This window comes from Haliotis rubra, unplaced genomic scaffold (assembly GCF_003918875.1).
Source record: "Haliotis rubra isolate DU_JTF1 unplaced genomic scaffold, ASM391887v1 Scf115, whole genome shotgun sequence".
NCBI lineage: Eukaryota > Metazoa > Mollusca > Gastropoda > Lepetellida > Haliotidae > Haliotis > Haliotis rubra.
The window spans coordinates 1,116,293-1,238,506 of record NW_025765059.1 but is presented as its reverse complement, the minus strand read 5'-3'; the positions used below and the strand labels follow the sequence as shown (position 1 = coordinate 1,238,506).

The window sequence follows — 122,214 nt, the reverse complement described above, 5'->3', positions numbered from 1 at the left end:
TGCATTTATATAGTAATATTTTGACTTAGCACTTGTAAACAAATGTTCATGTTTGTTTAATAAGAATCCAAATGTCTTCAATTTTGTACTTGAAATGGCACCCTCTATGATGAGTCATTAATTGTTTGAGTTGGCCAGGCAAACATGGTAGAACTGTAAAGGTAATAATATAAAGAATTTTATTGCTTTGATACACTTTACTGCTTTGATACAGTATGCACATTAATCAGTAATATTAGAATACACAAATATGAGAAATCCATCAAAATTGTTAGGTTTGTTTTAAATGATTTACAGTGATAATAAATTACAACATACTATTTTTGTTGTTGTTATTTTGCACTTATTCATGTGAATACTGCCGGTACCATACTGTCAGATGTTAATTATGGATGCCAATTAGGGCTGGGACGGATAACACTGATACCCGGGACAGGTGGGAAATGAGATGGACCCGGATACCCATCTCAATACCCGGACCCGTTGTGTTCATGTGACTAATAGATTAAACAATGTAATATGTTATTCTTCCATTATTAAAAGGTTGTATTCTCATTGAATATTTAGACAGTATTTCCAGTCACCTGTTTTGGATATAATACATGATTAAGATATTGAAAAATAAATTATCCTCCCAGCTGAAAAATATGTTGACATTTCTTACAAATTTGATGTCAGGAATTAACATATCAGGTATCTGGGTAGGGTAGGGTAATTGGGGTTGGGGTACCCGGGTAGAAAATTTGGTCTCGTCCCAGCCCTAATACCAATGATGAAAATGTTTTTTAGTTTAAATGAATGAGTGAGTTTGGTTTTAAGCTGCTTTTAGCAATATTCCAGCAATATCACGGCGGGGTGACACCAGAAATGGGCTTCACACATTGTACCCATGTGGGGAATCGAACCTGGGTCTTCGGCATGACAAGCGGACGCTTTGACCACTAGACTACCCCACCACCCCTTCTAGTCTAAAGCATCATGGTAGATGCTCCATTTCCACAGTTGCAGAAGCTGTGTCAGAGACCAGGATGGAGTCTCTCTGTATGTAGGGGAATCCTTGTTGGTTGCCCAGTGTGTACATCTTCCCTTATAAGGTGACTAAAAAGGGTAAGGTGGCTACAGTGTGTGTATTGTTGTGTTCTTATGGCATGGAGTACTGTTCATGCTATCAAGCACTGGTTTGTGTGGCAGCTGTTATTCAGCTGGGGTATTGCTGGGGCTATTACAGCCATATTCAATTTCTACTGTCCTTTCACCTATTTATCAGCCTATTTATTGACTATTGAATGTGGTGTACAGCAGAGCATGGTTACAGCAAATACATACATAACAGACATAACAAAGTATTTCATCTGGCTTGATTATTTTACCAATTGGTATTGTATAAAAACTCACATGAGTTCCATAATCTGTACAGCAAATTACCATATACAAAACTGATTGTTCTTCCGAAAGAGACAAACCTTGTACTAAAATGTCTGTGAAAGGACAAGAGACCCCACTCCAAAATTGTATTTCCCTAAACTTGATTTTCTTTGATTTTTTTATGGTGACCAATAACACCCTCCTGGTCAGGTTAAACACAAATCTGGCATGTTATCAGATATGTCTGGGTCCAATGTAATTTCTTCTGGACTATTAAACTGAGGGGCAAAAGAAACATAGGCTCCTAATTTTCTCATCCAATAATAACATATGACAAGCTGTGCCAACAGATATCAGTGTATTTCACAGACACAGCCATTAACATCAGATTGACCGACTTCAACAACCACATGATGACATTGTAAGGACTAGTGAGCATGCATTCTTGCAACTCCCTGATTCTTGTAACAGATGGTGGATTGTCCATAATTCGATCAGATTCCATTTCATGGTATCATTACACAGATCAGTTAAGTCACATTCCATCATCAATAGCGAGTGTGTCCACCTCTAGCAAGTATGCAGTCCTTGACACGACGTCGTACAGACGTTACCAGTCTTCTCACAATGGCTGGAGTGATGTGACGCCACTCTTCTTACAGTGCCTGTCATGTGTTGCTGACGTTGCCGAATCCGTCTCCCAAGATGTCCCCAGAGGGGTTCTATCGGATTCATGTCAGGGGATCGGGCTGGCCACGGAAGAACTTCTTGGACGCAGCAACGTGACGTTCTTTCGCCTCTACGTCGGTAAACTCGCACTCGACCGTTAGCTGGAACCAGCTTTCATCCGAAAACAGCACACCGTCCCGATGTCGTCTTTGCCATCGTTGCACAATATGAGCCCACCTTAATCTGTTGAGTCGATGTTGCCGGGTCAAGGTCATTCCCCTTAAGGGCTGGTAAGCTTTCAAAACTAAATGGCGGAGACGTCGGGCTACAGTCCTCCTGCTGATCGGGTGTAGTAAAGAATCATGTGCTGATGACGTCACAGTGAGGAATCTGTGAAGTAGGTGCAGCAGACGAAGATGGCGGTCTTCGTTGGCCGTGGTCACCAGTACGTGGTCTTCCACTTCGTGGTCTGTCTGATGTCCGACCAGTATTTCTGAGACGTTTCTCCAGCCTCTCAATGTGGTTTTGTGACAACCCATGATTTGTGCAACTCTGGCCTGAGGTCTTGTGAAAAGGAAATTTCATTGGTCCCTTGGACATCATTATGACAAAGTTACACTGCAACATGTTTCATAAGGAAAGTTTCTATGCATGGCTTGTGAGACAAAGGAGGATGTCGTTTCCAGGGTTGGCCGTTGCTCATCCTTATTTGACAGACAAGTGTACAAAGTGTTGTTTTAAGTGAAAAAGTCTTGTAATATGAAACGACAGTGTGTGGTATTCAAACACAAGGTTGTTCAAATATATTCATGCAAGTAAAATGAAAACACACATGTGACTATATAGTCAGGACGATACTCTTGAACTTTGACTTTGACTTGTGTGTGAATTTAGAAGTTAATCATGTTTTGTTAGTCGAATTAACAGCATATTTTCTTAATGAAAAGTGATGATTGCAAAGGGTACCTATATCTAAAGAAATGGCTTCCATTGTTTGGTTACTAACATATAACCAGAAATACAATGGTGCGATGAAGGTCTTGTAAACATGGAACAATAACGTCAAAGACTGGTACATATTTTGTAAGGATTGTGGAATGTGGTAAAATAAATGGTACACTAGGATGAAGAAAACAACATGAAATGTTCATTAATTGCTTATTTATTGACAAAGCATCACAAAACATACATACACCATCACAGCAATCAAACCTAATTCCATAGTATTGCGATACATAATCAGATATATATAGATGTAGTCAAACATGTTATCAATCCATAAAATGTTGCTAGTTTGTAAAGTGTAACCACAAATGATATGATAAAATGATAGCAAAATGGAGATATTTGTGTGGCATCTGATTTGAATAAATAGTTTGGTGTCACCTTAAACTGTGGTCCAGAATCAGTTAACATGCCCTAAGACCACAATTCTATATAACATAGTGCTACTATTTAACATCAATGCATCTGACCTTTGACTGCTGAAGTTATGTATGTTTAGGTTCACTCATCTGACCAGAATGAATGATGTACAATACAGTCTATATGACCCAGTGTTTATTCTGGTGTACATGACTTGCCTGTGCCACTAGTGGAGCAGGATACACTCACCTGGTTCCAAATTTTAGTGTTCCTGAAGTGGAAGCACCTGAAGTGTGTGCTGTGTTAGACAATATGGCGAAATAACATGGGTGGAGACAGCATCAGGGTTACCCATAGCGGGATATGAACCTGATTCCTCGTTGTGACCGTGGCTAGAAATAATGGATGCTGTTCAACGAACATATGGCCAGTATGTTACATGCAGGAATATGACACCAATTACTCTCAAATATGTGTGTTGATCCCCGAAGCAGCTAATCCTTAGTGATTTGGGACCCATGTTGGCCGCTCAAGTGAAGGAAATTCTCAATGTGAAGGCTGGCAGCTTAATCTTTACTGATCTAAGACCCATGTTGGCAGCTCAAGTGAAGGGAAGTTCTCAAGGTGAAGGCTGGTTGTAAATACTTGGTGATCTTTTTGTCCCGGTTATTCCACCATAGCGAGTCACGATGTTCACAGCCTGTGTGGTAATCATTAACGTCAGACAGGAAGCAGCAACACTGACAACATATCGTCTGTTATTTGCTATGAAACATAGTTGTTCTGCCTATTAAGGGTGAGAAGTCTTGTAGTTGGACTTGTAAGCAGATAGTGCTGACATTACCAGTATTGAGAGTCTGCATAATCTCTTGGACACACCATGTTTTCTTTCATAGGACCATACTTCACAAACACATATTGCATTACCTAAACCTCTGTTTACATACAGATGAGAAATGGCTGTATTATCCTTTACTTTGTTTACTTGATAAAATACATAACCATGAAGGTACATTCATGATTTGAACAGTTTAAAAGTAAAATAAAATGTCTAACACTACATAGTATAGATGAATGAAAAGCTGATTACTGATCTATTGTCGCCGAATAGCTAATGCTAAAAGTGAAATTCAAGATCTCTTTTGAAGCTTGAACCTCTACACAGAAATTCTAATTCAAAATTAACAACTGGATTTTCTGGTTCATCAATCCCGTTATTGGTTTGTTTACATGAGTACTGCTGTGTGACACCAGGTTATAAATGATTTCATATATGTTGGATCTTAGGCAAATTGAGTCAATGACGGACACTACCGGCGCGACATATTTACCCTGGTGTCATCACTGATCTTCAGTGGTCCAGTTATATGATTTTAACAACTATTTTACCTTTAACACCATATGGAATATATTGAGGATAGTCAAGACTGGGTACTCTTTTGGGTACTCTATATTTTCAGCCCAAATAAAAACATGAATTAAGGCAGTTGAACAGCCTGTGGCATCTAATAGTTAGTATGGTGTATGTAATGAGATAAATCTGGACTTTGGGTTCAGGCATGCTTCAGGGTAGGTGATACCAATGAACAAAAACCTTCCTTTTGACGTCTGTATGTATGTCTCTTGTTATGTCTATTTTCATTTGTCACTACTCACTTCCTTGTATATCTTGTGTGCTGGGGGGCAGGTCCTGGCTAGTCGTTCTTCTGGAGTTGTGTCCAGCAGTCGCTTGGCTTCCACTACTGCATCTGGTGGAGCTTGGTCAATGGAGACCTTCAAACGATGGAGCAACTCATCTGCCGAGTGTCGTTTCAGTTGAGCGAGAAGGTATTGCGGATCCTGAAATTGTACTAATGTGATTAGCGATATCATTTGGCCAGGACCACCCTCTATGGAAACAGTGCACAATATACCAATAGACTTATAATTTCTTCTGACATGTTGTGCAACAGTTTTCATATTACATTACAACCTTCTGTGATGAATCGGAACTCAATGTCATGTGATTCATAATGATAATGTATGTGATGTGTGGACAAGGATTACCCATGGCGGCACTGATTATCTGGACGTGTTATTGTTATCCTCCCACGAGGTCTAGCATGTACCTGTAACGTCCATCTGTGTTCTCCAAGCAGTAGAAACACTGCAGTCAGGACATTTCGGAGAGGTACAGTTAGGTGCCGAATGGCTTTCAGTTCAGCAATGTTTCTGTTGTTGACCGGTGACGCTTTCCGAGGATTGGCCTGATGCTGCAAGAGCTTCATGAGAACCACCTCAGCTTCATGGATATTCGTCGTTAGTGTCTCCGCAACATCGGATGATTTGGCTCGCCCGATGGCCTTGTACAGCTCGTCCGTTCGGTTTCTCAGCACGGCTTGCCTGAGATCTTGGGAACAAAGGAACACAAATAAAATGTCAGAATGTGATTGTTGTCTCTCTTTTGTACAATGTACTTTTGTAAACTTTGTTTTCGTTTTCGTTTTAAATGTATTTGGCCATGTTTTCCAACAGCATATATCTGGCTTCATGGTATCATATCGACTATATGCGTCATGCCATGAAGTCTATGTGAGGTGAGGTGAAATTGGGTTTTACGTCGTGCTTGAGAATATTTCGCTCATATGACGACGTGCATGCGTGTGTATGTGCATGTGTGGCTGCTTGTACTAGCCCAGATTTAAGCTGGTTTTATAGTGCTAGCCCACTGAGATACCATGCCGCAGTGAAGCATGAATACCCCACTCAGACACATTATACTGACTCCGAGCCGACCAGTCCTTGTGCCAGGCAGGGACCAACAAGTACCATATTTTAACGTCTTTTGGTTTGACGCGGTCGGGGAATGAAGTCTATGTACAGTTTATGGTTTTACAGACAGATTTATATCAAACCTGTGACCAGGAAGCAGTGCAGGGGAACTTGGGGATCACATAGGTAACATGTCGGATTGTAAAGGTGATAACGTTTGGTTACCAAGAAATACCTGTGTTGGAGAGGCTAGGTACGTATGTTATTGATGTATTCCCCCTATGAAATAGAGAAATGAGTTTCTAAAGGACAGTATTTCCGTTATTCCATAGACCATCAACTTCATGTGGAGTTATTGATCGCAGGTCTAAGACGGTTAACACTTTGTTGCAATCCACGAGCACGTCAGATTCGAACCCACCATCACACGTTTCTGACACACCTAAGGTACACAACTTTGCACAGCGAATTTCAGCACTTTAGACGACTGGTCCCACCATGGCCAGTTTACTGAAATCATTGTTTAAGTATACCTAAGCAAGATAACTTCCAGCCTGTCCACGTGTAAGTACAATGTTTGATACGAATTCCTTACGTTGTTTGATTTCTAAAATCTCCAGTGATTGTCTAGCTTTGGTGTACACGCTGATATCTCCCATTTGAAGCTGTTTGAACCGTTTCATGTATTTGATGAGATCCTCCTGATTCCCCTCACGTGACGCTTCCAACAAGTGTTCACGGACTATTCTCTCATCAGTGGGCTATTGGTATAAAAGAGCAAATAGAAGCAACAGGTCACAGATCTCTATCTATATGGTTTCTCATACAAGCACTGAATGAAAATGGATGATACACATGAGGCGTTATTCTGATTAAAGTGCGTGGCATTACGTATGGCAACTCTGAATCATAATGTAAACTTCATCACATTACCTCTCTGCCGCAGTTCAGTCTTTTGTTGGTAGGCCCCGATTCTATAACATAGTTTAGGATGTTTTTCCGTTCGCTCGTCTTTCGACCGGCTGTGTGGATATGCAGAGCATATGTCCCGATTTCAGGCCTCACTGTGATTTGCACATGCTGGTTGATGATTGTGGTTGAAACATATTGTTTGGTTTCAACTAATGGGAACGTCTCACTCGTCAGACTTGCCTCGATTTTCTGACCCTTCTTGACATTGAAATGAACCGTCATGTTTTCATCTCGCTTAACAGGGATAATCCCGTTTCTGTGAGAAATACTTGTGATCCCCGCGGTCTTGGCAGCTGGACCAGGGCCCCAGTTGATGTCAGGCCTCGGGGGTGGTCTGTAGTTAGCCAATGTTTCGTTGCATACAATCTTGAAGTCGCATAGGCGCGAACTTATGACATCTTTCATCAACCTTAGTCTGTACTGTCCTGTTTTTGGAAGATTTAGGGTGAAGTTGATTTCATCCTCATCGTTTTTGTTCTCCAAGATTACATACCTATCAGCTGACGTGGCTTCTGGGAACTGTCGTTCTTGATCTGTCTTGTAAAATAATTCATACGTCAGGCCGTGATTCAATTTTGATAAGATTGTTACTTTACACTGGCCCAGTCTCGTTTCGAGCACTCCGGATTGCCTGCCCTTGAAAGTAAAACCGCACTGAGAAAACTCCGGTTCAATGTAGGGGCATTCAAGAAATGTCTTTATAGTGAAAGACTTCTGCAGTAGTTGCCATTGTTCGTTTTCTGATCTACACAACATGTTTAACTGTTCTGGTTCTATAAAGAAGTAATCATCATCTGGCGCCATGGTCCATGCCTCACCTTTACTTTGTTGGATGTTTTCGCGTACTTGCTTCCCTTTGTGTTCTACCTTTAACCAGCCCCCCGTGTTACTGCCAAACAGGGCGGTGAAAGCCCAGAAACAATGTACGAACCTCCACGATCCCTCTATATATACAGCGTTCCAGTGACTGATGTTCTGACTTATATCCGCGTCTCCGACCTCGTAATTCCCTGCCTTGCAGATGCCGGTCAGATTTACACATTGCAGCCCAGCCTCTCTTGAACAGCAAAGGTACATTCGAATCAGGACAAAGGGATATGAAAAAATCTGTTTACGTTATTAATCTGTACCAACTTCCAACACCAGTGAATTATCTCTAGTTTAAACTCCACGTATACAATCGTCAGACATTCATAGCACAGAAGAACATTTCAAAATCAGAATATCCTTAAGGCTGCGGATGAATCACTCGCATGGCAAGCCGGTTTCACATCTTGAAATGAATTATGCACCAAGCAAATACAAATATAAAGTTCTACAATTGTTAGTAATTAAGAAACAGGTGGATCTTTACTCCAGGCTTAAAGGCAGCCAAAGAGGAAACAGTAGTTCCAGAATGACAGATTGACCTGGCACCGAATGTTTACAAAATGTTTGGTCTGAGACATTAATACTCACTCCCAGAGTGTTGTAAAATAAATCTTTTTCGTTACTCTGTACCTGTACACAGCATTCATAGGTCCAGTTTATCTAATCACTTGATTGTGTAGTTTGATTGCATATTAGGAATACTACTATGCAACGTCAGGCATAAAATACTTCCTTTTTTAGGCATTCTTTGTAAATGGCGGCTGCTACCGGGAGGGCAGGACATGTTTACCCTTATCGAGAGCTGAACACTGATTTTCAGCGATCCATTCATATAATTTTCACAGCTGTTTTCCCCTTTACACCAAACGGAATTTGTTCCTGAAGATAGTCAAGACAGGGTATTTTTGTACTGACGTTCTATACCAAACTGGTAGGGAGGTACAGAAAGGAAGAATTTGTTAGCTGAACAAGGATGTCTGGGAGGATGATACACTTCCGTAAGAATTTGAAGATATGGAGGGGAGATCTTTTGGAATGATTCGTAGGCAAGACAAAATTGTATCATTTGTGAACTTAATTTAATTTGAATTAATTTAAGTACAAATTGGAAGTCTTCTCAAGAACTGGTCTTCGTAATTAGCCTTTTAGCTGTATTCTGCAATCTTAGCCGTCTGTGAAGTTGATTATTAGAGTGAGTGAGTGAGTGAGTATGGCTTAACGCCGCTTTTAGCAATATTCCAGCAATCTCACGGCGGGGGACACCAGAAATGGGCTTCACACATTGTACCCATGATTAATAGAGAAGAAGAGACTATTGCTATAATCCAGGAAAGAATTATAAGTTATGTCATGGGTGTTGCAGTGGCGTTAATAAGAAGATGCCAATATATTTCGGAAGTGGAAAAGAAACGTTGCGCGTCATACCAAAGGAACATAAAATATAGTACTTGTTGTTACCCAGACTGACATTGGCTTTAAGGGGTAAAACAAAACCGAGTCGACTCTTAGTATAATATAATATGTCTACATGGGGTATCAGTTATCGGTTTACGTGACGTATCTCAGTTGCCTAGCACCACACACACATCACCACGCACGCGCGCATGCGCACGCACACACACACACACACACACACACACACATACCTGCATAGAATGGCAAACAGGGTTGAATACAGTTTAGAGGACATGGTCTCCTTCATATGCTTCAAATATCCGTTTGGTGAGTAGCGATATGTCTTTTTGTGGTATTTAACGTCCTGGTGGTTCTGTTCACCCATCCAGGAGAAGATGGCTCGGACCTTCTGGACATCCGTAGTCAGACCATCGGTCAGATGACGCACCAAAGTGGGGAAGTCGCACTGTTTGTCCTTTGGTATCTGCAGGACACATATATTTACTGAGGTGGAGTTATGGAACTCAACCACATTAGCATAGGCCAAGCTGCAAAACGTTCACGCGCTGCTTGACTTTGTCCATGGTGGCTGTAGTTTGAAGACATGATTAACCTTGTAATATTACCATCAGGTTCTTTGATTTTGGAAACAAACCGCAAGGTTTGATTCCTCTGTTAATGGGTCAATGTTGACAATAGTTTCTTTATCATCTTTCATTTTCAGTATTAGGTTCGAGACTGAAAATTGATATTGCTACCATAACACAACATCCCTTTTAATTGTTGGCTAGAATATGTACCTCGAGGTATAGTTACAATCTGTATAAACAGTCGCCCGTACATGCGTGTATATCAAGACACACTATAAAACTGAATGTTAGTGACGAATTATTCTTATCTGATCATGTTTACTATTCTAATACCTTGTTGTCAACTATCGCAGCACATATAAGGGCGTAATACAGTGTCACGTCACTTTTAACAACAGCATGAACGGCAACCAGAGTAAAATAGTTGTTGTATATCGTAGATAAATGTCAGGTATCATGGTATGTAACATACGTGCTTCACTCGCTCGTCTAGGTCTTTGTAGTCATCTACACTGAAAATGTCCCAACTCCTGGTCTTTGGAGGTTCTGGTTCATGGTAGCCTTCCACAAAGGCAGGGACCTCAACGTATTTCTTGAGAATACAAAAAGCACAGTAGGATTCCCTGGTTATCCATTTAGTGATATAGTTAGTATTCTAGGCACTTTGTAATATTCAGATGTTTGCCTGTTTATAGTATGATAGGTTAGAGCGCAAAGACTTGTTTAATCGTTGAAATCATTGAACGTCTCATTTCAAACAATTAGATTCAAGGTCCTCATTCTCTATTGTATACTTTTATCCGTGAGCTCCAACCTACGTTTAACCATGATCAACATTTAGAGAATATAGCACCTACGATTGTTTTGATAACTGTATTTAATCAGATAAAAACTGTGCGTGCTTCTGTGCGATGTACGTGAGATATACACATGGGCATTAATTAAGCACAAACAGTGTGACAATCAGATTGGCTGTGTGGTCAGGGTGATCATGCTTTTATACATTGTTGATATTCATGCGTTTGTGTATATTCCTCTCAGATTGCAAGAATATTGCAAGCAAATTTCAGGCTTGTTTTTGTTTGCATCAGAGTATAATATCTTTCAGTTACCATTTTTAATACACGGACACATATTGTTTTCGTACTTAAATAGAATAGGTGGGTGGAGCATGTTAAAATATCCACAAACAAATTATGATACAGGCATAAGACCAATTGACCCTCCTTCACCCAAATAATAGATATATACCCCTCCCGAGTAAATACTATGCCAGCTTGTCTTGCATTTAAAACATTCAACCTCACTAGCTGCGACCTCGGTGTGTGTATGAACACTACTGCAACAAACATAGGTGTCCTACCTGTTTATCTCTTGTGTCCATTACCGTGATCGATCCTGTGTCAAAATATGTTTTTAAATAAGCGTTTCACACGTTACCCAAATGATCAGTTCCTAATTGTGAAGAACTACAGAGAAAACAACTTATCACACAGATATACACACACATACACATATATGAAATGCTATGATATTAAGATATATTTGAAATTAAACTGAAACATATTTTTTGCAATATTAATCTGATATTTATAAACATTGATGTGATTTAGAAAAGATTTTAGGGAGCTACCTATATCAGAATGACATTGTGATGAAAATATATTGAATTCATGCTGAGAAACACTATATACATACTATTTTATAAACCAATGTCCAGCAACTAAGTGAAAAGAGAAAAATAATGCGTTCTTTAATTATCTACACGATGAATAAATTACCGTTCTGTATTTACGTGACATTATCATAATTGTACTGATTAATATATATCCATTGACATATGTGAAAATACTTACGTGTTTCCGGCTATTAAGGTAGATCATTTGGAATGGTGTTACATGTGTATCTAAGCTGAGACGTTGTCACCTGACGACTTTGTGGCAACACTGTTATCTGATACCTCTTACTGGTTGCACACTAGACCAAAAGGCAGATTTTATACCTTACAAACAAACTCATACACAACAGCAAATGTATGCAATGACCGGAGTTTTGACCATTGCCGACATCAGCTAACTGGGCGTTTGCTCTCATGAGACCAAACTTTCACATCACCAGACATGGGGTAATTGTAATTTGTAATTGTAATTGAATGTAATTAGTTACAAAAACCTATGTAATTGCATGTAATTTGTAATTGAATGTTTAAAATGTAATTTGTAATTGTAATTTAATTAATTAATATCTCAATGTAATTGAATTTTTCAATTACTTTTTCAGTTACCTCAAATTACATCTCACTTTTTTATTTTGGTGGTCATCAGGCAAGCCTTGCAATTATATTCTGTACAATAAGGAGGACAAAGCATTGTTTTTCAATAAGATGCTTGTTGTCGGTATATACTCTAGCAGGTGTTAAGTTTTGAAAGAGATTTGAATGTCTAAGCCTTTGTAACTATCACCATCTGCACATTTGTGAAACAAAGGGAATCAGTAACGCATGACTGAATGTAGGTTGGTATTTGAGGAAATGGGGATTAACAGTACTATTAGTCAAGTTCCTATCAAAATGGCCTCTTTGTTTATTTCTCATAGGATATGATATTCAAAATCTTACTGAACTGTAGTCCTATTTTTATAATCATGAAAGGTAATAAGCCATAAATCCAAGTTGACAAATCCTTTAGTATGTTAATGTGGATTATGTCAGATAGAGAGACCGGCTGATTATATATTGTAATGTAGGCCTGTAATGATGTCATGATACAGTACACCTAAGGTAACAGTGGTGGACAAAGTGTTTTTTGCAACAAGAGATGATAGAGGCGTGTATTTGATAATAAGCCCAAAGAAATATGCAAAATACAAATTTGATCAAATAGTGTACATTGTAGATATAATCTATTTTTCCATTTCACTTTTTGATGACAAAAATATGAATTGGATTTAGTGACCACTGTTTACCAACATCGATATCTTGTTGATTAAAGGAATACAGAAATATATATATTTTTTTTTTGTTTGTTTGTTTTTTAAAAAAGTAATTTGTAATGTAATTAATTACATTGGTAATGTAATTGTAATTTAATTAATTACATTTTAATTTAAGGTGTAATTGTATTTGTAATTGTAATTGAGGAAAATCAAAGTAATTGTAATTTAATTAATTACATTTCAAAGTAATTGAACCCATGTCTGCACATCACCATCGTTTGTTGTCATATGCACCAGTACCAATGTCGTTTGTGATATGGCCGGAGTTTAAGAAATTGTATAAATTTTCAAACATTCACATATCCCCTGGTTTGCAGGTTCTGGTTGGAAGATTGCCAGCAAGTTGTGATTGACCAAATGGTCATTGAATAGATGCGTGTTCCGGCTCGGTGATTTGGCTTACTGGGTGTCTTCGTACACCCGAAGACGTGGACTGTTTCTATCAATGTAAAAATTGAGCAAATTCCCAAATGAAATAGCTACTAGTATGTTTAAGTTTGTAACATGCAACACTCAACACATGTTATGTTCTTTAGTGTATTAAATGTACGGATAACACACACACACGCGCGCGCGCGTGCACACACATACGCACACACATTGCCTATTTAAGAAATACAGTTCGCTCTACCACCATGTATAGTGTAATAAAACACACTTTTGCCCTGAACTTGCGTCCGAGTGCTTTAACGTTAAAATAGTTCAGGGCGAAAGTGTGTTTTATTACACTATACATGGTGGTAGGGCGAAGTGTATTTCTTTTCTAAGATGCCAAATTTAATACTTTCTAAAGATAATTACGATTAATTTAAGGCAGAAAACAAACGACGGTGTCGGTGACCTAAATTAAGAATCCTCGCACAGGGCTAACTGGCGCGCTGTTCTATTGATGTGTCTGCCCCCCTACGTTAAGACGAACGTTACCAGAGAAAAACAAATGATAACATTTTGATGACGGTTTACGTTCGGATTAAATATCTTCTCTGAATTATTTTAATTACATCTGTCATTAACGTAAACCATATGGGGCAATATGAACGTTGCATTTCTACTACAAGCGTAAGTTTAGATCAGTACATCCAGAGGAAGTTGAGTAGTCAAGCGACATTCCACAATTGCATTGTGGGAATGTAAACATTACGAACGTTACCGTGTCGCTGAAAACTTGTGAGTCGAAATGACACATTTTAACCGTCGTAAAACATAAACGTAATGTTTCCACCAGTGATGTTAGCTGCGTGAAGCAACAGCAAACCAAGAAACTGGATGCAACGGTGTAGTTTACTGTAGGAGGCCGTACGAGGCGATGACAACTGACATGCATCGTGACGTCGCTTACATTGTGACGTAATGTAAAATGGTTCGATTACGAGGGGGCACACTAGAATGGCGCAGTGACGGGAAACGTCATTCAATTGTTACGTCATCAAAAAACTATACCTTTATTGTCTGATAATGTATTTTTTTTCGATTGTTCTAACCGCTAGGCATCTTAGAATCCCATTTCATTATATTTGTTGATATGATTTATATATGTTATAAGTAAGGAGAATTTATAATCCAGGTAAAAGATACACGTTGTTTTTATTGAGTTAAAAAAGCTTTTGATTTTATAATTAGAGATAAACTTTGGAAATTGCTCAGTGGTAAACTGTAGAATGTTACAAGCTTGTGTCAGAGTGCAATCCGAGTCAAAGGAACATTTTAATTGTCCATTTGGTTTACGGCAGGGATGTATGTTGAGTCCAATGTTGTTCTCATTATTATTAAATGAATTTCCTGTAGAAATCACAAATCATGGTAAACTTGGAGTCCATTTGTTTCCAGATGTACTTGAAATGCTAATGTTGTTATTTGCGGACGGCGTAAATTCTCGTTCCAGATACTGTTAATGGTCTTCAGTGCCAGTCAGCCACTTTAGAACCGTGTGCAGATAAGTGGGGATGAACAGAAAATCTAGCAAAATCTAAAGTTCTAGTTTTTAGAAGAGGTTGGGAATTAGCTGGTATATAATGGGAGTAAAATTGAAACGGTAAACAGCTACAGATATCTAGGTTTTGTGTTCACTTGTAATTTTAGTCTTAAACAAGGAGTCTTAGAACTTTCAGTTCGTAGTAAGATCGCTTTAGTGGAATTAGCTATTAACTTCAGAAAATTGGGACCAATGCCTATGGAAGTATTTTGAAAATATATGTAACATCCAAATACAGACGAAGTTGGCCAAAGTACATCTTGAAAATACGGAGCGTCCCTAAAGTGTTTTCCACAGTAATTCACTCAAGGTGAAATATCTCGTGATTAAATGTAATAGTCCCTACACAGATTCAATATTGTTTCATGCAGAAAACATTAACGCTAGATGAAGATTACTTCAAACCCACCAAATGTACCTTATCGACCATATGATGTGTTATTCGTTCTCCAAAACAACAAAAACACCCCACAGGGTATCATATACCAAGTTGTCGAGCTGAATTAATAGTACTTATATTTTTGTATGTACATGTAGCATCATGAGAACAAGTGTATGTCCTTATACACACACTAATCATATACACTGATTATTTAGCCACACTATACGAGTGTAACAACCCCCGGTGGCTTCACTAGATACACGATCACTTGAAGGAAACGTCCCTCAGCGTTACCGCATGGAGTAGCCAGACATACCAAGGCACCTGGAGCAGTGGGGTAGCCTAGTGGTTAAAGTGTTCGCTCGTCACGTAGAAGACCCGGGTTCGATTCCCCACATGGGTACAATGTGTGAAGCCCATTTCTGGTGTCCTCCGCCGTGATATTGCTGGAATATTGCTAAAAGCGGCGTAAAACCATACTCACTAACTCACTACCAAGGCACCTATGCTTAGGTTAGTACAACAAACATCAAATGCATCTGTAGTATATTTTTATTGTGATGTTTAATGTTTATTTGTCACATGGATCTGGAATTACATGTTCATTTCCTCGCTTGAACATATTCGGGAAACACTGTACTTTCACGTTGTGTTGTGCAACTGGGATCAACACTGGCGAAGATAATACCTACTGGATCAAGTGTGTCGATCTGGTACTATCATATGCAGAAGGTAGATTGTCACACATCAACAATGTTCAACAATAATCACTTAGTCCACCCAGTCTTGTTGTCATATACTATTTAACCTGCTTTCAAAGACAATCTTCTGTCACAGTAATCTGGAAATCTACGGTAACATATAACCCTTTGTTAACAGTTGCTGAGGCTTGAATGCTGGAACCCTGATCAACCTGCCTTTGAAGTATAGTGACACGTTTCGAACTCTTCTTACAAAGAGCATGCTGTACATGTTCATTATACCTTAAATGTGTGAATTATAGACATCGAACACTTGAGCTGCTAGGATATTACCCAAGACAAGGGGAAAGTTGAAGTCATTATTCTTGTACCGGAGTGTCTGGCGGGTTACTGTCTCTCCGGGTCTTTATGTCTAAATATGTAACATGTTCACTTTGTCTGGGTTTTGTCATTCCTACTTCAGACATCCGTTAATCAATATTAGTTAAAACGTTGCCAAATTCCCATGTTGTGATTTTCTCAATTTCTCAATGCCATCTGCTTTCTGTTTTCAGTTATCCGGGAACAAAGAGGTGCAACTATATCTATGGCCACCGCGTGTACTGGAAATACCCCAGAGGATCAAGGAATAAGGTTTCCCCATAAGTTCGTCATGTAAGATAATGGCGTGCAAAGCTGAAAATTAATTGTTTGACATAACTGACCAATGTATTTTGAGAATTTACATAGTATTAATTCCACTTGCCTCAAATAATTCTGTGATTGTAAAGTTATATCAGTGGGAACATTGTTAGGTAATAAGGCCACTTATATCGCGCTGAACGCCATGACGCCGGACATGCTCAAAGTGTACATTACTATCCCCGATAACCCAAGCTGCCTGTGAGGCGCAAGGAAGTTATCAGTCATATGACTTGATTTTGTAACCTGGTCCCTTATTCTCGAAACGCTCGTAGTCCTAAGAATTCTTAACTTTGATCGTAGCGAATGTGTTAAGAATGGGCTTAAGAAGTTCGTAGGGCTACGAACGTTTCGAGAATAGCTAGCCTTGAGTCTATGCTCAAGACCACACACCACCACAGGTAGGACAGCGCTTTCTCTGTTTGAGCGTAGACAACACAACACTTTGCCTTAACCCGAAGGCCATTTAACAGGTTCTCCTTCTCTATTGGCCTAATGTTTTGGCATATGATTCAGAAACCTGCACACTGACTAATTCAGATCCAAGCTGGCAGCTGGTTCATCAGACATCTGAATGTCTTTATTTAAGGCTTACATAGTACCCCAATAAAGACATGCCAAGTTTGAAAGTCAGATAAATCGGTCATTAAAGGAAAACCAAGTTCTATGTATAGTCAACTTCTTTATTGCAATGAGTGCGACGTTTCGGTGTAAGTACAAACTCCGTTATCAAGCAAGTGATGTTCTTCTAAAAACTTCTAAAAACGCCTCTCAAAGAAGAAATCGGCCATTACATTTGAATGCCAGAGGTTACATAAAAACTGACCTTGGACTATTTCGATTACTCGAGAAAAGTACTATCACTACTGTCGAATATTCTTTAGAAGATGCTACTTCTGAGTAGATTATATTCAAATGTAGGTACTTTGTAGATGAAAATCTCTTCTACGCAGATATGAGTAGTATTCTATACGTAGATGAAGGTTATGGCCCTAATACGCTTCCATAGATGTAAGTATGACGTCACTGGACGCTTGATATTGTTTTAAACAGAACTAACAGGTTTCCACAGAAACTGATTCTTTTCTGACATTACAAATTCAATAAACATCAACAGTTTCTTTGTTTACAAATTTTTACATTCAGAAACATTAGGTCATTTTCTGATTTTAGTGGAGTCGATGCTGTGGGCTTATGTTGTTTTAAGGCAAATCTATGGGCAAATGTTGCTTGCTTGAGTCTTTTGATATCTTCAATAACAAAGAATGCGGTTGATGCGCCTTGCGGGTCCAAATGCTTCCCGAACAAGGGGTAACATAGCTTCCAACTCAAAGCAAACACTACATAGAATTAAACTGGTCGCTTTATTGACTGAAAAAATCAATGCAAGAAAGAAATATTTGCAATGATTTATATCCTGTTTATGTGTGTGCAGGTCCCGTATCTTCGCCATAACGGAATATACACTCGGAGTCATAACGATGCATGTATGTACACACACGCACAGAAAACACTTTATAGGCACCATGATAAGGACAGCGTTTCCAAATAATTGACCTGTCTGTTCAGTGCATCGTGACAAAAACAAATAGAGTAATAAAACAAAAGAAATACATCACATGACATTTCAATTGTCAATATATGTAACTAAAATGAAAATACTGTCCGCATCACTGAGAAAGAAGGAAGGTGTAAACCCCAGTACGTATTTTGTGTTATATACGTTGTGTATTAGTTGCCCTGGGCTGAAGACTGTATGTCCACATCTCTATTGTCCGCCTGTTGGTCCTCCACGGCTGGAGATGAAGAGCCATCGTTATGAATACTAGGTGACCGCGTCATTGTATATCGGTCCACGAGGTCCTTGCCCTGAAAGAGGGAATTAGTTCCGACAGGGTGACACCGTTCAGTATTGATATGTAATAATGTTAAATCTACGTAACATCTGTTTGAATCCACATACATGTCAATTTATTTATGAACTATATATCCACCTTCTGATATACTTTCCCGACTGGAGCGCAGATTCGGGACACGTTGTCTCCCTGATGCCTCTCCAATAGTTCCTTGGCTTCATGGACAACTTCCGGCCTGACCTGACTTGGTTGGAATCGTTCCAGCCGTGGCAGTAACCCATCTGGGCCACTTCTCTTTAGCAATGCCAACACGTAGCTACTGTCCTGGAACAAACGTATGTAACATTTCAGACAGAAGAATAAGTGTTATAATATTGACCTGATTCTGGAGGAGACGTTATCCATGTACGAACTGACTACAATGTGCCAAATGTGCAATTTGTGACCGTGTTGAAGATGTGTCATCAGTCCTCGATGTCTCGGTTGTGGCCTCTGCTGTTAGGCCTGCCTAGAGTGGGTTATGTACTTATTAATGTCATGGTTATTCGGTTATGCACTGAGCAAATTTGGTTATCAACTGACCAGGTTTCTATGACGTAGTGACCAAGATTCAATGGTGTACTGATTAAGGGTCTATTTCTAAGATTCCGTTATATACTAACCGAGATGAACTGACCGCCCTCAGCAATTTTCCAGCTATGTGGCGGTCTGCGGACAATCGAGTCTGGAACAGACATTCCACTGATTGACATCATGAGCACTGATCTGCCCAAATGGGAAAAGATGACATTCATCAAACAAGTCAGCCAATCTGACCAGCCGATCCCGTTAGTCTCCACTCACAACGTGGATGTGATGTTGACGATCAGCTCTAACCGGATCTTCACGGATCCCGTAATTAGATGGTTGGCGTAACACAGGTTACCAGCTTACACAACAACTACCAATATTTTTATATATAAACTCTTGCATCTAAAACAGATTTTGAATCAAAGGCAAAATTGAAAGTCACCACTGCAACAATTGCGTGAAACAATTACAACGGCAATGTGCTACAAAGTGGATGTCATTGTCATTGATGGACATTTGCACCCAAATGACGTAGTGGACATAATGGAACACGCCATTGTAGCAATAGTAGCTTCTTAACTGTTTATGGTGAGGAATCAGTGTAGGAAAATAGAGAATAGACAATCTCACTTCTTTTGTGTTTACCTGTAAGCTGAATCTGTTTTCTCCCAGTAACAAGAAGAGAGCAGTGAAAATCTCTTGAAGTGGAAGGGTCAGTGTTCGTAAAGCTCTTAGCTCGGCAACGTTTCTGTGGGTGACCGCTGACAGATGCCGCGGCACAGAGTTGCGATGGAGAATGTTGTTCAGGGCTGATTCAGCTCTCTCAACGTCAGCTTCCAACTTCACGCCGACATCTGATGATCGGGCTCGCCTTATCGCTTTCTCTAATTCGTCACTTCTCTCCCTCATCAAGGCGAACCTCAGGGCTGCATACATAGCGTGTATAGATTTTACATCAGATATATAAAGTCTGTGCCTAAATGTACAAGCAAATCTCTACGTTACAAGTTCTTTCCTGGTGTAAGAACAAAAGTGATGAAATTAGAACAAAGAGATGCTCACTGCAGCTCACAACTTCCACGAACAAACAGAAATATTTATTTTCAGGAACATTTTTACGCCGTTACAGACAGTAGAATGAGGGGAGAATTGTTTCCTACCTACAGAAGCATGTGCAAACCTTTCAAGTGTAATTTGAGAGTTTAAACAAGGGGTTCAGGTTGTTAGGGGTTTTGATTTTACGAACCGTGAGCCCCCGTACTCCGGCTGTGGGAAGGTTTTCAGGCTATCAACCACCGATGACCAATACTTAATAATGTCGCCGCGATATAGTTGGAATATTTCTAAATACGGCATAAACAACATACAAACAGTACTAATCCTACACGCTGAATCCCTAATTGTCGATATACAGGTCACAGTGAACCTTTAAATACTGTATATGTATTAGCCATATTAAGTACCTTGTTCCTATAAGCACCCCCGGCCATCCTCCAGCAGTTATATACCGATGGAAAAAAATAAGGGATCACATGAAAGCACAAGTGTTCCCTTATTTTTTCCAGGTTTCTTCACAAGCTATGCGATACAAAGCTTGTGGAAAAACCTTTGAAACAAATAAAGGAACACTTGTCCTTTTCATGTGATCCTTATTTTCCCCCCTCAGTATATATAACCGCGCACTGTAAAGGCCGAATATTCACATGACAGTCTGTATATTCATGAAAGCAGCAGATCAAGAGGGGTATGTACTTTCCTGAAGATTCATAGGGTTTGAACCCTAGGATTTTCACTACGTCTCGATATATTTTAACATATTAAAGGTTTAATAAGCACCCCGCTTTGTAATTTTAAGGGCACAGAGCGCTTATCACGGCGAATAACGAACAAGAGACAAAATACATACTTTCTTTGATCTCAATACTCTCCAGAGTCTGCCTTGCTTTGGTTAGATGTCCCTTGTCCTCCAGCTTCATCTTGTTGAATCTGGCGATGTAAGCAATGATGTCGTCTTTTCGTCTCTCCCTCGTCGCCTCCTTCAGCTGCTGTCGCGTCATTCTCTCTGTGGCATTCTTAAAACAAACAACATCCCACCTCACGTCATTCTAAATTATTTTGAAAAGGTTCAAATAAAGTCTTTAAAACGCTTTCATTCCCATGGTGAAAGAGTAAACTATTAAGGACATACACCGAAACATCGTGTTTGTTGACATCTGAAAATTTTCCCCCTTTTAAGGATCAAATAGTATGAAACAATGACTGATATGCTTAATATGCATTGGCAGCAAATAAAGCAACATAACCCTTTCCATTACCATAAGGAGTTTCTGCTAAGAACAGTCCATATATTAGTCCGAATATTATCATAAGCATTACTAACACTTTCCAATTCCTACGACACCAGGCGTTCGCAGACCATACCTCTCTGAATCCCACTGGCCTTCTGTTGGGCTGGCCTGCGTCGATAATGTAGTTAAGAACATTCTTTTGACCCGCATGTTCCTTTTCATTGTCAATCACAAGGGCGTACTCCCCATCATCAGGCCTCAGTCGGATGTTGACGGTGCCATTGTAGAACGATGTTGAGATGAACTGCTTCATCTTATTGTCAGGGAGACGGGCATGCTTGAGACGAGGTTTGATTTTCTGTTTCCCCTTTACGTTGAATGACACTTCGATGTTCTTCCCATCTTTGGATTCAATTATCCCTTCATTGTGGGATATGTTGTATAGTCCTTCTGATCGTGCAGTGATGCCCGGCCCCCATCCAATTGCTGGGGTTTCTGGTAAAGGTTCACAACCTGCCTTGCGTTGTTCACATTCAAGCTTGAAGTCACAGATCCACGAGAACACCTTACCCTTTTTCATGAACAATGAAAGTTTGTATGTACCTTCTATTGGAAAACGCACTCTGAACTTGACTTCTCCATCGAGGTTTCTGTTGATCATCGCAACATACCTGTCAGAGCCCTGAGCATCTGGAAACTCCTTGCCGGAGTCTTTCTTATAAAACAATTTGTAGTTGAACTGGCACTTCCTCTTCTGTGCTCTGATGATAACGTCGCACTCCCCCATGTGGGATTTGATGGTTCCTTCCTGTCCAGGTCTGAAGGACAAACCACTTTCTGTAAATGCTGGTCTCACGAAAGGCAGTGCCATGAAGCGTTTAAAAGAAATCGGAGACCGCAGAAGCTGCCAGGTGTCTTGCTCTGGGCGACAGAAGTAGATGAACACGTCTGGATCCACGAGGAAGTAGCTGTCGCTGAAGTTAGCTTCGTGCTTCCTCTCGCCATCACTGGTTTGAACATCTTCTGTTACTCTCTTCCCATCTTCTTCGACCTTTAACCAGCCGGACATGGTACGTCCAACAACAGAGATGAAGGCCCAGTTGCAGTGGACAAACCTCCATCCTTCTGCAACATACACAGCGTTCCATGTACTGTATCCTGCCTCTTTGTCTCCTATCTCGTACTTCCCGGCCTTCGCCCGTCCGTTCAGAACAACACAAGGGATTTCAGCCTCTCTGAAACGTACAGAATATTTTCATTCACAGAAGATACAGGACCTTTTATCCCATAAACTCATGACTACTGCGAACGTTTCACGACTGATTACCTGCATAGGATGGTAAATAGTTTAGCATATAATGACGTGTCCTCCTGAATTCCTTTAAGGAAAGCTCTAGGGGTGTATGGGTCTGTTGCGTCCGGGTACTTCGTATCGAGAACCTTCTGGTTTCCAATCCAAGAGAAGATGGCCCAGACCTTCTGAACATCTGTAGTCAGACCGTCTGTCAGGTGACCCACTATGGTGGGGAAGTCACTCAGCTTCTCGTCTGGTATCTGTGCAGAAGACAAACACATACCCATGATGCAGTCGAAATGTTACATTGGACTCTATTTTTAGAAGATATTTGGGGCGGTAGGGTAGCCTTGTGGTTAAATCGTTGGCTCGTCATGCCCAAGACCCGGGTTCGATTTCCTACATGGGTACAATGTGTGAAGCCCATTTCTGGTGTCCCCCGGTGCTATTGCTGGAATATTGCTAAAAGCGGCGTAAAACCATACCCACTCACTCACTTACTCACTTCGAAGATATTTCTAATGACCACGGTTTACTCTTTACGTCAACATCGATAACTCTTATTAGTGCAGTGGCTTAGGGTGAAAATAGATACTTGGCGGACTAAAGTATGAAACTTTGCATAGTACTGGGGAATTTTATGATGAAACATATCTTTGGGGGTGCCCGTTTTTGGGGGCAAATTTTTCGAAAATTCAAGATGGCGTCCAAGATGGCCGCCAAAAATCAAGGATTTCCAATTCTAGCACTATTGTAACTTTGCCCCGCTGGATTATAGCAGAAAACCTTGCACAATGCTTGGGAACATCATGATAAAACATATTTTTTGGGTGTGCCCGGTTTTATGGGCCCATTTTCCGAAAAATTCAAGATGGCGTCCAAGATGGCCAACAGAAATCAAGGATTTCCAATTCTAACACTATTGTGACTTTTCCCCGCTGGATTAACGCAGAAAACCTTGCACAGTGCTAGGGAACATCATGATACAGCATATTTTGGGGGTGTGCCTGAATGTTTGGGCCTATTTTCCCAAAAATCCAAGACGGACGCCCAAAATCAAAGAGTGCTGAAGTCCACCCAGAATGGTCGCCGACTATAAAAAAATCTTCATTTGTTGCAATATGTGAGATATATTCACCGTTCAAAGGGCTATTTCTAATACTTTCAAGAAATATAACAAACAAGATTTATGTTTAGTAGCAAAAGATTTAATTTATTATCCAATTAATGAATAAGTTACTGTCTTGATCAGTCAAGTGACATCATTTTGTTGATGTAACGATCAACCTCAAGATGACCTAAGCCACTGCACTAAATTATTTTATTACATAAGTTAATAACGAAATAGTGTCGATGAAAAATATAAATGGCTAAATGGCTATTAGATTGCATTGTTTATGGCTGGTTTGTTGTTTAACGTCGAAGGCAGCAATTTTCCAGCTATATGGTCGCGGTCTGTAAATAATTGAGTCTGGACCAGACAATCCAGTGATCAACACCATGAGCATCGATCTACGAGATTGGGATACGATGACATGTGTCAAACCAGTCAGCGAGCCTGACCACCCGAACTCGTTAGTCGCCTCTTACGACAAGCATGGGTTACTGAAGATCAATTCTAACCCGGATCTTCACGGGTATAGGGTATATTACCTATTCAGTACTGAATAACATTAAAAATAATGATTAAGGTATATTCGATTATGAAGTGATGTACAGACACTTTTATGTCAAGGTTCTTTGATGGTTGATATTTAGTTTCATATTCATGTTACAGGTTCATATACAAACCTGAGTTGCATGAATATCGGTGAAATCCTCGGGGTCGAAGATATCCAGCTTCCTTTGTACAGGCGGTGCTGGCCGAGGGTAGTCCTTCACTAGATATGGCACGTCTTTGGTCTTGGAAAAAGGATATCATGAGATCATATATCGAGTATAGAGTTTTAAATGTTTCAACAGCGTGAATGTCGTGCAGTTGCTTCATTGGTGTAGTGGATCAGGATGCCGTTACAGTGACATGCCAAAAGATGTTGAAAATGGTACTCTTGTTCCACTGCCTGGCACACATAACCACACGCACTAACACACACGCACGCACACACAGAAAGCGTGTGTATCGTTATACACTAGAAAGGCAACGTTGGATCTCATGGCATGCCACGCATTCAACTCATCTTTTAGGCGCCCTTTACCAGACACTTACAATGTACGCTATGTAACCTCAACAAGACATTTATACAAGATTTAAATGGGAACATTTTTTAAAAGGCATTTAGAAGTTTGACGAACATGAATACATGACACGTTTTCATGGATAACAACTTCTTTTATTCTTTACACGACGTTTCAGAGCTAATTCTTGCTCCTTCATCAGGTGAATGAATGGGGAAGACAGCTTAAATGAGTAAGATGAGTTATAGGTATTTGAATAGATTTGAAGAACAGACTGTTATGGACATTGTACATAGTGACGTACCGGTTGTGTGGTACCTGCATCCCTCCCGTCCTCCATTGCTCTTCCCCTCCTCCTGCGAAGATATTCCAAACTGACATGATTCCGACATTTTAGACAAGGCGTGGACATCGTCAAGCGATGCCCGGGGTGAAACCGACAACATCTTTCACCGATGATACTGAACTGATACATTGCAATTGATCAGGTGTTCTGTCTGTCTATTCCAGTCAATATACGTATTGCAGGGACCATGTACTGTGCTCTGTGGGACCCCATCTTTTGACTAACACCTAATATTAACTGTTTTAGCTGATCAAGTAATCTCTGTGAAAGTAATCAATCACGGTCTGAAATGGCGCATAGTCCAACTTACCGAACTTCCAACAGCAACAATAGCCGTCCTTGTTTTCAATGAATTTGTCGACATAAATTTTCACTTCACGCTAACTCCCTCGGTTGACAAGTTCTCATGGTCATTAAGATGGTAGGTGAGATAATTCGTTGCCTTTGTCGCCTGTGTAAACCTTAATTCCTATGACTATATTTAATTAGAGTAGTACTGATTAGTCAATACTGTTTCTGTGTATTTCTGGGGGCGGTGGGGTAGCCTAGTGGTTAAAGCGTTCGCTCGTCACGCCGAAGGCCCGGATTCGATTCCCCACATGGGTACAGCTTGTGAAGCCCATTTCTGGTGTCCCCCGCCGTGATATTGCTGGAATATTGCTAAAAACGGCGTAAAAACATACTCAGCCAGCCAGTCAGATGTGTATTTCTGAGACGGAACATCATTGGCGGATGGGCTTTGTTTATTGCTGTTAATCCTGTAAAGTACAGGATTCTGAATAAGTGGGCACAGTTTCACATTATATTGCTGGAATATTGCTAAAAACGGCGTAAAAACATACTCAGCCAGCCAGTCAGATGTGTATTTCTGAGACGGAACATCATTGGCGGATGGGCTTTGTTTATTGCTGTTAATCCTGTAAGTACAGGATTCTGAATAAGTGGGCACAGTTTCACATTAATGTTTCATATATCAATCATATATGTGTCTCCCTTACACTGTCTGTAACTGCCCACTCTTACTTTGCATTAAGGCATTTCTGTTACAACCGATACGTTGACCCTGAAACGTGTTACCCGCAGTTCGAATAACACAGTAATTGATGCCGATGTGGACTGTACAAGAAGAACTACCCATGTAGTTCAAAGTGGTGAAATTGCAGTGACTGTTTTCGCGTTCAACAAAGTGCAAAGTCACATCGAAATCCGGTGGACATTAAATATATGTCGAGTTTTCCGTGTTCGAGACAAAAGGATGGACCCAACACGAGGGGATATTTTAGACCATGGTTCCGAAAATAAAAACGGTATATTGAGCTATACTGTATTCGAATCAACAATGTTTCACTGAAAATGTTATGGGTGGATGGTGTTTCCAATATATTATGTGTCCATTCCTGGTGTCCCCGCCGTGATATTGCTGGAATATTTCTAACAGCGGCGTAAAACTAAACTCACTCCACTCAATATATTATGTAGACACGGGTCGCAAGAAGTCGCTTTACAGAGTTGCGCCCCTTGGGCGTTCCAGCGTAGCCATGTTTCTTGGTTTGTAAGTTCCACCCATGTGCAGATGGTAACCGCCAAGGCTTGTATCACTTCCGGCTTTCCTCACACATCGGTAGCTGAAACTCTACTCAGCGCAGTGCTGAGTCACTCATCTCACTCACAACATGATATAATGTTTGTGTTGATTGTGCATATCACAGATGTTACAAGTTCATATACTGAACAGCAAAAGAAACGCAAGTTTCGAAAAAATGAAATTTCATGAAGTTAAGCGTTCATGTTTATGGAACGTTCATGGTAAAGTGACGTAATGATCCCAGATGAGATGATGTCATGCAATTTGACATCCATACGAACCATTCGCACAAACACACCAACAGTGCAGCAAAACCATAATTTTAGCACGTGCGTCGACGGTTCTGGATGAAAAGCATGCATTTCAGGTATTCTTTATAAAGGTTTGTGTTATAAAACAGTTCAGTATTGACGCTAGGAGGGGTACACGCCACACAAACGATGCCTAGACTAACGACTGAGCAGAGGGGAATGGCTATTGGAAAGTTGCACGGAGGTAGCTCTGCAACCGCTGTAGCTAAGCAATTGGGCTGTCATCTTACCACATTACACGACTTGCTCAACGTCATCAGCAAACCGGGGTTGCTGCTGCTCGTCCCCGTACCGGACGGCAACGAGTGACAACTCATACGCAAGATCGGTTCATCCGGGTCACTCATCTAAAGAACCGAACTCAAGCAGAAACAGTAACAGCAGCCTTAGTTCTTGGGTCAAGTGGAGCAGTGTCCAGCGATACGATTAGGCGTTCTTCGGGCTGCTGGAATCCACTGCCGACGGCCATATGTGGGGCCAGTTTTGACACGTCAACAACGCCAGCAGCCCTCACACAGCAAGGGTGTTGATGGATCATCTGACTCAGAACAACGTTAACATTATTCCATGGCCGTCTCTTTCCCGGATATGGCTCCATTTGAACATTCTGGGACGAAATTGGACGAAGGATTGGGGCAGGTAGACAGCCACTCTCACTTGCTCAAATGGAATACAGATTGGTGTTTGAGCGGAACCAGTTGCCTCAGGCAGTCTTTCAGACTCTAGTGAACTCAATGAGGCCACGTAGCACGGCCTGTGTGCAAGCTCAAGGTGGCTATCCGCACTACTAAAGAGACTGTCACTTTTCGCGTTCAGGGGTATCTCCATTTGACGGACTGTGATCAATTTGAACTTATTGCAATTCAATGTCAACAGCAACTTTCAACTGTTAAATTGACAGTGTTTTCTATAGAATAAATGATTAGACATGATTTTTGTTGTCTTCTATTAAGAAACTTGACAAAAAGCCAGACTCGCGTTACTTTTGCTGTTCAGTATATTAAATCAAATGTACATGTATTTGAACACATATGCAGTGTGAAAAGTATGGATACTCAATTGTCACGTACTTCTCAAGAGCTTTACTCATACACTTTACTCAAAATGCGAATACAAATAACACGAACGCATGCGTATCGCATGCCAAAGAAAGTGTCTCAAAAGTTCACTGTTTTAATATCATGAGCTGATTAATCTCAATATCCCTATCCCCAAAAAGCATGGTTCTTTAAGTTTGTACTTTAATGATATCGTAAATTCGACAGAAATAGAGAATCTATCATAAAAAAATCACTCTTCATTAGTTTTCAATGGAAAATGTACATCTCTGAACACGGTGCTGCCATTAGACTTTCAGTGCAGCGATGTCATTATGAAAGCATTGTGACGTCATCATGGTTTTGACGTCATAGCATTGTGAGTCATGTAAATGATTATGTCAGGGCGATGTACAAAATCTACTGTCAAAACGATATCTCGTTTGATCTCACACAAGCAATATCTCCTGTGGAACACAGTTTTGGATGATAAAGCCTTATCATTTGAATCTTGTGTACTCTTCGTGTTACCGTACTCCAACTTACGGTACATCCCAGTATAGATACATCGTTGAGATCTACATTATTGCTGACTGCTTGTGTAGCAGGTTGTGGAGGAGTTGCCTACAGATGACTTCCGTACTTGGTCAGCTTGCCGCCGGGATCAACCTTAGTGGTCATGTTGGACAAGGTGTCCGACCTGGGATCAGAAGGTTCGTGGTTCGAATCCCATCACAAGACGTATTGCTCCCTCCGTTTAGTGTCCATGCTTACCAGGATCTACGATCTTGCTATCACAGTTACAGGGTGAACGGTTAGTGATGTGGTTTACTTGAATGAGAGGTAGAACAGGACTCAGTTCTGTCTGAAATAGTGTAATGGATTAGTGACCGCATGGGTCACTGGTTTACCTGGTCCTGTTATAGGTAACTAATAAATGACTTAACACTGATCACCGTTATCAGAAGAGGAATGCTCCTTCGATAATGATATATATCCTACTTCAGTGTTACTGGGACAATGTACATCTGGGTTTATAAGGATTAGTGGCTAAAGTCTAAGTATTGATGGTTGTCAGGTGTAGTGTCTGCAGTGTTTGGTATGCACGTACTCCTTCGGACATGTTTTGTGTTGAATACATGTTTAATTTCTGTTTCAGCTGTGATAAACGTTTATGGAGCTTCTCTGTGCAAACAGTCCCGGCAGAATATAACAGGCATAAGTTTCAAAGCGTTCTATCAAAGCGACTCAACTATCACATAAAAATTTGATAGCTCGGTTGTAAATATTGAATAAGTTGACGGTATTTGATAAAATGGTGACGATTTAACCATTAAGCTATCCCACCTTCCCCCTTATACAAGTTGACCTCCTTCTAAAGGATTTGCATTTATGCGTTGATCTGAGTTGATTAACTTTCGTTCTTAATGGATGCACATGAAAGCAACCTTTCTAAATACGAAACGTCAAACACCACACAATCAGCATTCGCGGTCATCTTCTCGTACAGTGTACACCGAGCCCAAAACGTAAAACAAAACAATTTCTGAATTGGTGTTTGTGAAAAGGACAAGCACGTCCTCCCCACCGGCAGAATCAACCCTCACACACTCTGCACAAAAGGCAGGTGTCTGTTGTCTGTCTGAAGCTACTAAAGTGCTGCGTTACAGATAATAATATTCAGTAGTTCGTAATACGGGTTGTTTGTAAACAGTACATCAATATTTTGAGTCAGGTGAGTGAGCTCGATATTAAGACGTCCAATTATATAATATGTCCAATAATAGAACTTAGCATGGGTAATATAGTGTTTTTCCCCACAATGATAAATGCATTTCAATCTTGACAGACGTACACGTCTGTCTCACAGTCCACGAATGTCTGTCTGACATTCCCCAAAGTCCACCCAGCCCTTGGTGTAACGACATTGTCCGAACGGAAACAAGTCTGGATTTGCCACGGTTTCTGAATCTCCCATTGCACTAGGCCTCTTTTCTAGGTTACATTGACTTGTTTGTTTCTATCGAAATCCTATAGTCTTGCTCTTAGTCTACTGTCGACCAACGCGTTGCATATATTCAGGCACCGGCAAGCATGACGGGCCAGCTGTAGGAAGGGCGTAGCATGCTGCAGTTTGTGTATCATGTGACGTGAACTAACAGGGTAAACCCCTATCTTCAACAGTGAGGAAATAATGATTCATAACATCGCACTTGACAAACGATAAAGCATACGGTTGTATATTCAGTGTGGAGATGCAAAACTGTCGCCAGTTCCAGTGGTAGTTTTACCACAGTATTGCGACGGCTGCCATACACGAATGTCTCTGCTCTATACAATACCACTACTAAATGAAGATAAAGAATTTCCGACTGTTTCATATTACCAACGTTGATATGTCATGTCGAGATCGGGTGTTAAATTCTTTTGAGTAATGTATCTCAGCATCTTCTGAATCATTAACGTGACCTCCCCAAAACTAATCCTTTCACCTACCCAAATACTAGCCGTTTCACCTACCAAACACTGCCCAAACACTAACCCTTTCACTCACCCACACACACTAACCCTTTCACCGATCCAAAACACAAACCCTTTCACCTACCCAAACACTAACCCTTTCACCAACAGAACACAAACACTTTCATCCACTCAAACACAACCCTTTCACCTACGTGCACACGTAACCTGTTAACTACCCACTATCTCTCGACAGAAGAGATATATAATTTACATATACTTTCTAGAACATAACCCCCTATATAAGGGACAGGTGTAGATATCCAATAGACCTTATATACATGGGAATGTTTTCTTCTTAAAAAGACTGACTGACTGACTGAGTTTAGTTTTACGCCGCTTTTAGCAATATTCCAGCAATATCACGGCGGGGGACACCATAAATGGGCTTAACACATTGTGCTCATGTGGGGAATCGAACCCGGGTCTTCGGCGTGACGAGCCAACGCTTTAACCACTAGGCTACCCCACCGCCCTTCTTAAAGAGATGTGAACGACATGATTATTATAACATGTTCAGGTAAACGCATTCATATCACATATATGACATGTACATTATAACCAAAAGAAAATATTGTAAACTTACTGTGTGGAGAGACAGATGTGTTATGTCTGACGTCAAATGTATAGATAACAAACCCCAAGATACCCCCCACTATGATAGGGTCTTGGTACAAGGGTGGCTTTGGGTCAGGATAAATGCATGTCAGTTGGTATAATCCGCTCCAGTAACACTCGTAGGTATGCTACTCTGACCCCGTCGCATGGCAATACGACTAACGACACACGCATAGTTAGGGCCACCAAGACACGTCTTCACGTCTTGGGAAATAGGACAGTAAAACAATATATCACCTTGTCTTACATTTAGATGTCGGTATAATATGAACATTTTAATCTTTCTAAAAACGTCGTTGCAAAGAATATAAAAGTTAACCAAGATATTTTATGGATTTAAGCTTCTTTATTCCATAAAATATCTTGGTCATCTATAAGAACCTCCAAATGCCGCTAAAAGACATAATATAAAAGTTGTTACCCAGGGACGTAGTACACTTAGTAGAGACGGTTCCTGTTGTCTTAACATGGTGTACATTTCAATATTGCCACTTGCGTTCCCTTAAATGATTATCTCGGAATGATCATGTCTCCCTGACACACTGAGTTACTTCAGGAATGTATACGCTGTGCACAGAGTTTACTTAAACATACACAATAAACATACAATACACAAAGGACGACACATTTTAAACGATTGGACGAAACTTTAGCCCTAAGAGGAATACAGTTCCATGGTAGTATCCAGTTATCTTTAAGACTATCAAAGCATAATTTGTTTTATAACACAAACAGTTCTTTATATAACCAATCCTGTTTGTCCGTCTCTAATTACATAATGTCTTGCAGCTCATATTATGAATTTTTTATTAGTACTCATTCACCAAATCAAAACTGTAAATTAATATGCAACTTGGGTGATCCATTTTGTGAATGTAAAAGAACGCCAACACAATTACGCATACGTAAAATTTAATGAAATGCATTCACGATTACAAGGTACAGATCCACACTGGCTCATGGTTTCCTATACATTCTACATCAACATGTATATATTCATATAAGCAGAACTGGCGCGAGACAAGTGCATACATGCAGAGTAAGTAGCTCAGTATTGTTATGTAAACAAACAATATACATATATATTGACATTACTTTAACATCATCAACAGTAAAAACTACAACATCAGCTTAATCTTTGACTTCTTCTGTGGGTGCATCAACTGATTTTTGTGCTGCTATGAAGATTAACATTAATGCCTTTGGCATTAAAAGGGAGTGACCCAAAGCGCTTTACTACGGGTCCTATCTTGTCCCGACCTGTACAAAGAAAGAAAAACAATGCGGTTCCGACCTGTTCAGACAATAAGGAACAATACGGATCCGATCTATACAAACAATGAGGAACTATACGGACCCGATCTATACAAACAATAAGGAACAATGTAGACCCGATCTATACATTATCCAAGGAGTTCCTTCAGTACTTTGGCCACATGGCCTATTGTACAACAACACGACAGAATACAATTGTATCTATACATTAGACAAACACTGACAAACAATACGGAACCGATCTATACAGCCAATGAGGAACAATACGGTCCCGATATACAGAGGGATGAACAGTAGGGTACCGATCTATACAGCCGATGAGGAACAATACGGTCCCGATATACAGAGTGATGAACAGTAGGGTACCGATCTATACAGCCAATGAGGAACAAAACGGACCCGATCTATTCATACCATGAGGAAAAATACGGACCTGATCTATACAGACAATGAGGAATAATACGGTCCCGATCTATACAGACAATGAGGAACAATACGGTCCCGATCTATAAAGACAATGAAGACAGTACGGACCCGATCTATACAGACAATGAGCAACAATACGGACTCGATCTATACAAACAGTGAGGAACAATACGGTCCCGATCTATACGAACAATGAGGAACAATACGGATCCGAACTGTACAATGAAGAACAATACGGTCCTGATCTATACAGACAATGAGGAACAATACGGACCCGATCTATACTAACAGTGAGGAACAATGCGGACCCGATTTATACAGACAATGAGGAACAATACGGATCCGATCTATACAAACAATGAGGAACAATACAGACCCGATCTATACATTAGACAAACAATAAATACGAACCAGATCTATTACAATACGATGAGGAACAATACGGTCCCCGATCTATACAAACAATGAAGAACAATACGATCCCGATCTATACAGACTGAGGAACAATACGGTCCTAGCTGTACGAGACAATGAGGAACAATACAATGAACAATACGGTCCTACTGAACAATAATGAGGAACAATACGGATCCGATCTATACAGACAGCTCTCTGAACAATACGGTCCTGATCTGTACATACAGTGAGGAACAATACGATCCCGATCTATACAGGAACTGAGGAACAATACGGATCTATACAGACAATGAGAACAATACGGACCCGATCTATACAGTGAGGAACAACACCCGATTTATGAGAGGAACAATACGGTCCTGATCTATACAGAACAATGAGGAACAATACGACCCGATCCCGAACAATACGGTCCTGATCTATACATACAATGAGGGAACTACGGACCCGTACAGTGAGGAACACGGTGACGAACAATGAGGAACAATACGGTACAACGAAGAACAATACGATCCTGATCCAGAGCTGTACATACAGAACAATGACCCGATTTATACAGACAATGAGGAACAATACGGATCGATCTATACAAACAATGAGGAACAGACCCGAACAATACAGATCTACATACGATGAGAACTGTGCCCGATCTATCCAAACAATAAAGAACAGTGAGGAACAATACGGAACAATACGGTCCTGAGCTGTACATACAGTGAGGAACAATACGGATCCCGAGCTCCTGAACAATACGGTCCTGAACAGTGAGGAACAATACGATCTATACAAACAGTGAGAACTGTCCGACATACAGTGAGGAACAATACGGTCCCTAAGTCAAACAGACAATGAGGAACAATACGGCCCTACGATCCCTGAGCTGTACATATAGTGAGGAACAATACGGATCCAGAGCTGTACTGAACAATACGGTCTTGAGCTGCTGTACATACGGCCCTGAGCTGTACATACAATGAGGAACAGTGAGGAACAATACTGAGCTGACATACAGTGAACAATACGGTTCTGAACAAACGGTCTGTAATGAGACAATGAGGAACAATACGGCCCTGAGCTGTACATATAGTGAGGAACAATACGGTCCAGAGCTGTACTGAACAATACGGTCTTTAGCTGTACATACAGTGAGGAACAATACGGCCCTGAGCTGTACATACCTTGAGGAACAATACGGCCCAGAGCTGTAGTGAACAATACGGTCCTAAGCTGAACAGACAGTGAGGAACAATACGGCCCTGAGCTGTACTGAACAGTATGGTTTTCAGCTGTACATACAGTGAGGAACAATACGGTCCTAAGTCGAACAGACAGTGAGGAACAATACGGCCCTGAGCTGTATATACAGTGAGGAGCAATACAGACAGTGAAAAACCTGGTGAAAGTAGATTCTTCACAGGTGAGACATTTACACAAACGTGACTGTTATATTATGGACAGTATATACTGACTGAGCCTGAGGGCTCCTACAGAACAATCACATAATGTATGTGCATCATTCAGGCAGTTAGGATTATACAGTACTGTTAACGCTATTACTATAATTTCTGATTAAATACTGATATAAAATTTCCAATAAAATACCATATTGTACATATTCCGAGTTTTAAGTCACATTAAATCACAAGCTAGAAATAGTATTTTTCCATAATGCACAACAGGTATAAAGTATCATGTTAAGCTCTCCAATGCTGCTATAAACGTTGGTGTACAGGTATACGACACACCATCTGTGTCACCCATATAACATCTAGACCACACTCAATACATATTTCACGGCATAATACATTCAACTACCTTCTATGTAATATCATGTCAATGTGTCGAGGCGACCCGAAGATCTGCCTGTCGTCATCCATCCTCGGAACCCGGTGGAACCTTAAATTGTTTTTTTGTAATACTATTTGTGCTAACATTACATATCGTGACTCACGGTTAAAATAGTATATATGTCATATATACAAATTACAGGGCGGTGGGGTAAGTCCAGTGGTCAAGACTGCAGGCCCATGTTCAATTCCCTACATGGGTACAATGTGTGAAGCCCATTTCTAATTGTCCCCGTCAAGATATTGCTGGAATATTGCTAGAAGCCATAGCCACTTTTCCACTATACACACAATATCATTTAGAACTATAAGCAATTCAACATGTGCTGTAGACATTCCATTTTCACAATAGCTTTTAGCTAAATTTACCCACAGCAAATATCTATACATTTTCCGTTTATGCTAGTTCAACATGTATGTCAAGTTTGATTTTATCGATTGCCAGGGTGAAGGCCACGCAATGTCAGATCGATCACTAAAACTACATGTACCATTAAGCTGTTATGACAAATGGACCTGTTGGGATACATAGAACAGTTTGTAACACGGGATACACCATACTACACTGAACCTTGAGTACTGGTATGAGATACAGGGCATTGTGTACTGTAGATAAAGGCTTATCGCGAGAACAATACAGTTTGAGGTACCCTCCGCGAGGCTTGTACCTGCAGTTAAGAGCGTACATCAAACACTATTCCCTGACGGACAAGCCTACAATAAATCCATTTAATCTCAGTGCTTATCGTTTAGAATTTGAAAACAAACGGTAGGTCGTCATGACCGCAATTGACAATTTAGTTATTTTAGGCTCTCTGCATAACGCACATCTAAAGTAACTGTTATAACACATTAAGCGATAGCGTTTCGCTATTAAGAGATTGAACTGTAGAGATTACGGATATCGGACAGAAAGGTGCAAAATGTCAGTTGCCACGTGTTTGCAAGTTGTATACCACTGAAGCCTACAAGGGAACTGATCACAACGAACAAATATAATGAAGGTATTTTACATGTCAAGTAACACAAATACTGGTACTGATGCAAACCACTCATCACAATAAGCACATTCACCAATAACACAACGCCATGGTTCCAAATCACACAAGGTTAAAACTGATTGTCTTATGTCGGACGGATAGACAATACCATACACAGGTATCTGCCTCTTGGGATTTAACGTGCCTGTGCAGAGGAAGAACTTGGTCACATTCATGGTTAACAACAGAAGAACTTGGTCACATTCATGGTTAACAACAGAAGAACTTGGTCACATTCATGGTTAACAACAGAAGAACTTGGTCACATTCATGTTTAACAACAGATGAACTTGGTCACATTCATGGTTAACAACAGAAGAACTTGATTGCATTCAAGCTTGGCGTCGTCAGTTTTCCTCCTTCCGTTTGAAAGCGTTTCTTGTTGTCGAGATCTCGGATTCTATGACAATATCACGGCACTGAAAATAGAAATGAACCAAATACCATGTACTAATATTACACTGAAATCAGACCGCCACTGTGGTACAGTGGATAAAGTGTCTGCCTCGCTTTAGTAGTTATCCATGTCAACATGTTTTGTATATCTACTTGATCAGATGTGTAATTCCCACATTAGTCAGCGTATACAGCCTTCATGGGGTAACCACCAGTATATATCCCACAACAGTCAGTGTATACAGTCTTAAAGGGGTATACAGTAGTATATATCCCATAACAGTCAGTGTATACAGTCTTAGTTTGGTATCCAGCAGTATATATCCCACAGCAGTCAGTGTATACAGTCTTAGTGGGGTAACCAGTAGTATATATCTCACAGCAGTCAGTGTATACAGTCTTAGTGTAGTATCCAGCGGTATATATCCCACAAGTATCAGTGTATAACAGTCTTAGTGGTGTATGCAGCAGTATATATCCTATAGCATTTAGTGTATACAGTCTTAGTGGGGTATCCAGCAGCATATATCCCACAACAGTCAGAGCATACAGTCTTATAGGGGTATCCAGCAGTGTATATCCCACAAGAGTCAGTGCATACAGTCTTAGTGGGGTATCCAGCGGTATATATCCCACAGCAGTCAGTGTATACAGTCTTATAGGGGTATCCAGCAGTTTATATCCTACAGCAGTTAGTGTATACAGTCTTAATGGGGTATCCAGCAGTATATATCCCACAGCAGTGAGTGTATACAGTCTTAGAGGGGTATACAGCAGCATATATCCCACAAAGTGTTTGTGTATACGGTCTTAGTAGGGTATCCAGCAGTATATATCCAACAAGTATCAGTATATAACAGTCTTAGTGGTGTATCCAGCAGTATATATCCTATAGCATTTAGTGCATACAGTCTTAGTGGGGTATCCAGCAGTATATATCCTACAGCAGTCAGTGTATACAGTCTTAGTGTGGTTTCCAGCAGTATATATCCCACAAAAGGTAGTGTATTCAGTCTTAGTGGGTGTCCAGCTGTATATATCCCACAAGTGTCAGTGTATACAGTCTTAGTGTGGAATCAAGCAGTTTATATCCAACAACAGTCAGTGTATACAGTCTTAGTGTGGTTTCCAGCAGTATATATCCCACAACAGTCAGTGTATACAGTCTTAGTGGGGTATACAGCAGTATATATCCCACAACAGTCAGTGTATACAGTCTAAGTGGGGTATCCAGCAGTATATATCCCACAACAGTCAGTGTATACTGTTTCAGTGGGGTATACAGCTGTTTATATCCTACAGCAGTTAGTGTATTCAGTCTTAGTGGGGTATCCAGCAGCATATATCCTTCAACAGTTAGTGTGTATACAGTGTAAGTGGGGTATCAAGCAGTATATATCCCACAACAGTCAGTGTATACAGTCTTAGTGGGGTATCCAGCAGTATATATCCCACAACAGTCAGTGTATACAGTCTTAGTGTGGTATCAAGCAGTTTATATTCAACAACAGTCTGTGCATACAATCTTATTGGGGTATCCAGCAGTATATATCCCACAAGATTCAAGGTATACAGTCTTGGGGTGGGTGTATACAGTCTTAGTCCACAACAGGGCAGTAACCAGTGTAGTATATATCCCACAGCAGTCAGTGTATACAGTCTTAGTTGGTTATCCAGCAGTATATATCCCACAACAGTCAGTGTATACAGTCTTAGTGTGGTATCAAGCAGTTTATATCCAACAACAGTCTGTGCATACAATCTTATTGGGGTATCCAGCAGTATATATCCCACAACAGCAAGGGTAAACAGTCTTGGTGGCGTATCCAGCAGCATATATCCGACAAAAGGTAGTGTATACAGTCTTAGTGGGGTATCCAGCAGCATATATCCCACAAAAGGTAGTGTATACAGTCTTATTGGGGTATCCAGCAGTATATATCCCACAACAGCAAGGGTAAACAGTCTTGGTGGCGTATCCAGCAGCATATATCCCACAAAAGGTAGTGTATACAGTCTTAGTGGGGTATCCAGCAGCATATATCCCACAAAAGGTAGTGTATACAGTCTTAGTGGGGTATCCAGCAGCATATATCCCACAAAAGGTAGTGTATACAGTCTTAGTGGGGTATCCAGCAGCATATATCCCACAAAGGTAGTGTATACAGTCTTAGTGGGGTATCCAGCAGCATATATCCCACAAAAGGTAGTGTATACAGTCTTAGTGGGGTATCCAGCAGTATATATCCCACAACAGTCAGTGTATACAGTCTTAGTGGGGTATACAGCAGTATATATCCCACAACAGTCAGTGTATACAGTCTTAGTGGGGTATCCAGCAGTATATATCCCACAACAGTCAGTGTATACAGTCTTAGTGGGGTATCCAGCAGCATATATCCCACAACAGTCAGTGTGTATACAGTCTTAGTGGGGTATCCAGCAGTATATATCCCACAACAGTCAGTGTATACAGTCTTAGTGGGGTATCCAGCAGTATATATCCAACAAGCAGTCAGTGTATAACAGTCTTAGTGGTGTATCCAGCAGTATATATCCTACAGCATTTAGTGTATACAGTCTTTAGTGGGGTATCCAGCAGTATATATCCCTCATCAGTCAGGGTATACAGTCTTAGTGGGGTATTCAACATCATATATCCCACAACAGTCAGAGTATACAGTCTTATAGGGGTATCCAGCAGTGTATATCCCACAAGAGTCAGTGCATACAGTCTTAGTTGGGTATCCAACAGTATATATCCCACAACAGTGAGTGTATATAGTCTTAGAGGGGTATACAGCAGTATATATCCCACAAGTGTTTGTGCATACGGTCTTAGTAGGGTATCCAGCAGTATACATCCAACAAGTATCAGTGTATAACAGTCTTAGTGGTGTATCCAGCAGTATATATCCTATAGCATTTAGTGCATACAGTCTTAGTGGGGTATCCAGCAGTATATATCCCACAACAGTCAGTGTATACAGTCTTAGTGGGGTATACAGCAGTTTATATCCTACAGCAGTTAGTGTATTCAGTCTTAGTGGGGTATCCAGCAGTATATATCCCACAACAGTGAGTGTATACAGTCTTAGTGGGGTATACAGCAGTATATATCCCACAACAGTCTGTGTATAAAATGTTAGTGGGGTATCCAGCAGTATATATCCCACAACAGTCAGTGTATACAGTCTTAGTTGGGTATCAAGCAGTATATATCCCACAACAGTCAGTGTATACAGTCTTAGTGTGGTATCCAGCAGTATATATCCCACAACAGTCAGTGTATACAGTCTTGGTGGGGTATAGCATATATCCCATATAAAGGTAGTGTATACAGTCTTAGTGGAGGTATCAAGCAGCATATATCCCACAAAAAGGTAGTGTATACAGTCTTGGAGGGGTAAGCAGCATATATCCCACAAAAGGTAGTGTATACAGTCTTAGTGAGGTATCAAGCAGCATATATCCCACAAAAAGGTAGTGTATACAGTCTTAGTGGGGTATCCAGTAGTTTATATCCCACAACAGTCAGTGTATACAGTCTTAGTGGGTGTCCAGCAGTATATATCCCACAAGTTTCAGTGTATACAGTCTTCGTGTAGTATCCAGCGGTATATACCCCACAACAGTCCGTGCATAACATTTTAGTGGGGTATCCAGCAGTATATATTCCACAACAGTCAGTGTATCCAGTCTTAGTGGGGTATCCAGCAGTATATATCCCACAAGTGTCAGTGCATACAGTCTTAGTGGGGTATCCAGCAGTTTATATCCCACAACAGTCAGTGTATAACAGTCTTAGTAGGTTATCCTGTAGGAACCATCTAGAAGCCGGGACTGGAACATGTTTGTCACCGTGTGTTCATTAACCCGATCTTGCTAACTGTTAATGCCAATGTACACTATAAATGTATCAGTTTGCCGTTTGCCCTTTAACATTACCAAATAATATTTTCAAGACATTGTTCGCCACGGGTTTTCGAATGAACAAAAAAGAATATTTTAATTGTGATTCGGGATCAAAAGAGAAGCCTTTGTGGTAGCTTTAGTATCCGTTTGGTCGTGAAGAGGAGCGGCAGTTGATTAACCTTCTTAGGCGGCGGGGTAGCCTAGTTGTTAAAGAGTTGGCTCGTCCCGCCGAAGACCCGGGTTCGAATCCCTAAATGGGTACAATGTGTGAAGCCCATTCCGGTGTCTCCTGCCGTGATGTTGCTTGAATATTGCTAAAAGCGGCGTAAAACCAAACTCAGTCAGTCAGTCAGTCTTAGAGACCATAATCCCTTATCTTTGGTTCGAACAGACAGCTTGTGACCCTAACAAGTAAGAGACCCACCTCTTCGTGGCGTATTTGAGCAATGGATTCCTGGTGCCCGTCATAAAGAGCAACTATTTAATGGGGCATTTAAGGTGTATTCAACATTTTCGTGAATTGTGTTTGGCGCATATAAAATAATACCTAAATGCAAAATCATCTTGTGGAATTAAATGGGTCATAACCATTCACGATACGAAATTCTCTTGACAGTCTTTATGACAGATTGTACAAGCGCTTCGCACAGTGTGGACACATTTCGACTCCTGTTATTCTCTTTGGTACAGTTACCGGACCCTTTAACCAAAAGGTAACTTCGATACCATAGTACGCCTCTCAAATTTCACCAATAGTAAATGAACCAATAGTTCTTTTAGATAAGCAATCGTCTTAAGTTTGAAATATATACTGAACCCCGGTATACAGTTGCATGTCTTATTAAAGTAATCTCTGGCCCTTTCCTGTTGGAATATAAATGTACATACCCAGACATAGAAGTGACCAGCGACGATACTGGCTTGGGTAACAGTCTGCTCGTTGAACTGATCCAAGAGAGCTTGTACTGCCTCTATTTGCTGTTTGGAAGCTTGGATAACGTCAAACTCCATCAGTCGATAGATGAGGCTGTTCTTGCCAACCTTTCTCATCAGATTCTGAACAAACTCCCACGACTGAAGCAGACAGACATTAACCACATCAATACCTATAGATGGATGACAAGCTATAATGATCATGTCAAATCAGTATATCTAATTTACGAAATGTGATATCCTGGATATCAGACAAATAAAGAGTCTAAACCTATTTCCACAATCATAACATATCTCTACATAATGAAGAGGCCATTGTAAGCTTTCTACTGTACGTTAACATGCGTTTATGCATCAAATAGTGATGAAACCAAGTGTCCTGGAGAAGGTGAGCTTATCCTGTCAATTGTTTACCTGAACAAACACGGCAACATAACGTACCACGCAAGGTAATGGCAACGATAATACTGCAACCCTGCGCTCTTTGACATCTTCGCAGAGAAATTAATTTCATAATTACTCTCTGTTCTTACGTACATTGTTGTTAAATACTCACCAAAGGCTGAAGCTGCGGAAACAATGCTCGATAAATTTACCTTCGTCTCTTAATCAGTGTCAAGTTTCCGTCTACTCTCACCTCAAGTTCAATGGCGTGCTCTCCAAGAAGTATGTAGGTCCCTCTCATTGTGGCATGGATGGGGTCAATTGGGCGCTTGTAGTTGTGCAGTTCCGAGAGGGTTGGCTGTTTGATCTCCAGCACGTGGTGGAGATACTTCCTGAGTCTGCCCAGTTGCTCGCGCACCTCATCCGCTTGTTTGATCAGATAGTCGAGATGGGTGGTGTGTCGAGACTGATGAGCGGCAGCAAGCGCACGATCCAGGGCGTCGATGTTACGTCGGAAAAGTGCAGCTTTAAGATCTGGAAATAAAAAATGTGCTACGACTTATACTACATTCCATATTCTGCTTATATATGTATACTTACAAGGTTGATTAAGTAATGTCTTGTTGGAGTCGTGCCAAAGGGAGAACAAACAATAGTGGAAAGAACTAGATCCACATTTAAAAACATATCGTCATCCCAAGTGTATAAAAAGTATCAGTTTTCAGACGAAACAGATTCCTCGGGAGCAAAAGATATAATAGCAGTAAATTGATGTGAACAGATCACGGAAAATCACTGATAACACCAGGTGTTCGCATTGATATCTCCACCTTTTTTGAAGGTTATCACCCTTTGCGTGTCCAGGATTGGTATACACCCAGTGTTAGGAATAACGAATGTGTTTTGCAAGGCTTGGCGGGCTCAAAACATAGTATGTATTGTTAATACGAGATATTGGCCATCCCACAATACACAACCATGTTAACTTCTTCACCATATACTGTTAGTTGTTGGTCAATCGTACAGCGACAACGGATGTACAGAACTGCGTTTTTGGCATTCCAGAAGCTAACGATCTTAGGTTCCAATCCGTGTTCGCCTCAAGTATGTTTCTATGTTGACTCCACCATTGACGTTCTTGCAGGTTTCCACAGAGTGGATAATATCAGAGTCATGTGTTACTCCGAACTTTCCTTCCACGTTATGCTGGTACTCAGGTCAATAACTGAAATACTGTTCAAAGCTCACTCACTCACCCATCACTAACTCACGTGTGTTACTATGGAACCATACCTCTCTCGAGCATAAGTATTTCTCTCCTGCCACTGGCGCCAATGGAGACGAGGCTACCGTTCTCCATCGTCTCCGTTTCGGGCGTGTCGCATGTAGAAATGATGTGCTCAAAATCTGCGATGTGCTCCCGACCGTTGATCTCGCGGACATTGAGACGGTTTCGCCACTCCATTGGGTCCTGTAACAAACAAGTAAATGTATACCAAGTGACACCCATAAAGTCTTAAAAGTAAGTTCTGATTTACAACATCGAATAGGAGCATGAAGACATATGCCAGGTTCAATGTTTTCAGTGTGATGTCAGTACATATGCTACTACTTAATCAAGTAAGGTACCGATGAAGTTGGCGACTAACGGGATCGGATGGTCAGGCTCGCTGACTTGGTTGTCAGCGGTTCCCAATTGCGCATCGGATCGATACTTATGCTGTTGATCACTGGATTATCTGGTCCAGACTAGATTATTTACAGACAGCTGCCATATAGCTGGAATATTGCTGAGTGCGGCGTAAAACTAACTTCACTCACTCACGTATGAAGGTACCAAAATCAATAGATATACACATTTTGACACTGCCTTCCATTTAAAACCACGGCTCTAAAATGTCACTAAAATTAAATTGAGGCAGTGGCATTTCTTTGTAAGGTGCCCAGTCACGGAGACCTACCCTTGTAGAGTTCTGTTTCCTGTCAATGATAATCAGGTAGTTGACGGCATTCCTGTACTTGGCAGTAGTTCCTGCTTCTCTGGTAAAGATCTGGAGAACGTATTCTTCCTCTGTCTGGGTCTCCGGGATGTATACATACACAGACACCGTGAGATCCTTCATCTTGCATGTCACATATTCCTGGACATGCACAACACTCATTGATGAAAACAACCTTATCAAAACAACCCTATAGTTTTAGTCAATCCAACAAAACTTAAAGTAGTCCTAAACGTTGTCCTTTACACAAATTTAATACTTGCTTCATGGTTTTTAGCTTTGTATTTAACAAATATAGAATGAACCAGAACTTCATTTACACTCAATACTATACTCATATATTTTGAATGTTACTAAAATACAACATAGTTTGAAACTGATTACGTCTAGTCATACTACGATATCGCAAAGACACAGTAGACAAGGAACAACAGCAATAAATACTTACAAACAGAATATATTTTAATGTTACCTTGAGGAACTCGGATGCAAACTTAGTATGAAGGACAGTCGTCATAATTTCCATCTGTCTGATCATGGTGAAGTTGAAGATCCTACCGTTTCCTGATTCGACCCTCACGACACCACTATACTCTGAGGGGAAATCCAACCCTGAATCGCGAGCTTTCTGGGTAAAACCGAACCCTATTGGAGTAAACAGCGGTAGGGGTCGGCAGTTTTTGAGGGGTCGGTCACAGTCCAGGCGGAAGTCACACATGTGGAACAGACGGTTGATGCCTCCGTATATCCGTAATCTATAAATCCCCGCTACTGGAATCCTCACGAAGAAAATCTTCTTGTCCTGTTTCGTCATCACAAGAACATGTCTGTCTAACTTGATTTCCTTTGGTATTCTCTCAAATGAGGCTTTTTGGTCAAAGAAAAGTTCACATGCAAAGTTCATGGGAGAATGTTCAGGTGCCGTAAACACAATTTCAACAGTTCCCTCCCTTGCTGGAAGTATACAACGATGCAAGCTGGTCAGCGTAAGTTCATAAAGGAAGTACCTTTGACGGAAGTAGGGTGCAGTGACAAAGGCGTCCCATGACCACGGCGTTTTGAGCAGTTGCCATGCAGTCATGTCAGCGGATGGTCTGCACATGTAAATAAATACTTCAGGTTCTACTAAGAAATAGAAGTCGTCCGTTGCACTGACTTCTGTACCCTCCGTCATCTTTTCCTGTTCACTGTCTACATGTGACTGTTTCTCCTTGGTCCACCTGCCTTTATCGAAGCCCTGAACCTTCTTGAAAGTCCACAATGGGTGAATGATTCTCCACGAGCCGTCCACATACACACAGTTCCAGCAATTCCGCAGGTGGTGGATGTCGCGATCACCCACATCATAGTCAAAGCCTTTCGACACACCGTACACTATCACACAAGGAAGTCCAGCTGCCCTGAAATTATAGCTTCAAGATTAATATACGTGTCACAGATGTAAAACATGCATACTACAGCGAGTCACGGCACACCCAACAACTCAACCATATGTCACAACATTATCCATCATACGGGACCACATTATCAGAGATACACCCATAATAACATTTGTTGCAATGCAACAACCACATATATATTATCACTACAAACGCAAGTTAGTAACACAGTCATTGCACGCAACGTCATCCTATCTCCATTAATGAGTAATGATGGCGCACACTTATTATAGCGTCAACGATTATCCTCCGAAGCAGATCCCTTTGGGCGTGAAACTGATCACTGATGACATAAGGTGTTTGTAAGATGATAAACATTCTCTGCCAAAATGGTAGCATCCTCGTCTCACAATTTGTATAAAAATGGAGGTCGGTCACGTACCTGCATAACAACGCGAAGAGAGCCGCATAACTTCCTTTGCCCTCTCTCATAAGCTTCATGTACCCACGAGGACTCTCATTGGAGGTCGTTTTGCCGTAGTTGCCTCCGTACACGTCCTGAGACCCCAGCCACGTGAACACTGACCTGAGCTTCTGAAGGTCGTTGATGCAGTCTTCAGTTAAGTATTCCATTAAAGCATCGTACGATTGGACATGCACGGCCGGACACTGCCAGGACAATAAAACGTTAAACAATATATTAGGACATTTGGACATGGATAAAATGAGGTATTATATACAGAATGTGACAGAAATGAAGTATTAAAGTTATAGTCGGAATTACTTGACTTTTTGTTAGTTTGGACCATGTACGTTCTGTAAAGGAAGTGGAATTGTTTGATGGGTCAATGAATCAATAATACATTTTGCACTTTGTCCTTGTGACTTGAGGAGCATTGGAACCACTATGTTCAGCTACTGACATTAAATAAAGAAATAAATGCTAAAAACCCAAACTTTCAAAAAAAAAAATCAAATATTTGCTAAATGCAGATTCCATTGTGCGACTGTACCATAGGCATATATTCTTAATCATTACAAAAGAGTGACAATGCCATGTGGAGCGTATCTTGTACATGTCATGCATGTGTCACAGACACATGCAAGAGCGAGTCAGGTTTTCACCTGAAAAAACATGCACGTACGAGACAAAATAGGGAATTACACCTGGAATTGTCCGCCACATGTCAACAATAAAACCTTTCGAAACCTTTACTGAAACCTTGTCAGAACGCACAGATCACAAGAGTTGTGTGAGACGCTGATGCATAGAATAAATGCTGAAATATTCAATGGTTTCTACAATAGACAGGTTAACGATCATAGCAACATACGTTGACAGCCTTTTCATCTATTTCCTTGAAGTCGTCAATGTGAAATATATCTGCTTTCTTGCTTGTTGGTGGACAAGGAGCCGGGTACCAATCTTCTGTCCAAGGAATGTGCAGCTGTAAGGGGACATAAAATGTTAACTCAAATTTTAAAGCATCATTTATCAGTTTATTAAATGATTACAACACCGTTCCAATCGCAAGGGAATTCAAAGAACTTATGTGTTTGTATTCAACTGTTTGACAAAACCACCTACATATAACATTAGTTACTCACTGGTTCATATTCGGGTTCCAAGTCCCCTGAGTCACTTACTCTCCCAGTGCCCAGACTGCACCCCATGATGACGTGCTGATTGATGGGTAGAATGAAATCAACACGTCATTACCTTATCTGGAGAAAAGCAAAATATGGGGCACATGAAGTCCAGTTTTAGAGTATACGATAGCAAAGATTCGTACAGCGTAGCTTGTCTAAACGATATTGGCATTATAAAACCAGAGAAGAGTCTCATATTGAAATAATCCTACCGTAAGAAATAGAAACAGTACAATTCCGCCTTACCTTAAAAATACGTTTCCTGAGAAAATTGAAAAATATATAAATGCCGGTGTAAGTTGCATTTTCTAAAAACTCCATTTTTTAATGTGTGAACAATATCGAAGGTAGACATTATTTTTAGAAAAAAGCATAAAGTTCTGCTACTTTGATGATGAGTCTTTTTCAGCAATCAGAAACAAAACAAAGAATCTTTTGCAGCATTTAAAACAAAAGTCTTAAATATAATAATGTTTCAGAAAATTTGGCATTTATAACATCTTTCAATGTCGTGGTTCGCCAACAATATTGACAGTAATATATATGAATTAATCCTTTACAAATTCATAAATATATCTGGTTGAAGCATTGTCCGATTCCGACTATCGTTTGAGTATGTGTTTATTATTCGCGATCATTTAGTGATTATACCAAGACTATTAAGCGTATTCACCAAGGTGTCACGCGTCCCATGTTTGTTTAGGAATCTACCTACTTTATACATTTGAGAAAGAATATATTTTATGATAAATGAAAAGGAACTGTGTAATATCATTCGTACCTGAGGTCTTTGAATTCAGAGTTGTAGGACATGATTCACTCTTCCCACAGTGGTAGTATACAGGTTTGATATATGCGACCTGGAGCTTATCCCAGGGGAGTCATGATCATGTGACACGAGGGCCAACATCAAACACAAGGACAAGCGATTGGGCTCAGCGATAAGCATGTATACACCAGACCAAGACGGAGAAGCTAGCTGGTGTAGTAGGAGAGATGGAAATCGTCTCTTGGTACAATAGTTGTTCTCTCATATTTGGACAATTTGCGTGCGCTTAGAACTATCTCCGTTATCTTGATGTCTCACACAATCTCCAGTGTATATATATGTGGGTTGCTAAGGGATACTAACTGTAGGTGATTACTTAGGAAATTGAATACTTTGACTGCATGTTTCAGGTGATATCGTGACAGTGATAAACTGGATTACCATGTATTCACACAGCTAAGCGGCGGCGAAGAACTAATTGTATAAAACGTGTAAACTAATTGCTAAACACGTGCATTAATAGCTGGTATATATGTCTCACGAATCTCAATTATCTACTATTCGCCGTAAGGTTTCGTGTGTATTAACTGTTATAAATGTATTGAAAGTCACTTAAACTAAACGAATGAACAGCTACAGATATAAGTTTGACATAACATTGTTTACGACATTACGGAATAACTATGTCCTTTCTGGCAGATTGGCATCAAATTATTAATCACAAAAAGAGTTTAAATATGTTTGATCAAACATTAACTCACAACATATTTCATATTTGTCAATGTAATCATGATTGATCAACCCTTTTTATTATAGGTTCATGTTTTGTATTCCGGTTAGCGTCTTATACGTCCAAAATACCATTTCAAAACGCAATTTAGAATGTGTTTCCACATGGGTGTCGCCTCGCAGTATCCTGTAACATGTACGATCCATTATGAATCTTTCGTATTGTTCAAAGAAGACGTTTCAGATCCCATTTGTCAGCGGTATGAATGTCGCACGATATTGTGTTCAAGGTGTGCCTTACGTATCATGAAACTTAAAGCTCATAGATTAAATCGGATTTTTCTGTTTTGGCCCACAGTACTCGTGGTCATAGTTGCTAATGCAGGATAGTATTGCAGCCGACCAAGATAAACGCTCATGTGCTCAACGTCATGAAGCCATTGGAATGGTTCGACTGACTGACTGAGTTTTGGTCTTACGCCGCTTTTAGCAATATTCCAGCAACATCACGGCGGGGCACACCAGAAATGGGCTTCACACATTTTACCCATGTGGGGATTCGAACCCGGGTCTTCGGCGTGACGAGCCAACGCTTTAACCATTAGGCTACCCCACCGCCCCGGAATGGTTCGAGCAGGCATGAGCCAACAACAGGTGACAGAACATTTCCAATGCCATCGTTACACGATATCTGCATTGGTCAGGAGTTAGGGAAACAGTAATGACGTCGCCGACCACCCACGTTCTGGGCGTCCCCGAGTAACGACGCCAAGACAGGACAGATGGATTCGGGTGACTCATATCAGACACAGGTTCCAGACGGCAGTGACCACGTCCCAAACCATTCCCCAGGCCTTCATTTGGAACATTTGGTAGCCTCTATGCGTCGTCGATGCACTGCTGTGCATCACGCGCATGATGGTCATACCCGTTATTGACTTTGTGACTTCGACGTGTGACCCCGACTCAATTTTGAACTTCTGACGTCATCGTTACGGATATTGTTCATGTTCTTTTGACATGTTGTTAAGGCCCGATACTTCAGTGTATAAAGTGTCTACATCATGTCGTCTTTTCTGCGTTGTATTCTGAAGGAATTTTCTGTGTGCACAGTTTCTTTATGTGGCTAGTATAGTATGGTTACAAACAATACATACTCTTTCGGGCTGGCGATACCGCCCTGTATCTCCTTGATGTATACCTTAACGAACAAAAGAAATGAAAGTCGCACTTCAGTGAATATATTGTTTATTGTCATCTGAAAGTTTCATTGTGAGGAGCAACACCACATCAAGCTGACTGCAAGAAACCGTATTACTTATATTTACTGGTATTTAATCTAAAATGAAGCAGTATTTTACACTAAATTAGCATCAAACTATTCGACGCCATAGTATCATGGAATTTCTTAATAGCTTGAGACATAATACCTCAAACTGTGGACACATCCTCGTATACATTCAAACAAAAAGGAAGTCACTCGGTTATATAACTCTGCACACACGAGTAATGACATGTGGACATCCATGGGCATTATCATCTCTACCAGTTGTAATAGGCATGTAAATATACTAAACAAAACAAGTTAAAGATCAAGTATATATAGTGGTGTCTGGTGTGCGGTGGTAGTGGTGTGGGTTGTTGTGTGTGGTGGCGGTTTGTGGTGTGTGGTGTTGGTGTGTGGTGGTGGTGGTGGTGGTGTAGTGTGTGGTCGGGGTGGTGTGTGTGGTGTGTGGTCGGGGTGGTGTGTAGTGTGTGAAGTGTGGTGTGGGATGTGGTGGTGTGGTGTGTGGTGGTGGTGGTGGTGGTGTGTGGTATGGGGTTCTTTTATGAAATTGTGTGCTCAGTATACACACCATGTATATAGGATTGTAAGGGCTTGAACTCGTATTTGTACCAACTGCATCCCACACGTACCTACCATGCTATCTATCATTTGATCCCCGAATTCGTCTGTGTGGTGCTTTGGAAGATTACAGGAACAGTCTTGGACTATATCTAATAGCTCCACTGATGCTGCAGCAGGCATTACAGGAACAGTCTTGGACTATATCTACTAGTTCCACTAATGTTGCAGGATTACAGGAACAGTCTTGGACTATATCTACTAGTTCCACTAATGCTGCAAGATTACAGGAACAGTGTTGGACTATATCTACTAGTTCCACTGATGCTGCAGGATTACAGGAACAGTGTTGGACTATATCTACTAGTTCCACTGATGCTTCAGGATTAAAGGAACAGTGTTGGACTATATCTACTAGTTCCACTGATGCTTCAGGATTACAGGAACAGTGTTGGACTATATCTACTAGTTCCACTGATGCTTCAGGATTAAAGGAACAGTGTTGGACTATATCTACTAGTTCCACTGACAGGATTAAAGGAACAGTGTTGACTATATCTACTAGTTCAGGATTACAGGAACAGTTGGAACAGTCTTGGACTATTACAGGAACAGTGTTGGACTATATCTACTAGTTCCACTGATGCTGCAGCATTACAGGAACAGTGTTGGACTATATCTGCAGCAGGCATTACAGGAACAGTGTTGGACTATATCTACTAGTTCCACTGACGCTGCAAGATTACAGGAACAGTGTTGGACTATATCTACTAGTTCCACTGATGCTTCAGCATTACAGGAGTGTTGGACTATATCTATAGTGTTGGACTATATCTACTAGTTCCACTGATGCTGCAGGATTAAAGGAACAGTGTTGGACTATATCTACTAGTTCCACTACACAGGAACAGTGTTGGACTATATCTACTAGTTCCACTGATGCTTGCAGGCATTACAGGAACAGTGTTGGACTATAGCATTATTGGAACAGTGTTGGACTATATCTACTAGTTCCACTGATGCTTCAGGATTACAGGAACAGTGTTGGACTATATCTACTAGTTCCACTGATGCAGCATTACAGGAACAGTGTTGGACTATAGTTCCACTGATGCTGCAGGATTACAGGAACTTGGACTATATGTTGGACTATATCTAGTTCCACAGTGTTGGACTATATCTACTAGTTCCACTGATGCAGGATTACAGGAACAGTGTTGGACTATATCTACTAGTTGGACTATATCTACTAGTTCCACTTGTTCCACTGATGCTGCAGCATTACAGGAACAGTGTTGGACTATATCTACTAGTTATATTACAGGAACAGTACTAGTTCCACTGATGCTTCAGGATTACAGGAACAGTGTTGGACTATATCTACTAGTTCCACTGATGCTTGCAGTGTTGGCATTACAGGAACAGTGTTGGACTATATCTACTAGTTCCACTGATGCTGCAGCATTACAGGAACAGTGTTGGACTATATCTACTAGTTCCACTGATGCTGCAGGATTACAGGAACAGTGTTGGACTATATCTACTAGTTCCACTGATGCTGCAAGATTACAGGAACAGTGTTGGACTATATCTACTAGTTCCACTGATGCTGCAGGATTACAGGAACAGTGTTGGACTATATCTACTAGTTCCACTGATGCTGCAGGATTACAGGAACAGTGTTGGACTATATCTACTAGTTCCACTGATGCTGCAGCATTACAGGAACAGTGTTGGACTATATCTACTAGTTCCACTGATGCTTCAGGATTACAGGAACTGTGTTGGACTATATCTACTAGTTCCACTGATGCTGCAGGATTACAGGAACAGTGTTGGACTATATCTACTAGTTCCACTGATGCTGCAGGATTACAGGAACAGTGTTGGACTATATCTACTAGTTCCACTGATGCTGCAGGATTACAGGAACTGTGTTGGACTATATCTACTAGTTCCACTGATGCTGCAGGATTACAGGAACAGTGTTGGACTATATCTACTAGTTCCACTGATGCTTCAGGATTACAGGAACTGTGTTGGACTATATCTACTAGTTCTAATGACGCTGCAGGATTACAGGAACTGTGTTGGACTATATCTACCAGTTCTACTAAAGCTGCAACATTACAGGAACTATGTTGGACTATATTTACTTGCTCCACTAACGCTGCAGCATCACTGAAACTGTGTTGGCCTATATCTACAAATTCCACTAAAGGTTCAGCTTATCGTCCTAGGCTTCACCATTGCCGATATCTTCATTTTCCTCTGTATCCTTCATCCGAGCTTCTTCTCGCCTTTCCAGAAGCAGCTGTGTCTGGGAGAAGATATTAATTATTATTTCATTTTCAGTTTTTGTAATATACGTGCACATATCTGTGTGGATCGGCAGTATCGACAATACGTTTGACAATCCTCATTCAGTATAAGAACCACAAGACGGCTTCCTGTGAAGATAATCGAGACTCGACAATATTAACTGACCACATATCATTGTGAAAAGCACAATGTGGAGGTTTGCGTAATACAACCAACTAACGGAGCCTGACAACTCTTTTCTTAATGTCACCTCTGACAACATGTTGCTGAGGACCAGAATCTAACCTAGAGTCAATAGAGATTACCTGTGAAAACAAAGCTTCGCCGGCTGGTGACATCTTGGCTACAGTCTGGAGATCATATTGGTTCAAGATGTCCTTAGCCTTGGCTTCAGAGAGAAGAAGCTCGTCGTTATCTACGTCAAAACCAGGATCATTCTGCAGTCGAAAGTCGAGGGACTCACGACCACTCTTGTGCAGCAAGGTTCTGATATTGGACCATGTCTGTTAAAGAATATATGATATATGGGAGATAGGAATACTGACAATCATTTTCTTTGGCTTAAAATACGATTTAATATCTTTTTCACAAAAGGGCGTGTAGTGGTGTAATAGTTGAAAAGGAATACTAACAGTCATTGTCTTTGGCTTAAAATACGATTTAATATCTCTTCACAAAAGAGCGTGTAGTGGTGTCATAGTTGAAATAAACTGATATCTATTAAATTTGTAAGCGATCCAAGTTTAGATATTACCTGATTTTAGTATTACAGTTATTGGTATCCCATATTAAACGTAAAGCTGAAAAATATATTTGTCAAAATGATACGATGCTCACATCCAGCATGTAGATTTTCTCTCCCAAAACCATGTATGTAGCCTTCAGAATTTGATGAACAACAGCAGGGGGTGTCTTGTAGGATTTGAGGTCAGCAACAGTTCTTTTGGTAACTTCAGGTCGTCCTTTGTTTGAAGGAAGCGGGACCTGAAGTTTATCCTTCTGTTCAATGGCTGCCATGACGAGTGTCTGGAATCGTTCACTTCTTGGAGAACTCTTCGCCTTCGTGATTGCATTCTCCAGCTTGTCGAAACGGTTTTTCAACATTGCAAACCTCAAATCTAAACAAATAAGCATACCAAGTATCATTATGAAACTACTATACATGACTTACATAAAACATTTTCACTCTTCCTATTCAGTATCGAATGTCTGTTTCAAAAAGGCATACATCATTGAGATGATAATTATGTAAATAATGACACCAGGTGTTCACCAAAGGGGTCAGCCTCGCCTGTTTTACCGGTAGCAGCAGCCACGCAAGCAGTTTTTATTAAAACGTACCACTTATGGCAATGCACCTGCTATAGGTCGGCGCCCTTTAAAGGAGATGAGCTTGAATTTGAAGATATAGTATTGTTAAAAACGTTTACCTTCTTTTGTGTCCAACTCATCCAGGACTTCAGTGGCCTTGGTTAGATCACCCTTGTCTTCACACTCTTGCTTCCGGAATCTGTCTATAGCTATAGAGAGGACAGTTCTGTTACCAGCACGGATGGCGTCTCTCATGTTCTGTCTCGTCTTCTTCTGGGCTGCATTCTGGATAATAGTGGATGGAATAATAAACTGTATTTGCTCCATATTGTAACATGGATATATTAGATCTAATCAATACTTCTATTGAGCAGTGTAGTATGTATTCCTCTCCTCATACTTACATCTCTGCCTTTGTACTTCCTCTGTTTCGGATCCGACTCGATCACATAGTTTAGGATATTTCTTGTATCAGTCTCCTTCTCACTCTCTTTCCTAGCATCGACCTTGAGGACATACTCTCCATCATCTGGCACTACCACGGTAAGTCTAACCTGATCATATCTGATGTCGAGTTTTGCAGCATGCATCAGTTCATTGTCTGGTTTACTGTCAGATTTCAACTGAATTTGAAAGATCAGCGTTCGAGACATTTTGAAAGACAGTTCGACCATCGTGGCATCATGAGTTAGGACCAAACCATCCTCGTGGGAGAACCCATACAGTCCATAGTGCTTAGCCAGTGGACCTGGACCCCATCCTATTTCCGTGAGGAATGGAAAAGAGGAACAGAATGGTTTTGCCTCCTCAGAGTCTATCTTGAAATCACACAGCCAATATTTCTTTTCTTTAAATTCTTTGTAGATTCTTAACCTGTAAGTTCCTTTCACGAGACATCTTACGAAGAAAGGTATAATGCCAGTGGATTGTATGTTGCCTTGGATCACCAAACTCTCCTTTCCGCTCAGAAGCGATGTGTCTGTGAACTCGTTTCTTTGTAGGAACAGGTCATAGGAGAGTTTTGGTTTAGAATCTATTGGCGCCGACAAGCTAATTCGACATTCACCATGCTCGGCCTTCTGACTGCAACTTTGGGATCGCTTAAAAGTTATCCCGGATTTGAAAGCGTGTGGTTGAGCATACGGCATCGACGTGAACTTTTCAACAGACACCTTCAGTTTGAGCAGCTGCCAATGAGGTTCATCTGGACAACAAAAATGGATGAATATTTCAGGATCCGTTAGGAAAAAGAATTCGTTAATGGCTGATTCTTCTTTGCCTATTTTTTTCGGTACATCCTGGCACATTCTCCCGTTCTCTGATTCGAGCATCACCCAGTCACAGTTCTCCTGCCCTGAGATCCTAGAGAAGGCCCACTGTGCATGAATGAACCTCCACCCTTCTGCCACATAGACAGCGTTCCACGAGCTCCTCCCATTGACCTCCTCGCCGACAATGTAGTTTGCCCCCTTAGCTGGACCAGAGAGGACGACGCATGGAACACGAGCTTCGCTGTTGTAAGGATACATTAAATGTTTACATAGAACGATTCAATACACACCTTACAAATGATCTGAAATGTAGTAGGTTAAATAAGAAGTTAAGGCATGTGAAGGTCTACTTAATAATAATACGAATGCTGCAGCTATGATACCTATACTCGAGACGGAACAGTGACTTGTAAATCATTATTCCTCAAGCACCGAAATATTTATGATAATTATGCTCATGTTTTAGACGATGGCTTTTTTCGAAAGAAGTTGAAAAACATATCTTACAACGTATTGTTTTCCGACGTTTATATGACTGACTCAGTATTTACCGGCACAACATGGCCATGATCTCAGTGTAGGTGCTCCTGTCTTGCTGGACTATTTTCAAATAGCCCTTGACTGTATCATGAATTTTAGACTTGCTGAAATCCATGCTCAGGACTTTCTGTGCTCCCAGCCAAGTGAAGATTGCTCTTACTTTGTCCAGATCAGTCACTAAGCCAACAGTTAGCTTGGTAACCAAATCACGCATGCTGTAGACACCATCTATTGACACCTTGTTGACACAGGAAATACATGACAAAAGAATATTTCAAATGACAAGAAATGAAGGGCAGTTGGACTGTTTGGGCACTACGACCGTCAAGGCAATTTTAGATATTCGTATGACATTGTCTTTTTATCTGGTTACTACACAGAAATACATGTAATGAATTTCATTTGACACAAGTACATGAATCACTTAACAGGTATGTCACTCATGTTTCTCTTATACAATCCCCCTCATATTCCCGTTCTTGACTTTAACCCTAGCTCCCCCTAATTAACTCATTCGATTTTTCGTTCTTATACCTGCTTAGTCTTCTTATCCTGCGTCCTGTACTGGTCAAGTAGGAATATTTCGTCTTTCTTCTGCCTTGGCAGCTCAGGTCGAGGGTAACGGTTGTTCCATTTGAAGTCCAGGCATCTCTGTGACATCATCAGCACAAGTATATATATGGCCATATACATTGTAACACACAGCTAGTGGGACACCATTATAAGTATATATATGGCCATATACATTGTATACGACCCTCGAGTGACATATATAGAGCAATCTGTAAATTTTGATTTACCAGTTAGAAATTAGATCGTTATTTTGTACATACAATATTTTCATGTTAACTGTGACACTAATGTGAAGCATGAATGAAGCAGTCTGTGCATACAGATAGATCAGCGGTACCTGTTTTGCCGTGTCGGGAAACTCGTCCTGGGCTCCAAGTGAAACCTCCATGACCCTATTGATGTCGAATTGGAGGTTATCAGAATTCCAATTCTTGTCGGAACTAAGAGAAATCATTGCGTTATCATGTTGTAAAACACATACATTAGTAGGCGCACATAACTTTCCCTTTCCAAAACTTCCAGACATACAGTTGAACAGGCTTTACAAAGAGCGTCCTAAAACATGCCTTACTTATGTTTATACATGTAGAAGGCGTTTATCCAAATTTGATGCAGCAGTGACGAAAATGCAATTCCCCATTTTGACTTATTTACAGGTAGAACAATTGACTTGCCTCTGTGTTTAAGACAGGTACCACAACAGTCAGGAATGATTCCCTGTTCGCGAACTCCTGCTGTTATTACTGTATCAAAGTGATAAAATATAGTTATGATTAAAATTAAATCGTATATAAATGTCCTTTGATTATGGTTCCCTCAAATTTAGCAAAACCGTAAAATTGTATTCTTCAATAGACAAACTTGATTTTTATTTTTGTTTAACGCCACACTCAGAAATATTTCAGCTGTATGGCTGCAGCCTGTAAATAATTGAGTTTGGACCAGATAGTCAAGTTATTGATATCACGGACGTCGATCGACGCATTTGGGAAACTTTGATAACACCATAAGTCAGCGAGCATGACAACCCGATCCAGTTAGTCGCCTCTTACGACAAGCATGGCCGAGAAGACGTCACGGGTCTCTTTCATAAAAAACTACAGTTAGAGCTCTGTGTGTTCCCTGAGATACACACGTCATATGTGTATCCTGTTTCGTACGCCTCATATAATCTATCGTACTTCAAAAGATAGGTCCTGCCCGATATACTTTGAACTGAAGTTAAACGGCATATCGAGCAGTGAGATTGGAATAACGTCAAATGATAACACTTGTTTGTCGGAAATAAGGAAGAATATGACAGCTGTACATGTCATTCATGTGCTGATAGAAATGTGATTTCACACAATCCATGACACAGCTGGTATGCCGTTCCCAATATAACAAACGGTGATTTAAAGTATATACAGGAGAGAGAGTGTGGCATACTAAAATTACATTTACAGTTTTCAACAGACCACAATGTAATTTCTAGGAAGATAAAACAAACTTACAATGCTTCGTGTCTACTGGTATCGGTGATTGTGAGTCTGTAGGGACGTGACCAGCAGATTACCAGCCTGATGTGTGTGTGTGTATCTATTACATATAGAGATCTACAGTATGTCTTTCACCATGTTAGCTACCATTTAGTGGAAGAATTATTTTTGTTTTCCTTCTATCAACTGCAACAATGAACTTAAAAATAATTCAATTTTAGATTCAGTCTGCTGACGACCAGTATGGTTTTGCTTGAAGGGAACCATTGTTTAACTGTGTTTATCCTGTTGGTAATGCTTGTTCGGGTTTCTGCTTTCGTGCTGTGGTTCATCTGATAACATTCACGTCTTTGTTTTCAGGTTGTGTTAGTTCTATGGTTACAGCTCATCGTTTGTGTTTCTGTTAGGTAGCAACGACTATTCAAGGAGCTACAATGGCATGCAAACGATGTATAACAAAATAGAAACAATAATTCAATGCAAGGTTATGCTAAGAAATACTTCATATTTTATAACTGAGATATAGTATTCAAAAGAACTAAATACTCCCCGCCGCCAATTCTTTCATCTGGTCTAGTTAATCTGTTATGCCATGTCATAGCAGATAAACTACATTAATATATAAAGAATTTGATGGTCTGAATTTCTTTTAAGTGGTCTACACCTGTACGTATATATGTTTATTTATAGATTCTTAAATGTTATATTCTTTGATACATCTTTGACTGGGTAGTGACGCAAAGACCAAATGTTAAATTGACGTTTTCTGATTTCATTTTGGTTATCTGCAGCGGACTATCTAACACCGGTGCTAAGAAGAACAAAGCGACTAAATGTAAGTTAAATGTTTGCATTAACTTGTATCGATTGAGCATTGGGTGTTTTCTCGACGTGATTTTACGGTGTATTTATAGCGGGGGACACATATTGTGCGGGGAATCGAACCAGTGTCTTCGGCATGACGAGCGAACGCCTTAACCACTTAGCTATCCCAAGGACCCTTACATTTTCGAAAAGAAGCAGATCGACATACAGCCATTATGAATGTTTGTTTTATTCTTTGTGCGAGTGTGTACCTTAACAGCAATCCTGAGTTAATGTGTCCGCCTGACAAACACGAAAACATGGCCCATTCTCAACTAAGTAGAAGCGACAAACCCCTTTCCGCATCCCATAAGAAATATCTGCTGAAAGCAGAGTCGATTGTACAATTCTGACTACATCAATCAATCAATCTTTATTTACAGTACTGAAGAGGACGTAGGCCTATAGTACATTTTACATACAGTAGCAGAGGGTGCAATATAAATGAAATATATAGTAAATAATATATCATCTGTAACTACATCACGAATATGTATTTTTCAGCGGTATTACAGCTGTACAATAGTGTTTGTTAACAGTCGAGTCAGGACCAGACAATACAGTGATTGTCACCATGCGATACGATGACAGAGCATGTGTTTATGAATCACTATGAAATAGTGATGACACCAGGTGTTCGCGACAAAGTGGGCGTATCCTGCCCTACCGGTAGCCCGTCATAAACACAATGCACAGTGTAGTCAATTGTTCATATGAAGTAATTCTGGAACGCATGGCACAATTATTAAATAGGGAATTGCACATCGGAAGTCATTTTTGTCACTGATGCATCGAATTTGGAAATTTCCCCTCACATGTACTTTTTGAAAGCTTTACTGAGGCCTTGAATGTTGTACCCTTGGTAGAACAATCTCTGAGCAAGAGTGGTACAGTGCTCTGTGAAATCTTGGTAAAAAGTGCATGCTCTATTGTACCTCAACAGCTGTAAAATGTATTCAACACAGGCTGGAGCTGTTGGAATATTGTTCGACATGAAAGGGAAGTTGACTTTTGGAAAGTTGAAGTCATCAATTTTGTTATACAGTTTTTGTCCCTCTGAATATATATATCTATATATGAAACGGTCTCACTTGTCGGCGGTCTCACATGTCTCCTTAATTTCAAGTTCAGGTGGGTAAACCGGTGGAAGGGAATTGGCCATTTGATGGTTACTGAACGATATTAAATCATCTATGTACGTTAAACTTCTTTGCCAAAGCTTGTCCATTAAAACATGTCAATTTCAAAGCTTGAAATGGTAATTTTTATTTCTATAATCCCTTGATAAGCATTTAATAACAATTAAAAGGACTGTACATAATTGGCTTAACAAGTGGCTTAGATTGCACTGCAATTGTACAGAGATGTTAGACGTATGGAGAAAGGTACTAGCTCTACACGTGCTTCTCAAAACTGCTATAGAGGCAAATTGCCGACTTTGAGGCAAAGGTAATATATCGAGAAGAAAAGACAAAATAGGGCCAATGCCACAATCGAGATATACTTGCGTTGCGAATTCTCCATATGATGGTGGGATGGTGTTTTTACACTATTAAACGAAGGGAGTCGGGACCGGAGAACAGGTTCGAGATATCGGTAAGTTCGAGTTAACGGATGTTTAAAAACATTACTTGATGATACTTTCATGCTTAAATGTTGACACGGAGATCAATACGACACATTTGTGTGAATTTAATGTATATTTCACTTGTTGGGAACAGGTCCATAGCAAAACAGAATGTTCAATGTCATACCCATGTTTCTTTTGATAATTAAGGAATATTTGAATAATAAAATCAACGCATAGCATGGAGAACATTTTCTATAATAATCAGCCGAATTACATATATATGTACATATACAGAAATTCTAAATCAGTCTGCATTCTTATACTTTCAGGCAGCGGCAGATCGTTATCAGAGATTTTCAGCAATCCACAATGTTGTCTTTTACGGCAATATAACGTTTCATAATAAAGGGCATGCGATTCTCCTGCGGTGATCTTGTATAGCATGACCTGAAATTATTGCGAATTTTATGAATATGTTTAATTGGATTTCTAGTATAAACAACCTTGACCAGCTATCAAGTGCTTGGTTTCATTCAAGAGAGACAACTCCGTTAATCCTTTTTCATTAGTTTGTGAAGAGTTATCCCCCTTTGTTTACTTGCTAGCAGACGACATTTTCAGTGATCCTCAGTATGGATGATTTAGAGAAGAGGAAGTTGATTTTAGAGTATTATAACAAGGACATCAGATCAGCTTAAGTAATTTCAAGTAGAACAGGCATCCCTTTGTCCACTGTTTATCGTGTTTTGATAAATATTGCAAATGGATATGGCATTGAGCACCAGGGAGGCGCAGGTAGGCCCAGAAAATTGACTGTCGGTGACTGGAGGCGGCTTGGTATTCTTGTTTCTAAAAACAAACGAAGGAGTTTAGAAAATTTAAGGCTGGATATGATTGATAGAGGAACTGTGACTGTCTGTAAGGAGACAATTAGAACTGAGCTGCATGCAATGGGTTGGCAGAAAAGTCGAGGAATTCCATCACCGATGATGAAACCTGAACAAAAGGAGCGAAGGTTGAACTGGTGCTTACTGCATAGAAATTTTAACTGGGACAATGTGATTTTCTCAGATGAAAGTTCTGTGTGGCTGTTTCCTAATACACTAAAATTCTGGACCAAACAAACTGAAAAGCCTTTGTATCAGCGCCCAAAGTACAGTCCGAAATTGGCATATCTGTGTTAGGGGCAACGCCCCTCTGCGTATTTGAAGGGAATATGAAAAGTGAGCGGTACACAGGTATTCTCGAGGGACATTAACTTCCATCTGCTCACGTGTTCTATGGAAATGTTTAGATTTTCCAGCAGGACAACGACCCAAAACATCGTTCAAAGCATTCACAGGCCTGGTTTCGGACCCAAAATGTGACATTATTAGATTGGCCCATTTATAGTCAATAAGAAAAATCTGACAAATTTTGCTGAAATGAAAGAAGAGGTGGTCCGATATTGGGACAGCATGGACCACGACTTTCTAACTTCTTTGATCAGTAGTATGCCCCGCCGCATTGAAGCCTGCATTGCTGCCCATGGTGACTTGAGAAAATACTAACTGTTCACCTGTCTTTGAATCTGGAGTTATGTTATGCTAATATTCACATTTAATACGTGAGTCATGAGTGAAAAAGAAAAGAAAAGTACAATCTTAAGTTCTCAATAATTTTTGGTTGTATTGTGTATATGATATGGAGAGAAGATGTGAGGAGTCCTCTGATGCTACAAGATCGGTAAGGAATACAAATACAACCTTCTACGATACTGTTACGAGATTCGCGCGTAAATGACCCATGTTGTCAAGGATGTGTTCCTTGGCATGTCTACCCTTAAACTACCTAAAACGTTAAAGCTTTAATAAGGCTTTATATGGTGTAACCTTGATGAAGACACGCAATCAACAAAGACACCCAACTTGCCATTACGATCCATTAAATCGAATTATACGATCAGCACAAATTGGGACCAATGCTCACCCGGACTCCCCATGAATGCAACATGCAACCAACGATCAAACACGTCTTGTATTGAATGCATTTATTTAACATCAAGCACAAAATGTTCATATTGAGTAAAATGTCTCAACATACAACTGGATATAACACTGAATAAATACGCGATATAAATAAGTCAGAGGATAAATGAAGATAACATCAGTTAGTGACTACCATACATAAAGTCATAGTTCCAGTACAGAGACCAGGATCAACTCATGCTAGTTATAAACACGATCATTTGGTCTACTGAGTGGCTCTGTATATAGAGATTTAACGTATACATTTGAAGAACAAAAGCTGGCTTTAGCTGTGCTACATGCCATGCTTACTGTTAGACTGATCAAGTGATTCTCGTAATCTAGGACATCAATAAGTCTGCAAGGGTTCAATCTATTTCTAGCGGTGTCACTGAATTCAACATTACATGGAATGTCTAGATCTTGAGCTGCAGCTGTGAGTATAATGAAGGCCAAATAATGATACAAGTAGACAATAAAACGGACATGCCTACACTAAATTACCAACCCTAAGTAATAGACTCTGCGGAAGAATGTTTCACAACACATTTATTCAGAGACAGGACATAACATACGCTCACGGGCTGTGAGCAAGATCACCTTTCCTTCTCAACCAATGTCTTATGCCTATGACAATCCTTTTTATGACCTCAGCTTACATCCCTGTGTCGTGCACATGTCGTAAGCCCTATTGTCTATAAATCCACACTTGCATGACACAGGCGCACACCAGTGGCATTTTGTCAAAGGTTAGGGTAAGTCAGTCGGGCCACACAGAGGTAGTTTCAGTTAGTGTACTGGACATTCAATTTAACCCTGAAATGTAGAATCAGATCTACTCGGTTTGAACTTTGGGCTTACAAGAGTAAATATCACAATGTCGGGGAGTATCACGACACTTACATAATCAACCATGTATTTATGAAGACACACAGTATATGAATCAACACCATTGATACAGTATGTTTACATATAAGAGGAAATTGTTGCAAAGTACTGTGGAATACGCATACAAAATTCATGAGTTCGATATCTCGGCCATGTGTATCAAAAACATATGATTGAATGAACATAAATCTGGATTCTCTGAGGTACTGACCAAGTAACAGAAATGACTTCAATACAATGCCAAACACAGAACATATGGAGTATTACACGTGGTTACACGTCACTTGGATGCTGTTTTGTCCATGAAATTATTCCCACTGTTGATGCCTCGGCACATCTGTGAGCGATGTCATCCACGTCTGGCTCGGTACTTCTGTACCTCGTTGTGGAGGGATACAGTCAACTCAACCACGATGTTTTGGCACTGAAAAGAAACAGTATCCCATTACGTACATCCAGCAGCAACTAATACGTGTAGTTTAGTGATTTTAACTGGGTACAAGTCAGTAGTAGAAAATATGCGGTAGAAGATTATATTTATACGTTTGGATGACTGGCTCAAGCAGATACTGGACATTATAGCTAAAATACATGGAATTATCATGAAACGGCCCTCCCATTATCAGAAATTTGCGGTCCGCTGCAAATGATATTGGACCGCTCAACCTTAACGACGGGCCACTATCAGTTCTGTTGTCAAGTGACGCCATAGTTCGACATTAATTTGCTTTCGACTGGCAGATATTCTGGGTCAAACAAGTCAAAACAACCCAAATTCCCGCTTCAAATAGCGGTAATATTGGCTTTCTTGCTGGTGCTAACCTTAACAATTGCACTATTAAGACTGTTGATGGACCAAAACCGAACACTGTCATAGTTTGACATGCTGCAGGCTATGGTCTTGTCAAAGGCCAAGGTCGAATATCGTCACTTTCTGTTGTGACGTCACTTGAATCGTTCGATGACGTAATTGCATTCGGGCAGTCAGGCCCGTCAGAAGTTGATTTTGGTAAACTTACAGTCAAATTCCTTCATTGTTTCCTTTTCTTTTCAACACAAATTCCATGTATTTTAGCAATAATAACGGTAATGCTATTTTTGAGGGGCATTATCATTTGCAGAAGCCCTCGGTCTTTTTCAACTGCCCTCCTTCGTCGGGCAGTTAATGGAAGACCTCGGGCTTCTGCAAATGATAATGCCCTCAAAAATAGCATTACCCTTATATTAGGATAAAAGGTTCATGTGAAGATGGTATATTAGGAAAAGGGTTTCATGTCGAAATTGGACAATATGGTACATGTTCACGGGGAAAGATAAGCTTCCGGGAACATGGTTCCTGCAGAAACTGTAAAATAGGAATAAAGATAGTCATTAAACACATATCAATGTTTAGCAGACTATTCTTACAGCTCGATAACTGGAAAAAACAATTAATTTCGTTGTTGATAAGCAACATTGTCTACAAACGGGCGAATGTGTTTCGATCATTTAACACATATTTGCATTAAAACTGGAAAAAATGCGAGATAGTAACAACCCTATACCTCAGTCTATCAAAAAGTCACTATGAATCTTTCAACAATACTAAATGAATTCAGCGAACATTAGATCAATAACACTGAGTTAACAAAAAAGCGATATAGACAAGTCACGAAACGAGGCTCGTGAAGTGGCCTGTTTTAGACTTGGAGGTTCCCGGCAATATAATATATCTGAGCATACACTCACCCACACGTAGAAGGTCCCGGCTCCAGAGCTGGCCTGCCTCACCGTGTCCTCGTCATACATGTCTATGATAGACTGCACTTTGTCCACGATGTCCAGCTGGACACTGACAACGTCGAACTTACGGAGACGACTGATCAGACTGTTACGTCCAACCTTCCTCATCAGATGTTGTACATAGTCCCATCTCTGGAACAAGAAAACAGAGTCGACTGCAGAGCTGTAGGGTTAAACAAAATAGATTCAATATTGGATATACATGTGTTTACTTTTATGTTTACCGTTGAACCCAGGAAATATTCTAGTCATATGAAGTCAGTAAATATCGAGAATGGACAAGACAGTCCATTGACTGAGCATCGATCTGCGCAATCACCTCGTACAGCAAACATTGGTTGCTGAGGACAATTTCTAACCTTTAACCATTTGATGGAGTAACAAGCGAACTATAAAGTGCTAATCACTTATCTTTACTCAAAACCTTTATAGTGACTATCTATGTAGAATTACAGCATTACAGATAGCAAAAATACATGTTATCATCTCTTACAACATCCAGTTTCGTCTTCATGAACCCACTTTGATGGTTGTTTCCAACACTGGGAAGCTTGAAATGTTTTACAGGTCCCACAATAAGGTTCGTCTTAAGGTTCAAACTGCATAATATATATATATATATATATAGGTGATGCCTTACCAACAAGTCTTCCTCGTCTTCACCGAGCAAAAAGGTATGTGGCCACCATGATGTTGTGGATCACCTCCTTTGGTCTCTTGTAGTTGTGCATTTCGGAGATGGTTGGCTGGTGGATTTCCAACACGTCGTGCAGGAAGGTGGTCAGTCGTCGGAGCTGCTCCCTGATCTCGCACGCTTCCTTCACAAGGTAGTCCAGGTGGTTGTCACCTTCCACGCGTGCTGCACGGTCTAGCACTCTGTCCAGGAAGTCAGGTCGTCGTCGAGCAATCGCAAGTCTCAGATCTGAAGGGAAATATGTTTGAATGATCGCAATAGTTTTGTTTGTTTGTTGTTTAACGTCTCGATCGTTATAGACGGCGATAGGTGAGTCTGGACCAGGCCATCCAGCGACTGACATCACGTGTATTTACAGAATTTGGACACAAAGACATTCCTCTGTCAAATCATCGCACCTACCCTAATTCGTCTTTTGACGTTCAAATCTAACCGGGATCTTCAAGAGGCAAAGGTTCAGTAAGGGTTTTGCTTAGATAACGGTTAAATTAATCTGACAGACAGAACTTGTATCACATTTAACTCAAACGCACCTCTCTCAAGAATGAGTAGTTCCCGCTTCCGTTTGGCCTCAATCAAATCATCTTCGCTTTCCATCCTCAGACGCTGGACTCTCTGAATTGCATTGTCCAACTCCCCTATATTGGACCTCTCTATGGCCGTTTTGAGATTTCTTCGGGCTTCCATCTCATAATATTTCTGTAATGAAACGTCATGTTAGAAAAAATATTCATATGAGACATAGGTAATTGAGACACATTGCATGGATGAATCTTGTAGGCCATAATTTAACTTACTTCAACTTTTCTGACTTTGACCTTTGGTTCTTCAGGCCTTCTGGCCATAACGAGAAGATAGTTGACTGCATTCACATACTGTCCATTTGACCCTTTGGGCCTAGTGTAGATCTGCAGGGAATACTCCTCTATCTCGTCACTGGCTGGAACATTTACGTAAATGTTGAAGTACCCTTCTTTCCTCTTTACGGCAATACATTTCTTCAGGTCATCCCTCGTGTGCTTGTAGTGTTCAAATACAGCCTGAATGTCCAGCTCTTCCATATAGGCGAAAGTGAAGATTTTGCCTTGTCCTGCTTGAAGCCTAATCACGCCTCCGAACTCCGATGGATAATCTAACCCACGCTGTCGCGTGTTTTTTGTGAACCCATACACAAGACGCTTTGAAAACGGAAATGGTTTCGAGGGCTGATTTGGTGTTTCCGATTCCAGCCGAAAGTCACACAGATGGTACATGTCACCGACACCACCATAGATTCTAAGTTTGTATATACCTCCGACCGGCAGCCGGACTTTGACAGTGACGTTTGACTGTTTTCTACTCACATACGCATACCTCTCAAGTTTGATATCAGCGGGCAGTTTATTAAATGATGCACGGTCATCAAAGAAAAGCTGATGGGCAAACGACATCTCGGGCTCTTCTAAATCTTCGAAAGCTATCAGCACTATTCCATTCTCGTCGGCATGGAGAATGCACGAGGGCTGGCTGGTCAAGGCTAATTTGTATTGAAAGAACTTTTGTCTGAGCACAGGCGCATGGATAAAGTCCTCAAAAGACCATGGCTGTTTCAACAACTGCCATGCAGCCATGTCTGCAGCTGGTCGACACATGTGTATGAAGACGCTTGGTTCAACAAGGAAGAAGAACTCGTCCTGGGAAAAGATGTCTGTTCCTTCTAACTCTTTCCGTTCGTCTACATTCGCTCCCTTGTCCTTATCTTGCCGGATGGTTTGCCATCGTCCCCTGTTGAATCCAGTCACTTTCCTGAAGGACCATAGTGGATGGATGAGGCGCCAGTGTCCGTCCACATATACAGTATTCCAACAATTCCTCAGGTGGTAGATGTCGCGGTCGCCGACGTCATAGTCGAAGCTCTTTGATATGCCATACACTATCACACAAGGTATGTTGACTTTCCTGAAATGAAAAATTGCAAATACTGAAGTAACAAAATATATTATATTTTCCTACATCTACGTTTAACAATACACAATATGTGGAGAGCTTCATTTGACACTGATGTCCACTTAAGCTTGGTCCTCAACAGTTCCTTAGTCATCAGTGTCGTAGAAATGGGAATTGTGATTACGTGATGTTCCGACTAGAATTCAGTAAGAGCAAAAGCATGAACCTGAGTAGGAGGGCTAAGAAGGCAGAATAGCTTCCCCTCTTCTCCTTCATCAGTTTCATGTAGCCAGCCGGAGTATTCACACCCTGTGATTTGAAAGATCCTTCTGCTATATTTTGAGACCCAAGCCAAGTGAAGATGGAGCGTAGCTTCTCCATATCAGTTATCAAGCCCCGGGTGAGGTAGGTGAGCAATGAATCATACGACTCCGCCTTAGCTGCTGGACACTGAAAACATAGACACAATACTTATCTGTAACGTGCACATGACCATGTTTTTTTGGGTACATATGATGGAATTAAAGGTGAGAATTGGTACGTAGCCAACACTATTATCATGACAGCCTGCTTGACCAAAGACCAGCGTCATTGGGGCATGATACATCGTCATTCAAGTCATACAATGCAACCAGCCGGTGCGTTTGGGCAACCTCGTTGCTGAAATCGTCGCTCGACATGCTTACGTATCAAACTTATAGTGATTCAAGTCATACACTGCAACCAGCCGGTGCAACCTATAGTTTGGCATGAAATGCATGTGGACCCGGTCTTTTTGTAAATATCTCTTCATCCAAAGACCCCATCGATCTCAAACTGTGGATGTTTTGTCAGACAACCTAATCACATTGTAAATCACCGATTTTATGCATTTGTATTAAAGAATCTGTCTATGTAACTGTCAACAAAATAAACAGCAGAACGCAAACTGCTTGCAGAGGGAGGGAGCCAATGACCTGTAACAGCGTCATCACGTCATACTTACATGTCTTGCACGTTCATCTATATCAGCAAAGTCTTCTATGGCAAACACCGCCGAGGATCTTGTTTTGGGGGGATTAGGCGGAGGATAGTTTGGTTCAATCCATGGAACCTCCAACTACACAAACAATAACACAATTACAAAACAAAATGATTGATTTCACTTATAACAACATGTTGCATCCTGACACCATTATCTGTAAAGACTAAAATATTTAGTCCGAAAGACGAATGTATTTTTACATCGCTTCCATTTCGTCCGTGATTGGTATGGACGTGGTACACCAGGGAGTAGAAACATGGACAGCGATACATGCAATAGTGCAAGATGACACAATCATCCAAGTTTGCGAATCTGAAACCCGTTTCTCTTCAGACGGAACCTATTCTTGCCCGGAATCCCAAATTCGACTCACCAGAGTCAGATGACATGATCATTGCCACTGATCTGTATTGTTTATGCAAATGATATATGGAATGTATATCAGTTAAAAACCTTTTAAATAACTACGAATTTAAGCTGTTTGGGTCAACTGGTGTCGCTCATTTGAAACAGATAAAATCTACAGACTGCCTCGATTTCTGGTTCAAGATCCTTCGCCTCATCCTGTGGCTGAACAGAAACGCTGCATCCCATAATGTCTCCGAGCTGAACACTGACGTGGCTCCCGAGGCTTCCTATTGGATCTGATGGCATAAACACAAACACACAAACACATACTTAAACGCATGTAACAAGCTGTAAAACATCGCATCGCATCACAGGTCTTAGGAAAAACACATGCCGCAGCATCACGACAAACACACGTTACACAAATAGCACTTTATAACATCATCACCTTGGAGAACAATTATAGCTTGTATTAACTGCCTAATACGATCATGGTATAAGCAACAGTAGAAGAGTAACGATATATCTATGTACAATTACACAAAGAAATGGCGAAGAGGAAGTAAACTGGAAAGAACAATACAAGACGTGTGCGTACAACGCCAAACTGAATCCGAAAAATCCATGTTAATTCTTTATGGCGCAGAGAATCCCCATTATCCTGACACATTACGCTGAGAACCTGCACCAATATTTGTCCTCAAACTGCTCCAACATTTGTGCTCAAACTGCTCCAACATTTGTCCTCAAACTGCTCCAATATTTGTGCTCAAACTGCTCCAACATTTGTGCTCAAACTGTTCCAACATTTGTGCTCAAACTGTTCCAACATTTTTGCTCAAACTGTTCCAATATTTGTGCTCAAACTGCTCCAATATTTGTGCTCAAACTGTTCCAATATTTGTGCTCCAACTGCTCCAACATTTGTGCTCCAACTGCTCCAACATTTGTGCTCAAACTGCTCCAACATTTGTGCTCCAACTGCTCCAACATTTGTGCTCAAACTGCTTCAACATTTGTGCTCCAACTGCTCCAACATTTGTGCTCAAACTGCTCCAACATTTGTGCTCAAACTGCTCCAACATTTGTGCTCAGACTGTGTATGATCAAACAGTGACATATTTTGTCTTTAGGATAGCCACACATCTCTGTGAAAGTATCCACGGAGCGATGTCGTTAGTCCTTCAGTTTTACGTCTGACGTGACATGTAACACGCACTGAGGGAAAATCTTATTTTATATGTCCACCTTAATGACTTCGTCAAAAGAATCTTTTTCAGTATGCTGTGATTTTATCAAGTACAATTACACACAGACCAATTGCTTCAAGTGGATATATGTTCAGGGCTACGGTTACAACTAAACATACATGTTGGAGATCTTTGAGCTGATTGTAAAGACAGTCCTATCCATACTGGGGTACGTAACAGGGTGGACAGGCCAAAGGAAGTACAACCTACATTCGCAGGAGGAGATACCTGCCTACTTTACTAATGCGGCTGAATTAGTTGGCGGCTTTACGATGACTTCATCAACCATGTTATACGATATATCCCAAAGCCTTTATGGACCCTGTGTGTGTGGCAGCATGTGTATACCAGAGGTATACCAGCTACTTTGGACTGTAAATTTAGTCTGTCGAGCCTGGACCAGATAAACCAGTGATTGATGTCATGAGGTACGATGGCACGCTTTCCATTACGTATCCTAATGGGATATAACATATCTAATGTCTACAGAATGAGCAGTTTCGAAAGGAATGTGTTAATATATAGCCACAGCTTTTCAAGTCATCTCCGGGGCGGTGGGGTGGCCTGGTGGTTAAAGCGTTCGCTGGTCACGCCGAAGGCCCGGGTTCGATTCCCCACATGGGTACAATGTGTGAAGCCCATTTCTGGTGTCCCCCGCCGTGATATTGCTGGAATATTGCTAAAAGCGGCGTAAAACCGAACTCACTCACTCACTCAAGTCATCTCCGGCTGGTTGTAGATGAATTAGTGTATCAAAGGGACCATGTTTAGTGCCTTAATGAAATGTCACATGTAATCACACTCCTTGTCACATGTAATCACACTCCTTGTCACATGTAATCACACTCCTTGTCACATGTAATCACACTCCTTGTCACATGTAATCACACTCCTTGTCACATGTAATCACACTCCTTGTCACATGTTTATGAAAGAAACTAACATTGTCAGCATTGGGTTTAAAAAATATTGATTCATTTATCATTGCTATTTACGTTGTGGACATCAAACGTATCGGCATTCGCTGCACATACTCTGTTTACGTGTCTCCGTTTACAGGTAGCACACTGGGGTACTATCGTGCAATCTAGACATGCTCAACAGTGATAGTAAGATACAGCCTGACAATAGTATAATTACTGCACAGACTGCGCCTGGGTAGCAGAGATAAATCAAATGCGTCTTTCCCTCACGAAATGACCTTTATCCCCGGACCGTTACTATGGTGACCTTCCATCTTCACATGTGCTATGACATTTGAACCCTGTCGTATACATGCCGACATGTAAATGTTATTATAGTATGACATTTTCCATCCATGCATTCCGATTGTTCAAAAGGTCAATTAAATATAGGTTAGGATATGAGTTTGCTCTTACCCTGACAAAAATATTGAATAAATAAGCACTTCTAATATTGGTTTTACTTCAGAGAGATAGATCAAGTATATTTAGAACATATATGCCTTGAGCCGCAGTATAATACTTGGTTCAAAACAACCATAAAATGAATGATTGCTGTAATTCTGTTATTGACATGGAGTCATATTCATTATATAAAACAGCCCGCACTAATTCTGTCTGATGTATACACACAATATGTTGCTACGAGTCACGATATGACCGTCCTTTAACACTTAGAAACAATGATTAATTCCATTGACAGTGTAGACAACGTTTCTATTCAAATAAATAATTATGGATATTCATATGTTGAAAATTACCGGAAAACACACTGACACCAAATTATAGGTTTAAAGTTCTGCTGTTAATATTCCACACTGTAATGACCGTTTCTGTAGCGCTTGGAAACCTTTAAAACATATTTGATCAAAATAGAACAAATGAGAGAAGAATGCAAAATGTCTTACCGTTACAGTCGCCATGTCAAAGTCGTTATTAATATACAGCCGTCTTTGGGTACTACACAGTGAAAGTCAAACACATTTGGTTTTCAGTTTGCAGATCAAGGATTGTGCCCCATGTGTTTCTATTTCACAGGTCATGCGTTCTTCTCTGTTCGGGTTGGCAGCCACGTGGTTGGATACCTACTGATAGCATCTCTCACACGTTGCCATAAGCCATCTCACTAAACGCTAATGGAATCACCTAACGTGAAACATCACTACTGATATTCTCTTTGGAAATGATTTAGCGTCAAAGTTATCTCGTAAAGGGTTGAATAACACCGTTTAATAAACAGAATATCATTATACAGTAACATGTAAGTTATCTTCAATCTCACATTGAGGAATGACCCACGCTAAGAAATCGGCACACGATATTTGACATGATATACAGGTAGTAGAACCTACATTAGGTCGATTGAAGAAATCCTTTGATGAGATGGAAATATCCGTTTCGATCAAAATGTGTGGAGGACTGTAAGGGATAATTTATTACAAATGACGTCATTAATACAGATTCAACTTGTCTGTTTTAAAACTTACCCAGTAATTATCTCTATTATCCCACCTTAAAATCACGACACAGTCGGTCCAGTATTGTGAGGTGTTCATAGCGTGTTTATTAATCTGATAGATCCTGTAGGTGGAGCTCACTGATGACTGGATACCATTCATTCCTAGAATCGACTCTTGGTCTTGAAAGACAGCGTGATCTTGGGAGAACGTCTTTGGTGTTATAACGGGCAAGACAGACGCCAAGGCAAGTGTAAAGCCAATTCATTGTCAGATGCCAAATAACATTAAATGGTACTGCAATGGACTAACCGGCACACACACACACACGAACTTGTGCTGACACACACACACTGGTGGAAGAATAGAATGGTTTCACTGTCAATTCCCTAAAGGTGAGGTGAGGTGAAATTGGTTTTTACGTCGTGCTTGAGAATATTTCGCTCATATTACGACGTGCATGCATGTGTATGTGTATGTGCGGCTGCTTGTACTAGCCCAGACTTAAGCTGGTTGTATAGTGCTAGCCCACTGAGATACCATGCCGCAGTGAAGCATGAATACCCCACTCAGACACATTATACTGACTCCGAGCCGACCAGTCCTTGTTGTACCCATTAATGCCGAGCGCCAGGCAGGGACCAACAAGTACCATATTTTAATGTCGTTTTGGTATGACGCGGTCGGGGATCGAACCCGCGACCTTCCGCTCTGCGGGCGGACGCTCTAACCACTACACCACGGAGGCGGTCAATTCCCTAAAGCGATTGTTTGTTTCACTCATTGTGTAAGTCCATTATTACTGTTTATGTCCCGTGTTTATCTTTAGAGAGAGGTGGGGCGGTGGGGTAGCCTAGTGGTTAAAGCGTTGGCTCGTCACGCCGAAGGCCCGGGTTCGATTCCCCACATGGGTACAATGTGTGGAGCCATTTCTTGTGTCCTCCGCCGTGATACTGCTGGAACATTGCTAAAAGCGGCGTGAAACTAACCTCTCTCACTAAGAGAGACGTAAAACCTGATTCGCTCATGTACCCTTGTAGTTTGTCGGCAACCCAGACATTTAACCGCTCGTAATACTTTTACAGTTACATTGCCGACAAGAAAACTGTAATAATGTGAGTTATTAACTCTTGCACCGCTTTTCTCTACAAGTTAATGTGCGTTGCCCCGTTCGCTCACCATCCACGCCCCTCGTTAATATCGCAGTTGTAATGGTCGTAGTAGTGGTCGACTGTAAGCATAAACCATGGGCTGCGTGAAGGCTTCTATGTACGTCGCTGACTACCCACCGTATCTAAGGAAAGACGATATTGTCTCCTGACAACAATTCAGCTGTTGTGGCCACTGAGGCATGACCTCGGACACAACCCTGTCTAAGTCTGTCATCAGATTAGAGACAGGCAAACAGAAACACAATAGCAGGGCAGTGTTCCTGTGACGTGACTCATCGCTCCTAGGTGGGACCACGCGATAGACAGTGACCAGTCTATGTTTGTAGTGACCCGAACATGGGTGTTAAAAGAAAAACACGCTTAATACACCTGTGACAACATTGCACTGTGGGTGACATATGCCACACAACTATATACACGGTCAGGGATCAACACGGATTACCAAGTGTAAGGTTACACTCAGCCGTGTGGAGCGACCTTCGGAATAGAAACACATTTGTCACATTTCAGCGCTTTGATAGAACATATCTTAAAGATTCGAACTTCGGGTTTCATCAAAATGTAACAAAACAACTTCATCTCGAGGCGCTGGCGGTGTTGCAATACTACGTAGCAATAGGTCCCGGTGGCGCATGCATAGTATTGCCACCACGTCAGAATTCTCTGCTGCTGCAGTTGTGTATGGAAATGGGTACCCTGATATGTATGTCATATCTTGTCGACTACCTTCAACTAATGTTCTGCACTCTGTGTATGCATGTGCAGCTGAAGAACTCTTTGATATGTATGACATGCTCAGTGAAAAAGGTGATACTTTTATATTGGGTGATCTGGATGCAGATATCTGTAAAAAGTCACTATCCCAACGTGACAGCGTGCTTTACAATTTTGTTACATACAGGCACCTTGTATACACGGTTAGTACATTACGTAACGATGGGCCTGACCATACATGTAGAAGTACAGACAACAGATTCAAATCGCTGATTGACTACATAGCGTCCTCCCATTTGTGAGAACTCCCAGTTGTGAGACACACTAATTAATGGTTCAGTGCACATAGGTGGTGTTTCCACATCCCTACAATGAATGTTGGATCAGCCCAGCCCAGTACCCACAGGAGGCATAGTTCATTGAATATTTTATTTATTCAGAAGAATATGTAATTATGATAACACATTTTTATTGACTATTATGAAGTTTGAAAGTCATTTTGGTTTAAACATATTTTAATATTATTTGTGAAAATGAATTAGGATTGGTGAAGTATTACTGCTTGTGTCAACACCGCTCCCATGCAACATAAAATATAAAATGAAATGGAGGATGTGACGTCATGGATACTGACTATTGCATAAATATATTTTTAAGTACATATAAATATATACAGATGACATCAAATACAACTATTCTCTAAGTAGTCATAATTAGAGAGTTACAGTTGTGTGTGTCTAACAATCTATTGTAGGAATATAAATCAATCACGAGAAGGTTGAGTTCATTTCAGTATTTCCCTGTGAAAATTTGAAGGTTGTGTCTTGATGATATAATCGTGGACGGATTCAACTATTTTCTGGTTTACACAAGGAGTAAATTCTTTGTTTCCGTTCAAAAACTTATCCAGGTTATAACGGGTAGTTGATATCTACAAGAGCAACATGCACTGCCTATTACATGTCTGTTATATTTATCGGCGTTTGGGTCGCTAGATCCGAGCCTGAGGCAGCAATGAACGTCTTGACAAAAACAAGAGCCATAATTAAGATCAATATAAATCTTGTTTTCGTTTTTTTGTAATTAGGTTTTAAAATTCTTTGAGACTGCATGACTCTTTGGAATTTGGTAGGGCATTCCATAAATTTATTGTGTCGGGTAGAAAGGGTTTGGCATAAGGGGCATTTCGACTGTAAATTTCAGAGTTATTTCGTAAACTATAGCTTGTAGTTTCGGAGACGGAGTAAATCCGAGTAGGTAAATTAAATTCTCTTTGATCACGAAGTTACCTACACAAAGTGTTTAATTATTAAAGACATTTACCTGAGTATGTTAATCAATTTATCTTATAAAGTTTCATTAAGTTACCTTCACAAGATTCAGTTACATAGCAAATCAGTAATTAGCTAGGGTGAATCCATTCTATCAGACAGGGAAGTATGGTGTGTTTTCGTTGTTAATTACCTACTCCACTGTCTCATAACTGGGAGTCTCACAACTGGGAGTTCTCACAAATTGGAGTAGACCGACTACATACTCCTCCCGTCACACATGACTGGTCAGCTCGTCTATTGTTGTGTAATGGGTGACTGTAGCTACGGTGTATCTGATCATTACCCATGTCTGGTTACTACAGTATAATCCGACATCTGAATTATCCGACAATCTGTGAATTCCGACATATGTTTTGGGTCCTGGCAGCGTTTTTCTACATTATCATCATTTAAACATTGAATTATTCGACATCTGTACATTCCGAATCCCGACATCATTTTCTGGTCCCAATGACACTATTAATATGTACAATCCCACATCCTCTCCCCGGGTCTAGGACAAATGCCACCCGGACAAAAGCCACCCGGACAAAAGCCACCTAGGACAAATGCCACCTAGGACCTTTTATTTTGGTGGTATAGTATTCTTCTGTATATGTTATTTACATACAATCGTTAAAATTAATCCTCCTTGCTTACATCTTATCATAACATCTCCTCTTACTGCTACTCCAACAGGCTAAGTAGTTTTGTAGGATTTATTCTATTTATCTCCCCATGTGTTTAGTTAGCCTTACTTTCAAAACAAGGCTATTATAACAGGCTTCTCATCAAATTCAAGGTCAAACCATTTCTAAATCAAATTGTACATTCATTTACGTTAACATTTATAAAAAGTCAACATTACTATGAAATCAAAATTTTACATCAAAATCAACTTTTTTATCAAAGTGAATATTGTTTTTAAGAAACCAAATTATTCATCGAAGTCTACATAACTTTACATCAAAAACAACATTAAAGTCAAGAAGGGTGGTAATTGTCCTCTCTGTAATGGTAAAATAACTGGGTGGCTTTTGTCCTAGGTGGCTTTTGTCAGTGTGGCATTTGTGCGGGTGGTTTTTGTCCGGGTGGCTTATGTCCTGCTCCCCCTCTCCCCGTACTGGACTAAAATAGTCAATCAACCTGTTAGTTGACAACTAACATCCTGGTAACTGGTAATCCCGTTGGTCCCAGCACTTGCTAATTGGGAGGTAATTAGCAGTGTGAGAACGTCTGTACCTTTGTTGTTACAAGCTGAGTGGCCAATGTGAGGACCTTGGTGTGTTTTGTCAAGCATAGGATGAATGGGTTGTGAAAAGGGATCTACAATGGATAACCTTTTCATGAAAGTGTGAATATGATTGTGATAGTAGTACATGTTTGTATATTGTGCTGAAGATAATAAATCCAATGATATACATGTACATGTAAATACAGAATTTGTTTTTATCCCCTTTATTTACCAAGAGATATATAATGCTATATATTAAGCATTAATTTCATGATATAAGCAAGTTATAATGTGTGGTACTGTTTCAAAAGTATTCAGCCAAGGAGACATTGAATTATCCGACACTCTGTATGATCCGACACTTTTCCCCGGTCCCAGTGAATGTCGGATTATACAGAGTCCACTGTATATCAATGCAACAGGAAATTGCAGGCAAATCTGATAGCCTATACTATCCAAAGTGGCCAAAAGCTGACCAATATCACATTGATTTATACAGAGAAGAGAGCAACCGACTCCTCTCAGAAATCCATATTCCCTCTCATGTCTTAAAGGGCCACTGATCCAGAGCGATTATTTTTTCCAGCCTAATTACGAAACCTAGCTGCAAACTGGTCAGCCTCTGCTACCTCGACCGTGACGGACCGTGACGGGGACTGGGCTACTGTTCACCCTGGCAGTGTAGGCTTTTTCAGATTTCAAATGTTTGGATGGTATAGTGACTGATCCAGTTTGATCCTATTTCTGTGTTTTTTACCTCAATATTTAATCATGTAAAAATATGATGTCTATTACGTATGCTATGATATCAAAAACACATTTGATATATTTGAATCCATAAACTAAAGAACCCCACTTTGCCATTGCATAATAAATCTGAAATTTTACTTTTAGGTACATAGGTATATTCAGTTTGAACTAAGTACACAGCAAATGCTTATTGTTTTGCAGTGCAATACAGCAGGTACACTAGGTCTATTCAGTTTTGAACTAAGATACACGTTGCAAATCTTATTTGTATTTCAATGAAGTTTCCGTTCATTATCCTGAAAACAGTGTCTTCCCATAAGTTTAAGTTGGTAAACATACATGGCAATCAAACTAGCATGCAATACAACATTGACTTTCTCTTGCTGTAACCCTTGTACCCATGGTAAACCTAACATGTTTTTCATTTGTCATCATTCACTTGATGGCCAGTTAATGAATATATACCAGGTATAAGTGGTAGTAACCCAAAACTCACTATTACCCGACAGAGTTCCCATGTACTTAGCTAACCTTGCTTTCAATGCTATTGTAATCCATCTTCATTACCAAATTCAGAGGTTCTGTCCTGGATAAGATTTATTAACATAAAAGTATAATTACTATGATAATCAAAATGCGGCATCCGATCAGCATTTCTTTTATGCAAGTGAAGGTTCCCATAAGAAAGCATTATCTCAGTCTGCCATAAGTTAACAAAAACAAACATTATTGATCAAAGGATTTCATGTCAAGTTGATTGCTTACTATCATTCGTCATATGTGGTCTGATGGTGGTTAATGAATATATACCAGGTATAATTAGTGATTACCACTCAGATTACCAGGACAGAGGTTCCCATTTGGCTTTCTTTCTTGTGTCTGGAGTCTATAAATTGTGGCAAATGTATTACATCTTATGTAAATATGCGCATGGAAGTGCAGTAAGAGGAATTATCATCTGAGTTACAAAACAAACATCGATCAAAGGATTAAGCGATAACACGCTGATTGATTAATTGCTTTTATCCTGCGCAGTGGATTTGTCAAAAGGTAGTGTTTATGTATGTAGATATACTAATCTATACTGAATACACCCTGTCGTAAAGTCTCTTTGTAAAAACAACGTCTTTCCTTCAAAGGATTAACCGCCAATACATTGATTGATCGCTCATTTTTGGCTAACTAAATTACATTTTTAAAGAATGGCCTACATCATGCAATTAGTTGCCAGGTGTGCTATCTTGGGTGACCAATGGGACTATACACCAATGTGAAAAACCTGAAACAATAGATCACTTTTTTGCATATTAGACTGTTAAAAGACACATGGCATGGAACAGGATACTTTGTCAGCTGCAGATGAATGGTATCTCATTCCTTTATGTGGATATTGATGGATACATTCCCCCAACAAGGTAATAGCCTGATATTGTTGCTATAACTTGTAGTTGCTATAACTTGTAGTATTTGCATTTTGTTAAAACGTCTGTTTGTGATGGCAGTTCGACAGAACAAATGTATGTGTGAGTGAGTGAGTGAGTTTAGTTTTACGCCACACGCAACAATATTCCAGCTATATGTCGGCGGTCTGTAAATAATCGAGTCTGGACCAGACAATCCAGTGATCAACAGCATGAGAATCAACCTGAGCAATTGGGAACCGATGACATGTGACGAGCATGTGTCCCGTTGGTCGCCTCTTACGACAAGCATGGGTTACTGAAGGTTCATTCTAACCAGGACCTTCACGGGTTTTTTGCCGTGAAGTGTAATGAGACAGACAACGTACACTAGGTCGCACCCAGGGCGTGTGTGTGAAATATGATACACGTTGGCAATCTATAAAATGTCTAGATATTACAATCATGTTATAAATTCACTAAGTATAAGCAGATCGTGTGCATTATATTAAGTTTCAAAATGCATACAAATGTGATAATAAACTAATTAGGATTATAAGAAAAATATGAAGACGTACATTGACTTCGTTATTTCAGTCCTAACATTTTTTACCACTGGCAGATGGTTAAACTTAAAATGTTTTCATTTGTTATCAAATAATGCCATTTAATACAACATTCAGATTGACTAGTAGTGAACCCAAGCTCACTACTCTCCCCAAGACTCCCCATGTACTTAGTTAGCCTTACTTTCAAAACAATGCTATTGTATCAGGCTTCTCACCAAATTCAAGGTCAAACTATTTCTTAAATCAAATTCTACATCCATTTACGTTAACATTTTATAAAGTCAACATTACTATGAAATCAAAATTTTACATCAAAATCAGCATTTTTATCAAAGTGAATATTTTTTATAAGAAACCAAATTATTCATCAAAGTTTACATAAGTTTACAACAAAATCAACATAAGATTATCGAGTAAAAAGATTTCATTTTTGTTGATCAGTCTATACTAATACAGTACTATCAATTGCGCATGAGGGTGGCGCAGCAGACGTCACAAACTAGTCATGAATTCTGGGATATCATCCGGGTACTCACTGGAGAAAAACAACAACAAAAGCAACAACCAGTCCACGGAAATTGCTTTAAATCAGTGGCCCTTTAACCCCTGATCAAATTGAGTGTCACACGTCAAATGTAATAGATGCTTTACATTTGGCCGGTTCTCGCTGTATTCCTACTGGTGTTTTCAAAGCACACCTAAAGCCATATTGGAAACAGGATGGGCTAAATGATTTACATTACAAAATGCCTGTAGCCAGAAGGGAGTGAATAGCTGGTGATAAACCAAGGGCAGGTAACTCGCCCTTGTACTGTGAATACAAACCAGCTAAGCTAGAATTTAGACGATTACATCGTAAGTCTAAAAGGAAACAGCGTTCAGATACAAGTAAAGAATGAGAAAGATGTTCTGATGCAGATATTGCTACTTTCTTTAAGTCAGTTCGCAAAATGAGGCGACAAAGTCCTGTTGTTAAAGAACTAGTAGTCGGTGACAAACGTGCAAATACAGCGGAGGATATTTGTGAACTCTGGGGTGATTATTTTGCTGATCTAGCTAAGCCCCACTGCTCTTCATCATTTGAGAACAACTTCAAAATATCAGTTGACAGAAAGGTTACACATATAAGCCAGGAACACTTATCATGTGATGACGATGTTTTGTGTGAATGTATTGAAATAGACGAAGTAAAGGGACACATAAAAAATCTCAATAAAAATAAATCTCCTGGTTCGGATTATGTTCACAACGAACATCTAATCTATGGCAGTGGTAGCATCATAAATGTAATAACAGCCCTTTTTAATTCTATTCTAAAATCTGTATATGTCCCTAGCACATATAGAAAAGGTGAAGTTATTCCAATATATAAAGGCAGAAAGGCAAAACATGATCCTAAAAACTATAGAGGTATAACTTTATCATCTTGTATCGGAAAACTCTTTGAGAAAGAAATTTTCGCTAGATTAGAAACCTGGGTGAAAGAGCATATACCAACATTTCCAGACAAGCTCCAGTAGAAAAGAACACGGTGCAACCACTTCAGTGTATATTTTAAATAAAAGTTTATCCTACTACTTAAGCAGAGATTCACAGGTATATACTGTTTTTATGGATAACGAAAAGGCCCAATGGCCCAATGGACTCTTTTTAAAGCTGTATGAAACGGGTATATAAGGCAAAATGTGGCAGCTCCTATACCAAAGCTACACATTATGTTCTGCTTTTGTTCAATATTGTGGCTTAAAATCAAATGAATATGCTATATAACAAGGAGTCGGACAAGGAAGGGTCTTGTCCTCCTGTTTTTTTCTACTTTTTATCAATGACTTAATATGTGAACTTGGAACCTTACACAATGGTATTCGCGTATACGGTATTGATATTCCCAGCATTTTATTGGCTAATGACACTACACTTGCTTCTCCTTCTCCTAAAGGTCTACAGTCGTCACTTGACACTGTGTATAGCTATGCTCGTAAGTGGTTCATGTAACGGTTCAAAGAGTACTTGAATTATATTCCGTAAATCTAAGAAAGGCCAATGTGATTATTCCTTCAAATTTGTCAAAACAGACATTGCAATAAGGGATAGTGTCAAATATGGAGGTATCATGCTTTCCTCTGATTTATCCTCCAAATCTAGACTATACGCAAATTGTCAAAACGCACGACAATCTGCAAACTCCCTAAGTAATCTCGGCTTAAACAGTAAAGATCTCCACCCTACCTCCTGTGTAAAAATATGGAGGAGGATGATACTCCCCACAAGCTTCTATGGGTGTGAACTTTTACCTATTCTGCATGGTAAAGACTATGAATTGGTCGAAAGCACGTAAAGATACTTTGCCAGATGTATTCAGGGCTCGGTGCTAGGAAACCTTGGTATGTGGAGAATGGATGGCTACTTATATTTCTTGGTAGATTACGCAACAGCCAATGCAACTCCTCCTTTAAGGATTTATTCTGTGCCTAATTAGCCACATTTCAAAATAGAACAACAGCGTCACATAGTATAAGTGACACGCTCCTTCAAACCATTTAGATATGTGAGAGATTATCTTGAAATTGGGAAGTTTCCATGTAAATCCTCATGGCGTAAAATAGTTATTAACAGTGTTAATGAAACTGAAACTGAACGATGGGCTACTTAAGTCTGTGTGAGACAGGATATGTCCAGATACCGCCTAACCCACTGCACCTTTGGTGTACATAGACTATATTGTTTGATCTATGTTTATCCACAATATAGAGACATCTTACAATTCCGTGTACAAATCAATTCTCGAGGAAAATCTTCAAAATCTTGTGAACTCTGTTAAAGACACTGTAATGACTATGACTGCCATATAATTCTACATTGTGAACATTATATGTACAACAGGAATCAGTTCTTTTCCAAACTTTAGATCTTTTTCATGTCAATGTGTCTGTACAAATCGAATTACTGCCAGAAGATGAAATGCTGTCTTTTTTATCTGGAGGTGAAATACCTGTTACCGAACACATAGATGAAATGTCATGGAGATGTATGATTATCCTATTTTGTAAATACCTGTATTCCATGGTATCCTCACTCAAGGGTGTATTGTAGATCCTTCCTGCCCTTGCTCTGTACATGTGTATACCCACCTTGTGAATATGTTGTTGTAAATATTTGATGTATATATGTAAATAATCTTCGGATTGAAATCTGGAGGAAATAAAGACATTCATTCATTCAACTGTCACATTCAGCGCTTTGATAGAACATATCTTAGAGACTCGAACTTCGGGTATCACTTATGATAGTAATTGTGTATGATGTTAGAGATGAGCCAACATAAGCTAAGAAATGTTAGTTGCCGAGAGTAGGATAGACAAATAGGCTCCCAGGTACTTCTTACGGCTACTACAACTACTACTTACACTACTGCTACTACTACTACTACTACTACTACTACAACTACTACTACTTCTACTACTACTACTACTACTACTACTACTACTACTACTACTACAACTACTACTACTGCTACTACTACTACTACTACTACTACTACTGCTACTACTACTACTGCAACTACTACTACTACTACTGCTACTACTGCTACTACTACAGCTACTGCTTCTGCTACTGCTACTACAACTACTACTACTACTACTTCTTACTACTACTACTACTACAGCTACTACTACAAGCTACTACTACAACTACTGCTTCTGCTACTACTACTACTATTACTACTACTACTACTACTACGCTCGTCACGGTATGGCTGAAATATTGCCGATGTGACGAAATTTATTAACTCACTCACTCACTACTACTACTACTACCATTACGTCTACTATTGCCATGCCGCTACTAACTACTATTGTTATTACCTTGCTACAACTATTAATGTAATGTGTTTGAATGTAAACACACGTTTACGACAAGGGAATACGTTCAACTTGAATCTTTCTACATTTAAGCCTACAAAGGCCACCTCCGTTCTTTAACGTCCGATGAATGAGAATAACATATTTGTTTCTTATCTGGATGGCAATGATAATCTTGATTCTTAGAATTTGTTTCAGCATTTCGGAAATACAATACGAGAATTACCGAAGCCAGTTATTTCAGCGGTAGCATAACTTGCATCCATTGTAAAGTATGTGTATTGGGTTCCACTAACTCCCACAGGAACAAATACGTGGGTTCTCTCAAACCCAAGCTTGTTTTTTAATGCTAACACAGTAGAAGAAAGATCATCATGACGGTAAGATCATCATAATAATATATCACCACAACAGTATCGTACATTTTTGTAACTCATGTATTCTGATGATAGTGTTGCAGAAAATAACCCCAGCCACTTCTACAATAAAAATGTTAAAGGTCACATGCAACCAAAAATCAAACATAATTAAAACACAATTATCACTTATTCATGACATATAATATACATTGCTGGTTATGAAAAACATATAAACAAAATTATAAGCGTACAATCGCAAATCAAAAGTGCAATATTGTGTATTTGGGTTTTACTTCCCAAGAAACGAAGCAGCCGGGATACCGAACCCAGTCAGAGCGGGTGGGTGTGCACTCAAGTGTAACGGCTGGTTGTAACGGCTGGTTCATTTGCATTTTGCAATCAACAGACATCATCTCACGGCAAGTATCATTGTGTGTGTATATGTAAGAGGCCATAAATCAAGAGATGTTGGGTTTTGCATGTGGTCATTTTTGTGTGAATATTGTCATTTTGCAATCAACTGTAGAAAAGACATCATAACATGTCATGTGTTCAAGTATCACACATTGCCTGTCTGTGTAATTGTAATAATGTGCACAGAGACCGAAAGCCATAAATCAATGGTAAGAGTTCAAAACGTGATAGGTGAAATAGACTAATGAAATTCAATAAACAATTAATTTACTGTCATAACGCTATTAAACATTGCTCGCGCCTGTGAGATATCAACATAAAAAGCTTAGCCTGTGAGATATCAACAAAAATTAGACAAAATAGCTCACACCAAAGCCTTCACCGAGTATTCACCGGACAATCCACTTCCAAGCTGCGCGAACCTATTTCACTGCGCACGTGCTATGAGCGCAGCCCAGTTGTTGAAACCAGTTTTCCCCGAAAAGTCGGGGAAAATTAGTGAAACGTGTGAACTCCGATTTCGCGCGTTTTTTTCATCGCGTTATTTTTCAACTTTATAAGTTGAATTTGCATTTTGACGATTTGTTTCGGGCAAGTCCATACCGAAAGGTATCAGAATCTGCAAAGTTGTGTTTTACGTTGCATGTGACCTTTAAGCGAAGGAAATTGACACAGATCGCCGTAAATATATACAACCTTTATTCAACGATATCTACAACAGCAGAAAAATAAATATCAGCACTTGTTGCTTTATACACAGAGACACGACAGCAGGTTATACCCGTGTAGCAGGATCGCAGGTCCAGCCCTGTGTATTGTGAATGTCTACAACCCACGTGGTACATGTGCTTCATGGCCATATAACATGGAAAGACCGATATACACAACTCAAAGAACGGTAAGAAACACCCGATTCTTTCATACTACTAACTGTAATATATTATGCCATGCCAGTTGAACTATAGTAATGTCAAAGAATCGGCTGTTCTATCTTATTTTGAGTGGTATACAATATCACAGATGTATTGAAATATAAAACACACACTGTACAATAAATAGACAATATAGAAATTCCTCGACATCCAAAGTTGGGGGAATAGTGGTATGACGATCCAAATATTTCTAAACTATGACATTTCAGTTCCTAAACTGAATGATAGGCTTATAATCGTGCGTACACGTATGCCAGTTTGTTGAGGGCAGTACACCCAATTTATACTCTAACAGTTATTATGTGTACGCTTCAAATATGGTTCATATTAGAGTAGGGGAGATAATTCATGTAGCACTGTCATAAGAATGCTTTACATCTACTTAAATTTATCTTCGTGCAATGTTATCAATTAGAATCATGTGCACTGACTTTATGTTTGCGGTACTGAAAATATAAAATCCTTTCCTTTTCAGAAAACCAATTAGCTTGGAAATACATCCGAAGCATCTCGTCCAGCCACATTGGATCTGGGGGTCCAGTTTGACGAATATTGTAAAAGAAATCTGGAATGCCATGTTAACCTAATGTATTTGCATATATTTAACTAATATTAGTCCAACAACGCATTCTTAGAACGTTTGCATGCATTTATCGAAACAGGGGATAACTTAATTATGTATCGTGTCCGTCATTGGTTACTTACTTCAAAAGATGCAGAAGCACACAATTGCCTGCGTTTGCCAAACAACTGGTTATTGCAGTGTTGTTTGTGTTGTGACGTTATTCCATCCATAGTAATGATGACCCCGTTTTTAGGATTTTGATTCAGGAACACAGGTAGAAGGTATAAGTCTGACCCAGGTGGCCTGACTGGAAAGAAAAATCTTTGGCGGATATGGAAGCTGTGCACTAAACATGTCTTCATTCACTATCCTTTCTTCTTTCTTCCTTTACTGCTTGCTACGGACTGTTTCTCTTCCTCCTGCCTCCTCGTGTCATCCTCACTCTGCTTGTCCTTGTCTATCTTCTCCACCATTTGGCTTGACTGCAACAGGAAGAAGAGGTCTGCATGAGATCATGACATGAGCGGGCTGTAAGGGTTTTGAGGTCGCCTTTGAACATTGGTTTCCTTCTATGGCATGCACATCTGTGAATGGCATCTTGTGCTGGTGCCGGTTTCATAGTGCTAGCTACCTGCAGTGACATCCAGTTCATCACTGAGACCCCATTCTAACACATCACCATGCCAACCAGTCTTAGCAGTATCAACAACACCAACAATACAATTTACCAAGTCTGTTCTGCTCACAAGGCACTGAAACTGACATTGGATCAAAATCCATGTGATCTGTGATTCGAAACCGGTGATTCATGGGCCAACCGCGTCAAAGTCAACGTTGAACTACGATTGTCGTACATCGTAACTGTAGGATTGCCGTAAGCCCAACGTGTATCGGAAGTCTCATACGGTTGGCGTACCCTCATGTAGGTAGCTCTCTGATAGCTGCGAGGCCGTGACAGTGAGCTTGCGGGTGAAGCGTTTTTGATATGGTTTTGTTCTAAGATTCGTTTGATTACAGTTCGACGCAATACCTATAGCTCTGCTGACTGTCGATCGACAACATTTCCTCGTGAAAGCACCATCTCGCCAGAACGGCTTTAGGAGTTAAACTAATTGATCTCATAATGAAGCTGATTTTCTCATCCACAATGCAGCAGATCTTGCCGAGAGTGCAAATATTTGAATACCAAATCTGGTTATATGTTTATTTTGTGCATGTCCCCACTCCAAAGGATTGGCCAGACTAGATTTACATTCTACAATACTGATAAACATGTTAGATGTACGCCCAATATGGAATCTTGGAAAACCTCCAGGTTTGAGTGAAACAGGTATTCTATAATACTAATGAAATACTCAGTCAACTTTCAAGCAGACCCATGAAAACTATTCGTTGTGTCAGATGCTTTTTTCATACAAAATTACAGCGAGTGAATGAACGCATCCCTGTAACTGAAATTATGATCAGCGCCAACTGTCAGTTAGTTGACACGGGTAGTGACAGATAGTGGCAGTCTTGTCACAGACACACTCTCAAGTACAATAATCGTGATCGCGACCTCAAAGCCTACTACACCTCACCTCACCTATAGTTTTAAACACAACACAGGATGAAAGTCCTAATGCAAACCATGCGTCAGAGACTTCTACGACATTGGCAATATTGCAGTGACTCCCCTCCATGTAAGCCTGCTGCATTGGACTCACCCAGACGTGGAAACTGGCCGCACCATTACTTGCTGCCCGCACTTGGTCGAGATCATGGTATCCGAGGATTTCCTGCACTCTGCTGGCTGTCTGGTCGTCGACGTCGTTGGTGTCAAATGTCTCCACCTGTTTCACCAGACCGTCTCTACCCAGCTTGCCCATTTGGCACTGTATGTCGGCCCATTCCTGGCATGAAGGAAACGGGTTTACCAATGTTATGAAACTTAGCATCAGGCACATGTACTGGAATAAGGTTTATATCGCCCTTAACAGTTGTCATATATCGGCGATCGGATTAGAACAAGGAAATTCCAAGTTGATACAAGCCGTCGACTTAACCAAATCAGTAGCACAGGAATTGGATAACAACACATGAAGGCCAGTAACCGGTCTCATGACAATGGTTGTCATGAGACGTCTTTTTGTATTTCATATCTTACGCAATCTCTAATTTGTCCTTTTCATTGGACAAATGTATCAATATCACCGAATGTGAAAATCGACACCATGAAGCGGATTGCGCTTAGCAATAGGCATCATTGCCCCGGTATATGGATCAGTGAGCCTCCTGGCAACATTGTCAACTCCCTGGGGAATATATCATACACTGATAATCTTAGAATGTTATTTGCATTCACACAGCACACTCATTCTGTGTTTGATGAACGGTAAATGATCACATTAATTTACTGTAAATCGTAGCTTATAATGTTTTAGTGAACGTGGTTATATCTTTATCCCTCCACAGGACTTTCATACATTTGTAATCCGTGAAGGCCCGGGTTAGAATTGATCTTCAGCAACCCATGCTTGTCGTAAGAGGCGACTAACGGGATCGGGTAGTCAGGCTCGCTGACTTGGTTGACACATGTCATCGGTTCCCAATTGCGCAGAGCGATGCTCATGCTGTTGATCACTGGATTATCTGGTCCAGACTCAATTATTTACAGACCGCCGCCATATAGCTGGAATATTGTTGAGTGTGGCGTAAAACTAAACTCACTCACTCACTCACGCATACATTTGTAAACAATCGAACCGGCTCGTTAACGTCACAAACAGACGTTTTAACATGAAGGCTACAACATCCGTATTTAGTCCCAAAGAATATCTTAATGTGAACAATTGCGCTGGTATACATAGGAAAAGACATTTGTAAGTTGACATTATAATCCTACTTTCAAGCACGCAGTTGATTCCTTTAAACAAACAAACGTCACTTGAGATCGCGAGTAAAACACCGTACCGTCAGTCGATCCTCATTGTGGCCTAACAGCATGTATGTAGCCGCCATGACGTCATGGACACAGGTGGGAGGTCGCTGATAGCTGCGTAACTCTGATATGGTTGTCTGTTCCATCTGGAGGATGTCATGGTTGTAGGTGTTCAGCTCCTTTCAGATGGTCGCGAAGTTTTTCAGCTTTCTCCAGCTGATTCCGGAGCTGGTAGGCATATGGAGACGCCTGTACGTCGGCTATCGTCCGGTTCAACACGCCAACGTGACGACGTCTCATTGAGTCGCGTAAATCTGGAATTAAAGAACATGATACAACTTGAGTGTCAATGGGTAACTTTGATGAAACTGTTTGTTCAATAATATTTGAGACTGTTAGTGTTTCCGATTGTTTTCTGTCAGTTTATTCAAATCCACGAATGTTGAATGAGAATTATGCCGAAGGTATTCAATCCAGGGTATAAAGTGTCATTGGTCCCTTTATTGCCATCAGTGCTACTGCTAATAACTTGAGGATTCTTTATTGTACATGGAAACTAACCGAGTGACAAACGATATGCTATTGAACTTGACACTACTGGCTACTGGATATTGTGAAAATGTGACTCATATGTTCGTCGATATGAAACGTCTTGTGCACGTCGCCTGTTGTGAGACACTCGACACAAATTACGTAATCTAGTATACCGGATTACTATCTGATACCTATATCTTGCTGGCTTCAAAATTAGCTTCCATCAAACATGGGTTTATCATGTTTAGGACTGTGGTCAGTCAGAAACCTTACTATTTCGGTAAGGTTCATTAACCAATATTCTCAGTACGAACAAAATCTGGAACAGTACAGTCTCACGTGGAGTGCTATCTGCTGTCAATCGTAAATAAGAGGTACTTTCCAGATAAGCACTAAACTATTCATATCAGTTCTCGATCTTACCAAAGGTCCAAAGTTTGGTGACAATGATTTATTGCCTGACGTGCTCCTTCTACTTAATGCGTATGAAATGTACACGATAACATGACCAACCTCTCTTCAGTTTGAGATATCTGAGCCTCTCCTTGGCACGAGTCAGATCCCCGCAGTCCTCAAGCCTTGATCTCTCAAATAAAGCTATCATCTTCTCCAGATCCTCCATGTCAGAACCTCCTGTCGATGTCTTCAGTCTCTCACGGACTCTCCTCTGAACAAGGAAAGTATTTGAATACAGTTCAAGTCATACGCTACCATTACAAGTACAGCACCATTAGCTATCATGAAGAATATCGCTATAAGCAATCATGATGAATAAGTTGGCATAAAAAGTTACATATCACCAATAGCTATCATGGTTAAAAGGCAACATAAGGTATCATGGTGGATCTATATATCATTATAAGCTATCGCGACGATTACCGCAGTATCAGCTGCCGTGATAAATACAGTATTATCAGCAATAATAATGATTACATCGGACTGAACTAAAATTATAACTACACAATAAGGTACCTTTATAAATACATCATTAAGGCTTTTATGATGAATACGTCATTAAAAACATTCATTCTAACAATATCAACTTTGACTGACATTTTAAACGCATCACTATGAGCTACCAAGATAAATATGTACTCCAAAATAATGTCTGCTGTCCGAATGACCAACACTTTAATCTCTGAATACTTTGTCTTAGCGGAGTTAGACAAGGATGTGTCTTGAGCCCCTTTTTGTTCACGATGTTTATATCAGATTTACAGGTGATGCTAGAAAACGCGGAAATTAGAGGAATATTTGTTGGATCTGAATTTTTAGAAATATTACTTTTGCTTTATGCTGACGATTTATGTATTTTCGATGACTCTGTTATTGGACTACAAAGAAAAATTGACATTCTAAACGACTACTGTACAACGTGGGGATTACAAGTTAACATGGATAAAACAGAGATATTGGTTTTTCGAAACGGAGGTAGATTACGTCACTATGAAAAATGGTTTCTTCAAGGAGCACAGTTAAAAACCTCTACATATTACAACTATCTTGGAATTCTCTTCTCTACACGTCTGTCATGGACTAAATGTACAGAGACACTATCGACCAAATCAAACAAGGCATTATTTTCTATAAAGAAGTTAATCTACATATATCCAAATATTCCAGTTAATATTCTTTTTAAGCTCTTTGATACCAAAGTGAAGCCAATTTTACTTTATGGTGCAGAAGTGTGGGGTTATCAAGAACGACAGTTAATTAACAAATTTCATACAAATTTCTGTAAATATGTTCTTGGCGTAGGTAAACATGTTTCTAGCAATGCTATATTAGCAGATTGTGGTAGATATTGTATAAGTGTTGATTATTATGTTAAATGTGTACGTTACTGGTGTATATTACTTCATATGTCTGAAGACAGGTATCCTAAACAATGCTATATTTTGATGAAAAATCTCGACGCAGCTGGTAGATATACTTGGGCATCATATGTAAAAGTTTGTTAAACATCAACGGGTTTGGATTTGTGTGGTTTAGTCATGATGTTGGCAATATTAATCATTTTATATCCATGTTCAAACAGAGGCTTATTGATGTAAAGGGGCAAAGCATATTGAGTAGAATTAATGAATCATCGCATTTAGCTTACTACAAGACCATTAAATCTTTATTAGATGTAGAGTTTTATGTCTCAAATGTACATTTTAAAGAATACAGACGATATTTATGCTTACTTAGACTTCATCACCTACCCCTTCTTTGTAATGTAAGACGAAAGATGATAGTTATGCCTCAACAATATGTAAAATGTGTAACAGTAATGTCCCAGAGGATGAATTACATTTTCTTTTTGTCTGTGATGTATATGTAAGGTTACGTAGTATATATTTATCAAATTTTGATCAATGTCCAACTATCATTAAGTTTAAAAAAATTAATGCTATGTAATAATACCAGTATTCTTCTTAAAACTGTGCAGTTTATTAAGCATGCCCTCGTGATCAGATCAAATGTGTGTAAATAATGTGTAACATTGTATATTGCCTTGTCTAAAATGATATTTTGTATCCTATGATTGTACATGGGCCGATGGCCTACTTACAGAAAATAAATTCATTCATCACCAAGATAAATACATCACAGTAGGCAGTCGAAAATGAACCACCGTGAGATATCATCTCAAATACATCACGACTTATGTATGCACAAAATGCTGACATAGGCAATTTTCAATTAAGTAGAATATTGTATATTAATAATAAGTGTGTATCAGGTGCAAGCAAGTCTAGAATGCAGTTGTTACTGTGCCGAAACAGCAGCTCTCACTATACAGGCATTACCCGGGAGCAACAAAATACAATGTATGTTGCGTTATCTCTATATGTAAAGGTTAACCAAGTCCATTAATTGTTCGATGTTATTAGTCATCACATGGTTGAATTGTCACAGAACCATAAGCGGAAAACATGTGTCAGGTATGCTGTTGCCTGGACTGCAACAACACCGTGTGTACATTGCTGATGTTGTATGCCCAGAATCCCCAATACCTAAAGGTCACAGCATCCTGTTATAGATATAAAATAACTACCATTTTACTGGTTGACACGAATTGATCAGATGGTGCACAGTAAACGTGGTGTGTCCTTATCTTGGAAGTATTGGATTGGAAATGGATCCTGTGTGTCAATCACGTGTGCGCCACATACACTCAGGTGTGCGGTTATTATTAAAACAAACAGATCAAATTGTTTAAAAAAATATGTCTGTGAGACTGGTCATCTCTCAGGTAATATTTCCAGGTAAATACTTACCTTGTAACCCTTGTCATTGGCTTCCTGAAAAGACCCTTCATCTTTGTCCTCGTACTTCGACTTCCCACCCTTGCCCTTCTGTTGGTGGTAAGACAGGAGGTTAACCTAATATACTAGTCACATACAGCTGCAAAAGTTGTTGGTACATGCATGTACATACAGCTTGATATACTGTTTAAAGTATATAATAAGTAAATGTGTTTAAACAGATTACAATGAAGTCAACTGGAAAACATAACAACCCTGTATGTATAGAAGTATTACTATTTTGTTCTTGATGAGGCTATGAGGTGTTATAGAATGAGAAGGTACATGAGGCCATGCATTTAAATATAGATATGGATATCGACCAGCAGTGAACTGAATACTAGGACATTAATGGTATAAATCAAACCATATGTAAATTACAATATATATACACTTCTGAGACATACTGCATGAGTTTGAAACACCCAAGAACTAAACCTATTTTCTATTGCACAATTCTATCTAATTCATTAACTCTAAACTGATGACATCTATCAAAAAAAGCATGAATGCGATTTCAAGAAATATCTAACTAATCTTGTAGCCAAATACTATTATTTCTAAATTTATAAACAATGCCAGTCACACTGAAATAAAATGAATGTGAGTAAATCAAATACAAATGCACGAACGAACGCATAAATTGTGAATTGCAGCAACATATCACGCTGATAAAGAACAAAAAACATATCACAAACATGTAAAACGAAAAAAACCGTGTCATGGTCGAATGCAAATATATATCAGGTGTGCTTTTGGTTTAATGTTGTACTGTTGTATCTCGCTGATATAAAATATTAAACATGATTTATATGCAATCTAGGGTAAGAGAGGAACTTTCACACCTTCAATACACGTTGCATTTGATCATACATGTATCTACAAGAAATATGCACTGTTAGTAACGAAACGGTGAGTGAGGCTGCGTCACGAGGAAGCAAGCTATGACTCAGGTGAGTCATGCCTGACTCACCACATCCTCGTGTTTGGGAGACTCGGGATGAGGACTCTGTGTACCAGCATATGAATCGTCATAGTGGGGAGACTTCCGTGGAGAGGAATTAGTCGGTGACGGCGTCGCTCTCTGCCGTTGTGGGGAGTTTGTGTTGCTGTTACTAACGTCGACCTCCACCTGAGACGTGGTTCCAAGAGTCGACAAAATCAGAAAGTAGGCATATTTGCAGCATCTTGTTGGAAAGGACTGGTGATGTCAGATGCGACTAAAGCTGCATGGTTTCTTTTTTTAAGGCAATCGTTAATATTCAATTAAACATGATTTTAAGAAAAGTTTTGATCTTTCAGACTGAACGCATGCTACGTCCACTTTTTCATATCAGAAACAAACGGGAAGAGTTATTGGTAATATCTAGATAATGGGAAAGTATTTCAATCCCAGTATATCAAACTGGTGAAATAAGACAAATGTCTGGTTTTGGAGTCCCTTGAATTGTCAAAAAAGAACCAACTACAGGGTTACCAATGCAGCTTTAGTCTGGGTGATATTTATTTCAGGGTGGTGGTTCCTGACACTTCTATCAATTCAGGTGATGACGATGTCTTTGTTTCTTACCTGTTCAGCTTTAGCGTTACTCTTCCTTGTACTAGCCGCCTTTTTTGGACTGTCAGCTGTTCCATCCTTAGAAGATCCACAACCCATGATGGCAGCTGGACCTACTCACTACATTGGCCGTGGACGATCCGGGGCAGCTTATGGCTGGCATCAAAGATGGAGGTAAAGTCAAGTTACTGAGAGCAAACTTCCTGTTCCGGGAACGGACGCCAGTGCAGCCCGAGGTCAGAAAACCGTCTGGAAAAAGATGACAATACAAAGCATCGAGTGACGAGGCCATACGTACTGATAAGATGAAAAAGTATGGAGTTATATGTAGACATATTTAGTACAAAATGTCGATAAATAATGCAAATACACGTGTATCAGTTAACATGAGAGAGGATACCTCTATCTTAAGGGATAGAAATATCACAAAAGACAGCAATCCATGGTTTAAAAGCGTCGCCTTCCCGAAGCTGTAGAACTTAATTCCGCATTGCAACGAATCGATTCTTTATGGAACAATGACATCAGCTGGCATCTAATAGGAACGGTACCGGTACCCACATAGGACGTGAAGTATTTCAGATTTCACTGAAGACGATTTTACGTGAACCACAATATAATAATGTACCTTCTCTCTAATGCACCTCTTAGTCTTACACGCTCTAGTGTTGGTAACACCCCCAATACGCCGATACTAACTGCAGCAAGACTTTGTTGACTCCTGTGTGGTCACCGGAGACTGCATTAAGCATAACATACATTGACATACATAGTTTCTGTGACGTGGGAGGACTCCCTAATGGCCGATACTTGTGATTATTCCACGTAGCGACAGGAGACTATATAAGAATATACAGACAATTTATCCATCATTGGATACAGTCAAAAGAAACTGTTACATTTCATCCTAGCAACTGCGTAATCGCATAGCGTTAAAAATGTAGTAAAGTATACGTTGAGGTGCAAATCAACATTGAACGGTACACAACACGCAGACAGACAAATAACATTACATGGCGATGTGCACCAACGCTCTGCTCAAAACTTCTAACGACCAGCATCGATTCATGCTGACAATATTTACTTTGGTTCTGGTTTCATGTGATTGTGATGGTTTCTATGTAACATTTCCTACACATTTAATGGTCATGACAGCCTCACATACAATACGCCTTTCTTCATTCCCCTTGAAAACAACTGGTTGCTAGGGATGATGGCAAATAACACACGCGTCATAGTGTTTATATTGGTTGTATACAGTGGTGATATTGCTCTGTCATGGATGGTGCTCTTGTAGAGTTGAATAATGCCGGTATCTAAGACGGTCACAGTGCTAAACCATAATTGATATGTGGACAAAGGACACCGGCTTGTACACAACTGGTGTCAATATTTATGTGGTGTTGTCACGCGTTGTTCTCACATGGAAGCGAGCGCGAGAAATGAGAAATTGAAATGATTTTACCGCACATCAGTGTTGTAGTTATTGATTATTGGTACTGTATCCTTGTTTGGTGTCTCAGTTATTTCCTCCATACATTACAACATTATATGCATGTAATTCTCTCACACATGACATCGACTGTCACCATGGTGTGCCAGGAATAATCATGGTTCTTAATAGTGAATATCATATTGATACAATTGTCGCTGGAGCAAACAGTAAATCATTATGCATGTTACAGTCAACGGCCACCATGACCCCTGTCATGTTCCTCTGAACTAGATCCTTCGCAGATTGGTCATAAGTTTTCATATTTGAAAATCATTTATTCCCATATGCTCTGTGATCAGCATCAAACGGACATCCGCATGATGACGGCGATATTGATATGATATTACCGGTACTTCTTTCACAGACACAAGACAAGGGGCTGGCTGTTCGGTTCATATCGAAGGCAATCCAACATAATCATTCACTAATAACAGACTAAATTCCAGGAACAGTAAATGTCGGTCCTCCAGGTGACTATTGATTTACCCATTGAAAGCACTTTCTTCGTACATAATGGCATAGTTGGTTGACGAGCTGCTCGTTTGTAGTATAAAATCATTTATCAATAATCAATACTATACTTGATTATAACCTCGCGACTGTTCCAGTCCTTCCACCCGTTCACTGATATACTGGTATGTGGAACATACCATGACGTATGGCTGGTTATTGTTGTCGAGGTTAAACTGTCAGAACACAGATGCATCTCATCGTCGCTGGACAAGCAATATGGCCAAGCTAATTAAACATGATCTGTACAAACTCTTCAAACGTGAAGGGCGGTAAGCTATTTTAGGCCAGTCTTCCAAAATAATCAACTTTTCATAACTTTTCAAACATTTCCGAGTTTTAATACAAGGTATTTCGTGGAATTCACTTATTCTAAAGTTTAGAAAGCCTGGAAAGAGAACTGGTCCTCCCAGTATATATCATAGTCCACATGGATATTTTAGACGAGGCTGTAGCTGACTCCACGGGGTTGCTAACTACAAGAAGTTTGTAACTTGTGGTTCCTGGCAACCACTTTTTAAAGGGGCACTGAATTCACCTCATCGACTTCGAAAAGGGACGAGGCACTTTCCTAATACTTTACTGCAACACAATTGCACCATGTCCTGTTGCACGATCAGTCCTCTATATAACATAATTATAGAAGGTATACTGTAGCATCAATACAGACAAACAAAGGCTCCACCAACGAATTAAACAGTATGTTGCAACAAGACAAAAGACTTTGGATATTTACGGTTATCCAGAAGCTAGCTATTCGCAACTGCAGGTGCGGTTATACGCTTTTATCAGTATGTGGTGCAAAGAAATTGTTCACCTCTCCCTTGATGGCCTTGACCCGCCAACCCAAACCCTACCGCTTCATATTGGATTTCCCAAGGATGTTGAAATTATTCTTAAAATTCCAACTTACGAAAACGTAAACAAAAGTCCCCACTGCATTGAGGGCAGCCTAAATACATTGGTTTTCAAAATAGTCTGCCCTTTATTTTCTCTAATCGATATTCATTAGTGTTCTGATATTGTTATGTTTTCCAATACAACTCATCAAAGGTTTCTGATCACTGTAGGACTGAAATCAATGAGATGATATGTTTTGTCGCCATATCACGTTCATGGTTTATCATGATCGAAATGTTTCACCAGACTTCTGGAAAACAGAAAATATTTAGCATCCATACAATTGTACCTGCATTCAGAAGTCATTTCTTGTGATTGTGTAAAGAAGTTCGGTCGCTTTTATCTCTGTGAATTTGGTTTTAACAAAGATGTGAAAAGTAAACAGATCTGGAGCAAGTGCTGACTCATATAATTTTATCAGTATTCAAAATTACATGTAGTAATAGGCCAATTTAAATGTTAATAACAGCTATTTCACCTTTACGCAGTCACTATCAAACCGTCATTACACCAGGTGTAAACGACAATGCTAGGGTATCCTCCCCTACGTGTGGTACCCATCACAAACACATTCAGAGGCAAGCCAAATATTTGCCAACAAACACAGGAGGATGTGGTAAAACTCAATATCGGGAATTGCATAAGACATTAATTTTGTGATGCGATGGATTTCGAAATTTAGAAAGGTTCTTCTTTAAAATCTTTGAAGGGCATTCAGAAGTGGATTCCATAAGAAAAGCAAGATTTATGGATATCTACATTTAAATTTGTAAATAACACGACGTTTCGAAGTGTATGCTTGCATCTGATGAAGGAACAAGTAGACTCTTCGAAACGTCGTGTTATTCACAATAAAAAGAAGTTGACATCCATAAATCTGGCTTTTCTTAGTTCCTTCTTTTGTCTACCGCAAACGGTTTAACCTTCTATAATCCAACACTGATCAGACAGATCAGACGAGAAATGTCGACACGAAAGGCACGACTTTAAAAGGAAAATTGACTATTGGATAATTGAAACTATCCTATTTATCCTTTTTCCTTTCTTGCAGTGGATTTTTTCTGTGACTGTGATGTGATACGGATTTCTCTAATCTGTCTCATTTCATGGAATGTTCAACTCTCTAATAGGTAAAATGGCTTCATGTGAGAGGACCATACACTACATGTTCATATTTCGCTGTGGACTTATCGTATAGTTTTAAGTGTTAGGTACACACACAGATAACTACTCGTACACACAGTACAGCTAATGGCAGGATATCGACGGTGTGTTAACTCAGGGAAATATTGCCTTGCACTGACATCAACCAGAGGCTATACATTCGATTAAATCGTTGACATAATCGTGTTTTTCTCAACTGATTATAGATCAAACCGATAAATGTTTATGTTAGAGATATTTACAAAACACTCCGAACGGGTCCTTCAGTGTGAATAAAGCTGTAGATCAATTCAATCAGGTAAACGATTGCGTTCAATCAGACACGTCCCCTACAGATCTAGATTAATATTCATAGTAGCACCAAACGAAATATCAATGAAAATTTTGTATAATATCATTGCCCCATCCTGAACGGTACCTTATCCAAAGCATTGCAATAAATGTGGATGCCAAAGGGCTATTCGAGTAAGGGGAAAACAGGAGAGAAGTCATTTGTCATGATGACATCGCATGTGGTGTGCACAGTGGTTGGCTGTGTACACAGACAAGCTGGGTTTGATTCCGCTAATGGGCAGAAAATCGCCTTATTGTGACCCTACCTTGATAGCATAAAACAATAAACAGCGTAATACTATTTGCTTCAAAAATGATATCATAATTCGGGTATGACATTGGAATATACACGATGTGGCAGGTTAGACAGGTTATAGACAGTAGTTTAACAACGCACAAATTGTTAATTTCCACCACTTGGACCCACTTGGTAGTTCCAGAACAACAGAGAGTTAGATTGCTTCAATACGTGCCATCGTGCAACGAGGAGTTAAATTCTGTACAAGACATAAACACTTTATCTTTATTAACTAATCTTAAGGGTGACCTCTGTGAATCATTACTTGTCATATGGAAGTAAAGCCCAAAGTGGCCTAGGTCATGAAACTCATGAAAACGTACTTTTGTTCTGACTGATCGAATCTGGGATTCAAATCCATGACCACCGGATCCTGTCACGGCAAAGGCAGTTAGGTAAGTGCCACAACCGTCCCTTTTAAGATCATATATTCATCCTTACAGACCGTTAGTGGAAAGGTGTTCGCCCTCGGTCTAGAATACCAATTCAAGTACCAATTTCAGAGTCAACAACTTGTGAATGAGGACCGTAGCTCAATATGTCAACAACGAGATGCATAAATCACCCATTTGGGGAGAGACCCATATCTGGAACGTCACCGTGAAGTCGTCTATTCCTCGTCAGTCCGTGACAACAACGACGTGAGCGATATCCCCGGACCACAGTGCTGGGTTGTCAAGGGTGATGGTCTCATATTGACATTGATTCTGATTGTATGATCAGTAGGTCAGGTGTAGAGATAAAGTTAAGGGGGACACTTATAACTTATAAATCCCCACACTATGTTGAAGTGTTAACGTATGCGTCAATGTCCAGCGTTAACTCACCGTATAGGTATGAGTTATGTCGTAGGAACAGTGGTATAGCGGCGGGTACCACATATATTTCAGCTCGGGAAATGTCCGATTTTACAGCGGTAAGGTAGTACTTGAAACATACCTTTAGATTTTTATTTGATGATCGCTTTGGGTGTCTAAATTGATGATTTATATCAGAAAACACGCTACAAGATATTAGGTGCCAAGATCTGAACGGGTTTCGAATACAACTTCCGTGCACAGATACATAGAAAACTGTTTAACGTGAGATTTGATTGAACCTGCTGATTTATATGAAAATATTTGTTTCTAATAGTAATCAGGGCCCCGAAGGCATAGTCGTATACGATGCCGTAGGTCCCTCAGCTTCCCTTGGAAACCTATTGTTGGGGGTTCGAATCCAAATTCCACCAAAATGGTAAAAGTCTGAGACATGGATTACTTAGCTGCCACTCAGCGATATGACCCGGATATCATGCAAAGTGGCGTTAAACCAATACTGTTTTTAACACATTGATAATCATTTTGGTTTGATTGTTGTATAACGTCGCACTCAACAATATTCCAGCTATATGGCGGCAGTCTGTAAATAATCGAGTCTGGACCAGATAATCCAGTGGTTAACAGTATGAGCATCGATCTACGCAATTGGGATATGATGACATGTGTCAACCTAGTCAGCGAGCCTGACCACCCGATCCCGTTAGTCGCCTCTTATGACAAGCATGGGTTATTGAAGATCAATATCCTAACCCGGACCTTCACGGGTAATATAGACAATCAACTCTGTGGCCAATCAAATAGGTATTTGAAACAGTTTTACATTCAGGTTACATTGTTTGCAAAACTTCAAGCGTGTTTCTGTATGTCTCGAGTTCAGATGTCATACGGGTGGTGAGGGCACATACAAACCTAATGTCGTGTTCAGAAAATATCAACTCATGATATAAATTTTGTCAAGAAGACAATTGTGGCTTTTTCGGCGGCCGAACGTAATCGCGGCGAACAATTCCATGGGGGGGAAGTGTTTCCAGCGATCCTATCATCAACACGCACGCTGTTATCTGATCGATAAGAGGTATTAATTCCAAACACTTGCAGGCTTGTTGTTTTATGAACATATAAAGGTGGTTTACGGTAATATTAACACATATTTTGTCTCGATTATTGCTTTGAAAGTATGATAAACACACGCAATATCCTTCGTCTGTAATATAGTTGTGGCGATTATTTTAAACTACATGTCGCAGTGACTTATACGTATTAACCAAGGTTTCCACACCTCATATTTGTGCTACATATCTTGAACCTTGCAGCTATTTGTATTGTTCAAACCTACTCAGTTACCATTACATAAAGCAGTTACGTCAGAACACGCTAGATTGGTGTGTAGGAAATAAAAACGTAACGATAACCGTCCCATGGTCATAAGAAACTATAAGGTCTTCGTAAAATTCCGACTATAAACATATCATAAGCATGTTTAAGTTAATATGTCGTTATTCAGTAATGTTGACACCGAGTGTTCCCGTAGGAGCCCGACGTGATGACGATGCTCTCCATGTTGGTAAAACCCACGAGCACGCGTATGGTGCAAACACATCGTAAACATATCGTGGATTCGAACCAGTGAGTTCTGGTCTGACTGTACCCATGGATCACCAGAAGGCTTGACCTCCCGTGTCCAGGACAGGTGAACTATGGTTGTGTATCTAAGTCCAAGGTGTGGTAACTACGCTTGATTTGATTATGTGGTCATCTGCATAATTAAGTACTCAATTACTTAGAGGGGTGAAGTCACGCTTTGTTGTCACACTTCAGGGCATGGGGAACTTCACTATCAGTCACGTACATGTATAATGCATGCTGCTGATTGTCAGTCAGGGACATATCAAGGGAATGGTCGCACGTGCAGGTCTCCAGGTCATCGCGACCTTAGCAATAACCCCATGTTCATGTGAAGAAACTTATAACCTGATGAGTTTGGATAGATTTAGGTCATAACCGTTTGATAAAGTGAAATGAAAATAACAAGAAGTTATGAGTTTTACCTCATACCTGAAAAGTCAACGTCTCAAAGCAGAGAATTTACATTTGTAAAAGATGATATATCTACTGAAAAACAGATGCAACGAATATTTGATTTGATTTATTACTATTCAATTTAATATGTTTCTATTACAAAAGTCATGTCACAGTGAGAAAGATTATTGTTAAGATAACATAAGGAATGGTTTGCAGCTATCTATGGGTCCGTCGCCATGACGCTGGATGATACATATCACAAACATATCACGACAAAAACAGAATATATTCACTTCATAACGCCATAACCGGTATATTGTATTTGATTAATTATATTACAGGCAACTAGACAGCTATTCACGATCTCAGGTATACGTATCTGTAGGGCAATTGACCGCACTCTGATGTGATATTTAAACATTAAGTTGCACACAGAGGCATGCGATTGAGTAAGTTCCCCTACTGATAACGGGCTTGTTAGATTCAATAAGTATACGAAAGAAAGCCGGAGGTTAATATGAACACGTTTTGTAATGCTATTTGTATAGAGGGCAGCTTCTTTTGTCAAACAGGCAAAATGCACTGTGATCAGTATTGATTCTTGTGTCAACAGAGCGTTACATTACAATTCACGTACAGGACAAAAAGGCCGTTACCATTCCTACAGTCCCCGTGAGTGTAAAGTTGGCTCACACTAGACTTAGCGTATGTTTTGATATTTTGAATCTGGTAGCTTTTAGACTGATAAATATATTCATTTCGACTTGTTAGAAATGACCTTTCAAGACGGTGTTAGTTTGAACTTACTTCAGGGAATCAGCACTGTAAGTGCTATGACGAAGTCCATTGCCGCATCCGGTCCTCATTCGTTTTTACGAAAAAATGTATGAGGATATTGACATGTTCTCGTTCCTTCCCAAGGATTAAGACCAAACTATGTAACTTTATGTGTCTGTCCACGAAATGAAGTTAACACTTTGCTTTTGATGATAATGAAGCATAACGTCTTCCAAATAGTTAACTATTTAATTTGACTTCAGGAAAAGGATTCTTATTGCCCACACATTTTATGTCTCCGTGCCTATCAAGTTAAATATTACGTCATCTGTACGGCGTTTGTCTTACTCAAATTATCTCGTATAGTAACTCATATATTCTCCGATGAGGTTGTGGTGATGTGATCGGGTGTATAAGGTACGTACACATGTATTGTACGTATACAACCACATGAATAAATATGTATCTTAAGAAATACGTATGCGACCGAGGATCGAACTACCCACTATCAGCTATCGGGGAAGACGCTCTCGCCACTAAATCACGCAGGCCTACCATTCATTGATGAAGTCACCCCGTATGTTCACGCCGCTGTTACTATTGACGTGATTGATGCGTGTCAGCTTCCCTGGTACCCAGAGGAGGCCAATGTCCTGGTCATATAAAACCCCGACCCACTGACCTTCCCGTTCATGTGTATTAAAGGTTGTAGTTCAACCAATATATGCGCTATATAACCCTAGTTATAAAGTACGAATCATCTTTGAAACCGCCAATTCATAATTGTTACACATTGCTAAAAGCATCATAGTTCACATTTTTAACAGAAAATGGATTTATGTAAAAGATTTTATTTTATGATATTTTACTTTTATGAGAAAACCAAACAATTACAAGCCTCTATTCATATCCAAATATATTCCATAGTGTCGCTGAGTACAACAAGATGGTGTTCATAATGTCTTCTGAAAGATTCGTAATTGGGAGTGTGTAGACATATTTACATTTCGAAGAGGTTGTTTGAAAAATGAATTCATGCAGTTAAATTTCATTCTTATAACAAAGTTTCTTATTTACCCTAATGGCAATGAATAACAATCAAACTAATCCTTACGCTACAACAGAAATTAGAAACCGAACACACAGTATTACAACACACCCCCAATACGAAACAGAAATAGCAATAACACTTCTCAACGAAATTCAATACACTTGTATATCAAAAGACACTTTCCAAAACTCTAGATAGTAAAATGTAAACAACACTAACCTACGAAATACAATCCAGGTTTTAAATTTCCAGAACACTTACATGGGAAATATAATCCAGATTTTAAATTTCCAGAACACTTAACTGCGAAATACAATCCAGCTTTGAATGTCCAGAACACTTACATGGGAAATACAGTCCGGATTTTAAATCTCGAGAACACTTAACTGCGAAATACAACCCAGCTTTGAATTTCCAGAACACTTACATGGGAAATACAGTCCGGATGTTAAATCTCGAGAACACTTTACTGCGAAATACAATCCAGCTTTGAATGTCCAGAACACTTACATGGGAAATACAGTCCGGATTTTAAATCTCGAGAACACTTAACTGCGAAATACAATCCAGCTTTGAATGTCCAGAACACTTACATGGGAAATACAGTCCGGATGTTAAATCTCGAGGACACTCAACTGCGAAATACAATCCAGCTTTGAATGTCCAGAACACTTACATGGGAAATATAATCCAGATTTAAAATTTCCAGAAAACTTACCTACGAAATACAATCTAGATGTTAAATTTCCAGAACACTAACCTAGGAAATACAATCCACGTTTTGAATTTCCAGAACACTTACATTGGAAATACAGTCCGGATTTTAAATCTCGAGAACACTTTACTGCGAAATACAATCCAGCTTTGAATGTCCAGAACACTTACATGGGAAATACAGTCCGGATTTTAAATCTCGAGAACACTTAACTGCGAAATACAACCCAGCTTTGAATTTCCAGAACACTTACATGGGAAATACAGTCCGGATGTTAAATCTCGAGAACACTTTACTGCGAAATACAATCCAGCTTTGAATGTCCAGAACACTTACATGGGAAATACAGTCCGGATTTTAAATCTCGAGAACACTTAACTGCGAAATACAATCCAGCTTTGAATGTCCAGAACACTTACATGGGAAATACAGTCCGGATGTTAAATCTCGAGGACACTTAACTGCGAAATACAATCCAGCTTTGAATGTCCAGAACACTTACATGGGAAATATAATCCAGATTTAAAATTTCCAGAAAACTTACCTACGAAATACAATCTAGATGTTAAATTTCCAGAACACTAACCTAGGAAATACAATCCACGTTTTGAATTTCCAGAACACTTACATTGGAAATACAGTCCCGATTTTAAATCTCGAGAACTCTTACCTACGAAACACAATTCCAAGAACACTTACCTCCCAGTCAATCTAGATGTAAAATGTAAAAAAAACCCATTTATCTGAACAATCAATTCAGCTATTGAAAGGAATAACAAACACTTACCTGCGAAATACAATCCAGAAAATATACCTGCCACCGTGATAGAATGCAGGCATTAAATCACAAGGACTACTTACCTGCAAAATACAAATTGAATCCAGTTGGAAACTGTAAAAGAGCAATATCCACAAGCTAAAAAAACAACAGTAGGAAGGACTCCTGTGCACTAACTGCCTCGATAGTTGTTTTCATAGAGCGGAACGCTCACTGAGTTAAAACTTTTCATTATTCATTCCTATTCGGTCAATATGATCACATTCTTCCCGTGGTGCGCCCTTGGATACTGTCGCGTCCCTCGCAACGTCGAAGATAAGCAACCTTAGTTATCGGGCGGTGGGCGCGTTTCCTTTAACGGAGAGTGTTTACCAAAGGCAAAGGGTCCTCACAATCACTCTGGCTGAGCATTAACTTAAAGGTGTATGCCATCAAAGTCCAGGGTAATAAAGACACATTGTGGTTTGCACCTTGTCAATTCATCCATTTACATGCGTTCGCATACATCTCACTGGCAGGACGGGCACTGCATTGTATGGAACACGTTTGCCGACCAATGTTGTTCAGTGCTAAAACTCCTATAGATAGGGATATATAATACTTGGATTGTTCGGATATAGACTCCGGTTGGCCTTGTGTTAAATGGCTGTCATGAAGCGTACACAATGAAAACTGTTACCATACGACGGCGTACATTCATGATGATACGTTACACGTAACTGATCCGTGAAATAACTACTATATTCTTGACAACAATAATAACAAAACAAAGGCAAAAACTACCAGTAGGAATATGTCAACCCTTCTTAAAAATAAAACCCAACTGTACATGGACACTGTGACAATGAAACTAATTATTTACGTTCGTAACCAAAACATTTGTATATTTATGTGATTGTATCTTACGCTTTCATATAGCTGAATGAATTCTACGTGCAAACGCCTGTCGGGTAGCTTATTAAATAATCCGTATACTCTTCAAGGTTAATGATCTGGGTGCCGTTCCACTAACCGATCTTAGCCCTATGCCAATCGTAAACCCCTAAAATCCCAATCTTAGCGTGACGTTACGATCGGCATACCGTTCCACTAACCAATCTTACCTAAGTCAATCGTAAAGTTAAGATCCAAAGTCTAAGTTGCTCATGACCAACTTAGGATCGCTAAAATCAATCGTAGAGAGACCAAAATGGCGACTTTCATTATTGTATGTGAAGAAGAAGAGCGAGCTTTACACCGTGAGCGAGTTTTCCGAGACCGCTCACAGATTCTAGACACATCATCGGATGACGTGCTTGTGGCGAGGTATAGAATGCTCGTCACGCCTTGTTCATGCTGATTAACAAGGTTCAGCCACATATTATGCCAGATACTAAGCGTTCACACGCACTTTCCCCTGAAACCAAGGTGTTGACTACCCTAAGATTTCTCGGGAAGGGTGGATTTCTTGTTGAACTGGGAGATCTTAATGGTATATCCAAGTCAAGCGTATCTAGGCTGCTCCGTCCAACCATTCAGGCTATATGTGATGCGTTGGATAATATTTCCTTCGACCAGACACGGGGGAGTATCATCAGGACAAAGAGTGATTTTTTTCAAACTCGCAGGATTTCCTAAGGTGATTGGTACCATTGATGGGACTTTGATCCCGATTGCGAAGCCCCCTGCTGACGAAGAGGCTGCTTTTGTGTGCAGAAAAGGCTACCATGCCATTAATGTGCAGGCAGTATGCGATGCATCCCTCAGGTAAGATGGTTGATGTTTTTGATGTACTGCAATAAGTAGAATTCATAAGTTTCGGTATACTGACTCGAGCGAAACACTTCCTGTTTACATTAGAAACGATCTTGACCAATGGCTGTTGGTTTCCTGTCACTAACAGATGGGGCCCTCTAAGGGTTAGACTATTTGTTACCAACTCGTCATCATTTAATTATACTTAAAATCGTTAGTGAAATGAAGATTAACACAGTACACGTATATTTCTATTGATAACACGTTAGGGAATTATATGAAAAATAAAATGTCATGGTGAGGCCAAAGGTCTCCTGCAAGCACAAATTATTTTCTCGTGTTTTGTACTCAGTTGGTAGAGCTAAGACTGTCGTTCCAAAATCCTCGCTTCAAATCCCATCGGTACTGTTCATTGGCGGATCCAGAGGTGTGTGTGTGCATGGGGTTCGCCCCTACTGTTTTGAAAATGACTTAAGACCACATTGAAGATTTGTTTTGCGTTGGAGGAGCCAAAGGGAGCGAACCACCAGCCACCCCTTTCAAAATTTGTGGATCTGCGCATGCTGATCATATATTAATGCTTTAAGTTTATTTTTGTAGTTTTCCATTCCTAATATTTCCTATTTCTTATTCTTATTACATTTTACAGTTTGATTGAAGAACTACAAATAGAAAAAAAATGTGCAGTCTTTATATTAAAAATGTACATTACTTTAACATTTCAGATTTACTAATGTTGTGGCAAGATGGCCAGGATCTGCGCATGATTCCTCCATTCTAAACAACAGGTATCATTGGACAAACATTCCAACATGATTGCCCAGACGGTTTTCTCCTTGGAGATTCAGGGTACAGTAATGTTAGTTAGTGTCAGATGTATTTGTATGTATAAAAGCATGATTGGCATATAAGGTATTTTTATCTGTTACCTAATTGTCATAGTTTAACTTAATGATCATATTATAAATACATAACTTCAAACTTGATGCAACTCTTTTCTAATAGCCATATCAATATTTCAATTATGTTTTGACAAAGATATGGGTGTCGACCATGGTTGTTGACCCCTGGCAGATCCAAGCACCCCGGCTCAGCAGAGATACCAATCAGCAACACTGCAAGACAAGAAATGTGGTAGAGAGGATTTTGGTGTCCTGAAATCACGATTCAGGTTGGTTTCATAACAACAAATATACACTTGCAGTCATTATCAAAATAAAAGCTTCGTCAAATTAAAATGATTTTCATGAAATTAATTTTACTGAACAGTTAGGTAAAATTGAGAATAATTCATGAAAGAAGTTGATTTGGATTATGAAGTGTTGTAGTAGTGTTAATATGTTTGCAGGTGTTTGCACAAAAGCACTGGATACCTGCCCTTCTCTACCAAGAAATGCTGCAAAGTAATTTTGTCGTGTTTCTACTTACACAACTTCTGCATAGACCTGCTTCTACCCCAACCAGAACCCATGGAGGAAGACAACACAGATGACTTTACCAAGGAGCGGTCAATGACGGCCACCAAGTCCGACAACACCTCATTGATCATTTTTTCACAGCATGAACATGGTGAGAAGTAGCATATTCACTTTAAAAAGTAATTACTAGTATATGTTACCTTCAACCATAAACAATGAATACAGGATAAAATCTCAGTTTTGTTTATTTTATACATGCACACCATTAAATATTGTTCAACTGCAGGAATGCATCAAATAGTACATCAATTGTTTTTTGCTAAATTATGTCACAATATTAAAAATAAGCCGCATTCTTTAATCAAAACTTATCACAGGTGTGATGAAATTTTCAACATTGGAATTGTACATCCTCTCCTTTAGCTCAAGACGCTGCCGGTCAAGTGCCAGTCTGTCCCTCTCTAGTGCTAGTCTCTCCCTCTCCCGGCCAGCCTCTGTGTCTCCACACTAAGCAGCTGTTGCAGCACCTCAACTTTGACTCCTCTACCTTCACCAGACCCTGCACATGGCTTGTGGACCCGCTTCTGGGGGTTACTGTAGAGGCTGATGTTCTTATACAGCTGAGGATATTGACATCGCTGTGCTTGTTGCTATCTTTTTTTGGGATGGGGGGATCACAGCACTTGCCACTGATGTTGTGGATGTACTTCCCGCATTAACTGATTCCACTGTTCTTAGTGCTAAAACATTGAACAAAAAGATGTTGAAAATGTTTAAATTCTTTACAACAAAACTTTACTTCAAATCTCATGAAATCATTGATATTTATTGTCTATGAAATTTGACATTGATTATGGGGTGTAAGAATACACAGACTTTCAATTTACTATATCTGGATATGAAAATGTAAAACATCCTTGGTGTTCACAATTTCTCATTATTTATACACTGTTTTGATAAATATGTACCTGCAGCACTTTCCTGAGGGAGACATGCTTCAACTGTTGAGGTTGATCTTCTATAAACAAAGTACATACAGGAGCATCATTATTTGATTAATTAATCAAAAATAGGTACAGATAATAAATCCCTTGATAAACAGTTACTTAAAATTACAGTTATACTCAAAATCTAATTCATATATCTTCATTGTTATGACCACTGGTTTTGGTGAAAAGGTGTCAAATTAAATTATAATTACCAAGTACAAAGTGGAGTTTCAATTCCACCATCAATTCCCTCAACCTGACAAATAGGAATGGTTGAGAGCACCTGAAAACATGAATTTGAACATTTGAAGAAAAGCTATAATTTCACATAAGAAATAAATTTGTGGTACATGTAATAAATGGCACTTTTGATATTCAAATGAATCATCTATTTAACCTCACCAGGTAATATACAACTTGTAAGAATAATATTTTATGCAACTAATTTTCTCTTGTCACAACTAAAAATACTACTCAACGAAATAGATTTATGATAAGGAAAAATTAAATTTCATCTTCCATTTATTATATCTGTGAAGTAAACATTTCATACCTTTTCATCCAGCTCATTGAGCATAACAGCAGAGGGACCACCGCCAGTCTTACAGGCCTCCTTTTTCATGAGCTGAGCTCTTTTTACCTGGCATCTGGAAATCAAATATTTCATATAGTCTTTTGGCCACATACTCATTACAGGTTCTGAATTTTAGGGGAACCTAGTTCATCACTTTGGTATAGAGACAATGTGATATACAATTTAAATCAGATGAAAGAATTTCCTTCTGGAAAAATGATCATGTGTACATAAAATTTTCATCATACACAATTTTCATGTGCGTCTTCAATCACTCTAGTCTCTTTCATTTACAGAATAACACTTTTGATCTGTAAATATTGAATACATGTACACTGATATCATTTTGTGACAGTCAGATGAGTTGGTTGGGTAAGTGTAAAATCATAATGAATCTTGAGGTGATAGATAATTTCAATTGTTGGTTGAATGTATTATTTTCAAGGTTAATCTATTCAAAGAAAACAAAAGGAATTTTTACCTTATGTCATTCCACTTCTTTCGGACTTCACACGCCGATCTCACACCAGCTGTGTGTTGGCACTTATTCTGAAATATTAGTATAGTATAGCATCAATATACTTATCATAAAATAATTATCTGTTTGCCATAATATCAAATTCTTTGAAGAATATGTCAATGATATATATTTCAATCATCATTTCATTATAGTCCATGTCATTGTTCTTGCTTCCACATGACTTCAGAAAATGGGTTATGAAACTTAAATAAAACCTTAATTATATTTCACTTGTCCATTTTGATTTGTTGTACATGGCTCCAAGTTGGCTGTTTTCATTAATAATTTATGAAATTTATGAATTAAAATCTAAAATATATATTGTGTTGATACTTAGTTCAATGGCTATAAACCTGTTTAAAAATGAGTCTGAAAGACAAATTATAAGTAGAAGTGCTTTTAAATTCACTGCAGACTCAAATCCCAATTCATAGTTTTAGTTTTTAGCCCTGTACATATCTTACTTTCCTCCATTTTTATTATCAGTTACATGTAATTTCTTTTTAGCAAACTTATGTGATCACTTACCATCTGATATTTCAAGTTGAAGAAAAAGTGTCCATCTTACCGTTACCCAGAGACGTTATACGTCTTTGCGTTACCGAATGTGGAATGCGGAAGTAAAGTAGAAATGATTGGGATGTTTACAAGCGAGAGTTACCTGCCCAATTTACCGGTGCAAATAGAATATGTTCCTGATGATAAAACGCTAAACATTAGGGATGCATATTAACGAAATACCACCGTAACTATGGTACTGTGTAATATGTAAAAGGAATATATAAACATGTTGAAAACACGGACAAAGCACTTACTTTGAAGCTATCTTCTCCTACATCGAATCTTTAGATTTCTTCGTCACTCCGGGTCGAAAGAAGCCGATAAAGGGAGTGATGGTGGACCCTTCGTCAATAAGAATGGCTACTTCCTCAGGAGAAAAATTGCTTTTTCTCCCTCGAGGAGTTCTTCTCCGCGATCACAGTTGGTTCTAAAGTTAAACTTCCATCGTCCTCTGCTAGGCTAACGAAAGGAGATAACTCGTGCCTCGCATTTTCTATCTCTCGCACGAAAGAGTCTCGATCTTAGCTAGGATCGGATCGTAAGATCGGGACCGGCTACGATCGGCCTAAAATCGGTTAGTGGAACGGGTGTAACTTTTAGCTAAGACGATTGTAAAATTGGCGTAACTTGCTAAGATTGATCTTAGTTAAGATCGGTTAGTGGAACGGGGCCCTGGGTGCCGTTCCACTAACCGATCTTAGCCCTATGCCAATCGTAAACCCCTAAAATCCCAATCTTAGCGTGACGTTACGATCGGCATACCGTTCCACTAACCAATCTTACCTAAGTCAATCGTAAAGTTAAGATTCAAAGTCTAAGTTGCTCATGACCAACTTAGGATGGCTAAAATCAATCGTAGAGAAACCAAAATGGTGACTTTCCTATTCTTTGTGAAAAATAAGAGCGAGCATTTCACCGTGGAAGCGTCCCCTAAAGTCCCCATGAAATGAATTTGTATATTTCTGTGATGTAAACAAACACTGCACTGAAGCCTTACAAATGTCAGGCCAGTCTGACCACTGTCGTCATGGGAACACAACCGAGCGAGTCGGTGTAACACATTTATTACAACAATATTGCAACGTCATGGTTAAGAATATAGGGACAGCCGTGAAGTGAACAATGTTCTGAAGCAAAAGATACAAATATGTTTGATTTCACTGCGCATATTTCGTGTGGGATTCTAAAGACAGGCCGCGTGTTATTCAAGACCACTGACAGATTCTACATACGTTTATATAGCCTCGTCACGCCTTCATTTATTCTGATTGACAAGGTTCAGGCACATATTAAAATCAAAGCTTACACTAATGACATTTTAAAGTCAGACTTAAAACCTGTTCTCAGTATATTACTTATAATCTCGGCTGTAAAATATTCTCGTGTAAATTATCTGTACACAGCGCTTTGAGCATGCCCAAGGATGTGGAATAGGCGCACTATAAATATGCATTTATTATTATTATATTATGCTTGATACCCAGCGTTCTCACGCACTTGCACCTGAAACCAAAGGTGCTCACTACCCTAATATTTTGCTCTAGGTTTTTCTCCCACGTTTACGCGGTTGGAAAAATACCCATGAAAGGCCAGGTTAGAATATTGAACTTCCATAACCCATGCCTGTCGTAAAGAGGCCACTAACGGGATCGGGTGGTCAGGCTCGCTGACTTGGTTGACACATGTCATCGGTTCCCAACTGCGCAGATCGATGCGCATGCTGTTGATCACTGGATTGTCTGGTTTTAGACTCGATTATTTATAGCTAAGATACATAGCGTTCACTAACATGAACGCTCATGCTGAAGTGAACGCTATGCATCTTAGCTAGATTATTTACAGACCGCCGCCATAAAGCTGGACTATTGCTGAGGGCAGCGTAAATCTAAACTCGCTCACTCACTCAATTGGTTCGTAAACTACTTCCATCATTTGCTAGACTATGCAAAGGGAGATAACTCGTGCCTCGCATTCCTCCTGGCTCGATTCCTCATATGGGTGAAATCTGTGTTTCGTGATATTGCCGGGATTTATCCAAGAGAGGGAGTAATACGGTACATATTGATAAATACAAATATATAAAGTGCACAGTTATAAACGTATATTCAGTAATTATACCCGGAAACGTAAGGAATGTGTTCTTTGTTTCACTGTAGCCTGTAACGCACATAGACATATTTTGTTTGTATATATTTGTTTCTTGGAAAAATAAATAATGTATTTAAAGTTTTAAGTGAACTTTATCCATATGATCATAAATGTAGGGATATGAGGGACTTATCGCCACAGGTGCCGCTATTCTCTGCCCGGAGTTGCCTCTCGAAGCGTGCTAATAACATGTAGCTATATATAACCATTATTGTTAATACTGAGCCTGACTATATCTACTTTTGTCAGCCATATCACCGTTTCACCAAACTTCTAAAACACCAGTCACAAACTTCTAAGCATCATAACAACGTGACACGTAAGAGTGAGTAAGTGAATGAGTGAGGGAGTTACGTTTACGCTGCTTTTAGCAATATTCCAGGCAATATCACTGCGGGGACACCAGAATGGGCTTCACACATCGTACCCATGTGGGGAATCGAACCCGGGTCTTCGGTGTGACGAGCGAACGCTTTATCCATTAGGCTACCCCACCGCCCCTAACACGTAAGAAGTAAGCCATGTTGTAGCTGTCAGGTTCAACGTTATAATATAAGTTATTATACGTCAGCGTATTTGATGTTAAACAACATTGCAGTTTTATTACCAGTCTCCGCTAGGATTCAGTACAAGTACACAACATTGTGTTTCAACAATATTTAGTTGTCGGAAATGTTTTACAGTCTAATTACAGTCTAATTACAGTAAGCAGTGGTTTGAAAGTTATTTGAGTTTGATGCTTTGTCCTCTCAAGTACAATCTTTACTCTTCTAGAACAGCTGTACACAAACCCTGCATAAAATGGAACTTAAAAGAGGGTACATATGTATTTAGACTATATTGGTGGGTAAGCACAAGTTTCTCACATTTCACGTCAAATCAAAAACAGCGCCTTTTCTTCTCCTATTTTTGAAATATTACTAGTGTTGCTTCCAGGTGACTATTATCATCATTATGACTTTCCCACAAATAACCACTGCTATTCCATCTTGCACACCTAATGTAACTTGTGTTGAGACTCTATTGTCTACTGTCATTGGCATCACTTCGCTGTAATTTGTTTGAACTCTTAAACCCAGCCAATTTTATGACATCTTTTGTCATCTTTTATCTCACGCTGAAGTTCTTTGCGTTAATGAACTCACCGTATCAGTGTGGAAGTCGTCAAGTGACAAAGAGCAATGTCATCACGAGTGACGAAAACATTTTCCACATTGGATAATTAAATATTTGTATAAACAAGGGGTGATCAGTTCTTTGTAAAATACAGCGAACATATGTATCCAATGTCAGTATAAAACACACAATGGTCGCATCGCCATCATTCTCTGTCATGGAAGGCCGCCATGTTCGATTAGGATCGAACGTCTGTAAACAAATGTGATGGCAAAACAAATGGCAAAACATGTCCAGAAAGATTTATTGTTTCAGGAACAGCGGATACGTGACGCCCAAACTGACGTAAAAAGAACAACAATGTTTGAGTGTAAACATGCCATTATATTGGATTATTGGAGATTGCTTTGTCAGAAACGGAAACGTACTGTTTGGGGCTCCATACCATGAAGGTATAGCCTCCGACATATCGGACCATCAAGTGTAATGGTGGTAAACGTACTGTATTTTCTTTTCAACGTAGAGTTACTGTAGCTGTAGAGTTACTGTAGCTGTAGAGTTACTGTAGCTGTAGAGTTACTGTACCCGTAGAGTTACTGTACCTGTAGAGTTACTGTACCTGTAGAGTTACTGTAGCTGTAGAGTTACTGTAGCTGTAGAGTTACTGTACCCGTAGAGTTACTGTACCTGTAGAGTTACTGAACCTGTAGAGTTACTGTACCTGTAGAGTTACTGTACCTGTAGAGTTACTGAACCTGTAGAGTTACTGTACCTGTAGAGTTACTGTACCTGTAAAGGTATATGCCCTAGACGTCCCTAGTGGCGCGCCTGTTCCAGATTAGCGCACTCAGATAACCAGATCGACGAAAGTTGATGATATTATATCACATTAAACCCATTATGAGGTAATACTTCAATTTCAATTATATATTCATGTCAACTCTCTCTTTATTCCATTACTGAAGAGGCCACAGGCCTATAGTACAAAGTATGAGAACAATAATGGCTTACAATCACAATGTCTGCAAACGTTGTTTTCTTTGTTCAGAAGCATGGTGGATATACATACCAAGTTAACGAATATAAGTTGTATTATTAGAGTTCATTAACAAATTAAATTGGTAGGATATGAATGGTAATATTGTGGTAGATATTTTGTCCTTATATCAGTATAGTAAAGACATACCAGCAAAAAGTGGAACTCATTCAGGAAATAAGAAACCTTTCTTTACATCCAAAGGCGACAGTAAAGCTTCATGAAATCCACTTGGTCGATATGTTTTCTTTAGAAATACCCCAACTTCATGCAAATATTTATGACAACTGATGTGCCAGTCGAGACGCTGAATTATGGGTTTTCATATCTGTGTGGTGTATTGTTCCATCCTTTGAAATGGGCGTTCAAGCACCACAGAGACTACATCACAAGACGAATACAGCCACGAAAAGTATTTATTTTCAGTTGGAGCATATGTTATTGTAACGCTATCACCAAGGTGAAGGCAGGCAAACACAAAGAAATGACTGCAGGAATTCAATACATTATTGATAACCAATCAACTCTTGAGCTTAGCAAAGAAAAACAATCATAATCTAAAAAAAAACGTAATTGGATGCATAGTAAATATTTAATAATTGGTTGCTCTGTCTTGTTCCTTACAGCCTAATTACTGTCGTCGTAAAAGTACATGTACACTGTCTAGTATTTAAACAGCCCTTATAACGGTTAATATACGATATGCCTACGTTTGGGTTTGGACTTTGATAATAAACAGAACTCAATGTAATATTGTTCGACAGGAGCATGACTGTATATATACACAAGGTATGGTCCGGATGAGCGTGAAAATAGAATGTTGTTGAAAACACCGACCACTGCGTACTGAAGAAACACCTGCGTATATCCTTCAGCATAGTACAGGTGTTCATATGGTACAATTTAAAGTTACGTCCCTTGGGCGTGGTCCAGTCGTCGTCCTGTTCTGTCTCGGTGTCCCATATTGAATGTTCCTGCATTACGCCAGGCTATTCACCCATCAAGCTAACACACTGTGACCAATCTGGAGTAATGTTCAATGTGGCGTTAAACCAAACTCACTCACTCACTCACTCATTGGTCCAGATGTATGTTGTTTAACCTTGTTTTATCGTCCAATTCTCCAAACCTCCATTGCAGGCTTGTATTGAATTGTTGATTACTTCACTTCTCATAATTGTTTTCCAGTAGTTTGCACGATGTGAACTTGGCAACCCATTAAGGCTCAGTTGCCATTCTCTTCCTGAAAATATTAGTCCCTCTTTTTATTCCTCACGCTTGAGAGTCTATAGTACTGAACAACTCATCAGGGTATTGTCACTAACTATGAAGCAACTTTACTTATCACGGTACAAGTATGTTTTCGGACGAAGCGAGAAGTAGTTCGAAGCGTTAACCACGTCTTCATTCGTTGTTCCCGACCCGATGACCATCGTCAGTCTGCAGTACGTTGTACATATACATATATTTTGATCGTAACACAAAGCACTGAATGTACATGCTTGTTTTCATCATGCTTTTACTGGGATTATTGCTTTCTTCGCTTCCAGCCATTTAGGGCATACACCTGATCCAACTTTTCATCAGCCTGTAAAATAGGAAGTACAAAAATTTTAGGACGGTGAAGAATCTTCTTTCAAATCTCTCCTTACTTTATACGAAAATATTTTGTTGCTTTTGGCTATGTGGTACTTTGATGACGAACGTTGTGCTACATCAATAATCTGTAATCAATTGTGTACACTCTGTCATATATGCACTATTTTAGCCATATTTTGATTTCACAACTTGGCAGAAAATTCGACAATATGACAATTAGAAATTGGAGGCTTTTATAGTTCGACAATAACTCCGTTACCACAGAATTCTTTGTGAAGGAATCCACCTTATTCGTACTGGGGTATTCCCACTCTCACTGGTGTACTCCAAATATTTCTTACTGGGGTATCCCCACTAATTCCCACTTGGGCGTTCCCTCTAATTCCAACTGGGATGTTTCCTGTAATTCTCACTGTGATGTTCCCTCTAATTCTCACTGTGATGTTCCCTCTAATTCCAATGTGATGTTCCCTCTTATTCCAACTGGGATGTTCCCTCTAATTCCAACTGGGATGTTTCCTGTAATTCTCATTGTGATGTTCCCTCTAATTCCACTGTGATGTTCCCTCTTATTCCACTATGATGTTCCCTCTAATTCTCACTGTGATGTTCCCTCTAATTCCACTGTGATGTTCCCTCTAATTCTCACTGTGATGTTCCCTCTAATTCCACTGTGATGTTCCCTCTAATTCCACTGTGATGTTCCCTCTAATTCTCACATGATGTTCCCTCTAATTCTCACTGTGATGTTCCCTCTAATTCCACTGTGATGTTCCCTCTAATTCTCACTGTGATGTTCCCTCTAATTCCACTGTGATGTTCCCTCTAATTCTCACTGTGATGTTCCCTCTAATTCTCACTGTGATGTTCCCTCTTATTCCACTATGATGTTCCCTCTAATTCTCACTGTGATGTTCCCTCTAATGTTCTCATTCTGTGATGTTCCCTCTTATTCTCACTGTGATGTTCCCTCTAATTCTCACTGTGATGTTCCCTCTAATTCTCACTGTGATGTTCCCTCTAATTCCACTGTGATGTTCCCTCTAATTCCACTGTGTGATGTTCCCTCTAATTCTCACTGTGATGTTCCCTCTTATTCCCTCATGATGATGTTCCTCTAATTCTCACTGTGATGTTCCCTCTTATTCCACTATGATGTTCCCTCTAATTCTCACTGTGATGTTCCCTCTAATTCCACTATGATGTTCCCTCTAATTCTCACTGTGATGTTCCCTCTAATTCTCACTGTGATGTTCCCTCTAATTCCACTGTGATGTTCCCTCTAATTCTCCACTATGATGTTCCTCTAATTCTCACTGTGATGTTCCCTCTAATTCCACTGTGATGTTCCCTCTTATTCCACTATGATGTTCCCTCTAATTCTCACTGTGATGTTCCCTCTAATTCTCACTGTGATGTTCCCTCTAATTCCACTGTGATGTTCCCTCTAATTCTCACTGTGATGTTCCCTCTTATTCCACTATGATGTTCCCTCTAATTCTCACTGTGATGTTCCCTCTAATTCTCACTATGATGTTCCCTCTAATTCTCACTGGTGATGTTCCCTCTAATTCTCACTATGATGTTCCCTCTAATTCTCACTGTGATGTTCCCTCTAATTCCACTGTGATGTTCCCTCTAATTCCACTGTGATGTTCCCTCTAATTCCACTGTGATGTTCCCTCTTATTCCACTATGATGTTCCCTCTAATTCTCACTGTGATGTTCCCTCTTATTCCACTGTGATGTTCCCTCTAATTCCACTGTGATGTTCCCTCTAATTCTCACTGTGATGTTCCCTCTAATTCCACTGTGATGTTCCCTCTAATTCTCACTGTGATGTTCCCTCTAATTCTCACTGTGATGTTCCCTCTAATTCCACTATGATGTTCCCTCTAATTCTCACCTGTGATGTTCCCTCTAATTCCACTCATGATGTTCCCTCTAATTCCACTGTGATGTTCCCTCTATGTTCCTCACTGTGATGTTTCCCTCTAATTCCAATTCTCACTGTGATGTTTCCTCTAATTCTCACTGTGATGTTCCCTCTAATTCTCACTGTGATGTTCCCTCTAATTCCACTGTGATGTTCCCTCTAATTCTCATTGTGATGTTCCCTCTAATTCCACTGTGATGTTCCCTCTTATTCTACTGGTATGTTCCCTCTAATTCCCACTGGGATGTTCCCTTTAATTCCTCTGTGATGTTCCCTTTAATTCCCACTGTGACGTTCCCTCTAATTCTCACTGTGATGTTCCCTCTAAGTCCCACTGTGATGTTCCCTCTAATTCCCACTGTGATGTTCCCACCAAAGAATTCTTATTCCAATGTGATGTTCCCTCTAATTCTCACTGTGATATTCCCTCTAATTCCACTGTGATGTTCCCTGTAATTCCCACTGGGATGTTCCCTCTAATTCCAACTATGATGTTCCCTCTATTTCCACTGTGATGTTCCCTCTAATTCCCACTGGTATGATCCCTCTATTTCCCACTGTGATGTTCCCTCTAAATCCCACTGTGATGTTCCCTCTGATTCCACTGTGATGTTCCCTCTAATTCCCACTGTGATGTTCCCTCTTATTCCAATGTGATGTTCCCTCTAATTCTCACTGTGATATTCCCTCTAATTCCTCTGTGATGTTCCCTCTGTTTCAACTGGTATGTTCCCTCTTATTCCAATGTGATGTTCCCTCTAATTCTCACTGTGATATTCCCTCTAATTCCACTGTGATGTTCCCTGTAATTCCAACTGGGATGTTTCCTCTAATTCCCACTGGGATGTTCCCTCTAATTCCCACTATGATGTTCCCTCTATTTCCACTGTGATGTTCCCTCTAATTCCCACTGGTATGATCCCTCTATTTCCCACTGTGATGTTCCCTCTAATTCCCACTGTGATGTTCCCTCTAATTCCCTCCGTGATGTTCCCTCTAAGTCCCAGTGGGGTGTTCCCTCTGATTACCACTTTGGTATGCATGGTGTATGTAGGATGTATAACGTAACACCTTCCCGTAAACACTGTTCCACTGACCCACACATGGAAACTTGCTGCCCCATGACTGGCGATCCTCACTTCGTCCAGTCTGTACCGACACAGTATACTGTCTACTTTGTCGGCAATGTATTGTGGTACCACACTGGGCTCGAACTCGTGCATCAGTTGAAGTGGATTGTCCCGACCTGTCCGGCTGAGTACGGTCTGAACATCAGCCCAACACTGAAACGACAATCGGACCTCTGTCATTGAGAGATTTGCCCGCCACTTAACGAACTCCGTGATTGCCAACCCGTTTACGCAGGTCAGGTATGTTTTTGTGACAGTGACTTTCCTGTTAAATAAATACAATCTCCAGACTGTATACTACTTCCTATTCATGAACACCTGCTATCATCATCATTTGATAAATTTACAAACACTCTTGATGTTGCCCGAAAAATACATAATGGTACAATTGTGCAAGGCTTCATTTCCATCTATTATCATGGTATACCGAATTGCAAACTGATACTTGCAATTTCAATAATAAAGAACTCCAATTCCAATAATCTATTTGATGCAAGCAATTGAACAGCATTATATATCTGATTGATTTATTACATGGTTAGCTGAATATTAGTAAATCCCTACTCACACAAGATTCAGGACATGCCGTCGTTGGGGTTTGCATATCGATGATAAATATTCAATAAAAGGATATCATAACCAATTCATTTGCAACTATAGAGAACAGTGCCAATGGTTCTAATAATCCCAGTTAATTCTGATTCTGATCTTCCTGAAATGTTTCTACCACAATATTCCCGTCTGCAGACAAATTAAAGCCCCCAATGAACATCCTAATGAATCGAAAATGCATTTTTACATATTTTGTCCAAGCAAATATGTACGGTAGTATCAGAAAATCACACAAAATTCTCACATCAAAACACAGACACATAAAAAATATTCAACTCAAACACACAAAACAGTTATATTAAACACGTGAAGTAGTTATATTAAATGTATTTTAAATGATTTGTGGAATCTTCAGCGCGACAAGAGGGGAGAATCATGCAGAATAATCTATAAGAAATCAATGCTTCTTTCAATGAAAGACGTGGGCCCATTCAATCTAGTCCAGTCAATACTGTCATATTGATCTGGCTTTTGATGTTCACAGGAAGGCTCTAAATTTTGACATCGTCAGTAAATAAAACATGCCGTAACTCTGCAGGCTATGAGAAACCAATAGTGACAGGAAACGACAGTTACTATCAGCCCATTCTCTTCCCACAGAGGTTACTTGTCATATATTCGTAGGAAGATATGACAACCTCTGTGGGAAGAGAATGCTATCAGTCCGATCCTAACAATAGAGAAGGCAAACGTGGTAAACTGCGATTATATTCTGTGTTTGTCTGTGAAGCACTGACAATACGTTCTGTAGCAACCGGTTCAATAAAAGCAGCATTGATTTTCTCATTAAACAACGAATATGTGAGCATAAGGATGCTAGGTTATGTTCCTCCTACAGATTATGTTGTGCTAAAAATGTCTTCATTACATGCCTACATGGATGCTCAGCATCCTCGGATAATTTTGGATATACCCCGATTAAGGATGCCCCTTCGTGGAAAAATATAATTGACGACAGTTATTATGAAGTTCCCCCAAACTTCACCCGACAGCATTATGTTCCATGCCCCTTGACGCAATGGTTCGACAGATTCATCCTGAAGTCAAAAGACTTATTTTAACCCTTGGTGTGTTGGCTCCCTGCTCACCTAGATGTGCACGTCAATAACTTTCATCAGTTTTATGTCAGACTAAGGTGACACTCCAGGTATAAGTGACATAGTGTAAATTGTATCACATTTTCCAGTAGACGTCAGCCTGTCTGCAGAGATTGAGGTGCGGAATAATACCACTGCTTGTATGTTGGTCACTTGCTGACAACAACACTTCCACAAACATCCTATCAAAGACAATAACGAGGGGGTTGGGATTTGTACAGTTTCATTGTTCTTACTAATCGACTTCAGCCTCTCAGAAATGGGTAGAACTTGATCAGTACTCCGTGTCCAGTTGCCAAGGCTACCCGTTAAGGTAACATGCCACAGATTGGTACAGGTGAGCGTACGGTTACCAATACACTCGGTGTGTCACAGTCAGTGACCAGTAAATTGTACACACGATTCATTAAACACATAACAATGCCCATCGACCGAGATCAGGATGCTTGCTTTGATCTACGCAGTCGGAGAAGCACGGACAACAACAACCACCATCACCACAGGACTGGGTGGTACAGTTCCGGAGAATTGGACAACGACGTCATGTAGTTCATGTTCCTCATCAACGTCCCAGCACAGACCACGTTTGACTTATCCCCACAGACAGACACCAGTGGTACAGATGTTGTTTTTAGGCCCAAGGGGAAATGGGCTGATATGTTTTTCGACGAATCAGTCTAAATCCCCGATAGGCTTGGCAGAGTTTGGATA

General features: G+C 39.8%; 6 protein-coding genes and 1 long non-coding RNA gene across 7 annotated transcripts; all 7 read right to left on the bottom strand.

Annotated features, from left to right (window-relative positions):
* Positions 1 to 5,037: 5,037 nt before the first annotated feature.
* On the bottom strand, positions 5,038 to 11,361 carry LOC124254736 (hillarin-like). Its single transcript, XM_046688584.1, has 7 exons — positions 11,341 to 11,361; positions 10,450 to 10,569; positions 9,639 to 9,871; positions 7,084 to 8,179; positions 6,746 to 6,911; positions 5,508 to 5,788; positions 5,038 to 5,238 (listed from the first exon to the last, which is right to left on the bottom strand). Exons 1-7 carry the CDS (start codon positions 11,359 to 11,361, stop codon positions 5,038 to 5,040), a joined length of 2,118 nt encoding a protein of 705 aa, XP_046544540.1.
* A 6,015-nt stretch (positions 11,362 to 17,376) lies between these two features.
* On the bottom strand, positions 17,377 to 31,334 carry LOC124254488 (hillarin-like). Its single transcript, XM_046688302.1, has 9 exons — positions 31,276 to 31,334; positions 25,195 to 25,246; positions 24,507 to 24,617; positions 22,749 to 22,975; positions 21,555 to 22,656; positions 21,040 to 21,205; positions 19,779 to 20,059; positions 18,702 to 18,887; positions 17,377 to 18,576 (listed from the first exon to the last, which is right to left on the bottom strand). Exons 2-9 carry the CDS (start codon positions 25,228 to 25,230, stop codon positions 18,439 to 18,441), a joined length of 2,247 nt encoding a protein of 748 aa, XP_046544258.1. The 5' UTR covers positions 25,231 to 25,246; positions 31,276 to 31,334; the 3' UTR covers positions 17,377 to 18,438.
* A 5,325-nt stretch (positions 31,335 to 36,659) lies between these two features.
* LOC124254727 (lim and transglutaminase domain protein ltd-1-like) lies at positions 36,660 to 46,993 on the bottom strand. The gene is made up of 9 exons (XM_046688574.1): positions 46,928 to 46,993; positions 46,654 to 46,767; positions 45,762 to 45,988; positions 44,413 to 45,340; positions 43,902 to 44,081; positions 43,234 to 43,411; positions 42,194 to 42,474; positions 41,512 to 41,697; positions 36,660 to 36,731 (listed from the first exon to the last, which is right to left on the bottom strand). Exons 1-9 carry the CDS (start codon positions 46,991 to 46,993, stop codon positions 36,660 to 36,662), a joined length of 2,232 nt encoding a protein of 743 aa, XP_046544530.1.
* Positions 46,994 to 52,549: 5,556 nt separating this feature from the next.
* Positions 52,550 to 56,718, bottom strand: LOC124254717 (hillarin-like). Its single transcript, XM_046688567.1, has 8 exons — positions 56,668 to 56,718; positions 56,292 to 56,408; positions 55,769 to 55,995; positions 54,351 to 55,458; positions 54,066 to 54,231; positions 53,473 to 53,753; positions 52,941 to 53,138; positions 52,550 to 52,633 (listed from the first exon to the last, which is right to left on the bottom strand). Exons 1-8 carry the CDS (start codon positions 56,716 to 56,718, stop codon positions 52,550 to 52,552), a joined length of 2,232 nt encoding a protein of 743 aa, XP_046544523.1.
* Positions 56,719 to 63,485: 6,767 nt separating this feature from the next.
* LOC124254708 (lim and transglutaminase domain protein ltd-1-like) lies at positions 63,486 to 69,995 on the bottom strand. Its single transcript, XM_046688558.1, is given in 10 exon segments — positions 63,486 to 63,560; positions 64,865 to 65,050; positions 65,559 to 65,588; positions 65,590 to 65,840; positions 66,146 to 66,311; positions 66,410 to 67,550; positions 67,765 to 67,988; positions 68,524 to 68,637; positions 69,091 to 69,206; positions 69,902 to 69,995. Coding segments are annotated over 10 exon segments (2,397 nt in total).
* A 15,050-nt stretch (positions 69,996 to 85,045) lies between these two features.
* LOC124254478 lies at positions 85,046 to 106,023 on the bottom strand. Its single transcript, XM_046688290.1, is given in 9 exon segments — positions 85,046 to 86,346; positions 87,571 to 87,756; positions 88,817 to 88,966; positions 88,968 to 89,098; positions 89,832 to 89,985; positions 92,585 to 92,662; positions 93,585 to 93,743; positions 94,182 to 94,418; positions 105,043 to 106,023. Coding segments are annotated over 8 exon segments (1,062 nt in total). The 5' UTR covers positions 94,269 to 94,418; positions 105,043 to 106,023; the 3' UTR covers positions 85,046 to 86,229.
* A 9,504-nt stretch (positions 106,024 to 115,527) lies between these two features.
* LOC124254840 lies at positions 115,528 to 119,932 on the bottom strand. Its single transcript, XR_006892569.1, has 2 exons — positions 119,762 to 119,932; positions 115,528 to 116,717 (listed from the first exon to the last, which is right to left on the bottom strand). It is a non-coding gene; the product is annotated as an uncharacterized LOC124254840 (long non-coding RNA).
* Positions 119,933 to 122,214: the final 2,282 nt, after the last annotated feature.

Excerpts from the sequence above, each read along its gene's own strand:
- LOC124254736 (XM_046688584.1), bottom strand. The coding sequence starts at position 11,361 with ATGGACACAAGAGATAAACAG. Across the intron at positions 9,872-10,449 it reads TAGACGAGCGAGTGAAGCAC|ATACCAAAGGACAAACAGTG; the intron begins GTATGTTACATA and ends TGTGTCCTGCAG. Across the intron at positions 6,912-7,083 it reads GACTGAACTGCGGCAGAGAG|CCCACTGATGAGAGAATAGT; the intron begins GTAATGTGATGA and ends TTATACCAATAG.
- LOC124254488 (XM_046688302.1), bottom strand. The coding sequence starts at position 25,230 with ATGGAGGACGGGAGGGATGCAGGTACCACACAACCG. Across the intron at positions 22,976-24,506 it reads CCGATATTCATGCAACTCAG|ATACCAGACGAGAAGCTGAG; the intron begins GTTTGTATATGA and ends TCTTCTGCACAG. Across the intron at positions 18,577-18,701 it reads TCGGGAAAGTATATCAGAAG|GGCAAGGACCTCGTGGACCG; the intron begins GTGGATATATAG and ends TCCCTCTTTCAG.
- LOC124254727 (XM_046688574.1), bottom strand. The coding sequence starts at position 46,993 with ATGGGGTGCAGTCTGGGCACTGGGAGAGTAAGTGACTCAGGGGACTTG. Across the intron at positions 46,768-46,927 it reads TGGAACCCGAATATGAACCA|CTGCACATTCCTTGGACAGA; the intron begins GTGAGTAACTAA and ends GTCCCCTTACAG. Across the intron at positions 42,475-43,233 it reads AATACTTATGCTCGAGAGAG|ATCTTAAAGCTGCACTTTTC; the intron begins GTATGGTTCCAT and ends TTTTATTTCCAG.
- LOC124254717 (XM_046688567.1), bottom strand. The coding sequence starts at position 56,718 with ATGGAGGTTTCACTTGGAGCCCAGGACGAGTTTCCCGACACGGCAAAA. Across the intron at positions 55,996-56,291 it reads AGGATAAGAAGACTAAGCAG|GTGTCAATAGATGGTGTCTA; the intron begins GTATAAGAACGA and ends TGTGTCAACAAG. Across the intron at positions 55,459-55,768 it reads ATCATGGCCATGTTGTGCCG|CGAAGCTCGTGTTCCATGCG; the intron begins GTAAATACTGAG and ends TCCTTACAACAG.